Source organism: Pongo pygmaeus, chromosome 5 (genome assembly GCF_028885625.2).
Source record: "Pongo pygmaeus isolate AG05252 chromosome 5, NHGRI_mPonPyg2-v2.0_pri, whole genome shotgun sequence".
In the NCBI taxonomy this organism is placed as follows: Eukaryota; Metazoa; Chordata; class Mammalia; order Primates; family Hominidae; genus Pongo; species Pongo pygmaeus.
In genome coordinates, this window is record NC_072378.2 from 53,984,632 (window position 1) to 54,128,810 (window position 144,179).

Below are 144,179 nucleotides of genomic sequence, written 5' to 3' on the forward strand. Positions count from 1 at the left end.
AGCTGCCTTCCACAATGGCTGAACTAATTTACTTTCCCATTAGCAGTGTGTGAGCATTCCCTTTTCTCCACAACCTTGGCAGCATCTGTTGTTTTTTGACTTTTTAATGACAGCCATTCTGACTGGTGTGAGACGTATATGCCACATTTCGTTTAAGTCTGCATTAAATCTGTAGATAACTTTCAGTAGTACTGAATCATAACAGTATTAAGTTTTCCAATCCATTAACACAAGACGGCTTTTCAAGCTTTTCCTTTTTTGTGAATTTTTTTTCATATCCTTTGCCTTTTCTAGGCAGTCTTAATATCTTTAATTGTCAATGTTTTTCAACTCTTTATATATTAAGGACATTCACCTTTTGTTATATTGTGTCACATATTTTCCCCACCTAGCTATTCAGCTTTCCATTTTATTTTTTTTGGGGGGGGTGGGGGCGGGTGGAATATCACTCTGTGGCCCGGGCTGGAGTGCAGTGGCATGATCTCGGCTCACTGCAACCTCCACCTCCTGGATTCAAGTGATTTTCTGCCTCAGCCTCCTGAGTAGCTGGGATTACAGGGACTCACCACCACACCCAGCTCATTTTTGTATTTTTAGTAGAGACAGGGTTTCACCATGTAGGCCAGGCTGGTCTTGAACTCCTGACCTCAAGTGATCCTCCTGCTTCAGGCTCTCAAAGTGCTGGGATTACAGGCATGAGCCAACGCACCCAGCTCAGCTTTCCGTTTTCTTGATGATGTTTTGCTATGAGTTTTATATCAACTTAAAGTTTACAGTAGTCTTTTGAATTTTTTTAAGGATAATTTTTTAAAACTGCACTCAGCTAGAAAAATAGCTAGCATTTATTGAGTGCTTACTATTCTATAGGCACTATCTTAAATGCTTGACATGTACTAGTTCTTTTATCCTCACAACTCTGTAAGTGCTATTATTACCATCCCTACTTTGCATATGAAGAAACTAAGGCATAAGCAGGTTAGATAACTTCCCCAAGGTCACAGTTAAAGTCAAGCAGTCAGATGTCAGAGACCTTGTTCCTTGAGCTCTATGTTCTATTGCCTCCTGTCCTTATTTATGCCTTTTCCTCTCTATTCATGATCAATCGTTTTATATGTTTATCAGGGAAAATGAATAAGAAGCAGGGAGTCTTTTTTTATTATACTTTAAGTTCTGGGGTACATGTGCAGAACGTGCAGTTTTGTTACATAGGTATACACGTGCCATGGTAGTTTGCTGCACCCATCAACCCATCACCTACATTAGGTATTTCTCCTAATACTATCCCTCCCCTGGTTCCCCCACCCCTGACAGGCCCCGGTGTGTGATGTTTCCCTCCCTGTGTCCATGTGTTCTCATTGTTCAACTCTCACTTACGAGTGAGAACATGTGGTGTTTCGTTTTCTGTTCTTGTGTTAGTTTGCTGAGAATGATGGTTTCCAGCTTCATCCATGTCCCTGCAAAGGACATGAACTCATCCTTTTTTATGGCTGCATAGTATTCCATGGTGTATATGTGCCACATTTTCTTTATCCAGTCTATCGTTGATGGGCATTTGGGTTTGTTCCATGTCTTTGCTATTGTGAATAGTGCTGCAATAAACATGTGTGCATGTGTCTTTATAGTAGAATGATTTATAATCCTTTGGGTATATACCCAGTAATGGGATCGCTGGGTCAAATGGTATTTCTCATTCTAGATCCTTGAGGAATCGCCACACTGTCTTCCACATGGTTGAACTAATTTACACTTCCACCAACAGTGTAAAAGCATTCCTATTTCTCTACATCCTCTCCAGCATCTGTTGTTTCCTGACTTTTTAATGATCACCATTCTAACTGGCATGAGATGGTATCTCATTGTGGTTTTGATTTGCATTTCTCTAATGACCAGTGATGATGAGCTTTTTTCATATGTTCGTTGGCTGCATAAATGTCTTCTTTTGAGAAGTGTCTGTTCATATCCTTTGCACACTTTTTGATGGGGTTTTTTTCTTGTAAATTTGTTTAAGTTCTTTGTAGTTCTAGGTATTAGCCCTTTGTCAGCTGGATAGATTGCAAAAATTTTCTCCCATTCTGTAGGTTGCCTGTTCACTCTGATGATAGTTTCTTTTGCTGTGCAGAAGCTCTTTAGTTTAATTAGATCCCATTTGTCTATTTTGGCTTTTGTTGCTATTGCTTTTGGTGTTTTAGTCATGAAGTCTTTGCCCAAGCCTATGTCCTGAATGGTATTGCCTAGGTTTTCTTCTAGGGTTTTTATGGTTTTAGGTCTTACGTTTAAGTCTTTAATCCATCTTGAGTTAATTTTTGTATAAGGTGTAAGGAAGGGGTCCAGTTTCAGTTTTAAGAAGCAGGGAGTCTTTGCAAGCTCAAGGTAGGATCTTTGTCAAACAGGAAATATGGTATTATGCAGCAGTGAAACGAGGTCAGTTCTGAGTCCTCAGTCTAGGTTACAGGAGCAAAGTTAAGAGTTTGTTCTTACGAGGACTAGAACTGAGTCTGTCTCTAGGTCAAGAAAAACACTGTGGCAAAAATGAGAACATTAAGCAACTAATTCAAAATTTCATATGGAACGGTTTCAATAAGCATCGGGTAAATGACTTCTTATGGTGAGTGCTCAGCAGTGCTCACTAATACTGGTTGATTGAGAGTGATATTTACAATACCAAACAGTCATGTCACTAATAGTATAACAACTTTTTCTTACCAGGGGCTTTTTTGAGCCAGTAAAGGAGAGGATCTTCCCTAGGATTTTTGTTTGTTTTTAAGCTTAGCAATGTGCTAACCCCATCCCTTCTACATCCATTAAAGAGAATGCACCCTAGGCTCTCTAGACCAAACTCAGGCATGCTCTACTTGTGGCATGCATTCAAAAGGAGGAGAACATGGTGAAAACGTCTTGAATATCATTCTAGTAACCATAGTGATACCAAAGCAAACCTGGATTCTTATCTCATATCTTGTTTATTTTTCAGAAAGAATTTATTTACACATAGACCTTTCATTTTGAAAAAGATGCCCCTCTTTGTTATTTGATTGTGTAAGTGATGTTTTGTTGGCCTTGCTTCACAGCAAGTCTCTGTAATACCTCGGTATGTTGCCAGTGGCTGTCTCTGTCCTCACAAACAAATCTTCCATACTTGTCTGACTTGGGCAGCCAGGCTATGGGGTCCAAGGAGGGATAGAATACCTGGAAAGTGACAGCAATGTTTTTGGGGTCAGAACTCTCGAAGTGGCAAAGTTATTCAAGATCCAGCTGCAGAATGAATGAGCATGTTCTCTGCTTTTAAAACAAATTTTATTTTTACAAAAGAAGTAATAAAGCTGGGTGTGGTGGTGCTCGCCTGTAGTCCCAGCTGCTCAGGAGGCTGAGATGGGAGGATTGCTTGAGCCCAGGAGTTTGAGACTAGCCTAAGCAATACAGTGAGACTCCATCTCTAAAAAAAAAAAACAAAACAAAAACAAAAACAAAAAAAGAAAAGAAAAAGGAGTAATAAAGAGATATATTTGTGCCTCACTGCACTAAAGGGCTTTGAGGAAACAGTTCTAGGCTCTCCACAGAATTTGGAAATGCATCCTGGGGGGCTGGACTGTGAAAAACATCTGAGACATAAGCTCTATGTGACACTTGGTGAATACTCATGAACATTCAGGGTTCTTGAGGGCCTGAACTGCTTGTTTTGGTAGCCTTGCATTTTCAGTGCAACAATCCCTGGCATCGAGATTATTTGTTAGCTGCCAGATGCAACTTTCCACTGCATTGTCAACACTTTTTCAAAACAGGGCACTGAGGACTTCAGTAACTTCCCAGCAGCTACAAGGAATCTTGGGAACCTTTTCTCTAGGCAGAGCAGGCTATTTAATACCCCATTTGTAACAGGGTGATTTGAAGATACCTTGAAAGCCAACCTAAGAAAAAACATTTCCCCGATGGTGCCTGAAATTCGATGCATAGGGGTTTTTCTTTCTGTTACCCTCACTAACTTCTTTGAAAATGCCTACAGAAGGGGTGTTCATATCAGGCCCTTGTGCTTCACGAGAATAAGTTGATCAGGTAAAAATTTTCTCCACAAGAGAGACCACTAGTGGGGGGGGGGGGGGCAGCTGCTCAGTTAGGAGGGTTAGACTTGTCCTGCACCAATATTGTCAAGCAAGTGGGCTCAACGGTCCCTCTGGACTCTCCTACTTAACCTTCACCATTGGCTTAAATATAGGAGTGACCATCTCCTCTCTCCAGAAACTGGCCTCAGTCCTGTAGCCCATTTCTTGGGATCAGTGACCCACCTCCACTTTCCACCACCTCCAGAGGCTCGAGAGAACCTGTACCTGTCTAAACAGCCATTATTAAATGTGACTGTATTTTTTTCTCTATAGGAATGATGTATTTTCTATTAAAAAAAAAAAAAAAACTCCCACAATCTTTGTGTGACTTGCATTTGAGAGCGGCCAAAGGACCTACTTGCAAAGCAGTGCAGAGGCTGACATTTACTGATAATCTGCCATGCACCAGGCACCCGGCCAGAGGGACGCTTCCTGTTCAAAATGACTTTTAGGCAGATGCTATCATTTCCATGTTACTGAGAACAAAGTTGAATCTCTGAGAGAGAAAAAAAGGAACATTCACAGGGTCACAAAGATGGGTTGAATTCCAGAGACCCTGTTCTCTCTACAGCAAGGAAAATTGCCCATACCCCAGGAGAGCAGGGAAATGTCATAAATTCTTTGTATGCCCTCACTGCACTTTGCACAGGGCTTGGAGTCTTTGATGGAGAATGCATGTAACATAACCCACTGAAATTAAGCTTAAACAAAAATGATACTTTGCTGGGAGGGAACCTGGTCACCCCCTAAAATCTGAGGAAAGTTGAACAACCAGGCCTCAGTACCAAGAGTTCTTGGGGTTTATATCTGTCTAATGCTACATCCACAACTGGACTAAATAACCTGCATCTCTGTCTTTTAGTTGTAGTTCTCAAGAGAGAGACCCTAATTGGCTCCTGGTCAGCCAATGGACTTCCTCCTCCTGAGTCAGGTGTTCACTTCTAGTCCAATCAGCTATGACCAAGAGTCAAGCAAAAACAAAACTTCTGGGGGCTAATTCTGAAGTCTGCCCAATGGTGTCTACTGTACCCAGATATAATTCGATACGTGTTTATTGTCTGGTGTTTTTTGTGTTCATTCGTTGCAACCAAGCTGTTTAAGAACCTTGGATACATCGTCGTTCATTTAATCATCAGGCGGGGGTTGATAGGCCATAGTGATCTAGAAAAATATGTGAAATTTCTATAGGCCAGTTATCGTTGTGTTTAAAACCTTCACAGAAAATTAAGAAAGGAGAAATGAACTATTTGTTCTCAAAAGCTTGGTTTCAAGGGGACCGAGGAAATGGGAAAAGCATCTGTGGACAAGGCTATTGTGCTTGCTGCTGGAAGACTACCAAGGCCAGTTACTAAACGGGTGGGCAGCAACAAGTAGTTGCTTTGTTTTTTCCCCCCATAGGAAGTTGTTGTCTCTGTTTTGCAAGTTTGTCAAATTTCTTTTGTTTCTGGGGTCAATAACCTAGATACTTGAGACTCTTGTTTTCCGCTTCCGAGGGTCCTAATTTTGCATTTTACGTAACACCAGTCTTGACCAGAAGCTGATTTATTAAGGAGGTTTCTTCTGTGTTAGTTGTTGATGTTGGAGGCTGCGTGTACATGAATTAGTCTTATACTGCCACCATGAGGGAGATGCTGGAATTGCAAGGCTCTTTTAGTTATCAAATGTAAATTTTCAGAAATGAGTGAGCACGTTTAAAATTATCTCTATCTATCTATCTATCTATCTATCTATCTATCTATCTATCTATCTATCTATCTATCATGTTCATATATATATAAAATGGAACAATCCACCTCCTAAAACATATCCTCTGGAAGGCTTAAAGAGATATATAGTATTGCCAAGTGTGTCTGAGTTAGGTAGGCGAGGGTTTAAGACCTGCCTCTGCCTGCCACTGCAACCGCCCTTACACTAGACATTTAAGTCTTCTAAGCCACAGGTGTGAAAACGGTCTGATAGTACCCATTTCCCAGGGCTTTGTATTGAAAAAATGACATAGCCTGTGTCAATCTCTAGCATTTGGTAAGCACTCAATAAATGATTTCCATTGCTATCACCTGAAATTGACCATGGCTGAAAGTTTTAGAAAAGCCTTCTGCAGGGAGAGAGAGGGGTGAGGGTGGAGGGTACCAGTAACTCCGTGAAAACAAACACCCAGTGTACAACTGGAGTGGATGCTCAATAAACATATGAAGGGTTCAGGGGAAAGGGGTTGAGTCAACAGGGATGGCTCTAACAGCCAAAAGAGGGATGGAAAACACTCTTTTACACTGACCATTTTAGAGTCAAAGAACCAAAAATATAGAATGTTCATGTGGTAAGGATTCTAGGTATGTACTCCAGCTTTTTTTTTCAAGTGGGGCAACCAAGTGATTGAATCACTCTTCAAGTTAAAATGTTAATCAGTAGTAGAGTGGGACTAGAACCCAGGACTTTTCTTTTCTTTTTTTTTTTTTTGAGACAGGATCTAACTCTGTTGCCCGGTCTGGAGTGCGATGGCACATTCATAGCTCACTGTAACCTTAAAGCCCTGGGTTCAAACTATCCTCCTGCCTCAGCCTCCTGAGTAGCTGGGACTACACACACACACCACTATGCCCAGCTAATTTTTAATTTTTTGGGTAGAGACAGGAATCTCACTATATTGCCCAAGCTGGTCTGAAACTTCTGGCTTCAAGTGATCCTCCTGCCTTGGTCTCCCAAAGTGCTGCGATTACAGGCATGAGCCACTGTGCCCACCCCCTCAAGGCTTTTGACAAATAATCCAGAGCTCTTTATATATAAGCACCAAAATATCAGCCAAGATTAGCCAAATAAGGACTGTCTTAGATTGAAAAAAAATGGGCAAGTTGCTTAACCTGATTGTACTTTAGTTTCGTTACTGGCAAAATGGCAATCATAATATCCTACTGCAGGGGTTCTAGTAAAGACTGAGATGCCACATGGAAAGCATTTAGATTTGTGCAATAAATGTCCACTGGTATGATTATATGACTACAGACTTCATCTGTTACAATTACACTGTCTCCTGAATGTGATCAACAAAACTTTGCCATCTCTAAAACCACTGGCTTCCTAACCCTGCCTCCATGATAAACTCTTTAATGGTGGGTACATTTGTACCTCTTTATACCTTCTCGTGCCTGTATAATTACCTTTTTAAAATTAAACTTTTAATTTTGAGGTAATTCTAGGTTCATATACAGTTATAAGAAATAATACAGAATGATCCCATGTACTCTTCACCCAATTTTTTTTTCCAATGGACACAGTTTGAAGAAATATAGTACAGTATCACAACCAAGCTATTGGCATTGACAAGATCTACCCATCTTATTCAATTTCTCCTGTTTTACTTGTATGCATTTGTGTGTGTGTGTGTGTGTGTGTGTGTATTTAGTTCTATACAATTTTATCACCATTGTAGTTTCATGTTTCCACTTCACAGTCAAGACACCAAACAGTTCTATCTTTCATGAGGATCCCTTGAACTGGCCTTTTGTAACCACATCAACCTCTCTCCTGTATCCCCCTGTCCCATCCTGAAACTCTAGCAACCAATTGGTATTGGGCTTTTTTTTTTCTTGATTATAATTCACTGGAGACTCATCCAGATTGTTGCTGATATCACTAGTTCATTCCCTTTTGTTGCTGAGTAGTATTCGATGAGACAGGCGAGTAGATGAGTAGTATTAGATGAGATAGATGTACTGCAATTTGCTCAGCCATTCACTTCTTGAAGGACATCTGGGTTGTTTCCTGTGTTTGGCTAGTAGGAATAAAGCTGTTGTGAACATTTGTATACAGCTTCTGTGTAAATATAAGCTTTCATTTTTCTGGGATAAATGCCTAAGAGTGCAACTGCTGGGTTGAATGGTAATCACACATTTAGATTTATAAGAAATTGCCTAACTGTTTCTTAGAGTGGCTGTACTATTTTATATCCCCACCAGCAACATACGAGTAATCAGGTGTCCTGTGTCCTTGCCAGCATTTGGTATTATCACTATTTTTTTTAATTTTAACTCTTTAAATAGGCAAGTAGTAATACTCACTGTGGTTTTAATTTGCATTTCCCTAGTGGCTAATGATGTCGAACATCTTTTCACACGCTTATTTGCCATGTGCCTCGCCTCTTTGGTGAAATAACTCTTTTATGACTTTTGCCCGTTCTATGATTAGATTGTTTGCTTTTCTCTGTTGAGTTTTGAGAGTTCTTTACATATTTTAGATATAAAGGCTTGACATATTTTACTTTTAAAGTAAACATCAACACTGGATTGTGAGCAGCATAACATATGTGGTACATAGTTGGAAGTAAAGCACTCCTCAGCAAATGTAAAAGAACAGAAATTATAACAAACTGTCTCTCAGACCACAGTGCAATCAAACTAGAACTCAGGATTAAGAAACTCACTCAAAACTGCTCAACTACATGGAAACTGAACAACCTGTTCCTGAATGACTACTGGGTACATAACGAAATGAAGGCAGAAATAAAGATGTTCTTTGAAACCAACGAGAACAAAGACACAACATACCAGAATCTCTGGGACACATTCAAAGCAGTGTGTAGAGGGAAATTTATAGCACTAAATGCCCACAAGAGAAAGCAGGAAAGATCTAAAATTGACACCCTAATATCACAATTAAAAGAACTAGAGAAGCAAGAGCAAACACATTCAAAAGCTAGCAGAAGGCAAGAAATAACTAAGATCAGAGCAGAACTGAAGGAAATAGAGACACAAAAAACCCTTCAAAAAATCAATGAATCCAGGAGCTGGTTTTTTGAAAAGATCAACAAAATTGATAGACCGCTAGCAAGACTCATAAAGAAGAAAAGAGAGAAGAATCAAATAGACACAATAAAAAATGACAAAGGGGATATCACCACCGATCCCACAGAAATACAGACTACCATCAGAGAATACTATAAACACCTCTACGCAAATAAACTAGAAAATCTAGAAGAAATGGATAAATTCCTCGACGCATACACCTTCCCAAGACTAAACCAGGAAGAAGCTGAATCTCTGAATAGACCAATAACAGGCTCTGAAATTGAGGCAATAATTAATAGCTTACCAACCAAAAAAAGTCCAGGACCAGATGGATTCACAGCCGAATTCTACCAGAGGTACAAGGAGGAGCTGGTACCATTCCCTCTGAAAGTATTCCAATCAATAGAAAAAGAGGGAATCCTCCCTAACTCATTTTATGAGGCCAGCATCATCCTGATACCAAAGCCTGGCAGAGACACAACAAAAAAAGAGAATTTTAGACCAATATCCTTGATGAACATTGATGCAAAAATCCTCAATAAAATACTGGCAAACCACATCCAGCAGCACATCAAAAAGCTTATCCGCCATGATGAAGTGGGCTACATGCCTGGGATGCAAGGCTGGCTCAACATACGAAAATCAATAAATGTAATCCAGCATATAAACAGAACCAAAGACAAAAACCACATGATTATCTCAATAGATGCAGAAAAGGCCTTTGACAAAATCCAACTACCCTTCATGCTAAAAACTCCCAATAAATTAGGTATTGATGGGACGTATCTCAAAATAATAAGAGCTATCTATGACAAACCCACAGCCAATATCATACTGAATGGACAAAAACTGGAAGCATTCCCTTTGAAAACTGGCACAAGACAGGGATGCCCTCTCTCACCATTCGTATGCAACATAGTGTTGGAAGTTCTGGCCAGGGCAATCAGGCAGGAGAAGGAAATAAAGGACATTCAATTAGGAAAAGAGGAAGTCAAATTGTCCCTGTTTGCAGATGACATGATTGTGTATCTAGAAAACCCCATTGTCTCAGCTCAAAATCTCCTTAAGCTGATAAGCAACTTCAGCAAAGTCTCAGGATACAAAATCAATGTGCAAAAATCACAAGCATTCTTATACACCAATAACAGACAGAGAGCCAAATCATGAGTGAACTCCCATTCACAATTGCTTCAAAGAGAATAAAATACCTAGGAATCCAACTTACAAGGGATGTGAAGGACCTCTTCAAGGAGAACTACAAACCACTGCTCAAGGAAATAAAAGAGGATACAAACAAATGGAAGAACATTCCATGCTCATAGGTAGGAAGAATCAATATCTTGAAAATGGCCATACTGCCCAAGGTAATTTACAGATTCAATGCCATCCCCATCAAGCTACCAATGGCTTTCTTCACAGAATTGGAAAAAACTACTTTAAAGTTCATATGGAACCAAAAAAGAGCCTGCATCGCCAAGTCAATCCTAAGCCAAAAGAACAAAGCTGGAGGCATCACACTACCTGACTTCAAACTATACTACAAGGCTACAGTAACTAAAACAGCATGGTACTGGTACCAAAACAGAGATACAGATCAATGGAACAGAACAGAGCCCTCAGAAATAATGCCGCATATCTACAACTATCTGATCTTTGACAAACCTGACAAAAACAAGAAATGGGGAAAGGATTCCCTATTTAATAAATGGTGCTGGGAAAACTGGCTAGCCATATGTAGAAAGCTGAAACTGGATCCCTTCCTTACACCTTATACAAAAATTAATTCAAGATGGATTAAAGACTTAAATGTTAGATCTAAAACCATAAAAACCCTAGAAGAAAACCGAGGCAATACCTTTCAGGACATAGGCATGGGCAAGGACTTCATGACTAAAACACCAAAAGCAATGGCAACAAAAGCCAAAATTGACAAATGGGATCTAATTAAACTAAAGAGCTTCTGCACAGCAAAAGAAACTACCATCAGAGTGAACAGGCAACCTACAGAATGGGAGAAAATTTTTGCAACCTACTCATCTGACAAAGGGCTAATATCCAGAATCTACAATGAGCTCAAACAAATTTACAAGAAAAAAACAAACAACCCCATCAAAAAGTGGGCAAAGGACATGAACAGACACTTCTCAAAAGAAGACATTTATGCAGCCAAAAAACACATGAAAAGATGCTCATCATCACTGGCCATCAGAGAAATGCAAATCAAAACCGCAATGAGATACCATCTCACACCCGTTAGAATGGCAATCATCCAGGAAACAACAGGTGCTGGAGAGGATGTGGAGAAATAGGAACACTTTTACACTGTTGGTGGGACTGTAAACTAGTTCAACCATTGTGGAAGTCAGTGTGGTGATTCCTCAGGGATCTAGAACTAGAAATACCATTTGACCCAGCCATCCCATTACTGGGTATATACCCAAAGGACTATAAATCATGCTGCTATAAAGACACATGCACACGTATGTTTACTGCAGCACTATTCATAATAGCAAAGACTTGGAACCAACCCAAATGTCCAACAATGATAGACTGGATTAAGAAAATGTGGCACATATACACCATGGGATACTATGCAGCCATAAAAAATGATGAGTTCATGTCCTTTGCAGGGACATGGATGAAGCTGGAAACCATCATTCTCAGCAAACTATCACAAGGACAAAAAACCAAACACCGCATGTTCTCACTCATAGGTGGGAATTGAACAATGAGAACACATGGACACAGGAAGGGGAACATCACACACTGGGGCCTGTTGTGGGGTGGGGGGAGGGGAGAGGGATAGCATTAGGAGATATACCTAATGCTAAATGATGAGTTAGTGGGCGCAACACACCAACATGGCACATGTATACACATGTAACAAACCTGCACGTTGTGCACATGTACCCTAAAACTTAAAGTATTATAATAATAAAATTAAAAAAAAACCATATGTGGTAGTAAAATATATGACAATAGCAGAGAATGGGAGGTGGTGGGTGAACGTGTACTCCTCTATGGTGTTTCATTGTATATGAACTGATTTAGTGTTAGTCTATGCTTAACTGTAGTAAGTTAGAGATGAATATTATATTCATTTAAAAATATGCGAAGAGAAACCTTATTTATTTATTTATTTATTATACTTTAAGTTCCGGAATACATGTACAGAACGTGCAGGTTTGTTACATAGGTATACACGTGCCATGGTGGTTTGCTGCACTCATCAACCCATCACCTAAATTAGGTATTTCTCCTAATGCTATCCCTCCCCTAGCCCACCCACCCTCTGACAGGCCCCAGTGTGTGATGTTCCCCTCCCTGTGTCCATGTATTCTCATTGTTCAACTCCCACTTATGAGTGAGAACATGTGGTGTTTGGTTTTCTGTTCTTGTGTTAGTTTGCTGAGAATGATGGTTTCCAGCTTCATCCATGTCCCTGCAAAGGACATGAGCTCATCCTTTTTTATGGCTGCATAGTATTCCATGGTGTATATGTGCCACATTTTCTTTATCCAGTCTACCACTGATGGGCAGTTGAGTTGGTTGTGAATAGTGCTGCAATAAACATACGTGTGCATGAGTCTTTATAGTAGAATGATTTATGATCCTTTGGGTATATATCTAGTAATGGGATCACTGGGTCAAATGGTATTTCTGCTTCTAGATCCTTGAGGAATCACCACACTGTGTTCCACAATGGTTGAACTAATTTACACTCCCACCAACAGTGTAAAAGCGTTCCTATTTCTCCACATCTTCTCCAGCACCTGTTGTTTCCTGACTTTTTAATGATCACCATTCTAAGTGGCGTGAGATGCTGTCTCATTTTGGTTTTGACTTGCATTTCTCTAATGACCAGTGATGATGAGCTTTTTTTCATATGTTTTTTGGCCCCATAAATGTCTTCTTTTGAGACATGTCTGTTCATATTCTTTGCACAGTTTTTGATGGGGTTGTTTGGGGAAATCATTTTTAAATACAAGATATTATTAAGTCAGTAGAGGACATAAAATGGGATACCAAAAGATGACAGGAAAGGTGCATTAAAGGAAAGAGAACATTAGAAACAAATAGGAAACTAACAAGATGGTAGACTTAAACTCAACCATATCAATTATTACAGTAAATGTTAATGAACTAAGCACTTCCATTAAAAAGGATAAAAAAAAGAAAGACCCAACTAGAAGCTGTTTAAAGGGAAACACTTTAATTCTAAAATCATAGCTAGGTTGCAAGTAAAATGATAGAAAATATTTATTATGTAAGCACTAATTGTAAGAAAGTTGACATGGAGTATTAATATCAAAGTAAAGTTCAAAACAAGAGTATTCCTAGAGATTAAAAAAGGGGATACTTATTATGATAGAAGGATCAATTCATCAAGAAGACATACAATTCCTAAGTGTGAAGATACCTAACAGAGCTTCATAGTGTACGAGGCAAAAACTGGCAAAACTATAGAGAAACAGACAAATCCACAATCAAATTTTGGGATTTTAACATTCCACTCTCAGTAATTGAAAAAAAGTAGACAAAGAAAAGCAGCAAGGATACAGATGATTTGAAGAACATTATCAAAAATTCAACTACTAAAGAAAACTAGACACTATACACACCAATTGTATATTATTCTGAAGTGTACATGGAATATTCATCAAGAAAGACTGTATGCTGGGCTATTGAAAAGTCAAACATTCAACACATTGAAATAACAGAATATTCTACGATCAAAATGAAACTATACTAGTCATCTATAACAAAAAAGACATCTAGAAAATTCCCAAAGGTTTTGAAATGAAGCCACATTCTACTAAGCAACCCATGGCAAAGAAGAAATCACAAGGGATAGTAGAAAACCCGTACGAAGAACAACAATGAAAGTACAATATAACCAAATGAGCAAGACGCAGCTAAAACAGTAATAAATGTGAAATCCACAGTGTTAGCTGCTTATTTTGGAGCACAAGCATATTTCTATCTTAAAATGAGAATGGAAAATATATTTCGATGTGGAATTTCATTTTATAGCAAATGCGCTCTGAATGTGTCTGTGAATTGAGGAATATTTGTACATCAAATGAAATAAAAAGGCACCGACTGAAAAGATCACTAGAGGGCACTATTATCTAACTTCCAGAGGAAACAGTTTTTAGTGTGGATAACTTAAGAAATGTTGTTAGCTCTAAAACACTCAAGATGGCATTGAGATTTTATTCCTCTGTTTTATAGATGAGACAATTGAGGTCCAAAGAGAGGACATGACTTGCTTAATATCATACGAACACTAGTTGTAGAGTCAGAACTAGAACCCCAGTCTCCTGACTCATTAGAGAATCACGTCATGATTCTGCACAAACTCAGACAGACCCAGACTTTCCTATACACTTATGGCAAATGAGAGGCTCTTTTCCACTGGGGTTGCCCAGCTACTGTAATGCATGCCTGGCGTTGCTGGAGCTGCTGGATAGGGCTGGGCACTGGGGGAGTGTGTTCTATGGAGAAAACCTGCCTGAGAGTGAAACCGTTATAGTGGAAAGTGTAAGCCAGGAATCGGGAGAAGGGACTTGAGAGCATTTGAGCCAATAACCTGTGCCTGAAGCTAGTGCCACCTCTTGGACATTTCTGTGATATTAGCTGGTAGATTTTCTTTTTTTCTAAAGCTGGTGGGTGTGGGGGTTTTCTGTCACTTGCACCCAAAATTTCTGAATATGCCAAGCGTCTCTACTTTGCAGAAAGACCAATAGTATTCAAAACACATGGCTTTATTTTGGACAAAGCCAAAAAAGGTTCTGGGAAACTCACCAGGACTGTTTGAGAGGTGATAAAAACATATGAAGAGCTTCTCATGTTTCATTTTCTAGAAATTTTAGATCCTAAGTCATCAGTGTGATTGTTTTTCTCTGCTGACTTCATTGCATTCTTGGAAGGCTAAATTATTTCAAAGGAGACTATTAAGAAAATGTGTGTTATATACTGGTAGAAAGTAGATGCAGGTTGTGTTGTCTTTAATATAATAGTGTTGTCACACTCTCCAGGGGCAGAGTAGGGAGCGAACATGGCTTGCCTGAACAGTTTATGTCCTTTGCTTTTATGTACATTGCTTTATTTCCACCACATAGCAAATCGGTGAAGCGTTCTCATGTCTATTTCACAGATGATATATAGACAAAGTCTAAAGTCACCCAGCTAGTATGTATAAATAATAGGATTGGAACTCATTTCTATACTTTTGCTTTTATGCTAGAAGTACTTGTATCCTGTCCCAACCCAGTGCTGATAAACTTCCTAGGAACTTCAGAATGAATCACTTTTGATTGAGATGTTGGTTTTTAAACTGCTTTCATTTGCCATGATGAAAGTGTAATGTATTAAAAGGGCATCAAAATGCAGTTTTTCGACACATTTGCCACACTATGATATGGTTTGGCTGTGTCTTCACCCAAATCTCATCTTGAATTGTAGCTCCCATAATTCCCACGTATTGTGGGAGGGACCTAGTGGGAGATAATTGAATCATGGGGGGCGGTTTCCCCCATACTGTTGTCATGTTAGTAAGTCTCACGAGATCTGATGATTTTATAAGGGGTTTCCCCTTTGGCTTGATTCTCATTCTCTTTGCCTGCTGCCGTGAATGACGTGCCTTTTGCCTTCTGCCATGATCGTGAAGTCTCCCCAGCTGCGTGGAACTGTGAGTCCATTCAACCTCTTTTTCTTTATAAATTACCCAGTCTCAGGTATGTCTTTATCAGCAGTGTGAAAACGGACTAATACACTAGTTTTTGCTCAGAAAAGTTTCTTTTCTCCTTCCTCCTTTCTGAACCAGTTTAACCCACATTTTGCTTCTGTTTTGAGGCATAACAAACCCAAAATGTGTAAACTGCCCTCATCTTAAGTGTACAGCCCAGTCATTTTTAAACATCTTGATATCCATGAAGCATCACCCAGATTGAGATATAAAACATGTCTAGCAACCTAGAAGTTTGTCTCTTTGGCACTTGTTCATTTCCATCCAGAGGTAACAGGCTGGAGTCCAGTGGCATGATCACAGCTCACTGCAGCCTCGATTTCCTGGGCTCAAGTGATCCTCCCACCTCAGTTTCCTGAGTAGCTAGGACCGCAGGTGCACACCACCACATCCAGCTAATTTTGTTTTGTAAACATGGGGGTCTCACTATGTTGCCCAGGCTGGTCTTGAATCCTGGACTCAAACGATCCTCCTGCCTTGGCCTCTTAAAGTGCTCATTACATGAGCCACTGCACCCAGCTCATGGTTCTCTTTAATGCATCTTCCATACTTAGATTTGTAATGTTTCATTTCATAGAATATTGAGAATGAAAAGGGGCTTGCTTTAGGGATTATCTAGCCTATCTCAGCCTTTGCTTACCGGGAAAACACAATAGTGAGGAATGTATCTTTCCCAGCCAAGGTTGCCCACCGGGGCCTCTTCACTTACAGTGGTCCTTACCCGTTCCCTTCTGTTATGGACTGAATGTCTCCCCCAGATCCCTGTGTTGAAGCCTAACCCCTAGTATGAGGGTATTTGGAGTTGGGGCCATTGGGAGATAATTAGGTCATGAGGGTAGAACCCTTATGAATGGGATTAGTGTCCTTAGATAAGGAGAGATACAAGAGAAATGATCTCTCCGACACATGGGGATGCAACAAGACAACCATCTGCAAACCATGAAGAGCGCTCACCAGGAGCTGAATCTGCCAGTGCCTTGCTCTTGCACTTCCAGCCTCCCTAACAGTAACAAATGTCAGTTGTGTCAGTCAGTCTGTGGTAGTTATAGCAGCCTGAACTGAAACATCTTCTTACACTTCCATAAGTATTACTTGGCATGTACTTCCAGAATCGTTTATAGGAAATGTTAATTTAAATATTTATACAAAAGCATAATGGAGAGAAGATAGCAGCTGATAGAACTCAGTGGCTTATCTTCAGGGAAAGCAGGGGAGGCTTAACCCAAACAAAAAGCTCATTAGCAGAGCCTCTGAAAACCATGCAACTGAGCAGCTTATTTACAGTTCTGAGAAGGATCCCCTCATCTAGGCAAGCTCTGAAAGGCCCTGGCACCACAGGTCCCCTTCCCCCTGGCCTCTTTCCCCCACGTCAAGCACTACAATGGCTTGAAGGACACTTACTTCCACATTTTCTCTTCACGAGACTTCAGGTCCCCAAGAAATCTTCCAACTCCTCAGAATATGGCCTAACCCACAACACATCCTGGATTTCTATGTCTCCTAAGTTTTGTTTTGGGTGGTGGTTTGGAAGGAGACATCCAAGGCAATGGAATTTCCCTCCATTTCTGAACTGAAGGCTCACAGACAGCCTCAGAGATGAGCTGAGCAGCAGAGGCATCCTGGGACCAGGAGGAAACCTCTTATTCACGCAGGGGACTAGATGGGCAGAAAACTAGTCTTTAGGTTAGCAGCAGGTTGAGTAACAATCAGTTGTATCCCAAGTTAGGATCTGAAGGTCTGGGCTTGGCCACAGGTATTTCTACCAAAGAGAATGCACTTTTTGCTTGTTTCAAGATTTACAGTTCTGTTCCTAAAATCCCCAATTCTTAGCTGTGTTCAGATGGTAAAGCTCATGAGAGTCGTGAGGCTTACATTCTCTGTCCTGGAGAAAGAAGACCACTATCTGGTCTTTAATGAGAGAAAATCTAGACATATCACATTAGACTTAAAAGCAAGTGTTATTTGAGACTTGATATTGATGTGTCCATAACTCAGGTAGAGAAAGTCCTTATTATTCATGGGGCCAGCAAATCCGCAGCATCAACATCGCCTGGGAGCTTGTTAAGAAAAATGTGGGCCCCACCCCAGACTTACCAAGCCAGAATAACACCCCAAAGAGATTTGTATGTAGACTACAGTTTGATAAGCACTGCCCTAGGAACATTCAAATAAAGAAATTAGAGCTCTGAGAAAAGTGTGTTTCTCAGATGAACATTATTTCATGAACTGTGTGTGTGTGGGGGTGAATACTGATCCAAAGACAGGAGTCGGAAACAGCTCTCTGCAGGACTTGCTGACTCACAGTCTTAAGTATCTCCTGCTTAGACTGCAGTGTGCACAGCACCCAGGTTACTCAACATTCATTCACCATGTCCCCACCGACCCAGCACAACAGCAGTTGGGAGTAAAAAAAAAAAAAAAAAAAAAAAAAAAAAAAAAAATCTTCCAGTGGCACAGCAGTCAATTCAGTCACACTTCAAGTTCTTTCTCCCCACCGGGGTTGATAGCTACTAGGGGAGATAAGGCATCTGTTTGTCTTCATCACTATGCTTCTTTCTAGAAACATCTGAGGTCGCAATGATGAAAAAATAATTTCATGGTATTTGGGTTAATTACAAAAACCAAACTCTCCTACTATTTGTTTAGCTGTGGAACTCACACACACTCAAAGGTTTCTGAATGAATGCTAATTCCATTCTTGTATTTCCTCATACCACAAACATTTTAATTTATCTGCCTTTTTACAACCTGATTTATACAAGCAAATTGCAAACGAAAACCAGGCATTCTTTAATCATCCAAAATGCATGTATAAAATATAGAACAAACCCTAGTATTTAAACATAAACAGGGTTAGCTGAAGCAGCTTTATTGCAATCTCTTCAAGTTAGCATATTACAGTTTAAATATTTATGCCTGTAAAGATCTGCATAATCTACAATACAGAGTTATTTCAGAAGCAGTTAAGACTTAACTGGTTGAGAAAAAAAAAAAAAAACAACAAACCTCAAAGCAAAGCTATAATAATTATCTGAAACTTATTTACAATTAAACATTTAGGGTCCTGATTCACAAAACTCAGTGCCTTTCATGATTTATTGATGAGTTTTATAGAGAATGTAAGCAGTATGTAGAATATTCCCCAGGTAAAATCTGGAGTGAATGGCTTTTAGAGGAAAGTCTATCAGTATGCTTAACTAAAAACTAAAGAGTGACAAAACTGTATACAGCAGCAATCAGAATAACAGTCCACAACAGAAGAACTAACGCCATTTTTGACAGTATCCTTTGTCGGTATAGGAAGAAAAATGATTGCCACCCCCTACCCCCACCGCCAACTTTTTTAGTTAAAAAAAAAATTGTCCTTAATAATCACTACATGTGAATTCTGGGTAATAATCTCCTTTCTACAGAGTTGTGTTTAAACTTAATTCCTGCATCAGCAAATTTAAACAAAGAAAAGTTCCTTTGATAACAGCCATCAGAGTTCAATGGGTATTTATTCAGAGGGGAAAGCTTGGGGCAAGGTGACCAAGTGATTATTCCAATTGCAAAAGAAACATCATAGATAAGGTGCTAGAAACCCAAGATTACCCTTGAAACACTTTCAATGGATTCAAGTGATTTAATGTACACAACAAAGGAAATGACAAAGGAAAATTAATGAGAGAAAGTGTTTTTAAAGAGAAAAATTTCAACAAATCAGGTCCCAGGTAGTCTTTAAAAGAACAAAAATTTACAGTAAACATTTTAACTCTGGAATGCAAGTATTGTACAATTACCAGTACATTACATTTACAAAACTGCTTAGACAGTAGGTTGCTCCAGAGTAAGAATTTAAAAATGTACAAGCCAGTTCACGATGACTTTAGATATGTTATTAAAATACATTGTTAATCAAAAATACTTTACTATGTACATGTACACTGTATAAACTCTAGATTTACCTACCAAAGAAAGCCTTAATCAATTTCCGGCTCACTGGCCCAGAAAACAGTACAGTTCTAACATTAGTCTTCATATCATACACATGGGCTGAGAGGCATGGTACTGTAGCCAGTTCGTCAATAAAATAGTAACGCATTTTTCTTTCCTGTAGAACATCTAGTTGGATGAGTCAGTTTTATTTCCACTATATTTTACTTTCCTAAATGCTGATCCAAGTAACTCTGGGCATTCACATAATTCATTTGCAATTTGGTTACACTTCAAAATAAGGCTATAATTCATTTTATCAGTTATGACACTGTCTTGCTTGTAGTCAGGATGGTTTGCGATAAACTCCCTCATCCATCTGGCAACTGTCATTAGTTCTCCTGCGGGCGGGGCAGGGAGTGAAAAAAAAATTAAAACCACGTAAGTTTTTTTTTTTTAATAAGTTGATATTTAGTGGTCAGCATAAACACAATTCTGGAGAGAAATTAATATGTCCTTTTAGTGTAGCTGCATGGCAGGGGGTGGGAACATCTTTCATAGCATTTGAAGAACTCCTCCTGGGCAGGAATTCTAGGTTGCAGGCAGGCAATGAGAACACATACATCCAGTTTCTATGGTACCTGTTAGATGCCACCCATATGCTGACACTGCCAGCTCTTAAGGGACAGGAGCCAGCACATGTGTACAAGAACATGTGTCCTCCCGTTTGGCCAGAGGGCTAGGACTACAAATGCCAGTGTCATGAGACTACCTCAGAGGACTGTAGGGTCCCTTGAGCGATGTTTGATCAAAGAGGTGGAGAGAATAAAGAACAGTAAGTAGAGTGAATGAAAGGGGAAATTGGCAGTATACCATTTGAGGGGTGAGGTAGGGTTCTATGGCTATCCTTTGTGACTCCAAAAAGTTTACAGAAGCCTCGAGTTAAATACAGATGCCATTACCATTACTGCTGTCACTTTATTAACAGCTGACAGCTCCCTTGTGCCAAGTACTGTGTTAGTAGTACTTGGTTACTGTACTGTACTGTAAGTGTAACCTCCTCAAAGCTAACAAAGAAAGGGGATTCTCAGGAGCCTCATTGTATGTACAAAGGCAGGCTGAAGAACTGTTCAGCTTATTTAACTTACAGAGTTCCTTAGCCCTATAAAAGGGCCCATGATGATGTACAATCAACACAGTTGGACGTAAATGATAAGTAAGCAATCCAGATGCCATTTCATCATCTAAGATGCCAGTGATTTTAAGATGCACCCCTATTTTATGAACTGATAAGAAAAAAAGCACTGCTAATCTAAATTATGAGTGTCAAAGATTATAAGGTGAATACAATTGCAGAAATATGAAAATGTGAAATAGTGTGCATGAATTAAATACAGCATTATTTTAAAAGATTACTTTAAGAAATTGAACATTCTAAGATTGTACCATTCTGTCTATATTATGAGATTAAGAAAAATAGATATCATACCAGATGCTCTCTTCTTAATTAGCTTTAGGTAATTTAGAATACTACATCTGGTGTCCACATCCACTTCCATGTTTTCAAGGTAAGAGTTCAGAATTGGGATCAGTCCAGGAAACACACCTTCCTACAAGAAGCAAGACACGTTATGAACTCCCTGCTAGGGGATGTGCACAGTGAGGCGTACCGTACAGGGCCACCCTCCTACCTTCCCATTAATGATGGTGTCTATGCTCATGAGGGTGTACTCCTCTGCAGCGAGCTCCATGCTGTTCTGGGCCTTGCCACAACCATCCACCACTGCGTTGCCACCTGCCGGAGAAGAGGGTCAGGGGAGCTTTAGCAGCTTGTTGCAGCATAAGCTGACATTAGAAATCTAAGATAATGTAATACCTTTGCAAATATCTTTCCTGAAATAAAACATTCCCTGCAAGACAGCATCTCTTTTCTGTGCTACCTTCATGTTCTCATCAACCTAAGGGAAAAAAAGAATCATGACTAAGTCAAAATATTCTTGATCAGACATACAAGCTGCAGCACCTTCCTCACCTTTGCAGTGAGGACTCACTCCCTTAGGGATTCTACTTTCTGCTCAAATGCTTCCCAGTGGGAGGAACAGGCTTTTTATTTATGTGAGGACTGTATCACTCAATCATGGATTGGTATGTGATTTTTTAACCAATCAGTGAATTTTAAGAGAAACTTAAAACCCAAAACTTATATTCATGTGGAATGTCTGCATTTCAAAGCACCTGTGTGACTGAGCCTTGCAACAGATATACAGTGTTGGGAGGGCAGGTGGCTGGTTCCCTTTATATAGCAGTGTCTCACCAGGAGTCCCAGGGTAACGAAGGCAGAAGGCAGGACTAGAACCCAGTTCTTCTTCTGTTTTTTAGAGATGGAGTCTCACTCTGTTGCCCAGGCTGGAGTGCAGTGGTGCAATCTCAGCTTACCCCAACCTCTGTCTCCTGGGTTCAAGCGATTCTTCGTGCCTCAGCCTCCCAAGTAGCTGGGATTACAGGCCTGCACCACCACACTCGGCTAATTTTTTTGTATTTTTAGTAGAGACGGGGTTTCACCATGTTGGCCAGGCTGGTTTCGAACTCCTGACCTCAAGTGATCTGCCCACTTCAAACTCCCAAAGTGCTGGGATTACAGGTGTGAGCCACCACGCCCGGCCTATAACCTGGTTCTTCTAAGTTGAGTGCTCTTCCCCTGCTGCCTCGCCATTGGGGTTTTGCCTCCCCACTTTAGTGAGGAAAGGCAAAGACAGTTCATAGGTTGTCATATGTGGAATAAGGTTACAGCCCTCCCAAGGGCAGAAGATCACTGCTTTTTTACCTACCTGGTGCCTCTGGACATGTAGACTCACTCATGAAACCGAAAACTGTTTTATTTGTGAATTCTCTGTATCTCCAATGACTTTTTAAGACACTCAAAGCAAAATTAAAAAAAGTTTTTAGTAGTAATCCCTTATTTTCTATAATGAAATCTTATGTGGGACCTCAATATATACAACAGTGACCAGTTAGAAGGCCAGGCTGAAGTGGGACAGATGGTACATAAGCTCTCTTGATTACCAAGTCTCCTCCCATATTCATTATGCAGGGAGTGCGATTGTTATGGTTTCATTTTTTAAGAGACACACAGGACCTTCTGAAGAATCTAGATACTCTAGGAGCATACTCAAATAAATAGTATAAATTCCACCATGGCTGTGAACATCTGCTTTCATTACTAATATTTGTTTCTTTTTACCTTAGTCTTGAAAAAAGTTCATAACGACCACTTATAATTTCTGCTCTGATGACTTCCTTTCAAAGTATATTTTACTTTGCTCTTTAGATTCTCAACTACTTTGATTTAAAATCTTTTTGCTAAGACATTTAAAGCTATAATTTTTCCTTAGACATCAGCTCTGCCAGCATGTCTTTCACTTTCCTACACAATCTGTAATTCTAGTTTTGGTTAATCTAAAATCTACCTGGAAAGACATTTTCAATTTCCAACGTTAAATTTCTCCAGAATATCTCTTTAGTTGAATTTTAGTGGGAATGCATGCTGTACTATGTCTACTTTTGAGAAGTGAAGATTTTCTTTAATTTTTGTAAATCTTACTCATGGCATTTGAAAAAAGATGTGGTATGAGATATGTAGTATACGCCATACAACCAAGCTTATTAACCATGCCATTTAATTCCCCCATATGGCCTTTCCCATCCTTTGATTATATGGCCTGTCAGTTACTGAGTAACATGCAAAGTACTCTGCTAAGTGGTTTACCTCCATTAATCCCACATGGGCTTACAACAGCCTACTTATTCCCCTCTGGGATACATGTGGGAAACTGAGGCACTGAGAATAAGTCACTTGTCCAGGTTAAAAGCCTAGTAAATAGTACCAGGGATTTGTGCATTTAGTTCTCACATCAAAGCCACATATTACCCATCACACTAAACTCTTTTCATGTTACATTTCATGGTACAAAAAGGACCACAGCTTTCATATCATCTTGGAAGAATATATAAAACTGCTTTCTCTGTCCCATTTAATAATTTCTACCTCACATTTTGCCTGATACTGCTTTGCCATTCCTGCTATCATTCCAAAAGGTCACTATGCAGCTCTTGTCAGCATCTGTCCTTGTTCTAGGTATATCTTATGCAAACTGTGTTGTTGCTATTTTATATTATCTGTTTCAGCTGTTTAATAGGATAGAGTTTAGTCTATTCAAATTTGTTTTCATTTTATTTTCACCATTTTATGTTCTGTGGGCTATTGTTTCATCACTCCCCTGGCCCCACACCCAATTTTGTGGCACTGAAATGTATTCGTGGTTCATTTTGCCACCCTTTCGCCAGCAAGTTTTCTATACTATTAATACTATTAATTTTTACTATTAATAGTTTTCCTTAAAGAGGTAGTTTTGAAATTATAACTCTCTAAGTGTCAAGCACTAATGAGTATCTACCATTCATCTCCTTCCATATCCCCTTACAAGGTGCTATGGTCTGAATGTCTGTGTTCCCTTAAATTCATACACTGACGCCTAATGCCCACTGTGACAGTATTAGAAAGTAGGGCCTTTGGGAGGCAATTGGGAGGACCTCCTTTGGGAGGTCATGAAGGCCCTCCCCTCATAAATGGTATTATGAAGAGACACCTGAAGAGCTAGTTAGCCCCTTCCAGCATGTAAGAACACAGCAAGAAGGCACCACGTATGAACCAGAGAGCAAAAGCTCTCACTAGACACGGAAACTGCCGGTGACTTGATCATGGACTTCCCAGCCTCCAGAACTGTGAGCAATACATTCCTGTTGTTTATAGGCCACCCAGTGTAAGGTATTTTTGTTACAGCAGCCCAAACAAACCAAGACACTAGATAAGACTTCTGGCATACTTTTAGCCCTAACTTGACCCATTCAGTTTTGTTGGAATCACCTGAAATTTAAAGAATAATTTGGCTGAGAAGATTATTCTGTGGTTGTTAATTCTTTACCTCTCGAGATTCTGAAAACTTCTTTCCATCTAGCATTTAATGTTGCAAATGAAAAGTAATATCAGTTGATTTTTCCCCCCTTGGCACGTCTCCTAATTTTTTCTCCTGTCCAGACAGTTAATTTTCTCTTTGAGATTAATAAATGCCTACATTTGAGTTAAGTATTTGTCTCATCCTTAAGGGAGACTTATTAAGGAAAAATTCTATTATTTCTTTGATTATTGTATTTTATACCTTTCCTATATAAACTACTCTCCTCTTCTAAATTATTACACAAACATTGAATTTTCCAGAGTTTTCCATGCTTCAGATTTTCCATAATTTCCATTTCTTCACCATCCTGCTGGGATTAATCTTCATTTGGTCTTTTAAATCACTACCTTGGATATTCAACATCTGCTCTACTGGTGAGAATACTCACCATTAAATAAGCACCATCTATAATGCTTGTTTTATGGATGTGACTGAACCTCTCTAGAATTTGTCTGAGGCCACTAATTAGAATTCCTTTAAGAACTCTTTCCAAAGCTGAGCATGGTGGTTTGTGTCTGTAATTCCAGCTACCTGGAAGGCTGAGGCAGCAGGAGGACGATCATTTCAGCCCAGGAGTTCGAGACCAGCCTGAGCAACATAGTGAGACCCTGTCTCTAAAAAAGGTTTAAAAATATTTTTTAAAAAATAGTAATTCTTTCCAGTTTCTTTTTTTTTCAAGAGATGGGATCTGGCAATGTTGCCGGGGCTGCAATAGAATTCCTGGATTCAAGCAATCCTCTTGCCTCAGCCTCCTGAGGAGCAGAGATTATAGATTTGCGCTGGGCCCAGCTTACTTTCTTGAAGTAACTAAGTTTGACTTTACAGAGTATACCCTTGCAAGACCAGTAGGCCCTTCTCTTTAAGGCTGTTAATTGTTCTCAATTTTCTGTTGCCTTCCAGGCATCTATTCTTATTTATAAGCAAAGGCTTAGACTGGTAGCTTACATGGAATCTCTCTTAGATGGATTTGGTCTCCCCAGTAGATAGGCATGAGGGCAATGTGGGCCCACAGAGTTCTGTGGGTGACCTTTGGTCTGCGTGTGAGGAGCAGGCAGGGATGGGCTGACCGACTTCCTTCAGGGGGTGTGGGGATGAGCACAGTCTGGCAAACCCCTCATGGAGGAAGGAGATGCCCCAGGGGCAGATGCTGGAGCTAAGCAGTTTCATTCCTGCTTCCATGTTTGCTGTGACAGGGTTGCCCTACTTCTCCATTCTCTGGCCCCGAAACCCTCAACCAGGAAACCCTGCGGCAGGGCCCTCTCTATTTAGCAGTTTTTCCCAGCCACTCTCTGCCAAGAGGAACCCTGGCCCAGAAACCAAAGGCGTTCACCTCCTCAGCTACTGCCCCACAACCCACAGCTCTGCTCCCTCATCACCTGGAGTTGTTTTGCTGGCAAACTGCTCCCAGAAAGCTTGTTTTTTGGTCTTTTGGGGGGCTGATTAACTCCAATTTGTTTTTCTGAGAGTTCAATCCCATCCAAATTCTTCAGAAATATCTCAAGTTCAGTTCTACTGAGGAGACTTTTACCGGTATTCCAGCAGTTACACTTTCCCTCCCCATCCTAATTTAACATTGTAATCAACCTGGGATTTTGTGGTGGATGAAATCAATGTGTAGGACTACTTCTAGCCATCAATCATCTTGAATGGGAAGCGTCTAGAAATTAAGCTTAGGTTTAAAAGAAAATAAAGAATAGGGCTGATGGAGAAACATTTTATTGCAAAGGGTAAACAATTTCAAATGAAATCAGGTTGGAAATAAATAGCGTATATAAATAAATATAACTACAGATAGATCTATACCCATCACCATAAAGAAACATATCCTTACCTTTGACAGTGGAATGAGAAAATCCAATTTGTAGGAAAGGATCACTCTGGTGAGCAGTACCACAAACACCACATAGGCAGAGTTCTCAAAGTCTGTTAATTGCACCTAGACAAGCAGAAGCCCAGAGAAGTTATGAACCAACTACACAAACATGCTCTTCCCTGACCCAGGCCCTTCCTCAGATCATGTCATTCCCAAGCCATCTCCTAATTCCCCATCTGGGTCTGGAAGCCCTTTGCTCACATCTATTTTCAGAAATCAACCCTCCTTAACTTGGACTGACTTGCTACCATGCACATACTTAATTTTTATTTTATATTTAAGAGGCTTCTCATAGCAGCATCAGAAGGGTGATGAACAGCTGGCAAAAGAGTACTTTTGAGTCAGTTCTTGCTGATGCGTGTGTCTTACCTCCATGGGTCGAAATTCTACTCTCCATCCAATGTCTGAGTTTGGAGGAGGGGGCTTAAATCTCATTGTCTGCCAATTTGTGGACTGAATATTCTATGATACAAAAGCAGAGAAGAAAACCAACTTTTCACACATCCAGGAAAATATTAAGATGATCTGGTATTTAATTAAGGAAGAAGACTGCTCACTGTCCATACCAAATTTCAATTGACAAAGACAAAAAGGTACAATTTAAGATTTTCTTGGAGTGTGCTCTTTTAGGAAAACAAAACAGCAAGTGTTTAACAAAAGCTAGAGGCCCTATCCCTGCAAGCTTAATCTCACCCAGCTCCTACTCCCTACCTCCCAGCTACAGGGCAGCATCTGAAGAGCCACGGGGTCCCCACCTTCATCCCTGAGAATTCTAGGAGCCAGTCTGCCTTTCCAGGTGACACTGGACACTTTCATCTGAGAACCCTGTCACACGACAGTTGTTTCCTTTCTTCCTCCTCTCCTGGGAATGCTGCTGCTTCGATGACCCCAGAACCTAAGAAGGGTAGCTGTTTCTCAATACATTGAGAGAGTTCTTTCTTGGTCCTGACCATCTTGGGACCCGATGGCAAGACTGGAAGGATTTATATCTCCTTTTGTGAGTTTGGTGGGGGAAAGAAAGGGATATAGACGGTATTTCAAAAGGTATATATGTCAATGTCCACATATAACATGACACAGAAATAAATCTATGAGAAGTCTATCTGCAAAAAAAAAAAAAGGTGATATGTCTGAAGCACTGAAATAACTGATCAGGTTATTTTTTGTGCAGTGTATGTTTGAATTATTCACCACTAGGCAAATAAGAAAATACTGAACAATAAAAAAAAATTAGAATCAGTGAGATAAACAGTAAGAATCGTAAAATAAGAGTACTTGAAACCAATTTTTTATTTGTCCAAGTTCTTTACTGCACTAGGTAAATGAAAGTCTTATGAAATTTCTTTTGTATTCTTCACAGGTACAGAAAACTGCCTCCCCATGTTGGTTTGTGAAGTGAAATGCATATAAAACAGAGGATTCCAGACTCTCAGAAGTCAATAAATAAATAAATAAAAATAAAACTGAGAAGATACCTCAAAATGGTCAGACTCATTAGCATCATCCAGGTGTATTTTCTCTTCAAACAGTGTCAGTGGGTCTCTAATAAAGAGATGAGCAACATGCTGGGCCAGGAGATGATCAATGCCTGCAAAAAGAGATCACATGGGAACTCACTGCAGAGCGGGAGATACCACTTCCTCTTAGTCCAGAAAGATGACAGGATAGCTCAGGAAGTTTGAAGAAAGGGTGTCTAGAAGCTTGAAATAGCTGGTTTGATTAGTATCCTCACCTCACCCGCATTTTATCCTGCGGACACTGCGGGAGTGTCAGCGTTTTATTCGCTACTTACACAATGCCTGCTGGGGCACTGGTGTGGACCTAGACACAGACCTCCAAAGTAAGCTCCTTTTGCTAAAAGTCAAGAAAATCTCACAAGTATTTGGAACCTGAAACTTTAGGAACAAGCAACCTCATGAGAAAAGTTAAAGACTTCGCACTAAAAATAGCAACCAGACCAGGAGTCAGCAAAAAAGTGTAAAAGAGCTTTGAAGAACTAAAGGCGTACAATCAAACCCAGAAAGATGGAGTAGAAACCCACCTTCCTGCAACAGCTGTTCGTAGATCTCTTTATCTATTGTCAAGTCGATGTCATTATATTTCTCACCACACTTAGATAAATAGCTGTCTATTGAGTCATACCGGGATTTACTGATCCTATAGTTATTGTTCTTCAATGGCTGAAGATTAAAAAAATATATAAATGAATATGCTATATAAAATGAGTTGAATATATTTTTATATATGATAATTATATAAAAACCTCAACATAAGATACAGAAAAAAAGTTAGTGAGCCCTAAAAAGTATTATTAAGGAAAATTATATTTTTTAAAATCTGAAGGCAATTTAAATACCCTTTTTTTCTGGTATGATTTAAATATACTTTTTTCTTTTAAAAGCAGATCACTTTCATTCTTATTAAGCTAGGGAAAGTAAATACTAAGGTTAAAAGCAAATAAATAAATCAATCTATAATGTAAGATAAACCTATCAAAATAATTATCCTTTAAAGTTTATTTCTACTTAGAAAGTATGTTCAACAATTTATGAACAATTACTTGAAGACCACAGCAGTAGTAGTATAGCCCTGGTTGAGAATATCAAAACCACTTATGAGGGCTCCTTTAAAAACACCCTTGTTCAGGTCTCATCCTAGAGATTCTTATTTAGTAGGTCTAGGATAGGGTCTGGGTGTCTATTTTCAAAGATTTCCATGTGTGGTTCTGATCCACACCCCTTGTTGGAGAGATGCAAGGGTTACTTTACAGTTCAACGTGCAAACAAGAGGAGCCATCTCACCCTTATTAGTCAATGCCTAACCTTTTACATGGAAAAAGAATCTCTGACAACAAATTATACTTTCCACGGCAGAAAGCACCATATACAAAACACTCATGTGGCACCAAAAAGCCTTTTCGTACAAACAGCCATCAGCACTTCCAAAATATAGAAAACTGGCACTACTAATTTTAAATGAAGCTAAAACAAATACAGACATCAACATATGATAAAAATTAACTCCCCACCTAGACCAAATTTTTTCCCCATTTCAGATAAAAATTGCAGAGAGACATCCTGAAATTGCAAGTAGTTACAAAAGATCCATTTTACCTGCCTGATTTAAAAGGGCTATTAAGGAAAAATAATTCCCACCTCCAGTCCTCGCTCCTCCCGAGTTCTATCATCTACAGATGCAGAAATCACTCCCCAGCGACAATCAATGTCTGACACATAGCCTCGGTAAAAGGGAGATGCAGCACTCAAAGCCATCTAAAAACAAACAAAAGTCAGCTCCTGCAAATTCAAAGTGTCACTTACATGCTAAAAAAGGCTCCATGCAGTTATATTTCTGATCAAAAAGCATCAGTTTATGCAACCCATACAGAGCTCCACCACATGTACCTGTGCCTATCTTACAGTGAAATATACCAGGAAGAATCCAGTTCCTTGGGTTTGATTCACTTAAATCATCCTCTCTCTAATGTGAGCACATGAAGTATGGGGGACGGAAAATGGCCACATTCAAACTTGACATTTAACAAATCAATGTTGTACTAGCAAGAGTAAACTTCTACAGTGTAGACTCTCAGTTCATTATACCTAAACCTGCATACTATTTATATTAGTCCATTTCTGACTGAGGTCTTAACTGGACTTAAATAGCACACTGTCAGTAAATTCTGCACATGCTATCTTATTTCATACGAAGTAGTATTTAAAATAAGAGGTAATTTCTACTTACAACAATTGGACAGATAGTAGCCAACTGATCATAAAGGTATCTGGCCTCAGATATACTGCAGGCTTGGAATGTCACCTGTTTAAGAATTGCAAAGTTATTAACACCAAGGAATCATTAGCATGCTCCCCAAGCAGTGAAGTCAGAGAAGGAAGGTGCTGGGGAGAGAGAGGCAAGTTAACAACGCTTCATTAATGGCAACATTTAATGCAAGAGTTTTGTTTAAAAGCTGTCTTAGGTGAATTTAACTAGAAAATGGTATTTAATTATGTTCCGCTGCCTATAGACAACTAATATAAATAACCAAGGTCCTAAGTGAAATAAGATTAAATAGTCAAAAAAGAAAAATAAGACACAGACATACGATGACGTTTAGCAAAGCATTTTCTCTTCTACTGGCTTGTTGCCTCCCTATCCCTTCAGTCAGTGAGGGATGAAAAAGGAATTTGGACATGTTAACTATTGTTTTCTTTCTTTCTTTCTTCCTTTTATTTTTTTGAGATAGATTCTCACTCTGTCACCCAGGCTGGAGTGCAGTGGCGTGCTCTTGGCTCACTACAAGCTCCACCTCCTGGGTTCACGCCATTCTTCTGCCTCAGCCTCCCGAGTAGCTGAGACTACAGGTGCCCAGCACCACGACTGGCTAATTTTGCTTTTGTATTTTTAGTAGAGATGGGGTTTCACTGTGTTAGCCAGGATGGTCTCGATCTCCTGACCTCGTGATCCGCTCACCTCGGCCTCCCAAAATGCTGGGATTACAGGCGTGAGCCACCGCGTCTGGCCAACTATTGTTTTCAAACTTTACTGGTGGCAGTATGGTGAAGAGCTTGGAAGGGGGCAAGACTAGAAAGACAGGGAAGCAGTTAAAATCCGCACCTGTCAAGGAAAAGGCTGAGGAAGGATGTGGGGAGAGTGATACTAAAGTCAAAGTAGCAGCCACTGGTGACCAAGGGGAGACTGAGAGTGGGGGATGGCTTAGGTTTTGGGTTGGGTGTTCGGAGGTTAGAGATAAAGAGGGGTCATGACATGATGGACTTACGAGGCCAAGAGAACAGACAGAAAAAGAGGCCCTCTAAGTGGCTAGGTCTTCAGGGCTGGTGCCCAGAAGAAAAATCCGAGTTGTAGAAAGACCTGGGGAGTAGGGTCAGATAATGTCCTGAAGATAGGGAGATCACCCAGGAAGCCTGCACAAGGACAGTAGGTAGGACACTTAAGAGTTAGGCAGAGAAAAAGATCATATAACTTGGTGAGCATAAATTCTTTGTTACCTATAACTTGGTGAGCATAAATTCTTTGTTACCCAACAGAAACCAAAAAAAAAAAGACCTGCTTTTTTTTCCAAAAGGGTAGAAGGGGCAAGGAACACAAATTGTGTTTGTGTTAGCACATTTGTAATAACTGCAAGTTGGGAACAGTTTTAATCTCCTCTGTTGTTATTCAATAATGACAGTTTGAATTTCATGTTGTTATTCATTAATGACAGCTTGAATTTAGTGTTGGTACACGAAATAATTTCAGTGTTTAAGACTTGAAATAACAGCAGCTAAGTGAATATTTTACTGTTATAATCTCAACCTGTTAGTTCCAATGGTTTTAGCTAGATCTCAACTTTGTTTTCCACAGCAGGCAACGTCTATTGGAGACTCAAGTTTGCCTGCTCAATTATAACCGCATTTCATGTCAACATGGAGACTATATTAACTAGCCATTACTAGTTTAATAATTAATTCAACACCGAGAAAAGCTGTCATAGGCATCAAAGAATAAGAGTTTCAAAGGTTAAAGTAGACACAAATTGATAAGGGCTGGCAATTAAGTCACTGATAACCAAACCAAGGGCAGTTTCTGCAAAGAGGTGGGAACTTGGAAATCACTTTGCATGTCGCATGAAATTACATGAGCAGCGAGGAAATGGGAGCTGGTACGCGAAGTCTTTATGCACTTATTTGCTGAAGTGGAAGCTCCAGAAGGGCGGGGATCTTTCTTCCCATTCTCTATCCCAAGTGTGCAGGACAGCATCTGATACCTGGTTAGTGCTTAACAAATAAGAATCTTGGGGAAAAAAAAAAGGGGGGGGTGCTAAAGAGGATAACATACGGTCAAAGGTATGGTGAGAAACCTGAAAGACCGGGACCCCAAAGGCCAAACTGACAAGGCATTGAGATTTTAAAAAACCCAAAAAACAAAAAACTACATGTTTCCCAAGTATTTTGATTAAAGAATTATTTTGAACATGCATCTCTTAGTTTTTTTAGGTCTTTTTTGTGTTGCTCTTAGGTATTTGAGTGTGTGTCATTTTTGTTTTTAAAAAGATACTATGAGAAGCTGGTTTTCTTTCCAGTTTTTCAACTGGCTTCTCTGAGATGGCCTAGTACACGATACATAATTCGTAGATGAATCCTGGGAAATCCAACCCCAGAGAAGTATACAACAGTGAAGTGACTTAGTTATTTTAAATGCATTTAGTAATTAGCTTTCTTAGTCTAGAGCTGATATGCAATCAAATTAAATAGGACATCACTGTGGATAATGGCTTTAATGGAAGGAAAAAAAGTTCTTATACCTTAAAAAGCTATGAACGCATGAGTAATCTGGGCTTCTAGTGTCCTTTTGAGGCATCATATGAAGGAGACACACAATGTTGCTAGGAAACTGATGGGGGTGGGGTTGGGGGTGGAGGAAGGAACTAAGAAAGATATATGTTAGAAACTGAAACATCTAATCTAAACTTTATCTACAACCCAGATTTGAAGTCACATGACTTTGGGGGGGTGGGAGGGGCTACCATAACCTGTCATGAACTTAGTGTTTTTTTTTGTTTTGTTTTGTTTTGTTTTGAGACAAAGACTTGCTCTGTTCCCCAGGCTGGAATGCAGTGGCACGATCTTGGCTCACTGCAACCTCCGCCTCCCAGGTTCAAGCGTTTCTCATTGCCTCAGACTCCTGAGTAGCTGCGATTACAGGCACATGCCACCACGTCTAATTTTTGTATTTTTAGTAGAGATGAGATTTTGCCATGATGACCAGGCTGGTCTCAAACTCCTGACCTCAAGTGATCTGCCCACCTCAGCCTCCCAAAGTGCTGGGATTACAGGCATGAGCCACCGCGCCTGGCTGTGAACTTGGTGCTTTTTAAATGATTCCTGAAAAGCCCCACAACAGTCAATAATTTGAATGTGGTTAAAATCCTTTTTGTTTTATACAGTAAGTCTTCCATTAGCCTTACGAAATTACTTTTAAACTATTTTTTCTACTTTACTGTAATAAGTAGTTTCTTTTTTTTTTTCCATCTCTCTAATGATACATAATAGATGTACACAGTTTCAGGGCACATGTGATAATTTAATACATTCATATAATTTGTAAAGATCAAATCAGTGTACTTGTGAAAGACGTTGTTTTAGTGTTCCACTGAAGAGATATAAAGCAGGGATTTCGGTGGTGAATTGGCAAAATTCATTTCATGTGCCACACACTTTATCTGAGCTAATGATTTTTTTTAAGTGGAGTAGTGAAACTGTACATGTCACTGGGAAAAAGAAAACAATCCTAAGCTTACATTGGATGGAAAAATTCTATCTACAAGCAACAAAAATATTTATCATCTACCATTAGGAAATATTTACTGGTATACATACAGTGTTTCAGTGGAAAGAATATCCCTTTGGAACCATATCAGAGAAACTATGCGGTCCTTGGCAGAACACCCTGGTTTAATATTAAACCAAGAAAAGGCAATCAATACTCTAATAGCACTTATACAATTTTAAAACCATGTACTGTAAGCTCTAGAACTTAATGGTTTTCTTTAGAAATACTTGTAATTAAGATAGGAAAACAGGCAGTTAAAAGTCGAAAGATCTCTTTTTTCGTGAAGTGTGATAGTTTATGTTTATTTGGAAGTCACATATTTTATACTACCTATAAATGTCAAGAAAACAGAAAGAAATTATCCTTGGCCATGTTATTTAAACACATTCAGAATGGAAAAATCTGATTCCAGCATTCAATTTGGATTATACTTAGTTTTGAAAATAAACAGACCAGAGATATATGCACAAGAAGTGTGTGTGCATGCTGCAGCTGTTTGAGGTGAAGGAAGGCTGGGTTCTGGGTCTCTGCACTGAGAGCAGTCAGGCTGGGGGCTCAGAGGGGTCTTACATGGGTCCAGGCTCTGCACAGCCCCGTGCCTCTAAGGACGCCATTTTTAATCAGCTGAAGTAATCACAAATGGATAAAATTTTCTTGGACATTAAATAATAAGCAGACGCTCTCTTTTACTTCTGTTAGTTAAGGCAATAAAATAAATATTAGCTTAGAGTCAGACCTAGAAGGGGACTTAATATCACCCCTTCTTTCAACTGATGAAAAATCTGAGCCAAAAGAAGTAAAGGGAGTTGCCCAAAAACCTGAGTAGTGACAGAGCCAAAAGCCAACTGCAGGCTTGTGTGTGGCCACCTGATGGGTTCCATGCTCTTCCACTCTGGTCCTAAGTGAGCTTGGACACACTCACTGCCAGGGGCACCATCATTTAAACAGATCCAGGAAAATTTTTAAATGGGTAGACAGAGACAGGCTCCTGTATACTTTACTCAGGGGCAAGACAAACACAAACTGCTAAATATTTACCCTTTTTATACCGCTAGACAGCTTTGCACAAATCCCTTGGATCACAAAATCATTGGAATACTTCCATCAGAGCTCATTTTCAGAGTTTTGAACAATATTTAAACCACCTCACTAGCCTGTCACGAGATAGCAGTAAAAACTAGGCATATAAAAAGAGAAGGGAAACAATGACAGAATATATTGCATTTTAAGTTAACTGAAATTATAGTTATAAAGGTATATATACCATATATACCTTTGTGGTGAACAACAGAGTCTGTAGAACTATTAGTCATAGACAGCTTCCAATGAATTTGCTAATATAATTTCATTGTTTTTCAGAAAGGCATACCAGCTACCATTTCAACCTCATTAAAATGTGATTTTTGGAACAGGAAACATGCATATATAAAGAAGTTAAAAAACAGAAATGGATGGAACACTTTGCCTCTCTGTATATTTAAACTATACCTGGAGACAGCAATTGCCCATTCCAAATCCCATGGCATCCATGTAAATATGATCCGGCTTAGAAGCCCTTGAAGCTTCATCATCCTCAGGAAATGTTTCTATAAATGGAGATGGTGTATTCTTGTCCTTAAATACTGTATTATAAAAATACAAAAATAAAAATGGTTTAGAATCCAGGATTAAACAACAATTCATCATGTATCTCTCCCACCCCACCACCTCTCAGTAGGCTTACTTGGTACATTGATGACAACCTTTTCTCCTCTCCTATGTCGGATATTTCTTGTTAAGGTACTAAAACAGACAACCAAACGTCATAAATTGGTCACCTAAGAGTCATCGTGTAAAAGAAGAATTTGATTACATACAAATAAGTGAAATGAAATCATACCTCAAATTAGTTCTCTAAGACAACTCAACAGAAAATGTATCTGTGTCAAGATACTACAAGGGAACTTTCTGATTAAAGGTTTTGCATTAATATCAATTCTTTGGCTCCTGCTCAAGAATGCCATTCTGTCTCCTGCTCAACCCCTGCTCCCAAGGCTCCCTGTAACTTACCAAATCAATTCAGGTATTCAAAGTCTGCCATGGTCTGCTTTCATTGTTTGCAATATGTCCCAAATTAACTCCAAAGACTTTGGTCAAACTTTAGTACCCACTTTGCCCAGGCAACTCGGGAGCCCCAATACCTTGCTCCTCCCTCCCTCAACTCTGCAGGATTAATACTTATCCTCCAGACTCATGCTTGTTTAGTCCAGAAGCTACCAGGCACACAGTGGCCACTGAGTACTTGAAATATGGCTTGTCCTAATTAAAACATGCACATGCTGTGAGAGTAACATATACATCAGATTTTGAAGACTCCGTACTAAAAAAACGTAAAATTACTTGTGAATAAAGGATTACATGGATCAAATGATAACATTTTTGGACATATTGGGTTAAATAAAATATAAAATTATGTTCATCTGGTTTTTACTTTAATGTGGCTATGAGAACATTTACAATTACGTGTTTCTATGGGCAGTGCTGCTATAGACTCAGCTTAAATGCCACCTCTTCCGTGAAGCCTGCTTTGATTGCCTCAGACAGAAGCACCTTACTTTCTCCAAGAAGGATTTCTGGTGCATCTTTTGACATCTGTCATAATCTATCTCTTCTTGAGCAGCTGAATTATTTTTATTTTCCTTTAAACACACGACAACATATGAAGTTATAGAAACTATGTCTACAAATATGTCTTCCCCAAAAGGCTCTGCACATAGCAAACGTGCGGGCCTGTTAAAGGAATGGATGCTGAGAAGTCTCCATGTTCCCACTCTGGGTCAGGAGCCTAGGCTCAGGATGACAGATGAGCATGCATTGTACAAAGCTAAGATCAGACTAGTGAGAGCCTTAAAGCAACTTAAAGGCTCAGAATTGAGCGACAAACCAACAGAACTCGAAGTTAATGGAAGAGAAGAAAGAGAGTGCCTATTATACATATCAGGTACTGTATCTATTTTATAAGTTATATAAAGTAAGATGGGCAGATCACAGATACTGATGGTTAGAGAGAGGGAAAAAAAGTAGAAATAACTAAGAGAAAAAAAAATCCCAGTAGGCATTTACAGACCTAGGACTGAAAATAATCTCCCTGTTAAAAGAGGTCAGTGGCTCAGCTAATAACTTTGTGACGAGTTGGAGAACTGACAAATCAAGCCTGGTGCATGCATCAACAACCAAGAAGCCTGGGGGTACTGAAGATGTGAACAGGTGCACATCTGCTATCTTCTCTGGTTACTTAGGAAGAGAGCCAAAACTCAGTTAATGCTCAAAAAGGATTTCTAGAGAAAAATACTACACTCTCAGAAGTCAGGGGTCTAGTGAAGGGCATCTGCATTTCAACACAAAGCCATACTCACCTGAAGCGAGGGTGCTTGTTTATTGCTTCATCTGGAAAGAAGAGGGACTTGGAAGCTCCTCCTTCCACTGGGTTGGGTTTGACCTCGGGCAGTGTGAACCCAGGACAGCCTAATCTACAACAAATTGAAGAACTAAATAGATGGGATTTGTTTTCAGGAATTAATTGTGTGCAGTCTTGCCATCACTGCACCTGCCAAAGACACCTCATTTCCAGTATCCCCTTTTCAGAAGGTTTTGTGCTTACAAAACAAATGTGTAAATACTGTGCCCCTTTACAACCACTCCCCATACTTCTTGCTCACAAGGATCTTCTTTTAATTCCAGCCCACTACTAACTTTATCCAAGTCTCCACTCACTCACAATCCACACAGCACTTACTTGGGTCCTCTCCATCTCTTCATCTAATAGGAAGGACTGATAGAACAGAAGTCATTTCCCTTGGTCACATCAGCTGTCATGGGTGACAGGTGTCCCCCTACACGGCCTGCGAGGTGTCTTCCTTTTCCATCTCTAAACTCTCAGATTATCTTTGGACCTGCTGCACGGCACCACTGCCTCCCACTTCCTGGTAGGTTCTGTTTGAATCTGGAAGGAGCCTGTTTTTTGCCTCTGTAGGTCACCTCATGAGTCCCTCAAGATTAGGGAGCGTCTCTGCAGGTGTCCTCATCTACCCCTGAGATCACCCTCTAAAGTCTGAAACCCAATCCTATTCTCTTGACTTAAGGAGCTCTAATTTCAACATAGAAAAATGAAGCTCCATATTTATTCCTAAGTGTAAAGCTCAAATTCTACATCACTTTTAGTTACGGCCCCAGTTTTTCCAAGTTAGGAATTTGAGGTCAATATTACATGTGCTGTGAGGGGGGACAAAGACTAAGCGAAAGCCAAACAAGGGAGGAATTTTAAATTAGTGGGAAGAAACTTTTGGCTTGAAGGTCAAGACTAGCTCATATCTTTTTTAAAAAATGGTTTTTTTTTTTTTCTGAGACAGGGTCTTGCTCTGTCTCCCAGGCTGGAGTGCAGTGGTGCAATCATAGCTCAGTGCAACCTTGAACTCCTAGGCTCAAGTCATCCTCCTGCCTCAGGCTCCTGAGTAGCTAGGATTACAGGCATGAGTCACTGTACCAAGTTGTTCTTTTTTTTCCAGGGACGAGGTCTCACTATGCTACCCAGAATGGTCTTTAACTACTAGGCTCAAGTAATCCTTCTGCCTCAGCCTCCTAAAGTACTGGGATTACAGGCATGAGCCACCACACCTGGCCATCAATGCCTACTTTTAACCCCTACCTTTTCTTAATATAAAATAAAGTATCTGTTGGCTGCCCACATCCACCTTATAAACAATTGAAGGTAGTGATCTTATCTAGAAAACAGTTCCCAGCTACAAGGGTTCTTGAGAATTCTTGAAGCTATGGGCATTATTTACTATGAGCCTACAACCTTAGGAATAGTCCTTTGGGAGAGTAATAAACTTAAATCTGAGGGGATTCCTTGCTCACCAGAATCAGATTGGATGAAGAGAGAACGAGAATGTGTTTGTGTAGAAGGGAGAAGGCAGAATCAGAACTTGCATCTTCGGACACCTACAGCACTGGTTCATTCTAGACCAGTGCTGTCCCACAGAACTTTCTGGAGTGATGGAAATGTTTAATATCTCCACTATCCAAACCGACGTGGTAGTCACTAACCACATGGCTACTGAGCCCTTGAAATGAGGCTAGTTCCTCAGTCACATCAGGAACTACAATTTTCATTTTATATAATTTTAATTTTAAATTTAAATAGTCACATATTACTGTTTTGGACTAGAGTTCCACACTATAGATCTTTGCATCTTTATAAAGTCACCCTGTTGACACTTAAGAACCAGAACACTCCTTTCTCTCTTGATCCTATACTACAACAAAACTTTATCATTTATTGTGGATGTATAGGGAGGCTTCTAACCACTAAATAACTAATAATTATTGTTTCAAGTCCCAAAATACCTTCCTATATGGACAGGGTATAAAAAACTATACATATAATTTTTTCTAAATTACAGGTTTTTAGAATAAAGCTTATTCCTCTGTCTCAACTCTCCCTTCACAATGACTTAAGATGCTGAATCTTTTTTATTTATTTATTTATTTTGAGACAGAGGCTTGCTTTGTCACCCAGGCTGGAGCAGAGCGGCACAATCTCAGCTCACTGCAACCTCCGCCTCCCAGGTTCAAGCAATTCTCCTGCCTCAGCCTCCCAAGTAGCTGGGATTACAGGCGCATGCCACCATACCTGGCTAATTTTTGTATTTTTTGTAAAGATGGGGTTTCACCATGTTGGCCAGGCTGGTCTCGAACTCCTGACTTCAGGTGATCCGCCTGCCTCGGCCTCCCAAAGTGCTGGGATTACAGGTGTAAGACACCATGCCCAGACGCTAAATCTTTTTTAAAAAGGCAACTATCCCATATGGAACCATTCTCAAGGTAAGGGACACATTAGGCTTAACCCAAAGCTTTATTTTCTGGCCCAGAAGGAAACACCACTGCCCATCAATCCTATATATTCTTCAGCTTTAATACATAAAACAGTTCTGGTTTGTGTTACAAACCCCCTCCCACTTTCTTAATTTGCTAAGTGAAATGTACAATCCTCTTAATGTTAAGGGGAAAAAAAGGAAAATGTAAGGTATTAAATTTTCTAGTTCACTAGAAGTTGTCATTTAACATCTGTAACCTACTCCTTGGCCTCTAGTACTCCAAGGTTTTCAGGACAATGACCTATAGCAAAAGCCTTGATGTGTCTTCTCTCCCCAGCAGTTCATCGACTCTGTCATCTTTTAAACCACCCACTTTTCCTATCACCGGCACCCACAGGCATCCAGGCAGCCCTTGTCTCCCCCCAGGGAGCTCCCTCACTCACCTCCTAGTAAGCCCTGGCACCAGCTCCACAGCTACTCTCACACTACAGCCCAAGTGAGGGCTGCAAAGCAAAAAGGGGATGCCATCTGCCCAACCCAACCTTTCCAAGGCCTTCAACTGCTTTTAGGAGAACAACTAAAATTTATGGTTAACCTGACCTGGCCTGCCAATTACCTGCCAGCTTCCCTTTACCCCCATACCTGCACTTCCTCCTCAGCCTCCTAGTCACACTGGCCAGCTTGCTTTCTTCTAGTTCCCAGGAAGTCCCCGCTTGTTTGGTTCAACCTAGGACTTCTACACACACTGCTCCCCCTCCCTAAGACTTTCCTCCGCTCCCCATTCCTATTTCACTCCCCCTAGAACCTCGAACATCCCACCCCCTCCTCCTCCACCCACCAGAGCCCACTGGATACCTAGGTTGTACTCTTTGCTCCCCATCTCCTCCTCCTAGCACGGCCCCACTTGGACACTTATGAATCTATGGGTATTTGATTGTCCTTCATCCCCCCAGCTCCACAGAGACACAGCTGTCCGTCTTCACTCATGAGAGCATGCCCATTCTGCCTGCAGCAGGCACTCAAGTGTCTGAGTGAATGGCAAGGCCAATGATTTTTCACCTCCTCTTTCAAACATTAGGTCGAAGAAATGTGCCCACTCTAATCAAAACAAATCTGTCCACCCTCACCCAGCTGGGTTTTTCCCTTCTGCGGGGGAGAGGGAAGTGACCTGTACATACAAAATGAAGGTATCACAGAAATAGAGATGCTTCTATAAATGTTAGATGGCTGGCTTAAGTAAATTTTCAACTATTTAGATGTTACAGTAGAGATATAAAAAAAAATAGAATTCCCATTTAAATGCCCCTCTGAGGCCAATGATATGACCCTGAATGGCTGACGGACATGTATCAGAGAAAAGGTATAAAAATAGTTCAAAGTGTTCTCCACCATTGATACCAACCCCCAGAGCTCCTTTGAACTTTGAGGAGCTAAGTATACTGTCACAATCTGACAGACATCTAGCATAGATAAATCACATTCATGTTTTGGCAGAAATGTATTTTTACATAGAGGTTCTATGTATAATACATATGATATTCATGTACCTCATTCTAAGCGAAGAACATAATTTCACTATTTACTTTTATGTACTTTTGGTCATAACTAGATTTGATGACAAACCCTAAATCTTCTTTTCTGAACAATATGCAAGGACCTAATGACTCACGTTGTTCATAGAGTTATTGGTATCGATAGTGCTTTGGGAGCACTGCAGACCCTCCGATCTGCCACTGATGCCGCCATATGCTAGCAGGTAAATGCTGCTTTTTCAAAGTGCATGAGGGCGCAACCGTCACAGTCACCAGGGGACAGCATTCCAGAAGCTTTGGCTACTGCTTACAGGGTCAGAACTGTGTGGCAGGCGTGCTGCTCCCTCCACCCTCGCCTGCGGCAGACACGGCCACACTGCTGGTCTGTCATCACAGTATCCTGGTCTTTCCCACTGAGGCCCCGCTGAGTGCACTCACCACGGTGCAGCCACCACGGCTGACAGAAGCTGGCATGCAACTGTGCCTGCAGCTCTACTGTTACAGAGTCTATCAAGTGCAGTCTATAAAAGATAAACTGTCTGTAACGTATGAGGATTGTAGGGTGGAATGCCTGGGTCATGACTTGCTCTTTTCATTACCTGTATCTCTGAGAGATCTGCTGGGGCATGTTAATATAGGAACTAACCTGGGAAATGAAGTTATTGTGCAAAGAGCCTGATTTTCTTCTAATATAGAAGTAGCCTCCTTCCGGCGTTTTCGCATGTTGGCCTCAACTGTGTTGAACTCGGACATTGTTCCTCCGTAGGGCTGTCCCGGTGTCCCTTCAATCATGTAACTCCCATACTCTGGTCTCCAAAGGGTAGGATGGCTATGGAGGAGAAATAATTTAGTTCCATCTTATTCTTTTGCTATAGTCTGCTCAATTTTTAAGTTTTTAAAGTTGCTTTAAAAGTGTAGAAACCATTAGGTATAAATGAAGCTAAGAACTCCTTCACAGTTCTCAGTGATTATTACTTTTCCATAGCTATTCAACTACATAAGGGTCAGCAAGTATCGGGTCCAAAATGTTTTTTTTCTTTCGAGACAGAGTCCCGCTCTGTCACCCAGGCTGGAGTGCAATGGCACGATCTTGGCTTACTGCAACCTCTGCCTCCCAGGTCCAAGTGATTCTTGTGCCTCAGCCTCCTGTGTAGCTGGGATCACAGGCGTGCACTACCACACCTGGCTAATTTTTGTATTTTTAGTAGAGATGGGGTTTCACTGTGTTAGCCAGGCTGGTCTCAAACTCCTGGCCTTAAGTGATCTGCCTGCCTCGGACTCCCAAAGTGCTGGGATTACAGGCATGAGCCACCATACCCAACCCAAAATCTTTATAAATAACTGAAAATGCACACAGAGTACTCACTGTCCAGGACAAACTAACCTACTCTGCAGAGAAGGAGATAAGGCCTTAAGGGTTCTTTCAATTCAGTGCTGCCCTCCAAACTCAAATGCAGCTTCCCCAAAACGAATGAGTGGAAAATGAACAGAGGAGTATATATTCCCCTTCCCTCCCCGTCTCTGTCTACTTAAATGTAGGAATATCTTAAAAACATGCCAGGGCGGGTGCGGTGGCTCATGCTTGTAATCCCAGCACTTTGGGAGGCTGAGGCAGGCGGATCATGAGGTCAGGAGATGGAGACCATCCTGGCTAACACGGTGAAACCCCGTCTCTACTAAGAATACAAAAAATTAGCCAGGCGTGGTGGCGGGCGCCTGTAGTCCCAGCTACTCGGGAGGGTGAGGCAGGAGAATGGCGCGAACCCGGGAGGTGGAGCTTGCAGTGAGCCGAGATCGCGCCACTGCACTCCAGCCTGGACAACAGAGCAAGACTCCGTCTCAAAAAAAAATCATGCCAGCCAAACAAAGCCAAACAAAACCCATCTGCAAATTATATCTTGCACCATGGTTTGTGATCCCAGTTATACGCTTCTGCAATACATTTTTTCCCAAAAACGTTTTAATAAAAAACAGGCTTTATATTTAGTTTACTGTACAAAGTGCTTCATATATTAATGTATTTAATTCCAACAGCTTAGGTAGGTATTGCTATGCTCTTTACAGATGAGAGAACTGAGGCACAGAAAAGTTGAGTAACTTGCCCAAGGTTATTCAGCTATTGAGTAAAGGAACCATGATTTGAAGCTATGGCAACCTGAAACCAGAGCCTGTACTCTTAACTGTTAGGCTATCCTGCCTCCAATAATTGAGAAAAAACTCTATATCCTAGAAGTTTTAGCAGTTTCAGAAACACTGAATTAGCACATGAGAGCTTACTTTGGGTTTGTCCTTTCCCCCTTCTCTTGCAGAGTTTCAAGAACTTTCTCCCCAGACAGGACCAACCGGACTTTTTTATTTTCATGATCAAAAGATACCAACATGTATTCCACCTATTGAAAATAAAGGTGAGAAAAATTAACATTCTTCCAGACTTGTTTTCAGTGTGGCCTCCAGAAGAAAAAGGCAGGGAAACGTAGACTTCACGTTTACTTCACGTCTGTAAAGGATCCACAGTAACTCCAGACAGTCACATTTGCTTACAGTACAGCACATAAGTGTTCATATGCATAATATGAAAACCTGTAGAAAGGATCAGTCAGTAGTGCCACTTCCATCCCTTCTTTCCTCTGTCCTACTTAATATCCTATGGAAAGGTCGATACCCATTTTGACAAGCAGTACTTCAAAAAAAAAGATGTGTTTTGAAGCAAAGATTCTGTAAATTGCTGTTGTAAAAAAGAAGCTGCATTTTAAAATTTATTTCCTCAGTTGGCTTACTATAAGTTTAAGAAAGAGGTTATCTGGACATTCCAGTCAAGGTAGATTACACTTACTTACTGGCAGAGTAATAAGTAAGGTAGATTACACTTTCATAATCCCACTACCAGTCCCACTTTTGGAGAGTTAAACCATAATCATAAATATACCGTGTGGAGAAGTTATTTTAGGGGTTTCAACAATTTAATTTTGGTTTATCTCAAGTAATTTAAGGTAACTTCTCCACTCTGAAACCACATAAAATTTGCAACGCAGGGTGCACTAGTACATTTATTAACAATACCTGGTGGAATTCTAGTAAAAATAAAGGACATAAACACCAAAGTCAGACTTCTGGGCAGAATACAACTAGAACCTACTTTTGTTTTTCCTGAAATTACATGCTTTAAATCATGACAGTTGGCGTGAACAGTGAAGATTATGAATCACTACGTGTGATGGAAACAAAACATCGATTATCCATACATAAGTGAAAAGATACAGAATTATTCAGGCAAACCCTTGAAAGCACCCTTTGCACATGGCACCAAGACAATTACTACAGAGGTGGGAAACTGATTCCTCACAAGAAAAACCAGGCTACAGTGTATTTGGTTTGGCCTACAATAGTAGTTTAGAAAAAATAAAAAGGCAGGCAACAGTATATCCACTATTTCCCAGACATTTCACATGTAAATCTAGGTTCTCAGTCTTCAAACAATACCCAGAAGCCCAGCACGAAGCCTGTGACTGTGTGACTGGGCTGTTTGCTTTTCAGGGGTGCACACTGTCTGCAGTTTATTCCCTTATTTATGTGTATTTCCCTGGTCTTGGAAGGCATTTGAGTCAGCCATCCTCATCACAGAAACATTAAGGGCTAAGTAATATGATTATAAAGAGGAAAAAAATGTTAGTAACTATAGGAGATAGCCTAGCAGATTTAAACAACAACAAAATAAACTTTCAGTTAACGTTTATTAGCTCTCATCAGAATTTTTTAGCTCAAGAAATGGAAAAGTCTGCTTGATTTGGGTACACGAACCAAAAACATGAGATCTCCACCTGCAGAATCACTCAGTGTCAGCTGACTAAAAACTAGGCTGCAGAATCTGGAACTGTTCACAACAACAATTACAGGTTGCAAGATACCATCTATAGATCTGTGACTCCGGAACAGCTAAAACCTGGAAACAAAAAACTTGGTTGAGTCTCAGAATGGGTATGTGAAAAGATACAAGTTAATCTTTAAATGAGCATAATGAGAAAGGATATGCTTTCATATATGAATCCTAATCTTCAAACCCAGCATGCAAAAGTAGGCATGATTACCCATTTCACAGGTGGGCAAAGGGGCTCAGAGAGGTAAGCTACCCAAGGCCACAAGTGTCAGGCAGGGATTTGAAGCCAGCCCCGTCTGGCCTCAAGGCCCAGCACACCTTGCTGCTAGGACTGTAGAGGGTGCCAATCTTGGTAAGTGAAGATAAGCTTTTTATAAAATTGTTATAACCTATATGAAGCAGGGAAAAGTTATAATACTGGATGAAACTATCTCAAATTGATTATGCTTTCATTTTATGGAAGGGGTCCTAACATTATATCATGGAAGCTGGGCTGTAACAATAGTTACAGTCACAGATTTTAACAGATGAATTGGCCCATCTCTCAGGCCCAGGACAGAACCCACTTTATGTAGCATTCCTAACTCTCCCAGCTAGGAGGAAATGTTCCTTCTTCAGTACTTCCTCCTTCACTCACTTAGACTCCAACTCATCTGCCTGGCATCTGCTACTGGAATTACGTTATTTGCTTAACTAGATAACGTGCTTCCTAAAGAAAGTCTAAGAGATACTTCCTTGCTTACTGAGTGCATCTTTATTTTTTACCAAATGAGCAAGAACTTGTAGCAATTATATAAACTAAGTTGCAATAACTTTAATTGTTAGTTTCCTAACTTTGAAAAAAATTGAAATCCTTAGTTTTCAAATTCACTCTTAGCCCAGAAGTTTAAAACATGGGTAGGGCAAAAGAACAAAAAGTTCAAGCTCATTCTGAGTTTTAAATATCAGTTTTAAATGCCAAATGGATGACATTTAAAATGTTAACAAACCAAACTCTCCTCAATTAAAGTATAATCACTTCATGATCTCATTAAGCAAATGAAACAGAAAAACATCAGAATATTTACCAAATGAGAAAGAAAACCAAATTTACTTTTCAATAGAATAATAATCAGTTGGAAGCCTCAAGAATTTCCTGACGGTTTTTCAAACTAAAATTTAATGCCTTCTGAAGTGCTCCTTCTCTGCAGTCACCTTGATCTTTCTGCACTGGTCCTCAAAGAGGTTCTTCAGTCTTTTAGCTTTTTGTTAAACACCCCCACCACACCTCAACACCTTTATGTTTATTTCCGATTAGAGCCTGTCTATATGAGCATTCTGAATCGTAACTGCATATTTAAAAGTCAAACTAGAGCTGAAATGGGGTTTGACGCAATAACCGAGATGACTGGTGATAATAAAAAGTGATACACTAAGACAACGCTTTTCCAATATAAAACATCTAAAGCCCCAATAAATTATTTTATGATTTCTGGATTGTATCCCCATCCTAAACTTCGTTTTTGAATCCAAAGGATAAGGATAATTTCTTTTGTATATTACAAAAGAAAATAATAAAACAGATGCCTTTCTGTATCACAACACTGATTCCAAGGATAAAACTGTATCAGCTTTCTAACTTTGAAGAGCATCTAGGCTATAAACCTAGAATTGCAGCAACATCAAATATATTTATGTACTTTACACATATATACAACTCCAAAAGCATATATACCCAAAGAGCATTATAAATGGGTTGCAGAGTGACCAATTCAAACTTGTGCAATTAACATATCATCTTGGAAGTAGGGGAAAAAATACCCACCGAGCTCTATTCTCTGCAATACACAGGTCACAATGCCCTGAAGGTGACTTTGGGATACTGTTTTTTGGCACCCATCAGTTATCCTTTTAATTGAGGGAAAAGAGACCCAATAAAAAAATACCTGACCACTTTGCAAGATATTCAGATTTTAAATGTGCACTATTTTTACAAATGAAAATTAAAATCTCTTAGACTTCTATTGCTAAAAGGCTAAATTTTATCCTACTAGAATAAAAACCACTACTCTCAGCTGTCACATCAAGGACAAAGACACATATAAAAGACCAGAATAAAAGTCATTAATACACTACTATCCCTGAGCTGTTGAAACAAGGACAAAGACACATACAAAAGGCTAGTATGTACTTTGCTTTGTGTGTGAAATAGTGTTGCTAGGAAAACTCCAGACACAGTAATCCAAGTCATTTAATGCAGGTTTAAACAAGGGTGAGGTACTTTCATGTTAATCTGAAATTAGGCCAATAAAAACAAAGAATTTTAACTGAGGCGACGTAAGTACTCAGTACAATGCTGAATATACAGCAGACAGAGAAATACCTGTGACAATGAAGTTTAAGAGTAAATACAAGCTTTTAGGATTTAAGTCTTTAAATGGCATTTACCACTAGTATAAGATAAAAATTTTCTTTTCTTGCTTTTAAAAACATTTTGATACTCTACCTTAAGGGTAAGAGTTTTAGGGAGCTTAGAATTTGAGGAATGGAAATACTTAGGAATCCAACTTACAAGGGACGTGAAGGACCCCTTCAAGGAGAACTACAAACCACTGCTCAAGGAAATAAAAGAGGATACAAACAAACGAAAGAACATCCCATGCTCATGGGTAGGAAGAATCAATATCATGAAAATGGCCATACTGCCCAAGGTAATTTACAGATTCAATGCCATCCCCATCAAGCTACCAATGACTTTCTTCAAAGAATTGGAAAAAACTACTTTAAAGTTCATATGGAACCAAGAAAAAGCCTGCATCGCCAAGTCAATCCTAAGGCAAAAGAACAAAGCTGGAGGCATCACGCTACCTGACTTCAAACTATACTACAAGGCTACAGTAACCAAAACAGCATGGTACTGGTACCAAAACAGAGATATAGATCAATGGAAAAGAACAGAGCCCTCAGAAATAATGCCACATATCTACAACTATCTGATCTTTGACAAACCTGAGAAAAACAAGCAATGGGGAAAGGATTCCCTATTTAATAAATGGTGCTGGGAAAACTGGCTAGCCATATGTAGAAAGCTCAAACTGGATCCCTTCCTTACACCTTATACAAAAATTAATTCAAGATGGATTAAAGACTTAAATGTTAGACCTAAAACCATAAAAACCCTAGAAGAAAACCGAGGCATTACCATTCAGAACATAGGCATGGGCAAGGACTTCGTGTCTAAAACACCAAAAGCAATGGCAACAAAAGCCAAAACTGACAAATGGGATCTAATTAAACTAAAGAGCTTCTGCACAGCAAAAGAAACTACCATCAGAGTGAACAGGCAACCTACACAATGGGAGAAAATTTTTGCAACCTGCTCATCTGACAAAGGGCTAATATCCAGAATCTACAATGAGCTCAAACAAATTTACAAGAAAAAAACAAACAACCCCATCAAAAAGTGGGCAAAGGATATGAACAGACACTTCTCAAAAGAAGACATTTATGCAGCCAAAAGACACATGAAAAAATGCTCATCATCACTGGCCATCAGAGAAATGCAAATCAAAACCACAATGAGATACCATCTCACACCAGTTAGAATGGCAATCATTAAAAAGTCAGGAAACAACAGGTGCTGGAGAGGATGTGGAGAAATAGGAACACTTTTACACTGTTGATGGGACTGTAAACTAGTTCAACCATTGTGGAAGTCAGTGTGGTGATTCCTCAGGGATCTAGAACTAGAAATACCATTTGACCCAGCCATCCTATTACTGGGTATATACCCAAAGGACTATAAATCATGCTGCTATAAAGACACATGCACACGTATGTTTATTGCGGCACTATCCACAATAGCAAAGACTTGGAACCAACCCAAATGTCCAACAACGATAGACTGGATTAAGAAAATGTGGCACATATACACCATGGAATACTATGCAGCCATAAAAAAGGATGAGTTCATGTCCTTTGTAGGGACATGGATGAAACTGGAAATCATCATTCTCAGTAAACTATCGCAAGGACAAAAAACTAAACACCGCATGTTCTTACTCATAGATGGGAACTGAACAAGGAGAACACATGGACACAGGAAGGAGAACATCACACTCTGGGGACTGTTGTGGGGTGGGGGGAGGGATAGCATTAGGAGATATAATAGGTGCAACACACCAGCATGGCACATGTATAGATATGTAACTAACCTGCACATTGTGCACATGTACCCTAAAATTTAAAGTATAATAATAATAATAATAATAATAATAATAAAGAATTTGAGGAATGGCAGGCTGGGCACGGTGGCTCATGCCTGTAATCCCAGCACTTTGGGAGGCTGAGGTGGGCGGATCACAAGGTCAGGAGATCGAGACCATCCTGGCTAACACGGTGAAGCCCCGTCTCTACTAAAGATATAAAAAATTAGCCAGGCATGCTGGCGGGCGCCTGTAGTCCCAGCTACTGAGGAGGCTGAGGCAGGAGAATGGCATGAACTTGGGAGGCAGAGCTTGCAGTGAGCCGAGATCGCGGCACTGCACCCCGGCCTGGGCGACAGAGCGAGACTGTCTCAAAAAAAAAAAAAGAAAAAAAAAAGAATTTGAGGAATGGCTGGGTATTTTATGAAATACTAATTTGTTAATATCTACTCCTAGAGGTAAAAACAATGCTTAATTAGGAAATAATACAGTTCTATAATACTCAGAGCAGTTATAGGCAGTTCCCCATTTAGGGAGAAAGTTCTTTTGTCAGTTTCTGTGTAAATGAAAAGGAAGGAATTTCCCCTCTCAAACTATTTAACCCATCATATGCTTGACCTGTGAAGAGAAGAAACCTACACCAAGCCCTTCAGGGACTATGAGCTGTGAGATCCTACATTCCTCCCAGAGACAGCATGAGGACTTTCCCCTCCTTACACCCTGGGAAGGATCTGTATCCAGGTGGTCAGGCCAAGGAGGGCAAGACAGTGAAGGGCTCCCCAGGACCTAGTCCAGGTAGAGTATGTGTGCAGGGCAGGGTCTTCAGTCCCCCTACTGACATCTGGGGTTCAGGGCCAGCTCCTCCATTCCACACTGCTGGCTCTCTTGCACCAGCCCAAACAATAGTTTTGATCCTTTTGCTAGAACCACCCGTTGCTTCTCAGAGACTTAGTTTTCTCCTTACACTAACTCCTAAACAAGCCTGCAACCATTTTGAGGACTAAGGCTCTAGTTAGAGTTGATGACTAATCAGTGCCAAAAAACAGTCTTGCTGGACACACTTCCTGCCTCCCACTCCCAGCACTAACCCCTTTGTCCTTTCATCCATTCAACAAAGCCTTTTGCTAAGCAGGTGCTGGGAATACTGTGAAGAGCCAGGCAGATGTGGCTCCTGTTCTCAGGCTTACACTGGCTGGACTGACAGCCAATAACACACTATTGCTGAATTATCTGAACGAGTGCTCGAAATGACCAAAGAGAGCTGTGCATATGTAACAGCACAGTCTAAGCCAGTCTAGAAGATCGGAAGGCTTCCCAGAGGAAGTGCCATTTAAATTTAAGTTGATTCCTGACATGGGGACTGGCTAGGCAAAGGTGAGGGTCTAGGGATCCTTCAACATAAAATTCAACCTCCCACAGGATCCTGTCCCCCAGGGGAGCTGCATCACTGACTGCAGCACAATCACCCTCTCGCCTGTCAAAGATGCAGATCACTGCATCCACCCTGCAGAGATCATGCCAAGTAGTCACCCTTTAGGTTATAAACTGTTTTAAAGTTAGGTACTCACTCAATGCCTTCTGCCCAGAAGACTGTTTCCTCTCACAGCAAAATGGTAATAACAAATTTTTTTTTTTAAAGACATCTCAACCATCAAGTTGGATGGCATTCATTTCCCAAACTTGGTGCGCCCAAAGAGGTGTTAGCCATAGTGATGCTACTTAATTTTTAAACACCCACAGTAACACAGGACAACCTGAATGACAAGACTAAAAGAGGAGCTGTGTTTTAAAAAGTAGAAAACTGAATATGAGATTCTAATACAGATGTAATAAAATTACATATGGCTCAGATTTTTAAAGATGGACTCCTATGTTAGATATGTCTAATGATGACATCACAAATAGGAAAACCACTGTTTCACATGGTAATCTCCAAGCACTTTTAGGGGACCAGTAAGTACAAAGTAGAAACTGTATGTGCTTTTGTGTACATGACATTATACACACATAACATCACACACACAACTATATTTTAAATATATATATATTTGATGATTTAAATATATACATATTTGATGACTGTGGATACTGTAATAATTAAATTGTTCTATGTTCCAAAAAGAAAATATTTTAACAGTTTTGTCTAAATCTGTATCAAATTCTGCTAACATTTCATATATTTTCAGAAAATAGGTTTTTTTCCTCCTACTTTGAAATGTCTATTCATACTAAAGAATTTCACATGATACTATGAAAGGTTTACACTTTTAGAAATTAAAATAAATGTGGCCTCTCCCTGATCTAGTTTTCTGTAGCACAGAGCAGGCTGCTTTTTATTTACAACACATTAATCCCAATTTTAATACTGCATAATAATCAATTAATTTCCTATAGGATTAGGTGGAGTAACTTTCTCAATATTGTCTCGGCCCAAATAGAGAAAACATTCTTAACATGCCTAGATTAGTGATATGAAGCCCAAGAGAAAAATTTCAAGACTTTAATAAAATAGAGAAAGACAATGAGAGTTGCGGGGTAAGTTGGGAGGAGTCTCATACAGGGGGAAAATGTCACCTGTCACCAAAGGAATGCAAAAAATTGTGTTGTCCATTATGCTAGTCACTAAGCACATGTGGCTGTGTGGATTTAAAATTACTTAACATAAAATAAAAAAATCAGTTTCCTACTCTCTAATGGATAGTATAGAGTAGAACATTTCTCTTACTGCAGAGGTTGTACTAGACAGCACTGGACTAAAACCCAAGAGAAAACACAATCTTGAAATTAATTTTACCTGGACACACTAATTCATTATTGTTGGCACAAAGGAAATCCTTGAATGTAGATCTGCTCTTTCATGCTCCACAGATGCATGAGACATTTTCTGGGCCTCTGAATTTACATTGGCTGATTTTTTTAAAAACATCATGCTACCACAATTCAGGCATATGTTAGTTTTAATTTTCTGACAATTATAAAGACCATTAAGGCATTCCTACTTTATTTCTGAACCAAATCTAACAAAATCTAACCAGTCTTCTCACACAAATTAACCTCAGAAAAGACAGCACATCAAGTTGCCAATGGGAATGTCTGCTTATGGCCACCAGCATAACTCAGGTACTCTGTAATTTAGAAACCTAAACCAGAACACATTTTCTCTTAAAGAAACGACATTATAAGTATGAATAGTTCTTATTTATCTCCAATCATCTGCACTTTAGTACAATAGGTTCTGAGTTCTAAAGACAAATGAATTGCTTGGCTTTTTCCTAAGAACGTATTCCCCTGCTAGAGTCCTAGTCACCACGTGGTTGACAAGAAAGAGTATCCTGATCCCCAGACAGAAGCTGCTTCGGATCAACTGCCCTGCAGTAGCCAGAGCTGGGGCACCATAGCCAGTGAAGATCATGGAGAATTTCTGCAGGGACTCCCTCTAGGTGCAGGAGAGTTTAGGGCTTTAGCATGGGGACAGGACTGCTGCTAGAGAGAACACATCCCCCCAGAGGGTGGTGCCCCGCTCAGGGCCTGATACACTTCTTGGGCTGAGCAAGCAAGAATGCACACATGATTTCCTTCTAAGGCATGTTATAAATTAGGCTGCCCTAAATTCACAGACTGCCTATGAGAAATTCAGGATTTTAGTTCCTAGGAACTGGTGTTAGACTAACCAACCTAACAAAGAGAGAGAAAAAAGAGTTTTCTAAAGAGACTAAGTGAGAGTCAATGCTAAATACAGGAATTCTAAGTCCAAAGTGACTGCTAGTGCTCACTGGGGGTCACCTATGCCTCCAGGGACAGGATGACAGAGCTTCAAGATCTCCAAGTTTAATGCCATTCTACCATCATACGAATCTGAGTGCAGACATTGTGTCATAACCACATCTCACAAAGGCAGCATCAGGTTCCCATTCAGGAATCGTACCTGGGTGTTACAGTAGATCCCACCAACAGAGTAATTGTAACCTGTAGGATTTGGAAAATTTAGGTTTTTGTGAATTCAATCTCCTTCCCTGCCATATTTGAAATTCATGCTAAAGGATGAAAATCTCAGATAAGTTAAAGCTCCTCACTTGGGGTTCTGATTCTGGCCTGCTACCTGCTGCCCTGGGAAGAGGTCGACACAGGCTGCATAACTATCAAATGAGGTCAGCCTGATTTTCATAGAAAGGGCTCGTCCTGCATCTGCCTTTTCACAGGGCTCGCTTGCCAGCAGATTAGCTGGGAAGGCTGCAGTCACATTACTAAACTTGTTAGCATTTGTCCTGCAGACCGAGAACTTTACCAAGCATATTCAATGGTGTCGTTTTGAAAGAGTGCTTGCATTTCACTAGAAGAGAATTACCGGCTATGGGGTACCAAAAAATGCTTAAGTGTGGATCTGTGGCTGATGACATATTCATATTTTCATTACCAAAAAAAAGCCTACTTCCTGCATTACCACCATCCCTTTCTCTATTCTTTCTTCTCTTCCTTGCCACCCCCAATCTCATCTCTGTTTGGAGCCTATTAAAACTGTCACAGAGCTCTTTTCCTCCTGCTTATTTGGGCGGTAATAGGTGGGGGAGCAGCTAAGAGTGCAGGCTTTGGAGTCAATCAGTTTGAATCTTGGTAACTTCTCGATGCTTCAGTTTTTGCAGAATGGAGGTAATACTTGCCTCACAGGGCTACTGGGGAGGATTACATAAAACAATGCATGTAAAGTACTAAAACAGTATTAAGTACACTGTACCACTCAGGGGTTAGTGGTTACTATTTTCTAGCTCCAGGGCAGTGATACACTGATTGACACAGGATAGTGTCTTGTGTTTTTCAAACATTGGTTACAGCTCCTTTGTAGGCCATGATGAGTTGTGGTCAACATAACAAAAAATAATTTTTAATAGGGTAGAATAGAAATATCAGAATATGTCACTCATGGGAAGGGAACTGCTGTTTTGTGGAAATGTTTCACAGAGCATTTGTTTTAGTCAAAGATGAAAGCTACTGGCATGGAATGCTGTGTAACCCTACAGTCAGGAAGACCATGGTCCTTCAGCAAGCACGTCAAGTCATTCTCCTTGAAACTCTTAAATGGCTCACACTCAGCAGAAACTCCAACATCCCTCCTAAAGAGCATTAGGACCAATCTTCTCAGCCTCCTTCATTTCAACCCACCCCACACGATGTTGCAGCTACACTGGCCTTTTCTGTCTCTACAACAATCACTTCAAGGCCTTTGAGACACTTTTGTTCCCTCTGCCTGGAATATTTTTACCTCAGTATTTCAAAGAGCTGGCTCTTGTGTGCTTCAAGTCAAGTGCCACTCCTTTAGAGAGACCTTTGCTGAACCCCCAACACTGTAACTCCTTCCCCTTTCCACCCTCAAGGGGTGCTACCCACCCTGGTGCCTCCTAAAGTTGTACAAGGTATTTATCCTGCCCAGAACAGCCTTAATTTTCCCTAATGATAGCCACTTAGAATGTGTTGTAGTCTTTGGCTTTTAAACCATCTGAAAATAAGAGAAAACCCAATGTCCCTTCCAGTTCTAAACTACTGTTTTTGAAATTAAAGTCTTCCAGAAACTCTTAGTATAAGACCATCCATTTTTCTTTCACTCATCAAACACAGAACATTCATTGTATTGAAATTAACTTTCTTATTATCCAAAACTTACCCCTTTAGAGCATATGTTTTCTTTAAAAAGTTTACATATACATGAGTGGAAATCTTTCTAAAATTGACTATCTGCTATCAATAGGAAGATACTAAACATACGTTCACTTTTTATTAGGGCTTCAGATGTTTTTGGCAATTTCACTTCTTTAACTACAGCTATAACAGGGCAGGGCCCTTAGGGGCATATCAGAAGGCCACATCTGGACCTGCTTTGGGCAGCTGCTCTCCCGACTGGTCCCTCTCATTTCTGCCTCAATTTCTTGCAGTACATCCTAAGCTGAGAAACTAAATGACCAAGTCTGCAGGAACTACGTATAAAGTGATCTGCGATAGGCCTCAAATATGCTTCCAGGAATAAAGTTTTTGTTTACTTCCCAGCTCTTGCTCTATTTGAGTAGTGGAGCCAACAAATCATAATCCCTAGACACAACTTAACACACTGGCAGGCCAGGGTACTACCCTGCTTAGCTCAGGCAGGACTGCTGAAAAGTCTGCTGGAAAACAGCAGCTTCTATGACCTTTTCTATCTCTGTGAAGCTCTTGTCCGCCCCCAGCAGTTAATCTGAATGGGGCAGACTTACAACCCAGATTTTTACTAGTTTCCTGGAAAAGCGTCATGGAGTCAACTCACGTTAGAGTCTGAATTCTGCTAAGTCACCATCCACTTCAAAAAGGAGTTAACTGAATCCAAAGGCCTAAAAACAGAATCTCAGGCGAGGGGGACAAAGACAACAGGGGGTCTGTAAGAGCATTTATGTAACTAGGAACATCTGTTTTGGGGGCTCTTTTGTAGTATTATTGTGGAAATAAGTTCAACTACTAAACTCTAACCATAAAACAGACACAGAAATCTAATACAGAAAGTTCTGTAGAGATCATCCATCAGAGCAGAACCTTAGTCATAGAAACTCGCTCAGGACATACCAATCTAAATAACCAAACTTTCCAAGTGCCAATAAAGATGTATCAAATATGAACTCTTTTGGCTATAAGTCTGAGGCTCATTACATCCTTCTTTGTCTTTTTAAACCATGTCTGAGAAACAGAACCATTAAGTGGAGATTAAGTCATCACTCATTCAGTTTCACTACACACCAGTGATAAGTTAGACAGAGAGATACTACCAAAGTGACCCAAACTCATATGCTGTCCCAGTGCAAGCCTGTCTCCTTCTAAAAACTATAATCCAGATTTCAAAGATCATATGAAATGTAAAAACATGCATGGGGGCTTTGTGGCATTTATTTTGATCTGACACCAACTTTTGCTATTCTCCCAAATCCTTAATATATTCAGATATGGTGTTGCCAGATGCCCCCAGTACCTGCCCAACTGGCAAATCCAGAGGCTTCTTGTCCTTCCCCAACTCTTGAAAGCCTGCCATCATTCTTCCTACACACAGCAATACTACTAACTTCCACACCAAATTTCTAGGAAATTAATATCTGTGGCTTTATAATTAAGATTACTTTTTCAGTTGATGGTAAAGTATGTAATCTCAAAAGAAAATGCTGAAACCTGAAAGGTTGCAGGGGAATGAATTCTACCACTTCTGGTAGAATTTACCGATTTTCATAAGTTACAGAGTATTAAGTATTAAGGTATTCTGAAACAATTAAAAATTGTTAAAAAATACAACTAAAAGAATCTATATATATAAACATGCAATTCAAAACACCAAATGACAGGGTTTTTAATTAGTCTTATAGATGAGGAAATTGTGGTCCAATGAATTTAAGTTCTGTTTTTCTTTTCTTTTCTTTTTTTTTTTTTTTTGAGATGGTGTTTAACTTTTGTCACCCAGGCTGGAGTGCAATGGCGCAATCTCAGGTCACTGCAACCTCTGCCTCCCGGGTTCAAGCGATTCTCCTGCCCCAGCCTCCCTGGTAGCTGGGATTACAGGTGTGTGCCACAACTCCCAGCTAATTTTGTATTTTCAGTAGAGAGGGGGTTTCACCATGTTGGTCGGGCTGGTCTCGAACTCCTGACCTCAAGTGATCCACCTGCCTCGGCCTCCCAAAGTGGTGGGATTACAGGCGTGAACCACCGTGCCCAGGCTTAAGTTCTGTTTTCTAAGCTCACACAACCCGGGATGACCCCAGGTCTTCGACTCTGATCTTCAGACTAAAGCTCATTAATAAAATGTATGTCAACTTTCAAAATAATTGTGTTTTTACCAAATATCCAGTCACAGGATGATAACAGAGATACTAAATGATGAAAACTATGGTTTAAGAGCAAAGAAAATCCTGACCTTTTAAAAACTTGGCTAAATCTTGGGTGCTGGCAGGTATCTTATAAACCACAATGACAGCCAGCTTTGGACAAAGTTTACAGACAAAGGAGAACACAGCTAAAAGGACAGAAAAAGTGGGAAACACTTCCACTTCTAATCAAGATGGAGTAACAGGGGCTAAATTTACCCTCCTACCTGAAAAAACAAAAAAAAAAAAAAAAAGAGAGAGAGGAAGAGAAAATACATGAAAGAATAATTTTCAAGACACTGCATATCAGATAAGAAAGGATCCCTGAGATACGGGGGAAAATCAGTGGGCCCTACAATTGCCCCCACTTACTGCCTGGGGAGAGGCGCCAGGTCACGGGCAGGAAGGTGAAGAAGAGCCCAGTGGACTCCCTGGGTGGAAGAGATGGAGCTGAAGGTCCGGGGAAACCATTTACAACAGAACTGAAACATAAGAAACATTCAGGGATAACGTGACAAAAAAGATGTGAAAGACCTGTACGCGAAAAACTACAAAACACTGCTGGGAGAAATGAAAGATGTAAGTAGAGTGGAGAGATATTCATATACTTGAAGATTCAATATTGCTGAGATGTTAATTCTTCCCAAACTGATTTACAGATTCAATGCAATCCCAATAAAAACCCCAGCAGGGTTTTTTGTTTTTAAGTAGAAATTGCCAATCTGGTTGTAAAATTCACGTGGAAATTCAAAATATCCAGAAGAGTCGAACCAGTTGAAAAAGAATAAAGCTAGAGAGCTAATACTATATGATCTCATGGCTTATTATAAAGATACAGCAATCAAAAGAGTATGCCACTAGCCAGGTGAGGTGGCACATGCCTGTAAGTCCCAGCTCTTGTTAGGCTGGGGCAGAGGTTTGTTTGAGCCCAAGAGTTCTAGGACAGCCTAGGCAGCATAGCAAAACCTCATCTCTTAAAAATAAAAATAAGGCCAGGCACGGTGGCTTAAGACTGTAATCCTAGCACTTTGGGAGGCCAAGGCAGGCAGACTGCCTGAACTCAGGAGTTCAAGACCAGCCTGGCCAACGTGGCAAAACCTCGCCTCTACTAAAAACACAAAATTAGCCAGGCGTGGGGGCGCATGCCTGTAATCCCAGCTACTCAGGAGGCTGAAGCAGGAGAATCACTTGAACCCAGAAGGTGGAGGTTGCAGTTAGCTGAGATTGTGCCGCTGCACTACAGCCCGGGCCGCAGAGTGAGACTCTGTCTCAAAAAAATAAAAAATAAATAAAAAAAGAGAATGAAAACAGACTGAGAGGAAATATTTGCAAAGTTTGCAAAGCATGTGTCTGATAATACTTACATCCAAAATACAGAGAACACTCAAAACTCAATAGTTTTAAAATAGACAAATGATTTTAACACACTTCACAAAAAAGATATACACATGACAAATCAGCACATGAAAAGATACTCAACATCACTGATCTTCAGGAAAATGCAATTTAAAAATACAACAACGTACCACCACACTCCTATTAGAATAGCTAAAATTAAAGAGACTGCCCATACCGGTGTTAACAAGAATGTGGATGAACTGAACTGGCATACTCTGCTAGTGAGAATGCAAAATGGTACAACCACCCTGGAAAAGTTTGGTATTATAGTTTCCTTAAAAAGTTAACACACGCCACTCCTAGGGTAATAAGATGAAGAAAAGCATGAGTCCATACATACAAACTTGTATGTTAATGTTCATATAATTTTTTTATAATAGTGAAAAACTGAATGCAACACAAATGGTGAATGTATAAACAAACTGATATATCCATGGAATGAAATATTACTCAGCGACGAAAAGGAATGAACTACTGACGCATGTAACAACATGGATGGATCTCAAAATCTTTATGTAGACTCTAAGAAACCAGACCAAAAGAGGATATGCTGTATGATTTCCTAGGTATACGAAACTAGATATCATATGCAAACTATGATTTCTTAGATATGAAAATCTAGAAAATGCAAACTACAGAAAGCAAATCAGCTGCATGGGATGGAGAGAGGAAGAAATTACCAAAGAGGCATGATGACATTTTTGGAGATAATGAATATACTTATTATCAGAGGTGATTTTATGATGTATACATATATCAAAACTTACCAAATTGTACATTTTAAATATGTGCAGTTAACTTTATGTTAATTATAACCCAATAAAGCTGTTAAAATGTTTTTTTAAAAACACCTGATTATATCATGAAATGTAGAAACAGAGTACTAATTAGCAAGCTCGTTAGGATATGGTCTTTCCAATAATACCAGCAACGTCAGTAATGCTTCATATACAGTTTTCTAACTTTAATAATATATTCAGATGCCTTGACAGTATGTAAAAATTTCAGAAACATAAATAGTGATGTTAGAGGCTCAATAAATATTGTGACATCTTTTCTGAACATACAGAGTCTTACTGAATGTTACTCAGGTTTATGCTTCAAAATGAAACTACACACAGTACCAATCAATAAGTATATCTGCTAATACCATACTTCTAGACAGTAGGGTCTTAACATGGAGGAATTCAACTGTGATATGGTAGGTCATAGTAACTGATAAGTCTTAAAAGATTTTTTCTGTAGGAGATAGGTATAGAAGACTAATACACTTTTTTTCCATTCTACTTTTCTCATGTTTTTAAAGTACAATATAACCTCTACTTATCAAGAACTAGACAAAGACCTCTACAAGCTGGCTAAACCGATTCACTGCATTTACAACACTAAACTGCACAATAACGTTCACATACTATCCAATGGTATTTCTCACCTTTCCTCCTTTTGTTACACTGTTCTTTTGACTATAATGACTTCCTTTCTCCCCTTCATCTAATTAATGACCACACATTCTTCAAGGCAGTTTCTCAAAGGTGGTGTCTGAAGAAAAATCAGAATCAACTGAAGTGCTCTCCCTCTCTCTCTCTAGCATACACGCATGCACACATGTGCAAAGGGCACAAGGGAATTTCTCGGGGGTGGGTAGGGGTTAATGGACAATAAATGCTGTTGAATCAATGTCCAGTGACAGCTAAAAAAGATAGAGAGATGCGACAACTTTGCTTTTTGTGTTACAGAATACGCTATGACCTATAGAAGGAACCTGAATCTTTGTAATGCCTATTAAGAAATAATTAATTTGTGCTCTATATCTTATTTTAAGAAGCCTAGCCTGAGCCTGTGTCAATGCATTTTTGAAGCGCAACTTAGAAATACGATCTAAATCGCTTGAGCCTGGGAGGCTGAGGCTGCAGCACACTGTCATGGTGTCACTGCACTCTAGCCTGGGTGACAGAGCAAGACCCTGTCTCGAAAAAATACATAAATAAATAAATACATAATACTAAAAAAAAGAAAAGAAATATAATAAAAAATTACTGTTAATGGAATATAATTGTATCTGAACAAGCAAGTTTCAGTTAACTGTAAAAAATAAACCAAAAAACCCTACATATGTGGAATGTTTCATTCCCCAATGACCACAGCTATTTAAATAAGATATACTGGATTTTAAATTTTCTAAGTAAACGGTTTAGGCTATTTATGAGTTTTTACTTAACAGGCTAGGCACCTGCAAACCATCTCACTAATATTACCCCATTTAATCTCAATAACCCTGTAAGGAAGGTAGTATTGTCCTCATTTAATAGATGACAAAATTGAAGTCGGGAGAGTAAGCAACTTGTCCAAAGCTATAGAGAACCTTCAATTTGACTCAAATAATTGTGCTTTTGTCCATTCTAGATTTATCACTCAAGACTGTATTTTTAAATAGGATCATACACTTATTCGTTAATAAGCTAGGCATTTTCTTTTTTCTTTCCTTTTTTTTTTTTTTTAAAGAGATGGGGTCCCACTTGGTCATCCAGGCCAAAGTGCAGCAGTGGCATGATCCCAGCTCACTGCAGCCATGAACTCCTGGGCTCCGGCGATCCTTCCACCTCAGCCTCCCAAGTAGCTGGGCTTACAGGCACAAGCCACCATGCCTGGCAAGCTATGCATTTCTTTTTTTTTTTTTTTTTGAGATGTAGTCTCGCTCTGTCGCCCAGGCTGGAGTGCAGTGGCGTGATCTAGGCTCACTGCAAGATCCGCCTCCCGGGTTCACGCCATTCTCCTGCCTCAGCCTCCCGAGTAGCTGGGACTACAGGCACTTGCCACCACGCCCAGCTAATTTTTTTTTTTGTATTTTTAGAAGAGACAACGTTTCACCGTGTTAGCCAGGATGGTCTCGATCTCCTGACCTCGTGATCTGCCCGCCTCGGCCTCCCAGCTATGCATTTTCTAAATAGTCACTTGAGCATTCTGAACCTGGCATAGGCAAATTGGAAGTTCAAACTCAATGGATGATCAGCCCTTAATAAATCTCATCTCTGTTTTATACATAAGAACATACTCATAAAGATTAAAGATACATTGCATTTTCCTCTCAAAGTTCACATGGACTTTTCTGCTAACTAGAGGACAATTTACCTTCTTGCCTTCAAGAGCCACTGCACTGGGTTACAAACTTAGAAGTATAAGTTTAATTTTAAATGTTGTTTTCTGACCCTCTACAACCTATACAGTTTGAAATCTGTAAAAGGAAATTCAATGAAATTCATGATTGTAAATAACCCAAAACCTGGTATAATGTTTAAGGACTGGACCTGGAGTCAGACAGATTTCAATTCTGATGATATGTCTGCCACTAAGCAGCTGAAAAGGTCTGGCAGGCAGCTAACATTGGAGTCATCAGAAAAAATCAAGAGTCAAATTTGTTACATTTACATCATAGATTTCCCAGATCTGTCTTTTAATGTGCATACGTAAGTTACAAACAAAACCCATATCTGAAAAGCTGCATGTGAACTGTGCAGAAGGGCTTACTTGTTTGTATTCTCAGCAGGCAACAGGGCACCCAGGAATATCCCCCTTACCTCTCCTCATCCTGGGGCAAAATAGGTATCTCCCTGGAACCTAAGAGTTGGAACTTCTGTTTCCCACAGAAGCAGCACAGTAAATGGTGGCTAGAGTTAGGACCTGTCATATTAAAGGTGAAACAGGCATCTGTAGGCTGATCTTGGAGCTTCTCACAGGAAAATACCTGAGTTCCAAAAAGCCAGCATACACGCACCTCTGTAAGACAATCCACTTCAGCCTTAGATGAGAACCCAAACTGAACCCCAAATCCAAGGTTCTTTCTGGTGTGAAGAGACAAATACTATCCTAGCAAGTAGAGCTGAGCATTTCTAAAGTGGCAGCCTCTCCTTCCAACCATACCTACGGCGAGTTTTAAGTTCATTTTTGTCTTTTTTTATCCAAGTCCATGGCTCTATAAGTGCAACAGTAAGCAATGAAAAGCAGCATTTTGATATGATGCCCATAAAGCCCAACATATCACATCCAAAACACCACTTTCTGTCCTGCAGGCCATTCTTCATCTCCATGTGGCACACCACCCACCACGCCCACTTTTATCTACCACGCACACTTTTATCCGCGCAGCCTGTTTCTCAGTTATTTCTCAAGGCTTCTGCACACAAACAAGCTCTCTTGCATCTGAGCCACTAGGCTTCTGACCTGTCTTCACACTTCTATTCAGAATGTGTACCAGTGAGTTCCTACTACGTGCAAAGATTAGTGCTAACCTGTCCTTTTTCACAAGGCTCACCTCATCGAATAAATCAATCTGAGACTGTGGCCTTCAAACTCTTCAACTGTGAACCGTAGTAAGAAATAATTTACAGGCAATCCAATGCACAAGCCTACCCTTCACACACCCCCTCAAAAGATAACTCAGAAGTTTTACATTAATATTCTTACTATGGTATGATAAATTAATATTCTTCACCCTATTCCATTTAATATTTTAAAAAGTCCTGTTGGCAAAGAGATATTAGCACGCCAATGTTCATCGAAGTTATTCACAATAGCCTAGATGTAGAGACAACTAAATGTTCACGGACAGAAGAATGAAGAAAATGTGGTACATACAAGCAATGGAATATTACTCAGCCTTAAAAAAAAAGAAAAAAGAAAATCCTGCAGTATGGGACAATTTAGATGAACCTTGAGGACATTATGTTAAGTGAAATACATCGGTCACAGAAGGACAAATACTGCTTGATTCTACTTATATCAAGTACTCAAACAATCAAACTCATAGAATCAGAAAGCAGAATTGTTGCCAGGAGCTAGGTGGAGGGGAAAATTGAGGAACTGCTAATCGGTGAGCATGGTTTCAATTATGCAAGATAAACTAGTTCTAGAGATCTGTACAACATTGTCCCTTTAGTTAACAATACTATATTTGTGCACTTAAAAATCTGTTAAGGAGGTAGATCTCGTGTTAAGTGTCTTGACACACACACACACACACACACACACACACACACACACAAAAGTCCTGGTTGGAATCTTCTAAATGTATGTCAACCCACTACTGAATCATGACCTGCAGTCTGAAAAATAATGCTCTATCTTACAAAAGGGTGATTAGATTACGTTGACATGATGATGCCACTAGAGGAATGGTTACAGGCATCAGCAAATACTTAGGCATTATGAGACCCTCCCATCCTCACCCCACAAAAAAAAGTCACACCTTCTCTCTGCACATAAGAGATGTAGAGAGGTGGCCAGGCACAGTGGCTCATGCCTGTAATCCCAGCACTTTGGGAGGCTGAGGCAGGTGGATCACCTGAGGTCAGGAGTTCGACACCAGCCTGCCCAACATGGTGAAACCCCGATTCTACTAAAAATACAAATATTAGCCCGGCGTGGTGTTGGGTGCCTATAATCCTAGCTACTCGGGAGGCTGAGGCAGGAGAATCACTTGAACTCTGGGAGGCGGAGGTTGCGGTGAGCGGAGATCACGTCATGCACTCCAGCCTGGGTGACAAGAGCGAGACTCTGTCTCAAAAAAAAGAAAAAAAGAGACGTAGAGAGGTACCACAATGGAGAATTAGTATCTGCATCCCAGATCAAGGGTGGGAGGGAGAACTAGCTTGGGGGAGACCAACGTTTCACTGAAGTGCCATTGCAGGAGGAAAAAGTAGAGTGGGGCTTCTTTTTCTTTAATCACCTGGGCAGTCTTCACAATCTTAATTCTTTCCTTTGCATCGGGCAACTGTCAACACTTCAGGGCAGGAATGTTATTCTTCTCAAAAATTCTATACTCCACCCAGAGTCATAACTGAAGCAAATTTAAAATAATAAAAAATGAGCAGCGGGTTATGTTTTTCTTCTAAGATGACTTTTCTACCTCAGTTTCTGTTTACTCCCCACTCCAAAAGACATTAATATGTTAGTGGGGCGGGGGTGGTGGGGGGGAACAAAGGAAGACTTGGAAAACAAAATAGTCTAGGGAAATAGAAAGGATAGATCATAAAACAGTAAAATGCTGGTAAAAGCAGCATTTCAAATGAGGTTTAAAAAATCAATTTATAGCTTTGTATTTAATTTATGACAGTATTTGGAACAAGAAATGTGAAGGTATAGTCTTAACAGTCACTAAAGAAAGTTTTCAGTGAACATCATTTACACATTTTAAGGTAAGAACAGTGTTATCAAATCTTTTTTTGGGGTGGGGGGCTAGGGTCTCACTGTCACCCAGGCTAGAGTGCAGTTGAACAATCACAGCTCACTGCAGCCTCAAACTCCCAGGCTTAAGCGATCCTTCTATCTCAGCCTCCCGAGTAGTTGGGGCCACAGGCACATGCCACTAATCTTTTATTTTTTGTAGAGATGGGGTCTCGCTATATTGCCCAGGCTGGCCTTCAACTCCTGGGCTCAAGCAATCCTGCCTGGACCTTCCAAAGTGTTGGGATTACTGGCCACCACACCCAGCCATTATTAGAGTCTTAATACAATACCAAAGTCTAATTCTCCACAGATCTGCTCAGTCTAATTTTTTTCAAGAAGTGTTATGACCTGGCTGCAATGCTGGGTCCAATTTTCTCTCCTTTATAGATGCATAATACAAGTTTGCATTATTGCCACTCTTTTCCAAGCCCCTTGATCTTTTGGAGTGGGAAGGAGGTAAACCTATTGCAAACCTCTCCATGAAAGCCTGTTAAAGCAGAGACACGTACTTCAAGGCTCTACTCTTCAGCTCTTCTCACTTCAATCTACCCAACAACCACAAAAGTTACTTAAAATAGGTAGTTTTAAATGCTCTTCCTGCCAACAGGAGAGGCCTTTTTTAAAAGGGTAAGATTAAGGATTCCTGGAGTGTCTTGCAGGAATACACCAAATGGGACAATGATGGATAAGAGGTGGTGGGGGGTGGGGTGCTGTCTCCAGAATGACTTGCTGAGCTCTAACTGTGCTGCAAATTTCCTGTTGATGTAGTTCTACCTGGGACAATGACTACCAAAGACATGAACTGCCTGTCTTTGTAGAGAGACCTAGTTAAATGTCAAAAGCAGCACAGGGCCCGGCACATTGGCTCATGCCTGTAATCCCAGCACTTTGGGAAGCCGAGGCGGGTGGATCACCTGAAGTCAGGAGTTTGAGATCACCCTGACCAACATGGTGAAACCCTGTCTCTACTAAAAATACAAAAATTAGCTGGGCGTGGTGGCAGGCACCTGTAATCCCAGCTACTCAGGAAGCTAAGGCAGGAGAATTGCTTGAACCCAGGAGGCAGAGGTTGCAGTGAGCCAAGATCACACCACTGCACTCCAGCCTGGGCGACAGAGCAAGATTCTGTCTCAAAAAAAAAAAAAAAAAAAAAAAAAAAAGAGCAGCACAAAAAAATGTCAAACTTTGAACTGCTCTACAATGACTAGTTACCATACAGTGGGAACTTGAAATAGTAGTTCATTCACTCATTCATGCCACAAGGGCCTGATGCCAACTGCACCAGGCACAAGGCTGGGCTCTAGGAAAACAGAGGTGAACAAGAAGCATAATGTCCCTGCCCTATTTCGTCTTACATTTTCCTGTGACACACAATACAAAAATGAATATACAAAATGGCAGATGCTATAAAGAAACTATGAACTTTACAGTAAAACTGAAGAATCATCATCAAAACACATGCTGTGCTTTTTCTGTTCAAAGAAGTGTGACAAACCACTTTTTGTAGAAATGTGAATTACTAGTCATCATACTTTCCTAATTTAAAACAGCACAGTTTCTTCAGCTGTAGGAGGTAGAATTATCTCCTAATCTTAGAAAAAAAAAAACTAACTTTTTGAAAGGAGATATTCTGCACTGGTATAACAGCACCTCAGCACTTTGGCCAAGAGTGATATCAACACTGGCCAAAAGATAAACAACTTACACAGGTGGCAAGCCATCTAAGGCAAAAGCTAAAAACAAGAAAAACAGAGATGGACTTCTCAAGACGTATTTAATGTGTACTGCATACACGTAATTTTCAAAAACAGAAACGGAAGGCACAAAAAGTTTTGGCAGATGACACTAAACCAACAGTTTTAAATTAACATTGCTGCATTCCAGATCATTCCAATAAACAATGGTTCAACATACTAAGAATCTAGAGACATTTCATCTCTAGGCAGAACACTGGTTTGTAAAGTTTAGTTGCTGGACCTAGGCCATGTAAAGACACAAGAAATCCTAATGTTGAAACTCTAAATGCATTCCCACTTAGAATTAAACAGGAAAAGGAAGGTTCCTCCCCCATGTAGGAAACTGAGACGTAATTTACTGGTTTCAATTTATAGCTATCAAGTGTGTGTGTTTTGGAGGAGAGGGGAGATGAGAAGTTGGAGAGGTTTAAGGAAAAGACACCTGCATGAGGTAGGGCAGAAGTGGACATCCTGAAGACCTGATTTCTAAAAGCAGCAGGCCTACTAGGAAAACTTAGTCTCTTTCATATTGACCGCAAAAGCGAATTTTGAGCCTGTAAGGTGGATCGTGGTAGTTGCCGGTCTGCAGATACACTAGGTTGAAGACTCGCAGCACCTAATGTCACTTTTTCATGCTCACGCCCTCCCAGCGCCCAATCCGTGTTTATGGAATGAAGGGGAAAACCCAAAAGAATGAATGAACGAGAAAGGAGTCTAGTCAGGAGGATGGCCCTGGACACCGACTAGGCGAAGGCAGGGACGATGCTCCCAGGGCCGGGAGGCGCTCGAGGACCCCCGGGCACAGTGGAGAACGCGGACCGCGATAGGACCGGGGGTGTAGGGCCAGACAAAGGCAGCGCGGGCGGCCAGACACGGGTGCCCGGCGGGGGCGGGGACCGCGGGCGCTCACCTCATCGCCCCACTTGAGAACGTCCTTGTGCCGGTCCTTGACAGCGTGGTAGATGTGCAGGAACTGGAGGATCCCGTGCCGCCGCACGTGGTCGGCATGGCGCTTGGTTTCCTCCCAGCTCAGCGGCGAGCCCTGGGACAGCAGCCCCATGGCCGCCCCCTCCTACTCCTCCTCGGGGCTGACGGCGGTCGCCCGCTCCGGGCGCGAGACGGACACTCAGCCGCCCGCAAAAGGCGGCTGCCGCTCCACCCCGCGGGGGCGCTCTCGGGCCGCAGTCGGCGGAGGGAGGGTCCTGCCCGCTCCGGCTCCCCGGCGGCGGCCCCTGGCGCCCAGGTGACAGACCCTGGGTCCGACGCACCGCGCGGACGCCAAGGCAGAAGACCGAGAGCAGGCGGGACGGCTCTCGGCCCGGCGGCCTCGCCCTGGCCGGCTCCCCGCTGCTCCTCCTCCCGCTCCGATGCGGCGGCGGTGGACCCCACGGCCGCGCTGGCTCCCGCTTCTCTTTGCCGGTCTGATGCACTGGCTTCTTCCTACTTGTGACCAAAACCTGCGCCGCCGCCGAGCATGCCCAGTCTTTGCGTCCGCTAGCTCGCCGCTCCTGGGCGCGATCCTTCGTTCCAGGTTTTATAGACTACGGGCAAAGGCGGGGAGAGGAGGCGGTGCAGCGGCGGAGGCGTGGCCTGGAGCCCGGTGGGAACCGCCGAGGCTGAGGAGGCGTGTGCAAGGGTAGTTGGGGCGCAGTTGAGGGGAGCAGCTCGCGAGAAGGGGGCGTGCGGTCGGCCTCGCTTTACGCAAACGCGACATATCAAAATACATTTTTTTCCTAATCAAAAGAGATAAACTTGGGGTTCGGGAAGAAAGTTGATTATTTGAATCAATGACGAACTCACCATATTATGTTTTAGTTGGACAGGGCCTCACACACACTTAGAGTGAGAGCGGCAGAATGTGTTGAGAAAAGTATTAACATGGTAGTGAAGTGAAACACTTCAACTCTAGGCTCCATCACTTACTGACTGTGAAACTTGGGACGAGTTCTTCCCATATCTGCATAAAATTAGATTAATTCTATCTTTTATAGATGTCGTAATTATGTGCATAGTGTACATGTGTATAGTGTTGATGGCCAATAAACTGACCTGGTTATTAAGAGGAATCAATTTGTCAACTTGTGTAAATCATCATTATTCCCTACTCTCTTGATTAACTGGTGACATATGTTCTCTGGATGGCACGGACACCATTTATTGCAAAAAGTCTCCAGATAGATCATATGAGGAACCATCTCCAAAGTTTATCCTCCATCTAAACCTAAAATTCATCCCTTAAGTGATCAAAATGACGTTCTTGTGAGCCTACTGTGGGGTGGGGTTGAAGATAGTGGGAACACCTAGAGTTGGCCTTATCTTGGAGGGAAAGGAGAAGAAGGAGGTACCGTGCCCCCAAGTGATTGTTTAATAAATATGTGTTGACAGAGCAATGACCTGTCAGGGGAAAAGTGAAGGCAACTAGATCATACATGTACCTACCCAGAAAGTGTGTATTTATCATACCCTCTTCCCTCGCACTACAGAGTTAACATTTAGTAAGCACTTATTAATTGCTGAATGAGTGAGTACATGATAGCAGGATTCTCTTCTCCCACAGCCTTCATATTGGATGTGCCTCTCACAGGGCTTGGGGACACGAATACCCAAGGTCTGGCTGGGATTTCCACAATGGTGTGTGTGTGTGTGTGTCCGTGTGTGTGTGGTAGGGATGTTTGAAACTCAGGAGATGATGTTTCCATCCTCATCACACAGCTGGGATAGAAATCAAATCACATTCTAATTTTTCCACAGCCTTTTCAACAACTTCCTTTGCCCTCCCACCAGCCTCACCAGATCTGTATATGGTTCTGGCACTCTGTTGTTTTTCCTGCTTGAAATTCTTCATCTGACACACTCATGTTCATCTTTTGAGTCACAGTTATTCCTCTCTGTGTTTTGGCTGCATTCGTACATTAATGATAGAGTCATTTTAAAGATAGCTCCACACTAAATAGTGAATTCCTCTGGGGCACAGATGACTTATGCCTTTTGTATCTTTAATTCTAGAAAAGTGCTTGGTATAGAGTGTGTGCTTAATAAATGTTAGCTTTTCCGTGAAAAGCAGGTAGTGGGAGAGGGGGAGAAACAGTGTTTCACATGTAGGTAAGACATCCAACGATCATTGGCTTATTTTCATAATCTCATCTGACATTTTCATAGACCTGCATTGTTCAACACGACAGCCATCAGCCACATTGGCCAATGCACATTTGAAATGTGGCTAACATGACCAAGAAACCAAATTTTCATTTTAATTTAATCAATTTAAATGTAAATTTAAAAACTGATATTCCATTCAGTTACTGGAAAACTTTTAAGTAAATTTGAAACAAGTTGGAAATGTGAATCCATTTTTGACTGTAAATTTTATGAAATGTAATTACAGATCAAGTATTTCCAATGAAAACTTAGTGGCCCAGATGTGCTGTGAGTGTAAGTCACACACCAGATTCTAAGACAGTAGAATAAAAAGATGTAAATATCTCATTAAAAGTTTTATATTGATTACATAGCGATATAGTATTTTGGAAATTTTGAGTTAAATATGATGTGGTATGTTATTTAAATTAATTCACCACCACCCCCCCCCCCGCCACTTTTATTTTTAGTTTTAAAGGAGGCTACTGAAAAATTTAAGATTACATATGTGGCTCTCATTCCACTTTATTGAAACAGTACTGATGTAGACCTTGATTTACACTTTGCAAAGCACTTTTCCCATACACCTGCTGCACACCATACACTTTTCCCATGCACCTGTTAGGAATCATGGACCTGGGCGGTTCAATAATAGACTAAATTCTAGTCTAGCCAAAGCCCTACGCGACACTGAACCTAGTAAGAGTTTAACACTGTAATTGGAGTTACTCTGTCCTAGATCCCGGCTCACACTCACATAAGGGACCTCCCTCACCCTACCCCCCCGAATTCTGAACCAGCTGCCCCAGCGGGGGTCCCAGGGCTTTGGACAATCCCAAAAACGGCGCGGGCACTGCTGCATCACAGGGCAGTTATGCCCAATTTAAACCTTGATCTCTCAGTGCCTTTAGCCTTTTTTGTTACAAAGAAAAAACAAAAATCCCATCACGGATCAACTGAAGTCATATTTAACAAGAGTTACTCCCCTCTGACAATGCTTTGCCTGCATAGGTCCACTACTGCTCGATTTCATTCTGTAGACTGCACCCAGGGCTAGGTTTCGACATCTGGAAGTGAGTTTTCAGCAGACAGCTCCATCAGGGCTGTAACGATAGCTGAAGGGGAAAGAAGGAGCTCATATCTTGCAGAATCAGCTCTTCCCTAGACCATGACCAAAGGCCGATTCCCAGTAGTGTCTTCCGCGGAAAAACGCGAGACCCGCTCGCCGGGAACCCATCTCTGCCCAGCGGCGCCCTGGCACCGCAACCTCGCCTCGCAGCCCCGCGGAACAACACAGGCCCCGCCCCCAGAGCCGCCCGGAAAACCTGGACCGTGGAAATCCGCATCGGGGGACGCGGTGCAGTCGTGAGGCCAAGCTGAGCATGCTCGGAGAGCCGGCCTGTCGCGGGAGGAAGCGGTGTGGGCCGCGGGCGGTGCACGCCGCGCCGTTGTTGTGATACAGCCCCCGCCACGTGACTGCGCGGGCCCGCCTCCCCGTGACTCAGCACTTTGTGCGGGCTCCGAGCCGGAGGTCAATCCGGGGGAGGCTTCTCAGGGCAAAGTCTCAGTCCATCACTCCTGACTTCTGGGCTGCTGCTGCTGCTAGGATTGCAGCAGTCATTTCAGACACGATGGGTTTCGGGCCTCCAAGGACCAAAAAATACATCATTTTCCCTGTGGTCACGCCATTCCCAGTTTCCCCTGAGTCAGCGGCTTCGCGAGATCAAATAAGGAAAACAGAGAGAGTGCCTAGGGGACTCTGAGGAAGGCACTTCTAGGTCATCTGCCCCTGCCTTTACCGCTCTCTTTGGCTTGAGTATCCCTTGACCTTGGTGGTCTGTCGCGTGGGTCCCGGTATATCACATTCTATGCCAGGCACTTTGAGCTGGTATCCATAAAACAGTACTAATTTTTGCCACATTTTATAAGTGAGGCAACTGAGATCCAGTAATACTAAGTAACAGGTAGTGGCTAAGCTGGGGTTTGAACTCCAGTGATATTTCAAAGCTGGCTGCTACACCACTCAGCCTGGGTGAAGCTGGTGGCTGCCTTCAGTGTGTTTCTTCCTGGGACTTGATGCCAACCTTCATTACATCCTTTCTTCTCCCTTAACACACCCTTTCCCTAAAACCCGCGGATCTGCCTGTGAAGTCCTTAAGATTTTTGTCTGTTAAATTTCTTAATTGGTAGAAACGAATGGTTATTTCTTAACTTCAGTGTAAATGTTAAAGAACAAAAGATACAGAAGGAATTTTCTCCGTACAATTGAGTTATACTTGGAATTTGACTTGATCTTATTCAAGAAGATCCCTGGGGGCTTTATGATGGAAGAGCAGTACCCAAAATACTGGGGCTTTGGCCCCATCTCAGAGGGCTACCTGCTGGGTCAATCTAAGCAAAGTTGTGATAATCATTGGAGAGTCCTTTCCTCTCATCTGTACAAATGAGAGTCTGGAGGATAAAGTTTCCCTTCCAGCGTAAACATTTTCTGATGTTATTACTAAAATTAGTTGAAAGGGTTCAAATCTTTTTGTATTGTGTACTATTTGTAATACATGCTGCTGAGGGGTGCTATTGTCATTGTCAAAAAAGCAAGGAAACTCTTTTGACCTTTTCCAAGCCAATTTTTAGTTTACATGGATTTTTGGAAAATATAAATGTGCTTGTTTTCGTGTAGAGTTACAAAAGGTCTGTGAAGTTCAAGTGAAGAACTTTTTTAACATGGAGAAGTTTGAGTGTGCTAAAGAAGATGGGTAGGCGTCAAAAGGGGGCAAGATTGAAGATGTGGGAACGAGAAAGGATGTTTTCAGAAGCAGGATGTCTCAGGAGACCTGACTTGTTGGGATCCAAAACACATGGGAAGTGGTGAGCTTTTTTTTCTAGAAAAACTCATTGTATTTTTATAGAAGATAAAGATGCCATGATAATGTGTTGGAACAGGGCGAGTGATATCTGAGTCCTGTAGACTTACTCTTCTCACTGGAGAATAATTAAAGATAACTTTTTATTATAGACATTTCCAATAAAGCACAAAAGTTGAGAGAACATAGTGTAATGGCTCTTCATGTACTTTTTTCTTTTTTTTTTTTTTTGAACGGGAGTCTCGCTCTGTCGCCCAGGCTGGAGTGCAGTGGCATGATCGTGGCTCACTGCAACCTTCACCTCCTGGGTTCAAGCGATTCTCCTGCCTCAGCCGCCCGAGTAGCTGGGACTATAGGCGCCTGCCACCATGCCTGGCTAATTTTTGTATTTTCAGTAGAGACAGGGTTTCACCGTTAGCCAGGGTGGTCTTGAACTCCTGACGTCAGGTAATCTGCCAGCCTCGGCCTCCCAAAGTGCTGGGATTACATGTGTGAGCCACTGTGCCCGGCCCTAGTTTTTGTATTTTTAGTAGAGATGGGGTTTCGCCATATTGGCCAGGTTGATCTTGAACTCCTGACTCAGGTGATCCACCTGCCTTGCCTTCCCACAGTGCTGGGATTACAGGTGTGAGCCATGGTGCCCACCTCTTCATGTACTTATTATTCATCTTTGTATGTTACAGTTACTTACCTCCTCCCATTAGTTTAAAGGAAATCTCACTCAAGTCTGATCTCAGGACCTGAGCTCTAAGTGAAGGTTGAAGAAAGAAAGAGGAATGTAGAAGATGAGGTTTGAGCAGCTGGTATGGGAGGTGATCTAGAAAGATGGAAAATAATGAGCAATACCCTAATATCCGTAAACCAAAAATAAAATTCTAAGCTCTCCAACTAACTGAATGGACCACTCCTCTAGGCCAAGAACATTCTGAAGTAAACCTGAGGCCAGGCGCAGTGACTCACACCTGTAATCCCACCACTTTGGGAGGCTGAGGCGGGCAGATCACCTGAGGTCAGGAGTTCAAGACCAGCCTGGCCAACACAGCGAAACCCCGTCTCTACTTAAAATACAAAAATTAGCCAGGTGTGGTGGCATGCACCAGCAATCCCAGCTACTTGGGAGGCTGAGGTGGGAGAATCACTTGAACCAGGGAGGCGGAGGTTGCAATGAACCAAAATCATGCCACTGCACTCCAGCCTGGGTGACAGAGTGAGACTCCGTCTCAAAAAAAATAAAAAATAAATTAAAAAAAAGTAAACCTGAAATATGAAACACTACTTCAGGCCATGATGGAATAGGTGATCAGACATGCCTAATTATAACATCCTCCCTTTGGATTTCGGGCACAGCTGACCAGCATTAACATTGAAACAGAGACCTGAAGACTGACTAAACAGGTTCTTTGGAACAGTAAAATACCAACATGATGGATAATAGGCCCTGAAGAAATCAAGTATTTTATCCCAAAATACGGTTCTTTGACATATTTTGAAATGGCCCTGCAAAGCTGTTTCTTGTGGGGAAAATCTACATCCTGTAGAGAATCCCCTTCCCTTTCCAGGTCTTTTTCCTGATCCAGAAGAGAATTAACGGAGTCTGGCACCTTTTTAAGTCTCCCAACAAACATTTACAATCTATTATCTTTGAAGCCTGCTACCTGGAGCCTTCATCTGTATAATAAGAACCTTGGTCTCCACAACTCCTTAGTTAACCCAGACACTCCCTTCTATTGATTCTAGGTCCTTAGGTAAACTCAACCAATTGCCATTCAGAAAACCTTTGAATCCACCTATTCAAACATTAGCAGGGACCTGGAACTGACCCTCTGATATGGTTTGGCTGTGTCCCCATCCAAATCTCAACTTGAATTGTATCTCCCAGAATTCCCACCTGTTTTGAGAGGGACCCAGGAGGAGGTAGTTGAATCATGGGGGCTGGTCTTTCCGGTGCTATTCTCATGGTAGTGAATAAGTCTCACAAGATCTGATGGGTTTCCCCTTTTGCTTATTCCTCATTTTCTCTTGGTGCCACCCTGTAAGAAGTGCCTTTCACCTCCCACCATGATTGTAAGGCCCTCCCAGCCATGTGGAACTGTAAGTCCAATTAAACCTCTTTTTTTTTCCCAGTCTCAGTTATGTTTTTATCAGCAGTGTGAAAATGGACTAATACAGTAAATTGGTACCAGTAGAGTGGTGTGTTGCTGAAAAGATATCTGAAAATGTAGAATCAACATTGGAACTGGGTAACAGGCAGAGGTTGGAACAGTTTGGAGGGCTCAGAAGAAGACAGGAAAATGTGGGAAAGTTTGGAGCTTCCTAGAGACTAGTTGAATGGCTTTGCCCAAAATGCTGACAGCAATATGGACAATAATGTCCAGGCAGAGGTGGTCTCAGATGGAGATGAGGAACTTGTTGGGAACTGGAGTAAAAGTGACTCTTGTTATGTTTGAGCAAAGAGACTGGTGGCATCGTGCCCCTGCCCTAGAGATTTGTGGAACTTTGAACTTGAGAAAGATGATTTAGGATACCTGGTAGAAGAAATTTCTAAGCAGCAAAGCATTCAATAAGTGACTTGGGTACTGTTAAAGTTTTATAAGGGAAGCAGGTCATAAAAGTTTGGAAAATTTGCAGTCTGACTATGTAATAGAAAAGAAAAAACCATCTTCTGGGGAGAAATTCAAGCCGGTGTCAGAAATTTGCATAAGTAACAAGGAGCCTAATGTTAATCCCCGAGACCATGGGGAAAATGTCTCCAGGCCATGTCAGAGACCTTCATGGCAGCCCCTTCCACCACAGGCCTGGAGGCCCAGGAGAAAAAAGTGGTTTTGTGGGCCAGGCCCAGGGTCTCCATGCTGTGTGCAGCCCAGGGACTTGGTGCCCTGTGTCCCAGCCACTCCAACCATGATTGAAAGGGGCCAACATACAGCTCAGGCTGTGGCTTCAGAGGATGGAAGCCCCAAGCCTTGGCAGCTTCCAAGTGGTGTTGAGCCTGTACGTGCACAGAAATCAAGAATTGAGGTTTGGTAACCTCCACCTAGATTTCAGAAGATGTATGAAAACACCTGGATGCCCAGGCAGAAGTTTGCTGCACGGGCAGGGGCCTCATGGAGTACCTCTGCTAGGGCAGAGCAGAAGGGAAATGTGGAGTTAGAGCCCCCACACAGAGTCCCTAATGGAGCACTGCCTAGTGGAGCTGTGAGAAGAGGGCCACTGTCCTCCAGATCCCTGGATGGTAGATCCACTGACTGCTTGCACCATGCACTTGGAAAAGCCGCAGACACTCAATGCCAGCCTGTGAAAACAGCTGGGAGGGAGGCTGTACCCTGCAAAGCCACCGGGGCAGAGCTGCCCAAGACCATGGGAACCCACCTCTTCCATCAGCATGACCTGAATATGAGACCTGGAGTCAAAGGATATCATTTTGGAGCTTTAAAATTTGACTGGTCCACTAGATTTCGGACTTGCATGGGCCTTGTAACCCCTTTGTTTTGGCTAATTTCTCCCATTTGGAATGGCTGTATTTACCCAATACCTGTACCCCCATTTTATCTAGGAAGTAACTAGCTTGCTTTCGGTTTTACAGGCTCATAAGCAGAAGGGACTTGCCTTGACTCAGATGAGACTTTGGACTGCGGACTTTTGGGTTAATTCTGAAATGAGTTAAGACTTTGGGGGACTGTTGGGAAGGTATGATCAGTTTTGAAATGTGAGGACATGAGATTTGGAGGGGCAAGGGGTGGAATGATATGTTTTGGCTGTGTCCCCACCCAAATCTCAACTTGAATTGTATCTTCCAGAATTCACACCTGTTTTGGGAGGGACCCAGGGGGAAGTAATTGAATCATGCTGGCTGGTCTTTCCCATGCTATTCTCGTGATGGTGAATAAGTCTCATGAGATGTGATGGGTTTATCAGGGGTTTCTGCTTTTGCTTCCTCCTCGTTTTCTCTGGCTGCTGCCATGTAAGAAGTGCCTTTCACCTCCCACCATGATTCTGAGGCCTCCCTAGCCATGTGAAACTGTAAGTTCAATTAAATCTCTTTTTCTTCCCAGTCTCAGGTATGTGTTTATCAGCAGCATGAAAATGAACTAATATAGCCCCCTCACCCCGAGTTGTCTCATGTTTCCCAAGTTGTCTCACATTTTCGGGGCATGTTTCTGGACTGAACCACCATCTTTCATGTATTGATGTCTTACATCCACCTAAAATGTATGAAACCAAGCAATATGTAGCCCGACCACCTTGGGCACATGTTCTCAGGATCACTTGGGGTTGTGTCACAGCCATGGCCACTCATATTTGGCTCAAAATAAATGTCTTCAACTATTTTATAGAGTTTGACTCTTTTTGTTGACATATCTTACTGGAAACCAATTTCTGTCATTCTAAATTTGGAGATGGTAGATCTTATCCAGTTTTTTCACTCCAAATTATCCAGCTGTTGTTCCAAATTGTGGGGCTTTGTATTTAAAAACAAAATCTGAAGCCAGAAAAACATGCTTGTCACATATAGTATAAATGACTTGACAATGGCTGTGCATGGGTGATTAATATTGCTAAAATAGGCCAAGTGTCAAAATGTGAGTAAGGTTGCTAAGGCATGTGTTTACCTTTTTAAAGATATCTGATCTTAGTCTCTGCCTTTTTTCTTCCATTTCATTCACCTTAGTTTACATAAATATATGTAAAGTTCATTCTAGATTAGATAACACCAAATAATTGAACTTTGGCACACTATAACATATTATTCATGGATGATGAGATGTGAAAAAGTGTTAGCCATAATTACATCTATGTAGAAAGGCAATTGTACTGAATAATTGAGCAATTTTGCTTAGATAAGACCAGTTACTAAAAGCAAAAAAAAAAAAAAAAAATTGTACTTCCCGAAAGTATTTTTTCTCATACAGTACCCCCTGCCACTTATTTTAGTACTTAAACTTAAATGTAGTAAGTAACTTAAGGAAAAAAATTCAACTCACCTAAAAACTTATCTTACAATACACAGGACATCCCCACAACAAGAATTGTCCTACTCTAAATGTCAGTAGTATCAAGGTTGAGACACTCCTCTATATGTTGTAAAAGGAAAATAAATCTCGACACCTCCAAAGCACTAAGCCAAGGGAAAAATCAAGCTGGAAACGATGTCAGGCAAACCTTCCTGCATCTCATTTTATTCCTAAATAAAATAGCTACAAAGATAAAAGGCTACATACCTCCCTCACAATTTGCCTACAAGGAATTTCCTTGTGGACAAAGGACAGACAGAAACCAAAGTCATCTTTCTGAGGCTCATCTGAGACAAATGCATATCTGATTGCTTCCTCTGCCATATTGTTTATATAAAAATGCAGATTCACTGAGCCAGACTAAATTGTGTATTCGGTGAAAGGCTGGTCGAAGACTCAAAAGAATCCCCCTCTGCTCCCCCCAACCCTGTATGCCTTACTGGACAGAACCAAGGTACATCTTACACATAATGATTGATATCTCCTGTCTCCCTAAAACTAATAAAAGCAAGCTGTACCCCAACTACCTTGGGCACAAGTCATCAGGACCTCCTGAGGCTGTGTCACGGGCATGTCCTTAACCTTGGCAAAATAAACTTTCTAAATTGACTATGACCCGTCTCAGATATTTGGGGTTCACAATGTATTACGATGAACTCTATTACACGAATGCTTGTCTTTAAATATTTGCAAGGGTTTCCAAGATCATCAAAATGAATAGTTGAGAAGAACTGAACATTTACAATGGTTAGTGTCATTTTATTTGCAGTTATCACAGGCACAAATATGTATATATAGTTACCTAGTATACTCCTCTCTAATGTGCTGATGGAGCCTGTGATGGGAGGGGTTAGGGCCCTTTCCTAATCCTGTTTCTGTTTCTCTTGTGGCCACTTACTTGTGAAAGGAAAATAAATCTTGGGGCCCCAACATCACTAAGCTAAAGGGAAAAGTCAAGCAGGGAACTGTTTAGGGCAAACCTGCCTCCCATTCCATCCAAAGTCATCCCTCTGCTCACTGAGATAAATGGGTATCTGATTGCCTCCTTTGGAAAGGCTAATCAGAAACTCAAAGGAATGCAATAATTTGTCTCTCACCTACATGTGACCTGGAAGCCCCCTCCTTGCTTGAATTGTCCCACCTCACCAGACAGAACCAGTGTACATCTTACATATATTGATTGGTGTCTCATATCTCCCTAAAATGTATAAAAACAAGCTGTGCCCTGACCACCTTGGGCACATGTTGTCATGACCTCCTGAGAGTGTGTCATGGGTACGCATCCTCAACCTTGGCAAAATAAACTTTCTAAATTAACTGACACCTATCTCAGATATTCAGGGTTCACATTTTGGCAACCATGAAGGGATTCTGAGTGTTTGTGCCACTGACATTTGACAAATCTCCTATCAGTGCCTGGTACCAGCTCGAGCTAGCTTTATGGCTCAAACCAATAGGACAATTCGCTGAAGCCTGCAAGCACCCCCTCCAGAGAATCCCTGATTTCCCAAAATTTGGTCGAGATCTAAAGTTTATTTTGTTGTACAACTTCCTTTGGAGTTTTACTTGCTTCCAATACAAGGCAAATTTTTCCTGCTTCCATGAAGATTGAAGACAGGTAACTCCTTTATAGAGTTTCAGCTGGCTTCCAAGGGAAGCCAAATTTGAGATTTTTCCTGCTTCTAGGATGGTAGAGAGCAGTCTTCAGCTTGGGACTCATCCCTAAGAAAGTAACTGAATTGGGGTTTGTTTTGGCTAAAGTTAAGATGAACAACTAGCTGGTCTTAATTTCTCCTTACCATTAGAACACTCAGTAATTGTACAAGTTGTGCCATTGATTTTTTGGCTTAACTGCTTTTTTTGTTGTTGTTTGTTCCTGTTTTTGTTGTTGTTTGTTTCTGTTTTTGTTGTTGTTTTGGTCTTTTTCCCATTGGGTTTGATCAAACTATCTGACTTGATCAAATCTGAAGGAAAGTTCCAAATTATGAGGAATAAACCCTCTGAAGTGGCTAAATTCTCACAAAAGAAAAAAGATGGTGTGGTGGAGGGAGAAAAATGGCCAGCAAAAGAAAAAAATATATTTTTGATTTTGACTACTTAAGGGGCTTTCTTTACATAGCAAGGCCACCTCTTTGCTAGCCAGGCCAAACTGAAAGAGCAATGGCTATTGCCCTACACTGCAGTTCCATAGCCAAGGGTTCTGCCATCTTTTTTTTTCACCACAACAGCCTGATTTTGCTTCCTAAATCAAGCCCTTTCTGGTTTGATACTTGGTACTTCAGCAATAGCAGCAATTTGTGTGTGTGTGTGTGGGTGGGTATTTCTATTTAAAAGGACATCATGGTTTGTTTGTTTTTCTCCTAGGACTTCATCTCTTTTTTTGAGCAAAAGATTTTTTCTTCTCAGTTGGCTGAATTCTGTTTTCTTCATTTACTTCTGCTGTCTCTCCTTTCTCTTGCACCCTCTGCCACATGTGGGGCCTAAAATAGTTTATAGTAGCCTGGGGTTCCTTAAAGAAAATGGAGAAGGCACCAGACTCCCTACTGGGGAGAAACCCATTTTTCCTTATGGAACTCCAAGAGTGTAAACAGACAACTTGTATCAGCTCTTAAACTGCTTGCATTTGTATTGTGTTACCTGATTTATTGACTAGAATAGGTATTGCAACAGAGGCTACTCTTCAGTTTTTAAGGAAGAGTGTAATTTAGACACTCTGAAATGTCTTTGCTTAAAAAAAATTGTTTTAAGTGCACTGCAAAAGCATTACATGGTCTAGCCTCATAATAATTCTCCCTTTTTGGAGACCCAGGATTCAGTGTGGACTCTGCCCAGATTTCAGAGATCTAGGTAAAAAATAAATAATCCCTATCTGAATAAAGTTGGTCTCCTCATACAATCCTATGATAGAGTTCTATAATTTTATGTTTGATTTGGCATCCATCTTTAGTCTCCCTCTATCACCACTAGACTTTTTCTGTCTGTACCTTGAGATGTAAATTTTGCTATCTGATTTTTCATCTAAGAGTTGTTTCCTTCAATATGCAGGTTTAGGGCTATTTAGCTGACAACTGCCAGGTTAGTGAAACAGGTTATCAAGAGTTTGCAAGTCTAAGACAGGGGAAAACAAAAGGAGGTCTTAGGAATCTATAAGATGTACTTCTATCAGTATGCCCAATACATCTATGTATCTATGTGTTATGTACACATTTCACTACTAAAAATATATAAAAAGCTGTAATTAATTGGCTTACAGAAAAATAAAGGTGCTTAAATCCAATGCTTTATCAGAAAAAAGAAAAGACTAGCCAAATGCTTTTTCAAGTTTACGTGATTTAAGTAAAATCTTTAATAAATAAGCTAGCTTTAAAATTATTGGTGAAGTAATATTAGAAATGTCTTAAGAATTGTCAGCATACATTTTTGTTTGCATTTATGGATCAAGTCATTTCATATTTATCCCTGCCAAATACTGTAAGGTGTCAAAATTTGGCATAGGGTTACAAAACTATAAACTCAGCCTAAAACAGAATGATCTTTGTTTGTGTTAATTTTTAATAAATAAGACATTGATATTGGTTTAATGAAAATAGCTACATCTTGAATTATTTAGTAAAATTACTATAACTTCTAATCTTGTGGCCTTAGGGAGTCTAGTCCACAGGCAATAAGGTTTCTTTTGGGAAATGACTGTTATCATCTTTGTTTCAAAGCTAAACCAAACTAAGTTCCTCCCACAGTCAGTTCGGCCTATGCCCAGGAATGAACAAGGATAGTTTGGAGGTTAGCGGCAAGAGGGAGTCAGTTAGGTCATATCTTTTTCACTGTGTGAATTATAATTTTGCAATGGTGAGTTTCACAACTTTAAATGATGACTATCACAGTTTTCATAAATAATCTAGGTAAACAATTAAAATAATTAGGTAAATGTAATGGGATAAATACTTATAGATAAACTTGTCATAATTTAGAATCTAAAGTTGCATTAAATTAAATAATGGATATTTCATTATTTGGGTATTTTACAATGAAAATATATTATAGGAAAATATTTTTTCTAAAAAACAAAATGTGTCCTTTTCAAAAGGTGAACAATTTTTGTCTAATTCAAAGCTTATTTTAAGGTTATATATAAAACAAGATAAAAGAAACCAGGAAATGAGGCAGATGTAAAGAAAGTTGCAGAAATAAAAGGTATTTTTTGCTAAGAAAGCTTGAAGAGAAATAATTTTATATGAGAAAGAATCTTATATGGTAAATTTAGTTCTGGAATAAGATGACTGGTTGTTTAAGAAAGAGGGGTGTTCAGGACAAACCAGAAAGTCCAAGCATGTCATGAATGATCTGTGTAAGCCACAATAAGAGGATTTATTTTAAAAAAAAAACTTTCAGCCGGGCACGGTGGCTCACACCTGTAATCTCAGCACTTTGGGAGGCCGAGGCAGGTGGATCACCTGAAGTCAGGAGTTCAAGACCAGCCTGGCCAACATGGCAAAACCTCATCTCTACTAAAAAATACAAAAAAATTAGCCAGGTGTGGTGTCAGGTGCCTGTAATCCCAGATATGCAGAAGGCTGAGGCAGGGAGAATTGCTTGAACCCGTGAGGTGGAGGTTGCAGTGAGCCAAGATTGGGCCACTGCATGCCAGCCTGGGTGACAGAGTGAGAGTCTGTCTCAAAAAAACAAAACAAAACAAAACTTTTATATGATCAAGTTGTGTATGATTAAAGGGAAATTATAATGGTCTTTCTAGAAATTGGGTTTGATGTAAAAAAACACACTTATACACTAAATAATTGATTAGAACAATAAAATTTTGTTAGGGGATTGATTTACTCTTTTTCTTTATTTTTCCGAGATGGATTCTTGCTCTGTCACTCAGGCTGGAGTTCAGTGGCATGTTATCAGCTCACTACAACCTCCGCCTCCCAGGTTCAAGCAATTCTCCTGCCTCAGCCTCTCGAGTAGCTGGGATTACAGGCATCTGCCACCACGCCTGGCTAATTTTTGTATTTTTAGTAGAGACGGGGTTTCACCACATTGGCCAGGCTGGTTTCAAACTCCTGACCTCGTGATCTGCCTGCCTCAGCCTCCCAAAGTGCTGGGATTACAGGCATGAGCCACCATGCCTGGCTGGATTTACTCTTAATAAATTGTAAGATATTTTAATTTTTTAACCCAAAGTTCAACTTTTATTGCATCTCACCATTTTTGGTTTTCTCTCCCCTTTTAAAAGGTGTAAAATAGTAATGCTCACCTTCATCTCATTTTCAGCTCATATAAGTTTTTTTTCCCTCAAGTTCTGTTTGTTGTGGCCTGATGCTAACAATACAGGTGTAAAGGAAATGTTTTCTTCCAACATAATATTTTGTGCACTGCTGAAGGTCTTTTGTTTTGCTTTTTGGTAACTAACAGATTTTACATTTTATTGAAATAATTCCTATGCCATTATTATTAAGTTTGGGTTTGTTTAGAAAAAAACTGAGATTAAAAGAAAAATTTTTAAAAATTAAAGGTATTACATCTGTGTATCTTTCTGTATGTGCTTTTAAAGTACTTGTGACATTGAGTTACAGGGCTTTGACTCCTGGGTCTAAAAAGGACACCAAGTCTTGCTAAATCTTAAACACTGACAGCAATTAAAGCCTCATCTTCAGGCCTGGTAGAAGAAGTCAATCAAAATAAACTGCATTCCTAAAACACAAGGCCAGAAATTAAAGCTACTCAGCTCCTCAAGGCCCAGGGGCTGTTTTGTGGAAGAGGTGTGTGTTTAAGATTGTAAGGACTGATTTGATAGAGAAAATAAGTTCAGTTTCTCTATAAATTAACTGTTAATGTCAAAGGCATAGTGATGTAAGACCATCATATGGTTCCCTGTGTAGGATTAACAAGGTTTTCTGGAAGCATTGACCGACTCCTTAATAACGGTTATAAAAGTTATAAAAGGCTTATGGAAGTTATATCTTATGGTCAGGATTAAAATTTTATAGATTGTGTATAAAATTTTGGAAAGCAAATTTAATTGGCTTCATGCTGTTTTTATTAGGGCTTGTTTGGGAAATTAAGTCTCCTCTCTAAAATAATGAAGGTTTTTGCCTTTTTTTTTTTTTAACAAAAAAATCCTTGAGTTATCACTTTGGTTAAATAAATGACTTTTTACAATGACCTGTGATCTTATTTTATGATATCAAGTGTTTTCAACCTTTGATATTTGACAAACTTTCCAAAATCAAATTATAAATTATGTCTGTTTCTGACCCAATTAATCCTTTAAGATATTATGTTCCCTAAAGTCCAAAAATGACATATTTGGCTTATTTGGTATAAAAATTATACAGGAAGCACTGTCAAATATGAAATGGTATTTGGTTTTCTTTGGGCTGTATTTGTATAAATGTGTTATTGGTATCTGTTCCAAAATAATAAGAAACTCCTAAAATTCTGATATGACTTAGTGTATGTTATCAGTAATTATAATTGTTATGTTAAATTATTGTATGCCACAGAGGTAACAAATTTTCTTGTCAACTGTGTCTTTGACTATGGCTGCCCTAAAACTTTTTGTCATCCATGGACAACTGTTGTCTTGTTTTGTTCCTCTTTTGAAGGTAGTTTTATAATCAGCTATAAAACTCTTAACACGTGTTCTTGAATGCAGTTTTCTGATAACTTTGGAGATTGTGACATTAGAAAAGAGGAAAAACTTTCAGGACTCATGGAGAGCTGAAATGTTCACGAATATCAAGCAGAACAGAAATTAACTGCATGGACTGAACCAGTAGAAGACTGAAGTAATCTTTTTGACTTTTTGCACAAAACGTTGCTGATCCTTTGTTTGTTTTTCAGAGCCAAGGAAACTTTTCTTTTGAGCTATTGACATCTTTTAACAAGTATACTCCTATGAACAAAATTTGGAGCTTATTTGTTTCTCTCTACCTGATTTCTCCAAAATCTGGAAACTATATGTAAGTATTTGTGACTTATGGCAATATAGTTATTTGCATAAGTGAAATAAGAATCTGTTTTTATTTGTAACAGAATACAATTGGAGAAACTGGTTATACTGAGTCTTTGGCTGGAATGGTGTGCTTTCCTTTAAGGTATTAAACTTGACTTACAGAGCCAATAAAAACCCCTTGGGGAAACTGGCCTCATACCTTGTCTGCACAGTCCCTGAACAGTGTTCCTGACCTGTGGTAAGTAAAGAATGTCACTTTCTGACAGGCCCAAGAGCCCTAAGTTATGTTGGGACTCAAAAGGAGAATAATTCACCCAACTCATAGGTATTTGATGGTAAAAATCCGTGGCTGGGCTTGGCTTTAAAAAAGCCTTATCTGAGATTCCTTCTATGGAAGAAGTCCATCAAAGCTAATTTTAAAAGCCTATGTGAAAAATAATTATTCTTGCTTCACTTCATACAAATAATCTGGCCAAGTATAATAAAGCAAATTGGTTCTTCTATGATTTGTCTTTAGTAAAAATGGGAAACTAGAGAGAGAAAAAATACGTTTCAAAAACTATAGTACACCTGTTGTTAGATTTTAGTCTTGCCTAATGTTTTTCTATTTTTATTATTTTCTACAGTTTAGACTGAATTCTAATTTTTCCTGGCTACAAGTCTCCAAAATAATGTTTTCAATTTTTTTCCTTCTTTTCCTTCCCCTCACCCCATTTTTCCTAATTTGAAATAACTGAAAACTAAGCTGCACTTTCTAAAGTCCTGCAAACTGAATCTAGACAACTTAAACTTCAGAAGAAAATAAAAGCAATCTATTTAGGTACATAAGCCACTTTCATACCTACCTACTGATGTATGGACTTCGAAGTAATGTGGTCTATATAGATTTTCTAGGATTGTTCTCTTGTTTGTTGTTTTTCTCCCTTCCTCCTACTATTTTCTCTTCACAGGACATGCTAAAAATGAGCTTTCCTAATAACTTGGGACCTACCCCTGTATGAATAAACTATCCTAGCCATGAGAGCAGAGACTCATTTTCTTCTAAAATGCTTTCTTCAAAAGATTTTTAAAAAGAAATTGGAAGAAGTGTGAAAGGAAAATAAATCTTGGGGCCCCAACATCACTAAGCTAAAGGGAAAAGTCAAGCTGGGAACTGTTTAGGGCAAACCTGCCTCCCATTCTATTCAAAGTCACCCCTCTGCTCACTGAGATAAATGCATATTTGATTGCCTCCTTTGGAAAGGCTAGTCAGAAACTCAAAGGAATGCAACATTTTATCTCTCACCTACGTATGACCTGGAAGCCCCCTCCCTGCTTAAGTTGTCCTGTCTTTCTGGACATAACCAATGTACATCTTAGATATATTGATTGATATCTCCTGTCTCTCTAAAGTGTATAAAAAAAAGCTTTGCCCTAACCACCTTGGGCACATGTCATCAAGACCACCTGAGGCTGTGTCATGGGTGCATGTCCTCAAACTTGGCAAAATAAACTTTCTAAGTTAACTGAGACCTGTCTCAGATATTTTTGGGTTCACATATTCATCCAGCCCTGGTGTACCCTCTGAAGTATGTTATGCCAGTGCATGAGAAACTGGTTATATACTTGCACCATTATTAACATTAAACTCTAGAGTACTTAGTGCTCCTGTCTACATTTCTTAAAAATTCAGTTTTAACAAATGAAAACTCAGATTTCTTAGAAGCTTTGTTACTACTCAATAGGAAATGCGGCATACTGTGTATTAGAACTGAGGGAGAATCCCAACTCTCGTCCCTCCTAGCTCTGTAATCCTAGGCAAACTACTCTGCTTCAATTTCATCATCTATGTAATTGGGAGTGAGGAGAAGCAGTAAGTTGCTGAGTGGTTGTGAAGATCAAAAGTAACATATATGGAGCATCTGGCACATACTAGGAGCTTAATAATTTGGTACTTCTTTTACATCCATCAGGAAAGGTAGGAATTTCAGGAGACACAACGCTGCTAGACTGCAACAAGTAGCAGTGAGCTTGGAAAACATTAGCCGTGGATGCTTTTGCTGCTACAATGGTAAGACGTCTCAAACTTTTCCAGAAAGACACTCTCCTCTTACTCAAAAGCCCAGCATTTGTAAAAGCTGGGGTTAACAGCTTTCAACAGGCCACCAAAAGCCACCTCGCTGGCACTTTAAATTTTAAAGTTTTGTGACTGCTACCAGTGTTTTTTCTGCAAGTATCATTCAGACATGCCTTCGCTGGCTCCTCTACCTTCTTCCTCTCCAGGCAGAAACCTGGATTAAATAAAAAACAGCTTGCTCATCAGCAGCAACCTCCATGGCCTTGGGTAGGGGCATTGTGGAGTCATGCTTCAAGGCTGGCAGGCCCCAGCTGTTAAGGAAAGGTAGGCCAGTGAGTTCCTCATCAGATAGTTGCTATGAAGGCTCATTTGGTGTGGGAACCTCTGCCCTGGCACAGCCAAACCGTCATCCTTCAGAGGAGTGTTCTGCCAAGGGGATGGGCACCAGACAAGTAGGTTGCACTGTTTGTCTTTGATCTGGAGAAGGAAGGGGAATCAAGACATTATTCAATATCTATTATGACCAGAAAGGCTTATATTTATTCCGCCCCACAAACTGAGTAAAGCAGAGCTTCCCAAAAAGTGTGCCCAGAACATTAATGTGCCCTGTATAGTTACCAAGTGCCAAAATGCCAATTACCCTCAGCCCTTGTGAAAGCAAAGCAGGACTTCATTCAGGTGATCAGAGCTCCCTGATCTGGTCACCTCTCACTGCAGGTGGCAACATCCTTTGCAGTAAAAATATTCTCATTTTCAAAGTGTACAATGTTATGAAAAAGTTTGGGAAAGACTACTATAAGGTATTACCTTGGTTTACAGAGGAGGAAGTTGAAGCTCACAGATTAGGAAGCACACCCAAAGATCACACTTGCAAACAGCAGAGCCAGTATTTGATTCCAGGTTAGTTTGCCTTCAAAGTCCAAGTTCATTCCACTTTCCTCACATTGCTGAAAACAATACAAAACCATAAAAACAATAACACCAGAAATCTGAGTAGACCTTTATGGTTTAGGAAGTGCTTTGACAGAAGAAAGGAAGACATAAGAGGTGATGGAAAGAACACTTCTCATATACCTACAATGTACCTCGTGCTTTACATTAAAAGTCTTATCTTTTTAACAGTTTTAATTTGTTTTGCATAAATTTATAGTAGATAAATAAACTTATGGTACATTTTTTACGAATTTAATTTGCTCTTTCATAATTTTCTCTCTATGCCCCACTACTTTATTTTTTCCTATTTATTTATTTTTGTATATTTAGGGGGTACAAGCGCTGCTTTCTTACATGCATATGCTGCACTATGGGCTTCTAGCATACCCATCACCTGAATAGTGAACACTGTATTCAATAGGTAATTTTTAAACCTTCACCCCTCTCCCCATTCTCCCACCTTTTACAGTCCCCAGTGTTTATTATTCCACTCTTGTCCCCGACTCCTTCTAATAACTGATTCAGTTCTTAGAGATACATTTAATGATAGAAACTGGACTTAACCCCATTTCTTTTGACTGCAAATTCTGGACCCTCCTTGCCCCAAGAGCAATGGAATAATTAATTCAAAAGAGATTTTCAACATAAAATAGTCATATTTACCGGACCAAGACTGTACAAAATAAACTCTTAAATTTGATGCTATTTTTAGGTTTTTTTTTAATACATTTCTATTTCTGTCTGTATACCTTTTGATTTCCTAGTTCATAATTTTTGGGTTTCAGAAGGACATCTATGTCATGTGCTGGTGGAGGAAGATACAGGGTAAGACCAAATGGCAGATTGGTTAGGAGTTGAATCACCAATCACTTCAAGTAGAGGCTTGAGAGATTAAAGTAACTTGAGAGTTAGCATAGCTAGAAGACTCTCAAGTGATGATTTCTTTTTAAAGGAAATTGTCTCTAAATACAATCCTTAACGTAAATCCATGGAAATGAAACAGTATCATTTCATAATATAATTCACCAAAATTCATGGTATCAAAAATGAAAATTCTCTGTCTAGAGATGTCTCTCAAGCACACAACAAAGCCATTTTGTCCTGTCTAGGAAAACCCAATGTAACTTTTGTGACAGATCATGAACCATTTCCGTGTCCAGGGAACTAATCACTGCTTATGCTGTGTTCAGTAAGGTCAGGGGCACAATCCTGTAGTTGTAGGCATTTGTGATGGGGAAATCTGGTAGTTTTTCTGAGTCATAATTTGATTGCAATGGTGATGGCAATAGCTGAAACCTTGACTGTGAGAATTTGTCCTTGAAGATAAATTATTATTGAGGTTACATCTGGCACTATTTTCTTTTTTTCATTATGCAAAACAAATAACTAAGAATATGGTCAAACCCTTTCTCTACTGAAAACACACACACACACACACACACACAACCAAAACAAAACTAGCTGGGCATGTGAGCATGGTGGCGCAGGCCTGTAATCCCAGCTTCTCAGGAGGCTGAGGCAGAAGAATTACTTGAACCCGGGAGGCGGAGGTTGCAGTGAGCCAAGATTGTGCCACTGCACTCCAGCCTGGGCGACAGAGCGAGAGACTCCGTCTCAAAAAAAAAAAAAAAGAAAAGAAAAGAAAGAAAGAAATATTTTACAGTTGTTTTTAAATGTTTAATAGCTTGGATTATATATATGTTCATAAACCTGCTGTCAAGTTAGTACCAGTGGTGATCTGGATTGCAAGAAACTTAGTTTGAAAGTTTGGATAATATGTAAAGTGCCACAGTTATATAACTAAGGCAATTATTTGTCAGTTAGATTAAATTTGTGTTTGTTTATTTAACAAATACTAGGCACCCACTCTGTATGAGTCCTGTTTTCGGTGCTGGGGATATTGGGTGAATGAGAAAGGCAGCATTTCTGCTGTCATGAAGCTTTCCTTCTAGAAAGAGAAGACAGAAAATAAACACAATACATTGGATCACTTTAGGTGCCATTTTGAAATAATGGAGAGCACCTGTTGTTATGAATGTGTCAGACTGTCTTCTGGTTAGTTTTGCTAATAATTTACCTACAGGTGCAGTGACTCTGCAGGTCAAAAGAGCTGCCAGTTCTTAGAGAATTTTCCTTTGCTCCTGCTGAAGATAAAATTGGACAGTTATAGTACAGAATTTTCTTTTCCCCATTTCCCTTCGAATAGGGCATACGGCATCCTTCTTAAATATGGAGTGGATTAATCAGCATGAATTGTAATTGAAAGACAGATGCTTTAGTTCTCTTTGAGAATCCCTAGTTTCTGTTATGAATCTATAGATCCTTAGAAACACAGTATTTAACCAATGCCTAAAGCCTGAAGGGTTTATGAGAGATTTATGAGATTTACTCAGCACACCAAAATAGTGTCATAATGTTAAAGAAATTTGACTGATATTTTAAATTGACTTACCATGTTGTTATGTGGTAAAGATTTTTATTTTTTTCAGAATTTACTTGGGATAAAAACAATAATGAGTGGCATGCCTTTGATAGTATTACACTATAATCTTTAGGAAGACCATGCTGATATAAAGTTCCAGGCACAGGATGGTAGAAAACATAGAGAATGTAAAACAAGAGGAAAAAGTACAAGTAGTCATGTTTTTCAGAAATCTGGTACATTTGATGATGTCAAATATGTAAGAAATAAATAATTCATATTAGTATATTACACTCAAAGTTGCTTATAAATCCTGTTTTTTTTTCCCTCATAAGAAAATAACATAAATTCTGCTTAAAGACAGACTCCTCAATAAGGGTTTCTTCTCTTTTATCCATTCTTGTATTTTCTAGATGTAGAAAGGAAGTTCAGAGCCATTACATTTTAACTACAGTAATATGTTTTGGGGTTTCCAAGTTTTAGTTTTCAAGTTATGGCTGGTTTGTACAGCTTCAGGGCTGTTCTGTATTCAGATGATTATAAAGTGATTGGTTTGAAAGGCCAACGTAAGTCTGCAAATATTTACTTCAACTTTCAAAGTCTGTTAACAGCTCAATTCACGTAACATGTTGTTGCATGATTAAAGAAAGCTGAGTTTCCTTTAACTGTACTTAGAAAGAATACTGTTGAAGTAATAAACAACAATGGCTATTATTTTTTTTGAGGCTTATAGTTTTAGTAATCGCATTAGTAACTGCATTCCAGAGGTCCAGAGCTTAGAAGGACATACAAGCTGTAGTAGAGATTGCAAAAAATTACCAGAAATAAAAAAGGAGAAAGAGAGAGAGAGAGAGATGAAGAAAGGGAGAGGGGAAGGGAAGGGAAGACCAACAGCCTGGATTAGGGATTTGGATTTCTTACTTACTAGTTCATTCATTAAGTCATTCATTCCTTCTTTCAAAATATTAGTGTGCTGGTGATAAGACTTTAGGCAAATAAATGAACCTCTTAGCCGAAGTTCTGGGAAAAAATAAAAAAATTTTTTTTTCTTTTTTGAGACGGGGTCTTCCTCTGTCACCCAGGCTGCAGTGCAGTGGCACGATCTCAGGTCACTGCAACCTCCGCCTCCAGGGTTCAAACGATTCTCCTGCCTCAGCCTCCCAAGTAGCTGGGACTACAGGCACCTGCCACCACACTTGGCTAATTTTTGTATTTTTAGTAGAGACAGAGTTTCACCAGATTGGCCAGGCTGGTCTTGAACTCCTGACCTTGGGTGATCCACCCCCTCAGGCTCCCAAAGTGCTGGGATTAGAGGCATGAGCCACTGTGCCCAGCAAGATTTTTTTTTTTTTTTTAGTAAGAAAAACTGGAAAGGATAATAATTCTGTCTATGTCTCACAGTTATTGTGAGGCTTAAACAACAACATATATGAAAATGCTTTGGAAAAATTCTCTAGAGAAGAAAGTTCTCCACAGGTGCTATTAATAAAAGACACATGCCCATTTACCATCTTATTTCCGAAATCATATTTGAGGTATTTCAAGCAGCCTCCAGTGGGGCTCTGGCCCAGTAGCTCACAGTACAAGATGAACATCATGTTTATCTTGTGAGAAAGCTAGCAGAGTGTCTTAATATTTCAGCTGAGTATATGAGGGGACAGTTGGAGCAGAGCAATCTCTCTTTGATTAGTGCACAAAAACTACTGATTTGTATATTTAAGATATGATGTCTCATTGTATGGAATAAGTTGGGGAGATGATTCATCTGGAAAAGATCAAGGAGGCTGATTCATTTAATTCAGGGCTTATTTATGCAAAGCTGTTTTTGAATGTTTGCAGGTCTGGATCAAATAATTATGGCATTAATTGAGACATTAGTATGTGTTCATCATTGTGTTCAAATTCATAAGCATCCTGTTATTTAATTCTCACTACAACCATTTGAAGTGAACAATAATATCCTCATTTTGCCATTGAACAAAGTAAATTTTGATGACTTAAGCATTTTTTTTAAAGTTTACATATCTAGTAATTGGCTCAGGGCTCTCCTGCAAAGTTAGCTGTTGGCTCTGAGGACACTGGGGTCAGTGATCTGGGGTCAGTGATCTTACCCGCACCCCATCCCTATTTACTGTAGCATTTGCAGAAGATGCTGTGTTCCTTCTCACCTCCTGTGATGGTGGCATCATCCTGGACGGCAGCTCTCCCTCTAGTTAGGTCAGTCCATCTCTTGCTTCTCAGTGATGCTCTAGTTCCAGCAGTCAGTGAATACTTTGCAGGGGCTAATGGAGGAGCTGGGAAGTGTAGGGGTTCAATAAAAGGAAAGATGCAGAAAAAGGAGTAAAGTAAGGGGACTGGGGAAATATGAATAGATTTAATGAATATTTATTAAGTGCCTACTAGGTATCAGGTACCGTGCTAGGTACTGGGACAAAATAACAAGCAAAAGACAGGATATTTCTCATAGAGCTTATAGCTTAGTTGGGTGGGAGGAGACTAGTGTTAAATGAAGAGCCACATAAATGAATGCACTGTTCCCGGAATGAACCGAGGATCAGGCTGCTTATTCTCACGGCCCAATAACGAGATGCAGATAAACTGGGAAAGAAGAGAGTTTACTTCTGTAACTGGGTACAGAGAGAAGGCCGGGAAAATATCAGCAGACCAACTCAAAGTTACAGTTTTGCAGAGCTTATATACCTTCTAAGCTACATGTCTACATGTAAATGTGCATTCATCAAAAGACATAAGTTATTAATTTCTTCTAACCTATAGCTAAAGTCTGTGTCCTAAAGACCTTCCTTGAGCCTCAGTATATTTACTTAATCTAGATGGGTCCAGGTGCCAGAGGTAATTACCCTTATCTTGTCTCCTTGCTAAATCATGCAGGTTTAGGGAGTTCCTTCAGACCCCAGTAAAACTTGTTTAATCCTGAGTGGATCCTGTTAAGAATTCCTTTGTTATCTTGCAATGCTTCAAAGCCCAGGAAAAGCCTAGGCAAAACTCTCAGTGGGCTTTTGTTACCTTCCAGCCTTTGTATAAGGACACTGGCCCTATCACGTTTTTTTTTGTTTTTGTTGTATGTTTGTTTGTTTGTTTGTTTTCGAGAGGCAGTCTTGCTCTGTTGCCCAGGCTGCAGTGCAGTGGCATGATCTTGGCTCACTGCAATCTCAGCTCACTGCAACCTCCGCCTTCAGGGTCAAGTGATTCTCCCGCCTGGGCCTCCAGAGTAGCTGGGATTACAGGCACCTGCCACCATGCCTGGCTAATTTTTGTATTTTTGATAGAGATGGGGTTTCACCATGTTGGCCAGGCTGGTCTCGAACTCCTGACCTGAAGTGATCCACCTGCTTCAGCCTCCCAAAGTGGTGGGATTACAAGCATAAGTCACTGCGTCCGGCCTTCTATCAACTTATTTATTTATTTATTTATTTTTTGAGGCGGAGTCTTGCTCTGTCCTCCAGGCTGGAGTGCAGTGGCGCGATCTCGGCTCACTGCAAGCTCCGCCTCCCGGGTTCACGCCATTCTCCTGCCTCAGCCTCCTGAGTAGCTGGGACTACAGGCGCCCGCCACCATGCCTGGCTAATTATTTTTTTTAATTTTTTAGTAGAGACGGGGTTTCACCCTGTTAGCCAGGATGGTCTCAATCTCCTGAGCTAGTGATCCACCTGCCTCGGCCTCCCAATGTCCTGGGATTACAGGTGTGAGCCACCGCACCCGGCCTCTATCAACTTTTTAATATTTAACTTAACACTCAGTCAGTGCTGAAACAGTTGTCATGGAGGCCTGCCTGTTCAGCTGTTAGTGAGACCTGGCCTGCTACAGCACAATTTAAAATTGTGATGTTTCATGACAGTGAAAGAGGGCTATGACAAAGAATAAGGGGAAGAAGATATAGTTTAGATGACAGGGGTGTGTTTTTCAGAAAAGGCCTCTCTGAGGAAATAGTGTTTAAAATGACATGTTTATAAACTATGTTTGAATACTGAAATACTTGTATACTGATAATTCTAAAATAATACAACTATTAGCCTTTGAAATTTGTAGTTAATAGTGGGAAATACATTTATTTTTATTACTTATGCACAGTTTTCTTGCCATTTTTAAAAGTAAATTGCAGATATAAGTGAATACTTCCATATATGCTTTAGTTATAAAAATTAAGGAACTACTATTTGATTATCTTCATATCACCTGGAATAAGCCATGAGCATTACTGATTTTTACAGATAAAATATCTCTTGTTTTGTGAAGCATTTTTCTATATTTCCCAATTAACTGTTTCTATATATATAATAAAAATTATCTTCTCACCATTAAATGTGTCTGTTTTAAGGTTAATATTGTACCAAATGTGGACTACTCCTCATTTCTAAAGCTTATGTAACCACATAGTGTTTTATGTCCAATAAAATGTTATTTATGTACTCGGTTTACAACATACCTAATTTTTCATAGAGGAAATGGACATTTTGGCAACCTTTAATGGTGACAAAATAAAACACTTAGAATCTTTTTTTAAAGAAAAATAAAATATGTACTTTCTACCTTTTGGATATGAATTTTCACTTGTTTTCTACTGACAATTACTTCTCAAATAGTGTACATTACAAATAAAGTTATCATAATTAGTGGGAAAGAATATTGATCGAAATATTTTATATTCCATCTTTACCTCTGTTCAAAAACTTCATGTAAAATTGTATATGTATATTTCAAAATGGAAAAGTAATGTTTGTAAGGATCTTCACAATTATCAAAGCATTAAATGTACCATTTATTTTTTATTTACTGAATAAAAGGGAAGTTTATTAAATGGTACAAATATCACATTTTCTCTGTTTTGATGCTTGTTCATTACAGTTTATAGTTTATGTTATCTGAATCCAGGATTGTTTTATTTTTTTAAATAGAGATGGGGTCTCCTTATGTTTCCTGGGTTGGTTTCCAACTCCTGGCCTCAAGTAATCCTCCTGAATAGTTGGTATTATAGGCATGCATCACACCAACTGGCCCTTTTTAAATTATTATTATTATTTTAATTTTATTTTTTAAATTAAAAAAAATTTTTCAATTAAAAGTAGATCTGCCGTTTGATCCAGCAATCCCACTAGTAGGTATCTACCCAGAGGAAAAGAAGTCGTTATATGAAAAAGTTACTTGCACATGCATGTTTATAGCAGCACAATTTGCAATTGCAAAAAATATGGAACCAACCCAAATGCCCATCAATCAACGAGTGGATAAAGAAAATGGAATACTACTCAGTCATAAAAAGGAATGAAATAATGGCATTCGCAGCAACCTGGAAGGAATTGGAGACTATTATTCTAAGTGAAGTAACTCAGGAATGGAAAACCCAACACCGTATGTTCTCACTTATAAGTGGGAGCTAAGCAATGAGGACACAGGCATAAGAATGATATAATGGACTTTGGGGACTTGGAGGAAAGGGTGGGACGGGGGTGGGAGGGATAAAAGACTACACAATGGGTACAGTGTACCCTGCTTGGATGATGGGTGCACCAAAATCTCAGAAATCACCACTAAAGAACTTATTAATGTAACCAACCACCACCTATTCCCCAAAAACCTATTGAAATTTTTAAAAGAATCAAATACAATATAATAAAATATATAAAATTAAAAAATTTTTTAAATAGGAATGGGGTCTCACCATGTTGCCCAGGCTGGTCTCAAACTCCTGGTCTCAAGCGATCCTCCAACCTCAGCCTCCCAAAGTGCTGCGATTACAGGCATGAGCCACCACGGCCGGCCAGATGCTGACTGGAGTTTGAATTCAGGATTTCTTTTACGATCATTGTTTATGATTAATGTTAGGAGTAAAATTTTTTTTTCAAAAAAGTCTTATTTAAATCGATGGCACAACTTACAATTAATGGCATTTTAGAATTGGCATCATATGGCATGATTTATATGTTGTCAGCAGCAAGCCCTGATTTCATCCACCTGGGGTAGAAAAGGAAATACTATTAAATTTTAATGTCCAGCTTTCCATGGTTCTTCTCCCCAGGCTGTGATCCGTTGACCTCTCCCTCATCCTCCACTTTCTCACGATTCTCGCTAGGTATTTCTGGGAGTCCTGGACGGCATGCCTTACACCGGGTTTATAACCCGCTCCTCCCCTGGCGGTACCTGCTGCTAGCTCTCCCACTCTGTTCCTGGCCACTGCCCACTGCACTTCCGGTGGCCTTAAGGAGGATCACGTGAGACATCCCGGGGTCTGGCTGCATGCAGTCCCCAGAGGCTGTCTGCTCAGCACTGTTTAGTAGTCGGGTTCTCGGCGACTTCAGTTTAGTCCCCAAGGCTTGCTCTCCTTTGTCCAGGAGCAGCTCTGCTCAAAGCCAAAGGGTCTCCAGGTGTCTCAGGGAAGCTTCTGTCACAAACTTACTGCAACGTTTGTTTTCCAGCCTTCCACACACACACAAGTCTCCATGGAATCACAGGGCAGTTGCAACTCACTCCCCTTTCAACAGGAAAACTGCAACAGCCTCCCTTCTACCCAAAAGGCATCACGTCATTTAAAAGAATTGTGGAAGTCAGTGTGGCGATTCCTCAGGGATCTAGAACTAGAAATACCATTTGACCCAGCCATCCCATTACTGGGTATATACCCAAAGGACTATAAATCATGCTGCTATAAAGACACATGCACACGTATGTTTATTGAGGCACTATTCACAATAGCAAAGACTTGGAACCAACCCAAATGTCCAACAACGATAGACTGGATTAAGAAAATGTGGCACATATACACCATGGAATACTATGCAGCCATAAAAAGTGATGAGTTCATGTCCTTTGTAGGGACATGGATGAAACTGGAAACCATCATTCTCAGCAAACTATCGCAAGGACAAAAAACCAAACACCGCATGTTCTCACTCATAGGTGGGAATTGAACAATGAGAACACATGGACACAGGAAGGGGAACATCACACTCCGGGGACTGTTGTGGGGTGGGGGAGGGGGGAGGGGGGAGGGATAGCATTAGGAGATATACCTAATGTTAAATGACGAGTTAATGGGTGCAGCACACCAACATGGCACATGTATACATATGTAACAAACCTGCACATTGTGCACATGTACCCTAAAACTTAAAGTGTAATAATAATAAAAAAATTTTTAAAAAAAGATCCCATGTCATGAAATATTCTTCGATGTTTTTTCTAAAAATATTAAAGTTCTAGGTCTTACATTTATTGTTTGATTAAAAAAAAAAAAAGAAGAATGAGGCAGGGCAGTCAGTAATAACAATGGCAACCACAATAGCTGTCACTCCATTTTGATGTTAGGAAACTCAACAGAGAAAATCAGAGAGGTTGAATGAGTTGCTCAAGGTCACAGACCTAAGAAAACCATGCTCAGGATTTGAGCCAAGGACTGCCTCTCTCCAAACACACCTATGCCATCTCCCATAAAAGGACTGGATTTTTTTCTGTTCCATGGCTGTTTTTACCTCTTGCTGAGCCTATCAGCTGAGGTACGCAGGGTAAGGAGTGGGGAAGCACAAACTCCTCCATGTGCAATGGGTTGAAACACCTATTCCACATTACTGCTGTTGTTGCAGCAGGGATAAAGGGGGTTGTGACCTACCAAAAGGCTCCTGAATTTATTTTTCAGCTTTTAGCTTATATTTTTGTTTCTATTGTACCATTTGACGCATGCACTTAAGTGCCTTTAAAAAGGAAACTCCAAACAGCTGAGAAAGAAACGTTATAAAATTGATGACTTTTTTTTTTTTTTGAGACAGAGTCTTGCTCTGTCGCCCAGGCTGGAGTGCAGTGGCGTGATCTTGGGCCACCGCAATCTCCCTCTCCTGGCCTCAAGCAATTCTCCTGCCTCAGCCTCCTGAGTAGCTGGGGTTACAGCCACCTGGCACCACGCCCAGCTAATTTTTGTATTTTTAGTAGAGACGGGGTTTCACCATGTTGGCCAGGCTGGTCTCAAACTCCTGAACTCAGGTAATCCTCCCACCTCAGCCTCCCAAAATGCTGGGATTACAGGCGTGAGCCACCGCACCCAGCTTGATGACATCTTTTATGAAATCCTTTTTATGTTTTCAAGTGAATTTGAGTATCTCGTTTTATGTTTTCAAGTGAATTTGGTCAGTTTTCTCCCTTGAAAGAACCAATGCAATGCAATTTATTCATTCAGTCTTTCTTTTCCTTTCTCTTTCCCTCCCTTCTTTCTCTCTGTCTTTCCCCCATTTATCATCTAGGAGACACCTGCATTACAGTGTTTGAAGCAGTTCTAAGCATTATGGGATACAGAGATGAATACAACTGATACCTGTCCTAGGATATTACAATGTAAAGAACTGGATCTTTAGAACAGAAGGCAAATACAGAAAAATTCTAATACCAATTATAAAAGGATAAATACTTAAGCAAATCTGATAAGTGTGATGTGTTTTGTTTTGTATATAGATTACTCTCCACTGAGAGAGAAGAGAGCAGGGCACTAGGGAAGGCATCATGAGGAGATGGTATACGGGGTAGATTTGGAAAGATGGGTGAAAAGTTGTTATGCAGAGATGCAGCATGGGCAGAGTTTGGGGCAGTAGAACCATCAGAAACTATATGATGGGGTCAATGAAGAATAGGCTATACATGGTGAAACGAATGGAATGCTTACATCCCCCACAAATTCATATGTTGAAATCCTAACCCTTAAGCTGATGGTATTAGGAGGTAAGGGCTTTAACATGTGATTAGGTCATGAAGGTAAAGCACTCGTAATTGGGATCAGTGCCTTTACAATAGGGACCCCAGAGAGCTAGCTAAAACCTTCTATGATGCCAGGACACAGCAAGAAGGCACCCTCTATGAAGCAGAAAGTGGGCCTTCACCAGACATGGAATCTGCTGTGCCTTGATCTTGGACTTCCTAGCCTGTAGAAATGTCATAAATAAATTTCTGTTGTTTATAAGCTACCCAGGTTATGGTATTTTATTACAACAGCCTGAAATAGACTAAGACAAATGGTCAACAATAGATACTTAATTTTGATGGGATGTTAGTTTTTCAAGGTGGGTGAAAAAATAAGCTTAAAAAGGTAAGCCAAGACCAAACTTAGGAGACCTTAAATCCTTAAATGCCAGCCTTTGGACTGACATAGTGCCGTGATCTTGGTTCACTGCAACCTCTGCCTCCCGGGTTCAAGTGATTCTTGTGCCTCAGTCTCCTGAGTAGCTGGGATTATAGGCATGGTGTGCACCACCACGCCTAGCTCATTTTTCTGTTTTTAGTAGAGACAGGGTTTCGCTATGTTAGCCAGGCTGGTCTCCAACTCCTAGACTCAAGTGATCTGCCCACCTTAGCCTCCCAAAGTGTTAGAATTACAGTCATGAGCCACTGCACCTGGCCTGTTTTGTTTTTCCTATTTTCACTTTCCAGTTTTCCTGTTTGTTGAAGATTGGTCCAATTATACTCCTTAGTTTATTTCATACTTTGGCCAATGGTCTGTGTTAGGCTCTTGCTTCTCCATCATTCATTCATTTTTATTTTCTTTTATTTCTGCCTTTGATTTCCATCCCCACCACCCACCAATGGCAGCAATTCTTGGGCACTTGATATTTATGCTTTTCTTTGTATGTGTTTTTATTATGATATTTATGCTTTTCTTTGTATGTGTTTTTATTATGATATTTATGCTTTTCTTTGTATGTGTTTTTATTATATAAATACTATTGTACGCATGCTTTAAAAATATTTTTCTGCCAATCGCGGTGGCTCCTGCCCAGCACTTTGGGAGGCTGAGGCAGGCAGATCACCTGAGGTCAGGAATTCGAGACCAGCCTGGCCAACACGGTGAAACCCTGTCTCTACTGAAAATACGAAAATTAGGCTGGGCGCGATGGCTCACGCCTGCAATCCCAGCACTTTGGGAGGCCGAGACGGGCGGATCACGAGGTCAGGAGATCGAGACCATCTTGGCTAACATGGCGAAACCCCGTCTCCACTAAAAATATAAAAAATTAGCCGGGCGTGGTGGCGAGCGCCTGTAGTCCCAGCTACTCGGGAGGCTGAGGCAGAAGAATGGCGTAAACCCGGGAGGCGGAGCTTGCAGTGAGCCGAGATCGCGCCACTGCACTCCAGCCTGGGCGACAGAGTGAGACTCCATCTCAAAAAAAAACAAAAACAAAAAACAAAAAACGAAAATTAGCCAGGCGTGGTGGCACGCCTAGAGTCCCAGCTACTCAGGAGGCTGAGGCAGGAGAATCGCATGAACCCAAGAAGCAGAGGTTGCAGTGGGCTGAGATCGCGTCACTGCCCTCCAGCCTGGGCAACAGAGCAAGAGACTCTGTCTAAAAAAAAGAATAATAAAAAGTAAAAATAAAAATATTTTTCATTATGGAAAATCTCAAACATAAAAAAAGTAGAATATTATAATGAACTCTGATGTATCTACCATCCAATTGTAATAATGATAAATTATTGTCAAATCTTGGTTTATCTCTATCCCCACCCACCCATTCCTTCCCCTCAGGTTATTTTGAGGAAAATCACAGATATATTATTTCATCTGTAAATATTTTAGTATAAATCTTTAAAAGATATGGGCTTTTTGGGGAGGAAACATAACTTCAATGCTATTATCTTTCTTAAAAAAGGTGGTAAAGGCTGGGCACAGTGGCTCATTCCTGTAATCCCAGCATTTTGGGAGGCCGAGGTGGGAAGATCTCTTGATTCCAGAATTTTGAAACCAGCCTGGGCAAGATGGTGAAACCTCATCTCTATAGAAAATACAGAGAAGTTAGCTAGACATGGTGGTGTGGGCCTGTAGTCCCAGCCACTTGGGAAGCTGAAGTGGGAGGATTGCTGGAGCCCAGGAGGTCAAGGCTGCAGTGAGCTGAGATAACACCACTGCACTCCAGCCTGGGTGAAAGAGCAAAACCCTGTCTCAAAAAAAAAATTGTAGTGAAAATTTTAAAAATATTTATTAAATAAGTGGTATTCACATTTCCTCAGTATTTCTGGAAAATATCAGAGGATGTTAAAATTATTAAAATTTATAAATTTGGGCTGGGCATGGTGGCGCATGCCTTGTAATCTTAGCACTTTGGGAGACTGAGGCAGGTGGACACTTCAGTTCAGCAGCTCAAGACCAGCCTGGGCAATACAGGGAGATCCCGTCTCTGCAAAAAATACAAATAATCAGCTGGGCGTAGTGGCTCACACCTGTAGTTCCAGCTACCTGGGAGGCTGAGGTGGGAGGATTGCTTGAGCCCCAGAGGTTGAAGCTGCAGTGAACTGTGATTGCACTACTGCACTCCAGCCTAGGCAACAGAGTAAGACCCTGTCTCAAAAAAAAAAAAAAAAAAAAAAAATCTATAAATTTGGTGAGTTGCCCTGAAGAGTTGGAACTAAGACTTCTTCGGGTACGTTGAGGCTGGTTCTGGGAACATTGGAAATACTGCAAACTGGAACCAACTGTTGCTACTGGAACAATACTGCTACTACTGGGGAGAATAGTGTTGGTGTGATGGTAATGGTTCCCCTTTAGATTTTTCAGTTCTTTAGAACCCGGCTAACTCTGTTTCTGCCTCCTGTATGGACTCATCCTGATGCTACCAACTCATGTCTTTTTGTCTCCTCCTCTCCACTACTGTGTTTATATTACTTAGAATTTTAGTTCTGGATTATTATGCTATAAATATATTTTTATTTCTCTCTTTTTTCTTTGTTCATTTTTGAAAATAAAAACAGCATCTTAATTTCATATGTCTTTTCAGATAAAAATTTTATTTTTCATTTATTATGTTTTTTGTTAAAAAAACAGCTTTATTAAGGTATAATTGACATATAATAAACTGCGAATATTTAGAATGTATGTTTTGGAAAGTTCTAATATAGGTATACACTCTTGAAACCATTACCCTAATCAAGATAATGAGCATACTTATCTCTACCTTCCCCTTCCCGCCACCGCCAAACTTGCTTGTGTTCCTTTGTAACCCTGCTCACCCACGCCTGCCTGCCTGTTTCCCCTGTTCCCAGGCAACCACCCACCTTCTTTCTATGACTATAGATTAGTTGCATTTTCTAGAATTTTTTATAAATGGTTAAAACAGTATGTACTCTCTTTTATCTATATAGCATAATTATTTTGATGTTCACTTATGTTGTTGCATGGATCAATAGTTTATTCTTTTTATTGCTGAATAGTATTTCATTATATAAATGTGCTACAATTTGTGTATCCATTCGCCTAATAATAGACATTTGGATTATTTCCAGTTTGGACTATTACAAATAAATTTGCTATGAACATTTATGTACAAGTCTTTTCTGAACATATGCTTTTTTTTCTCCTGAGGTAATTCTTTGGAGTCGAATGCTGGATCATATGGAAGGTGTATATTTCATTTATTTATTTAGAGACAGGGTCTTGCTCTGTTGCTGAGGCTGGAGTGCAGTGGCATGATCTCGGCTCACTGCAACCCTCACCTCCCAGGTTCAAGTGATTCTCATGCCTCAGCCACCTGAGTAGCTGGGATTACAGGCTTGTGCCACCATGCCCAGCTAATATTTTTATTTTTAGTAGCGATGGGGTTTCGCCATGTTGACCAGCTGATCTTGAACTCCTGTCCTCATGTGATCCGCCCACATCGGCCTCCCAAAGTGCTGGGATTACAAACATGAGCCATTGCCCCTGGCCTGTATATTTACCTTTTTGGGAAACTGCCAAACTATTTCCAAAGTAGTCATATTAATCTGTTTGCTTTGCTTGAGGCTGAGTAATTTATGCAGAAAGGAGGTTTATTCGACTCACAGTTCTGCAGGCTGTACAAGCATGGCACTTAGCATCTGCTCAGCTTTTGATGATGCCTCAGGAAGCTGTTACTCATGAGGTGTAGGGGGAACAGGTGTGTCACATGGTGAAAGCAGTAGCAAGAGAGATGCCAGTCTCCTTTAAACAACCAGCTCTTACACAAACTAATAGAGGAAGAACTCACTCATCACCAAGGGGATGGTGCTAAACCATTCATGAGGTATCCGCCCCATGATCAAAATACCTCCCACTAGGCCCCACCTCCAACATTGGGTATCACATTTCAGCATGAGATTTGAAACTATATAAGTAGTTGAGTCATTTTACATTCCAACTAACAGCATGTTAGGAGTTCTAGTTCCTTTAAAGCTTTGGCAACAGTTGGTATGGTTAGTGTGTGGTGGTATTTTATTACGGTTTCAATTTCCATTTCCCTAATTATTATTGGTGTTGCCTGTCTTTCATGTGCTTATTTCCCATCTGTCTACCTTCCTTGGTAAAGTGTCTCTTCAAGATAAACCACATTGTGCACCATAAAATGTCTCAATAAGTTTAAAAGGGTTTAAGTCATATAAAGTGTGTTTTCGGCCCACAATGTTATTACATTAAAAATCAGTGACAGAATGATATCTGAAAAATCCCCAAATATTTGGCCCCAGTGTTGCTGTTAAGAAATCTGCTGCCAAATCTTCTTGCATCTTTGGAGGAGATATGCTCTTTTTTTCCTGGAAGCTTTTAGTATTTTCTCTTTCTCTTTGTTCTTAAATGTGCAATAATCTTTCTAGGTTCTTAATCTCTCCTATTTGGCATGCAACCCTTTCCATCGGACTTCTTTTATCTTTAATTTAGAGATAATTGTTTTTATTATTCTCTTAAATATTTGTCCTCCCTTTATTTTCTCTTCCTTTGGACTCCTGTTTTCAGGATGTCAGCATGTCTACTTTTATCCTCCATGGTATTTAACCTTTTATTTCTGTATTTCTCTCTTTATCTTTTTTTCTGCCTTCTGAAAGATGTCCTCAGTCTGCTCTTTCAGTTTGATAATTTTTCCTTTGGCTGCATTCAGCTTGCTATTTATCCCATCTAGGAGTCTTACTTGGAAGCACAATTTTGTATACTTTATGTATAATGTCTGTCTGTCTTTATGACTTTTTTCCTGCTTCCTATTACCAGTAGCTTTTTGACAATATTGGTTGTGCTTATTTTGTTTCAGTTTTTTGAGCCAGTCTCACTCTGTCACCCAGGCTAGAGTACAGTGGTGCAATCTCAGCTCGCTGCAAACTCCACCTCCCAGGTTCAAGCGATTCTCCTGCCTCAGCCTCCCGAGTAGCTGGGATTACAGGTGCCCACCAACATGCCCAACTATTTTTTGTATTTTTCATAGAGACAGGGTTTCACCATGTTGGCCTGAGTGGTCTTGAACTCCTGACCTCAAGTGATCTGCCCACCTCGGTCTCCCAAAGTGCTGGAATTATAGGCATGAGCCATCATGCCCAGTGTAGTTGTGCTTATTTTAAATGCTTAATTTGTTTGTTCCAGTATTTCTGCTGGATATCATGTATGTTCAGTGTGTGTTTTTCTTTTTACAGTGGTTCTAACCTCAGGTATTTTAAGCTGTGAGCTGATGTTCCCTTGGAGTTATCAGGTACCAATGTGACATACCAATACCAGGTCCTACTTTCTGTCTTCCTTATGGTTTTAAGATTAAGGAGTTGAGTCCCAGGGAGTCCCTTAGGTGTTGGAACTATAGTCAACAACCCATCTGTTGCCCCTCCACTAGGCATTACTCTGCTAGGGATTCTCCTCTAAAGCCTTTGAAAGGGAGCCGGTAGTCATCTCATAAGTGATGCACCATTTACCACACGTGAGGAGGACTGGAGGAGTGAGTGCTCAGGGAAGCTCGTCAGCCTCCCCTTTTTAGCGTGGGTGATTGCTGCTGCCTCCTGACTCACAGTGGTTATGGGACAGGCAATGGTCCAAAAGAAAGAGGAGAGAGAAGGAGAGCAGAACCTAGCAGCACTCTACCTATTATTCTAACTCTGCATTCCTCCCCACCCAAAGTTTATGATGGCCTTTAGTCTCTCCAGGGGTTTCTCACAGTTTTTTCCTAGAGCTGATTCCCCAGGGCATCTGTGGCCTGTGCCTGATCTTGTCTGTACTTCAGGGGCCAGCAGTGGGGGATAGGTTACTGAAAGCTTTTGAGTTTTGCTGTGAGAAGATTAATCTTTCAGCAGAGTGCAATAAAAGGAGGAAGGAAACCTTGTTACTAGTCTAAGTAAGCAATAATGGAGATCTGGATTAATAGTTTGTATGTTGAAGTGAGAAGATTTTTTTTTTAAGTATAAATGATTTATTTGTTAGTTGAGCCCAAGCTTGAAGAAGCTGCTCTTTTATTTTGCTTTTTTTTCTTACATATGTTTATTCTTAGCCTTTTCTTTTCTTTCTTTTCTTTTTTCTTTTTTTTTTTTTTTTTTTGCAGTGAATTCTGCAAACTAAGCACTGGAAGAATGTCAAGATGTTACAGTGAAAAAGGAAGCTAAATGAGGCCAGATTGGAGAGCAAATTGTTATTATTTAAAACTTATGGACCACCGCGAATATGTCAAGTTCTATTTAAGAAAATACAGAAACATGATTCCTTTCATTTAACAGCTAACATTTTCAGGAAGTAGATACCACATTTCTGTGTGTGTTTTACTCCACATACTGCCAATATTTAAACTTGCTTAGTTTGAGGAATTTCCTCTTATTAGTTTTCTTTTTCTCAACTTTTTTTTAGAGTGGTTCTCTTTCTTTTTAAAATTTTGTTTCTGTTTTCTTTCCTCTTTTTAAAAATAAAAATAGAGACTATGATCAAATATCATTGCATATGTTCCTATTACTGGGTTGAAAGTTGGTAACTGAAACACTACGTTTATTCTGTGATTTTTCTAAAAGCAGGCTGGATGAACTGTTTGTTATCCTTTTTGCAATTGTTCAGTGTGCTTGTCTCTCCACAGAATGGTAACTAGCTGATATCCATTTTCATTTCAGGTTAAAATCAAGGAAATCAATTTGAACTGTAGCACGCAAGTTTTATGTTAATTACAAACATGAAAAATGTTCTGTTTTAGGTAAGATAATGTTATTTATTTTTCCCCCTGTTTTTTATGCCTCTAATTCTGCTGTAAATCGTATGTAAAAAGAATTTGGTGAGACGCAGTAAGAATTCTCATAAAATGCTGATGGGAAGAAACTTCTGCTGACCATGAAGGATACTTATAGATACAGTGTAGCTACTCCCCCTATGCCCCCACCCGCACCATATACCAGTGGTTCTCAAACTTTAACATGCATCATAATCACCCAGAGAGTTTGTTAAAACGGGGATTGCTGGACTCCATCTCCAGAGTTTCTGATTCAGTAAATCTGGGACAAGGCTTGATAATGGGCTTTCTAACAAGTCCCCAAGTCATAGTGACACTACTAGTCCAGGGATCAACTCTGAGAATCACTGCCATATAGCAATATTTCTCAGTACTGACTTCACCTGGGGATTTTAAAGAGAATACAACTGCCAAAAATTACCAGTGCTCGGGTCTGTTCCCACTGATTCTGATTTAATTGGTTGGGAATGAGGCCAGGATACCTGCATTTTATAAAAGTTCTTCAGGAGATTCTAAGGTATACTTAGGGTCAAGAAGCACTTCCTTATGTGCTTCCCCACCCATCATCCAGAGAAACTCATGTAGTTTCTGTTCCACTTTCCACTAAAGCCTTCAATGTTAAGATATTATCAAGATATTTTTATATAGATTGGGATGCCTATTAGTCTTGGTCACCACCAAAATGTAAGTCACTAAGTATTTATCCTCTCCCTTACTCTTACTATTTCTCCATGATTTCTCTCCACTAATCCATACCTGCTCCTACTTTGCCTTCCACCATGAGTGAAAGTTCCTTGAGGCTTCCCCAGAAGCAGATGCCGCCATGCTTCCTGTACAGCCTGCAGAGCCATGAGCCAATTAAACCGCTTTTCTTATAAATTACCCAGTCTCAGGTATTTCTGTATGGCAATGCAAGAAAGGACTGATACAGGTAATAAATCATTCATTCATTCAAATAAAGTTACCATAGTGTTGGGGATACAGAAAAGAGACAGCCCCTTAAGGAGCTCAAAGTCCTCAGAATACCCTTCCTTCACTGTGATTTAGTGCCACTTTTGAAGACAAAAAAGAAGTAAGAGTCTTATTTCATGAATATGTGGCAAATGTATGACTCATTACATTTATGGTTCCACTAAGTTTAAATTAGGAGGAAGTTCCTAATAAGTATTTTTAAGCAAAAAGTAGTTGTGATCGATTGTAAAATTAGACACAAATTATCTCATCTCTTTATGCATACCCTTTGCAATGTGAATTTGTGGTCTTCTCATCATGAGGTGAATTCTATTTCTCCACCCGGTGAATTTGGGCTTGGTCATGTGACTTGATTGGCCAATGGGACATTATTAACAAATAAATGCACTGCAAGTAGAGGCTTGAAAGGTGCTTGTGCATTGTTGGGGCTTGCTGTCTTGCTGCTCTTCGAGCCTTGAGATAACCATGTGAATGAGCCTCTGGATGAAGAGAGACACAAGGTCATGCCATCCCTGTTACTCCAACTAACAAACACCAGCCACCAAACCTAAGTTGGAGGCTCTCTTAGCCCATCCAACTCCAGCTGAACCACCAGCTACCCTATAGATGTGTGAGTGAGCCAGCAGCCAGCAGCTGTGCAGACCCAGACCAAAAGAACTACCCATTGGAAAGTAGGCGTTGGATTCTTTCCAGTCCACAGAACCAAGGACAATAATACATGCTTTAAGTCACTACATTTTGGGGTGCATTGTTATACAGCAAAAGCTAACTGATACTATAGAATTTTTAGTTATCTTAAAATTTTTTAAAACTTAATTTAACCTGCTGCGACTACTGGATTAGGATGAGTTCAGAAAGTAAAAATAGAGTCTTAAAATGTAACATTTCTTGCAGCTGGCTGTCAGTTCTATTGAATTTTTACCTAAGGACTTAAATGAATTAGTTGATAGAGATCTTTATTTTTTATTATCTCTGGTGCACAGCGTGAAGTTGAAGTTGGGTGAGGGGTAAATTTTTCGGTTAGTAGCTGGATGAAAGATCAGCCGATTCTCCCAGCTTTTAGTCTTGCCCTGCCTAGTACACTATCAGTCAGCGTTTGCTTAAGGAGTGGTTGGTATTTACTGCCTTTCAGTTCAACAACAGGCTACTTTTTAAATATAAAAATTACCACTCTGAGTTCTATCCACCATCCACTCATCACTCAGTCACTCATTCCTACTATGCAATGGCTCCAAGGGATATATTCTAGGAAGCCATAATTATAGTCCTTGGCTGTAAATCCACTGGATGCAGCAGTTGTCTCTGTGCTGTCTCTCTCTCACCTGCCACTCCTCAACCCATTGTAATCTGGTTTCTGCTCCTCCATGCTAACGAAACCTTCTCACCAAGGCCACAAAGAACCTGGTATTGCTAAGTCCAATGGATACTTCTCAATTTCTATTTTAACCTCTTAGCAGCATGCGACATTGTTGATCACTCCCTTCTTGAAGAACGTTCCTCCCTTTGCTTCTGCTATACCACTATCTTCTGCTTTTTTTCCTGTTACTCTGACCATTCTACAGTGTCTGTTGAGGGCTCTTTTGTATCTCCCCATCTTTAAATATTGGTGTTCCTTCAGCTTAGGTCCTGGGCCTTTTCCTCTTCTTCCTCTACACACTCTTCCTGGGCAATCTCCTCCCTTGCATAGCTTTGATTATCTTGTATGTATCATCTCTTCCAAAGCAATGTCTCCAATTGAAGTCACTCTCCTGACCATCAGGAATCCAGCCATCTACTGAAAAACATCTCTTGGATATCTCTCAGGCACCTACCTCAATCTCAATATGTCCAGAACTGAAGACTGAAACCTCCTCTTCCCCCACCCGCACACTGCTTTTTGTTCCCTCAGCTCTTTTTGTATCCCATCTGCAGTGTCTGATATGGCTGTTTACCTAGTTACCCAAGAAAGAAACCCAGGCATCATCCTTGAGTTCTTCCATCTCCAGTTCATTCATATGTCCAGTTCATTCTACCCCCATGAATAGTTCTTGTTTAAATCCAGTTCTCCTCATCTGCACAGCCACATTACCATGTTACCCAGCCCCGAGCCATCCTCTTCTCTTGCCTAGATTATGAAGCAGCTTTGTAACTGGAGCGCTTGCCCCGGCCTTGCCACTTCCCCTCCATTTTCCACACAGCTGTCAGAAAGACCTTAGAATGCAAATCTTGTTATGAACGTCCCTTCTGTTAAAACTCTTTAATTTCTTTCCACTTCCCTTTGTATAAACACCCATACAGTTCATGATTTAAATTAGGGGAATGATTCATAATGTGCCTAACTCTCCAATCTGATTTCTTCCAAACTTTGTCATCTAGCCAACCTAATTTCTTTTGGTTCATCAGTGTTCTCTTCACCTCTCAGCATTTGAATATGTAGTTCCTTTTGTCTGGAATACTCTTCTCCCCTCCCTCCCCTATTTGGCTTGACTAACTCTAGTTATTCTTTCAGGGTCCAGGTTACATGATCCATTCTCTGAGAAGCTTTCTCTGATGTCTCAGGTCTGGAAACCCACCCCCTCCAGCACCTCCAGGGATTTCCTCCATCAGCGTTTTCTGAAATGTGTGCTTTTCTCCGGGAGGCAGACCACATGGGATTTTCTCAACTTTAAAGCTCCAGCAACTACCACTGGCCCTGGCACACATTGCCCTCATAGTTGTTGTGCTGAATTTAATTAAATGTTAGGGTTGTTTTTTCTTTCTCTCTTTCTCTTTCTTTCTTTCTCTCTCTCTCTCTTTCTTTTTCTTTTCTTTTTTTTTTTAGACAGGGATCTCATTCTGTTGCCCAGGCTGGAATGCAAGGGCGTGATCCTGGCTTACTGCAATCTCCTCCAAAGACAAATCTCCCAGGCTCAAATGATCCTCCCACCTCAGTCTCCCAAGTAGCTGGGACTACAGGTATGTGCCACCACCCCTGGCTAATTTTTGTATGTTTTGTGGAGATGGAGTTTCGCCATGTTACACAGGCTGGTCTTGAACTCCTGAGCTCAAGTGATCCTCCCACCTCGGCCTCCCAAAATGCTGGGATTACAGACATAAGCCACCACGCCCAGCCAGAGTTGTTTTCAAGTTATCTATTTCTTGTAGCGAATTAATCTGAACATTTCACTAATGAAATTATTGTATGTGTTCTTCAGTCTAATTATATATTTAGACTATAACAATATTTTAGATAATAATGTTATTTTTCTTTATGTGTTAATTGTAATTGGCTTTTATTCTTCCAAAGTAATTATTTTGTTTTAAAATATTTTCTCTCTTTGATTATCTAGATTATGTCAATATGGCTGTCTTAAATGGCCACATTAGAAAAAAATTAAAAAGGAGCCAGGGCAGTGGCACACACTTGTAGTCCCAGCTACTTGGGAGGCTGAGAGGGGAGGATCACTTAAGCCCAGGAATTCAAGTCTCAGCCTGGGCAACACAGCAGGACCTCATCTTGAAAAAAGAAAAGAAAAGAAAAAAAAGAAACAGGCCAGGTGAAATTAGTTTTAACAGTATATTTTATTTAACCCAATAAATCCAAATTATTATGATTTCTTTATATAATTATGTAAAAATTAATGAGATTTTACTTTTTTTTCTTACTAAGTCTTTGAAATCTGATATGTCATTTACACTTTTAGTCCACCTCATCTTGGACTAATCATTTTCAAGTGCTTAGCCACACGTGGCTAGTGGCTGTCATTATCAGACAGGGCAGCACTATACTCTTCTCAATCCTCAAGTATTCTAATCACACAGTTTTCTTGTCCATCTTTCTCCTTCTCCACTTCAGAGAATGGATGCTGCCAAATCCTGTGTCTCTAAGCTAAGGCCCAGCCTTTCAAAACTGAAATGCCAAACATTTGATTCCATTGCTATTTTCACTTTGCCAGGTGTTACCTGCCCTGAAGCTTTAAAGAACAATGACCTGGGTGACTTAATCTGAAAGGGCAAGGAGAGCATGGAAATGTGAGTGGGTGCCTGTGAAACTGTGTTTAAAAATATTATCCAGCCACACCTGTAGTAATTTCTGGAGCTTACTTTCTCCATTTACTTTCAAGAGCCCAATTTCTCCATTTACTTTCTAGAGCTCAATATCTACCTTATAGCATGTAGCAATCATGTAAATAGCACAAAATGCTTTGTTTTCTTTATAGTTTTAGTTTTGAATTGTCTATGTTGAAACTCAAATGTTTGTTTTCTAAATTTTTGTACAGTCTTGAAAATATTTTTCCAGTCTGCCAGAGTTTTTAATCTCCACATTTGCTTGGCATGTTTCACCCCAAACTGTCTACATGCATTGCAAAATTATAATTTTGTAAAATAAAAGATCACAGTTGCAACTGGTGACTCCTCATGGTTTACAGTTTTATTTTTTTTTACTCTGAAAATTACATATTTATTTTTAGTATTTTTCCTTTTTTAATCTCAAAAAGATAATTAAAATCAGGAGGACCATTTGTGAAAATCTCTATGTGTAGATATTGCTAATATTCTGGACCCAGGAAAAAGATGGGTTGAGGGCATTTCTCTATAGTCAATTTTTTTTTTTTTTTTTTTTTGAGACAGAGTCTCACTCTGTCACCTAGGCTGGATTGCAGTGGTGCCATGTCAGCTCACTGCTACCTTCACCTCCTGGGTTCAAACAATTCTCCTGCCTCAGCCTCTCAAGTAGCTGGGACTATAGGCATGCGCCACCATGCCTGGCTAATTTTTTTGTATTTTTAGTAGAGATGTGGTTTCACCATGTTGGTCAGGTGGGTCTCCAACTCCTGACCTCAGATGATCCTCCCGCCTCAGCTTCCAAAGTGCTCGGATTACAGGTGTGAGTCACCGTGCCCGGCCAAGAGTCAAATGTTTTTTAATGTTTACTAGGTACTGCGTGGCAGTCAGGCCCACAGAAGATGAGGGTACAATTTGAGAGGCACATGAGAGCTACAAACAAGAGCATGTGTGAACTGTATGAATAAGTGTTTGTGATTGGTGGGTATATGGGGCACCTTTTACATTTCACTTGGCATCAACAGGTGCAGATATGACCTGGTAATGCCTCAGATGCACTGCATATCTCATGCTATTCTGTTACTTCTCTGTTCTTGCTGTGTGGATGTCCTCAGAAACCCACTGAGACGTTGTGACAGATGCACACACTTGAAGTGCAAGAGAATAACACTCCAGGGGGCAATCTGACCTGGGGGATGGGAGCCAGGGTATAATATGAATGTGTATTATACATATCTCCTTCCTCTATGCTTCAGAAGGATAATTCTCAGTGGCATTTTACACAACTCCTCAGAGCTCCTGGTTGCCTGCAGCAGTGACTGTCTTGATTATGTACCCGGGGATTGGCTCTTTCCCCAAGTTTCCTCATCTGTTCTTTGGGATCCCTTCCCCAAATAAACTGACTACAAGCAAACCTTTGTCTCAGGCTCTGCCTTCGGAGGGATCCTGCACTCATATAATGGCACAGAGCAATGAGTGAAAGGAAAGAAAGTGGTGTGTCTCCAAGATTTGGTTTAAACAGCTTGGTAGTCAGTGGACTTAGAGACGAGACATCGAGGAATAAGAGTCGCAGCAGAATATGAGAGTGGGGAGATGATGAGTTAGATTTTATGCCTGTTAAGTTGGAAAGGCCTGTGGTACAAATAGATGGATATTTAATAGGCAGTTGAAAATTATGACCCTGGAACTCAAGAGAGAGGTCAAGGCTCAGGGAAGATTACAAATTATTTGCATACGGGTGGCAGATAAAGTCTTGCTTACGGGGAAGTTCACCTTGGGAGAGTGTGTATAATGAGAGGGGAGGAGCACTAAGGACAGAACACTGGGGAATAGCATTATTAAATCACACCAAGAAAGAGGAGTCCACAAAGGGATGAAAATAAACCGCATGAGGAGAACCCTGGACAACTGGAATCCCAGAAGGCAAAGGATAGTTGTTGAAGGAGGGAATGTCCAACAGTGAAAAAATCGTGGAGAGGTCAAGTAAAACATGGTGATTTTTACCTTACAAAGTGCACATTGAGTGTTATGTACTGCAAGTGTGATCACAGTGGGGTGAGGAGTGAATGGGAAATGAGAAACAGGGGGCAGCAAATGTAGACTACTCTTTAAAGTGGCTTAGATGTGAGTGAAATGAGAAAGATATGGAATTACTTGAAGGGACTAAGATGTCAAGAGGGTTTTTTTTTTTAGTATAGAAAATATATAAAGATATTTTATGTTGAAGTCTGGATCTAAAATAAGCAAATATTGTAGAATTTGCATTCAGGAGAATGATGAAATCCCTACTGTTAGTTAGATCTATTACTATTCTATTACTTACAGGAGTTAATCTATACCTGGCAAAGCCATGTGTAAAATTTCCCTATTATGGAGTTTTTATTTTAGAATCCTAATTTAGAACACCTCTCACTGCCCCATACCAAAGCAAAATTTCATTTTTCTCTGGTTCCTGGTTAACATCTTTTCCTTCAAGTACTTGTTTATCAATAACTGATGCTCTTTGGTGGTTAGACACTCCCTTTTTCCGGACTTTCTGCCCTGCCTTCACTGAAGGGAGAAGACTGAAAGATCCACAAGTGTGTCAACTGCTCCTCTCCTGAGGGCTTCTCAGCACTTACAACTTTCTGTTTGTCACACTATGAGCCAGTGTAGGGGCCCACATATAATAGGCACTTTTTTTTTTTTTTTGAGACAGAGTTGGGCTCTGTTGCCCAGGCTGGAGTGCAGTGCCGTGATCTCAGCTCACTGCAACCTCTGCTTCCCAGATTCAAGTGATTTTCCCACCTCGACCTCCCGAGTAGCTGGGTTTACAGGCACATTACACCAAGCCCGACGAATTTTTTCTTTTTTTTTCTTTTCTTTTATTATTATTATACTTTAAGTTTTAGGGTACATGTGCACAATGTGCAGGTTTGTTACATATGTATACATGTGCCATGTTGGTGTGCTGCACCCATTAACTCTTCATTTAGCATTAGGTATATCTCCTAATGCTATCCCTCCCCTCTCCCCCCACCCCACAACAGTCCCCGGAGTGTGATGTTCCCCTTCCTGTGTCCATGTGTTCTCATTGTTTTAGTACAGACGGGGTTTCATCATGTTGGCCAGGCTGGTCTCGAACTCCTGACCTCAGGTGATCCACCCGCCTCAGCCTCTCAAAGTGCTGGGATTACAGGCATGAGCCACTGCGCCGGCCTGCACTTTAATATTTTGAATGGATAAGTGAATGACTGTAACCAGAAGTAATTGAGAAAGTTGTAAAAGAGAAGTTTCTGCTATTATGTATAGATTCACTTCTCTGCCCAATTTATTAAATCCTGGAGATGTTTATAGGCTATTTTAGCTACAGATTTCATTGTCTTTCAATATTTCCCCAAATTGGAAAACATTAAATAATGAGACCAAACACTCCACAACAGAGGGAAGACAAGAAGAAACTGAACTGCTGCATCATTCAACTTCATCTTTGTGACATTTTCTTGCTGACAATCACAACAAAATTTAAAGCATTCATAATTCTGATTTTAAGTTCTATTTTGCATGGTGTTAAGAAGAGTAGATTTCCAATAATCCCTGCTACTTTTCAGGGTTTTCAAAATTGGGTAATAAATATCCCAACTGTACATCTGTTAAGTAGTAAAATTATGTATGAGCTATATGAAGAAATGGCTGTAACTTGCTGTAGTGGTACCAACCAACAACTAGCTTTGTAAAAATTCTTCATATTGAAATATATTTACAAGCCAGATTTTTAAATTGATACATAATGTCTGTACATGTTTATGGGGTACGTGTGAAATTTTGTTACATGCATAGAATTGCAATGATCAAGTCAGATATTTAGGGTATCCATCACCTTGAGTATTCATATGGTTTGGCTGTATCCCCATCCAAATCTCATCTTGATTTGTAGTTCCCATAATCCCTGTGTGTTGTGGGAGGGACTAGGTGGAGATAATTGAATCACAGGTGCGGTTTCTCCCATCCTGTTCTTGTGATAATAAGTTAGTTCTCATGAGATCTGATGGCTTTTTAAGGGGCTTCCCCCTTTGCTGGGCACTCATTCTTCTTTTTCTGCTGCCATGTGAAAAAGGACATGTTTGCTTCTACTTCTGCTATGATTGGAAGTTTCCTGAGGCCTCCCCAGGCATGCTGAACTGTGAGTCAATTAAACCTCTTTCCTTTATAAATTACCTAGTCTTGGGTTTGTCTTTATTATCAGCATGAGAACAGACTAATATAGTATCAATAATTTGTGTGTTGGGAACACTTCAAGTCCTCTTTTCTAGCTATTTTGAAATAGCTGTTAACTATGGTCACCCTACACTGCTATCAGACATTAGAGTATTCCTTCTATTTATCTGTATGTTTGTACCCATTAACCAACTTCTCTTCATTCCCCCACCACACACACATACTCTTCCCCTACAAGTCAGATTGTGACTATAGAGTCTTTCTAGTCATTCTGATTTTTTGAGTGGTGAAGTGAAAGGCACTTTGGACTTAGAATAATGGGCTTGTGTTTAAGTTTAATATCTTCACTATAAAATGCACTGATACATGTGATCTTGTTTGGTGAATGAAAAAGGAACATGACAATATCAAGTGTTACCATTATTACTAAGTCTTTAAAAATGGCTGGGTACATTACCTCAGAAGTTAACATGTATTGAAAATAACATCATCTTCTGAGTCAGACAAATGTGAATAGCATTTCTGACTCTACTCTGTACTGTAATTACTTGTCTCCTCTCTGCCTTAGTCTCTGTTCTGTAAAGTGCAGAGAAAAAATTCTTACCTAATAATTAATACCCTCTAGCATAGTGAGGATTATATAAGATAAAGTATTCACTGGATCTGTCAAATAGTAGATGCTCAATAAATGTTAGTTTTCCTCTTAGTTTGTGCATTTATAAAATTGTGATTACATTTTACTATTTTGGTTAGTTTTTAAAAATTTTTATTTATTTATTTATTTATTTTTTGAGATGGCATCTAGCTATGTTGCCTAGGCTGGTCTCAAGCTTGGGGGCTCAAGCAGTCCTCCCACCTCAGCCTTCCAAATAGCTGGGATTACATGTGCCCACCCCCCTCCCCCCCACCAAGCCCGGCAATTTTTTTTTTTTAATTTCTTCTATTTTTTTGAGACAGGGTCTCGCTTTGTTGCCCAGGCTGGAGTGCAGTGGTGCGATCACTGCTCACTGCAGCCTCAACCTACTGGGCTCAAGAAATCCTCCCACCTCAGCCTCCCAAGTAGCTGGGACTATAGGTATGTACCACCACACGTGCCCAGGCAGGTCTTGACCTCCTGGCCTTAAATGATCCTCCTGCCTTGGCCTCCCAAAGTGCTGGGATTATAGGTGTAAGCTACCATGCCTGGCCAGTTTAATTATTAGACTTTAAAAATTATTTCAAGAAAATAATATTTTAAACTTAAAACGGTTGAAAAATTGAAATTATGATGAAGTACCTCACTGACAATCACTATAGGCAAAGAGTATAGTTGAAAGAATATTTTACATGGAATCAGAAAAACCTAGATTCTAGTTCTGGTCTCAACTATTATTATCTCTATCACTTTGGACAATATGTGGCAACTTACACAACGTTGGGTGAGGAAACAGACTAGTCCCAATTCCTAAGCAACTGTTGGCATGAGGGTGGGAAGTAAGAAGGGGAAAAGAATGTTTAGTAACATGGTCAAATGAGAATTTATTTCCAGCTTTCATTTCAAGTGGGAAGTGACTCCTAACAACTAAAATAGGTTTAAAACCACACACACGCTTAGTCACCACAGCACGCAAGATGATAATTTTCAAAAAGGACACCATGACTCTAGCTCCCACAGATTCAGTGGCAGAGATCAGCAATTTACATCCATGACTAGGATTTTGCATCCAATAATGGGCAAAGCCTTTCATCCTAATCAGCTGATTAAAAACTTAGTCTTAAAGGAATGCATGTGAACAAGCTAATAAGCAAAGCAAACATTCTGAAATCACTCCTGAGGATCTCGAAACAAGAAGCAGACATCTAAATGATTGAGTGGAGTATACGTGTCACGAGTCATGTAGAGAACCAAACTGGAACCTAGCTGGAGTATACGTGTCACGAGTCATGTAGAGAACCAAACTGGAACCTAGCTAGTTCCTTCACCCCACTAAGAACTTTATGGAAAAGAAGTCAGAGACGGTATAAAAACCTAGTCCATGTCCTTTAGAATCTTGTGTACTTATTCATTTACTGCATAAATCTGACAAGGTGTCATTCAGTCATTCCAACCAATTGATTTATTTCCTTAAAAATCTGCAGTTTAGGTGTTGTTTTAGATTTTTGAACATTAGAATTAAGATTGTAGCCCAATATGCAACACCTGGTAAAGAAAAACCAGGGCGTTTGCTAACTCATATGGCATCTTTGAATACATGAGAGAAGTGAGCCACTTCCTTCAGGTAGACGCAGCCTGCACCAGGGGCATGGCATGGAGAACAGAGCACAGAATGAATTCCAGCTCTGCTCATCACCTTGACTGCATGCCCTGGGGAGTGGACATTGACTGTGCATCACTTCAATTATTTTGACCTCACTTCTTATTCCAGCCACAGCTGCAGTGATCAGTTCTATGTTGATGGCAATCAGTCTCATGCAGGTGCTCCTGAATAGTAGCTCACCTACCGCTCTAGGTCTCTCACTTTTTGTTTTAGTACTTTTTTGATCTCTCCATGGTCTAATCCATGGAAACCTTCTTGGCATCCACACATGTGCAAGAGTAAAATGCAGGATGTGCAGGGAGAGAAGAATGCAGGAGGGTGGAGTTAATAATGCTCTATGAGGGAACCCTTCACCAATGAGAGAGAAAGAGACCAGTAGATAAAAGATAAATGCTCTGTCCCCTCCACTCCCTACCCCTGTGAGGGTTCTAAGACACATTTCCTAAGGGTGTTCAAAGGGTCCCAAGCTGATTGTTTGAAGCTCTGCCTTGGAGGGACTCACCATAAGACAGACTCATACAACTATATGCAGTAGTGCCAGCAGTGATCCCTGACGCTGCCTGCTTCAGATTCCACCTTAAAGAGACTCATTTTTCTCTGGGTGCTTTACATGTTACATAACCGCTTGACATTTCTGAGCTCCAGTGCCCTCTCTATAAAATGTATTTAAGTGTAAAGCACTAAGTAAATTTAAATCATTATTTCTCCTTTCAAATCTCACATTCACTACCACATAAACAAATACTACCATATAAACAAATATAAAAAATGCCTTTGTAAAAGAAATAATTTATAAAGATCTCTAGACTCATGACAACAGGTAATGAGTGTTTTAGACTGAACTGCTGATTCTAGAAAGAGCTCATTTCTAATTTATCTTCATCTAGGCGGTAAGGTTGTTAAGCTCAGTCTGTCTGATCTGTGCTTTATCACTGCCCCACTTTTCCAGAAGTTAATGCCAAATCTGACCCCTTGATCTGCATGGTTTTGCCTGCTTCCCTATGTCTGGTTTTAAGCACCATTCATTCTGCATGGTCCTTTAACATTTTTAGAGCTTGAGGTGCTAATCAGGTGCAGGCAGCTTTGATCTGCTTCCTCTAACCAGCCCCCAGCTGGGGTCTCTTCTCTGTCAATACTTCTGCAGGTACTACTCTGTGACATCAAAAAGAATCTATAATTAATTTATTACTCTATTGGACTTTTAACTTATTTTCAGTCTCAAAGATAGCCTTCCATTAACAGATGAAATAAAACATTGACTAAAGAACTCTTTTCTTTCTAAAGCATTATTACTTCATTTTATTTCATTATATTAAAATGCATTACAGTACAATCAGATTATTGTCATTCATTACCATTTCTTCGCATATTCATTGGATGCTAAATATTTCCATTCCTGGAGTAAAGTCAGTGTCACAGAAAACTGTATCTAGCTACTTTTCATAGCACATGATTATCATATCCTTGATTTCACTGTCACATTTTTGGTACTGTGAAGTGGACACTGGGTGTTTAGGGACATGGGTTTAGGCCCAGTTCTGCCATTGGCTGTGTGACCTTGGATGGCCACTTAATTTCTCTGGCCTCCAGCTTCCACTTTTATAAAATGTGACTGTAGGACTGATACACCACATTCTCTAAAATTCTATACGTATCTCCTCTCTGCATTTGATCCTCTGTGACCTGGGTCAACTCAGCACACACTAGGGTCAAGGTATCAGTATTAGTCTGTCCTCCTTTCTTACTTTCTCTTTCTCAATTGTCCTTTGCATTTTTTAAAAACTCACACAAATAATTCACTTTGAATCTTACTATGGCGTTTTGTCCTGGGCCATAAAAACCTCTAGGTTACCAACAATGGGACACTTTGAAAAGCTGATGTTGGAGGAGTTTCCTTTAGAAAAGGCACTATAAGCATGGCACATATCTTTCCCTATGTATTTCTGTTAATGGAGTACCATTAAACATTGGGTCTTTCAGCCCATATTCAAATTTTCTGATTTCCTATAGAGCTTTGGAGCAGTGGGTATGAGATAATTTTCATTTAATGACCTTCCTTCTTTGTCCATTTTTACTGTGAAAGAATGACTTTTTTCTAATGGGGCATCCAGTGAGAGCAGAGCAGATGCTGGAGGAGGGGTTGAGGGAGGCAGCCACTTGCCTTCCCCTGGGGAGAAGCTGGTGTCTGTTAGTCATAGGATTAGAATACAGAGATGGTCGGCTTGAGGACATGTATTAGAAAGTCAGGTCAAAATGATCAATGAAGTCGGATTTTTTTTCTTACAAAATGTCTGATTTGATGAGTTGACCTGACAACCACTGGCTTTCTGTATTAGTTTGCTAAGGCTGCTGTAACAAAGTCCCACAGACTGGGTGGCAAACAGCAGAAACTTATTTCTCATGGTCTGAAGGCTGGAAATCCAAGCTCAAGGTGTCAGCAGGTTTAGTTTCTTCTGAGGCCCCTCTCCTTGGCTTGCAGATGGCCGCCTCTTTGCTGTGTCCTCACTCACACAGCCCTTCCTCTAGGTGCATGTATCCTAGTGTCTTTGTGTTTTCTCTTCTTACAAGGACTCCAGTCAGACTGGATTAGGGACCTGCCCTAATGGCCTTGTTTTAACTTAATCATCTCTTTAAAGGCCCTGTCTCCAAATGCAGTCACATTCTGAGGTATGGGGTGTTGGGGGTTCAACATGAATTTTGGGAAATTACAATTTTATTTTTTATTTTTCTTTCAGCCTAGAGAATTTCTTTAGCATTTCTTATAGTGCAGGTCTGCTGACAACAAATTCTTTCATCTTTCATTTGTTTGAAAATGTCTTTATTTTATTCTCCTTTTGCAATGATAATTTTTTTGAATGTACAATTTTGGGTTGATAGGTTATTTTTTTTTCTTGTGGCACTTTATTTATTTATTTATTTATTTATTAAAGACAGAGTCTCACTCTGTCACCCAGGCTGGAGTGCAATGGCGTGGTCTCAGCTCACTGCAACCTCTACCTCCTGGGTTCAAATGATTCCCCTGCCTCAGCCTCCTGAGTAGCTGGTACTACAGGCGCATGCCACAACACCCAGCTAATTTTTGTATTTTTAGTAGAGACGGAGTTTCACTGTGTTGGCCAGGCTGGGCTTGAACTCCTGACCTCGTGATCTGCCCACCTCTGCCTCCCAAAATGCTGGGATTACAGGTGTGAGCCACCATGGCTGGCCTCTTGTGGCACTTTAAAGGTTCATTTTCTGACTGCTTTTCACCATTGTTTTCACTGAGAAGTCAGTTTGAGTATGTATTATAGTTTCCCTGAATGTAATGCATCTTTTCCTTTGGCTTCTCTTAAGATTTTTCTCTTCAACTGTGTAAGGCCTTTCTTGTATTGCTATAAAGAAATACCTGAGACTGGGTAATTTATAAAGAAAAGAGGTTTAATTGGCTCAAAGTTCTGCAGGCTTTAAAGGAAGCATGGTGTTGGTATCTGCTTGGCTTCTGGAGATGCCTCAGGAAGCTTACAATCATGGCGGAAGATAAAGGGACAGTAGGCATATCACATTGCCAGAGCAGGAGCAAGATGGTGAGGGGAGGTGCCACACACTTTTAAATGACTAGATCTTGTTAGAATTCACTATTGTAAAGACAGCACCTAGCCATGAGAGATCCACCCCCATGACCCAAACACCTCTCACCAGGCCCCACCTCCAGCATTGGGGATTACAATTCAACATGAGGTTTGGGCAGGGACAAATATCCAAACTATATCATCATCTTGGGTTTTCTGCATTTTGGCTATGAAATCTCTATGTATGTTTTTCGTAGTGTTACATTGCATGGATTTCGCTGAGCTTCTTGGAGCTGTAAAACTAAATTTGGGAAAATGTCATTCTTCTCAAATCTTTTTTTATGCTCTGTTTCTTTCTCTTCTCCTTCTGGCACTCCTAGTATATATATGTTAGAGCATTCGGTATTGTTGCGCAGGCCCCCAAAACTCTATTCATTAACAATTTTTTTCTCTTGTTCTTCAGATTGGATGAGTTTTAGTCTATTTCAGCTGCTACACTGTAACAAAATACCTTAGACTAGGTAATTTATAAACAATGGAAATTTGTTGCTCCCAATCTGGAAGCTGGGAAGTCCAAGATCCAGGTGCCAGCAGATTTGGTGTCTGGCGAGGGCCCCATTCTTCATAGATATTGCCTTCCAGCTGCATCTTCAAGCCTTTTTTATGAAGACACAAATCTCACTGATGAAGGCAGAGCCTTCATGACCTAATAACCTCCTGTAGGCCTCACTTCTTAATACCATCACATTGAGGATTAGATTTCAACACATAAATTATAGAGGGACACAAACATTTAGATCATAGCAGATGATTTCTTTTGATTTGTCTTCAAGATCACTGACTTTTCTTATGCAATCTCTAGTTTACTGTTAAGCCATTTAATGGATATTTTATTTCAGAAAATGTAAATTTCAGTTACAGAATTTCCATTTGGTTATTTTTTATAATTTTTATTTCTATACTGAGATTTCCCACCTGTTTACTATCTTTGTCTTTTCTGTTAAGTCCTTAAACATATTTACAATGGCTATTTTCATGTCCTTCTCTGCCATTTCTAGCATTTAGGTCACCCTAGAATCCATAAATAAAGCTTCATGGGAACACAACTATGCTAACTTATTTATGTGTTGTCTGTGGCTGTTTTCATGTTACTCAATGAGATAATTGAGTGGTTGTGAAAGTGATCATATTACTTGCAAGTCTAAAATATTTACTGTCTGAACTTGTAAGAAAAATTTTGCCAACCTCTGCTCTAAAGAATGCCCCCACACTCGAGGGTACAATCCTTCTTATTCTATGACTTTCCTACAGTCTCAGGAAGTACCCAAAGTGCCTAGTTAGCTCTCCCACTCGAGCTAGGCTGTAAATCCAAAGTCTCCCAGCACTCAGCTGTTGCTGCTACCTCCCTTCAGCAGTCAACTCTGCAGCAGCCTCTCTCTGCTGGGCTTGTGTAGTTTTGCCCTCCACATGTGCAGCCCTGCCTTCAGCCAAGGATCTGTAGGGAACCGCCACTTAGACTTCCAGGAACTCATCTTTGCAGCTGCCTCCTTACTGGCACCATGCCCTGCAAATTCCAAACTTTTTGCATCCCTGAACTTCAGTCTCTGCCTCTTCAGCTCAGGGAGACTGCTGTGCTCGGTTTGGGCTCCACTTCATGGCCTCTATTGTTCAAAAAGTTGCCCCCAAACCTGAGGCAAGTGTGCTGCTCACTTCATAGGCTTCCTTTCTCTGAAGGAGCACAGTTCTATGCTGCCTGGCTTCCAATGTCTGAAAATAGTTGTCATTTATTTTGTCATTCAAAAACCTTGAATTACGGTAAGGGAAAGCATAGTCATAAATGAAATGATGTAAAGACTTTAAGTCTACCTAACATCTAGTTTTTTCTTTTTTGCTAATTGGACTATTCCTCTTTTCATTCATGTCCTTTAAGTTTGTTTACGGAAAAAAATTATGACGACCACCCTCTTCTGTAGTTATAGGAAATTTCACACCCATTACAACATTATGCATTTATATTATCCTTATAAAATTACCGCTACTAAACTCAAAGCTAATAGCACTATTTTCTTACATTAAAACAATATTTTTAGAATTAGAAGAAAATGTTCTCAAAACCATCTGTAGATATCATATATATTTAGTTCTTATTATATTGCTGCACTCCCCTTGTCAGTTGATGCCAGGTGGAGTATTTGTTAAGGGTCCCTAAATTTAAAATTTGGGGGAATTGGAGGCAGAATATGCTTACAGAAGGCAATGCATATTATGTTGATTGGTCAAAATCTCAACTTGCATGGCTAAATTTCTATGGCACAAAGAAACTTGAAATTAGCAGATTAGTCCAGGCGCAGTGGCTCATGCCTGTAATCCCAGCACTTTGGGAGGCCAAGGCGGGCGGATCACAAGGTCAGGAGATCGAGACCATCCTGGATAACGTGGTAAAACCCCGTCTCTACTAAAAATACAAAAAATTAGCCAGGTGTGGTGGCAGGTGCCTGTAGTCCCAGCTACTCGGGAGGCTGAGGCAGGAGAATGGCATGAACCCGGGAGGCAGAGCTTGTAGTGAGCCGAGATCGTGCCACTGCCCTCCAGCCTGGGCGACAGAGCGAGACTCTCTCAAAAAAAAAAAAAAAAGAAAGAAAGAAAAGAAAGAAATTAGCAGATTAATTTGAACTATCTCTCAAAATGTTGGCTTTTTTTGTTTTTTGTTTTTTGTTTTTGATGGTGTCTCACTCTGCAGCCCAGGCTGGAGTGCGGTGGCGCGATCTTGGCTCACTGCAAGCTCCACCTCCCGGGGTAAAACGATTCTCCTGCCTCAGCCTCCCAGGTAGCTGGGATTACAGGCACCCACCACCACACTTAGCTAATTTTTGTATTTTTAATAGGGACAGGGTTTCACCATGTTGGCCAGGCTGGCTCACACCTGTAATCCCAGCACTTTGGGAGGCCGAGGCGGGTGGATCACTTGAAAATGTTAACTATTTTACATTTTAACTCAATTTCAGAAATTATTGCACCAGTAAATCTTAGTTATTTTAAATTACTAAGCACTTCTTAGATGTCAAATTGATACAATCTGAAATATTACAATAAGTGCCCATAGTCTCAGTGATAAAATTCTCTTAAATGTTCTAAAACTCTTCTCCAAACAGATGATTTCAACCAAAGATAATAAGTTATACTGAGTACTCAATTATACATTTAAATTATTATTATTATTTTGAGACAGAGTCTCACTCTGTTGCCCAGGCTGGAGTGCAGTGGCATGATCTTGGCTGACTGCCACCTCCACCTCCCGGGTTCAAGCGATCCTCCTGCCTCAGCCTCCCGAGTAGCTGGGATTACAGCCACGCACCGCCATGCCTAACTAATTTTTGTATTTTAGTGGAGACGGGGTTCACCATGTTGGCCAGGTTGGTCTTGAACTCCTGACCTCCAGTGATCTGCCTGCCTTGGCTTCCCAAAGTGCTGGGATTACAGGCGTGAGCCACCACTCCCAGGCTTTAAATTGTAATTAGAAGGCTGATGCTCTGACAGACTTAATCATCCTAAACATTCCCAATACAGCAAACACTAAATTTTGCACATATTCTCTAGTCTCAATAGAGAAATATTATAACTTTAATTATCTTGAGCATTTTTATGCTTGATTTTGAATTTTACTGGAATTGAAAGGTACTTACCCATAAAGGAACAAATTTCATTGTTTCACACAATGTGGTGGTTACTTGCCTGAAGTTGCGTAATGACTGGTAATTTCAGCCAGGAGGCTTACTGTTTTCTTTCTGACAACCTTGATGGGACACACAAAACCTGATTCTTGCAACTTTGCCATGAACTTCGTGATTTCCAGAGATTGGTAACCAGTTAGCCCCACAAACTTCTAATTCCCTACACAGACTATCTCTTTTTCCTTGACTCTTATGGTTTGTAAATAAATGTCTATTACATACAACTCTGAAGCGCTTCAGATTTTATGGTACCCCATAGGGCTAGATATGGGACCCATAGGCCTATAGAAATGGGACCAAATTGAAATTTTGGAAATCTCTCTTGGCTTTGTAGACTAGTTGGTCGTAACTTCTCAAGTCACACTTCTGATACACCTGTGAGGGATTACTGCTTTGTGCTGCACTAGATGACCTGCAAGGTTTTGTAACCGTAGATAAAGCCAGTCTGTGATTCTCATGGACCAATTTTATGTGTTTGTTGGAACCAGGCAACCAGAGGTTCCTCATTTTGTCTGTGTAACAGATATCTTTCAAGAAATCTGTCTTTCAGCCAGGCGCGATGGCTCACGCCTGTAATCCCAGCACTTTGGGAGGCTGAGGCGGGTGGATCACCTGAGGTCGGGAGTTCGAGGCCAGCCTGATCAACGTGGAGAAACCCTGTCTCTACTAAAAATACAAAATTAGCCGGGCATGGTGGTGCATGCCTGTAATCCCAGCTACTCGGGAGGCTGAGGCAGGAGAATTGCTTGAACCCGGGAGGCAGAGGTTGTGGTGAGCCAAGGTCGTGCCATTGCACTTCAGCCTGGGCAACAAGAGTGTAATGTCATCTAAAAAAAGAGAAACCTGTTATTCAATTGTGACCCATCTTAGTTTACAGCCCTGGATTATTGTATGTAATTTCTTCTTTGCCTCTTCTCAGCTACCACCTATCCTCTTATCTCTCTCTTCTTTCTATTACACACAATGAATGAGTCCTTACCTCTGTGCTGGGCATCATTCTAGAAATAAAAAAGGTAAGCAATGTTGACACAGATAGTGAATAAATACACATTAATAATGTTTTAAAACTTTAAAAATTGATATAAACTTTCATATCACAAAATGTATAAATCTTAAAACTCAGTGAATAACTTGAGTGAGCTTAAGTGTAAGCTCAAACAATATCTTAATAGTTTTCATAAGTGCTAGAAATCTTATCCAGGAATAATTGAGATTTTACCAATGAGCGTAATATCCCAAATAAAATAAATGGGCTTTGGTTTGAATTGTCAGTTTGAAGACCATTACTCGGATATTTGAAAGTTGTTAGTTTGGGGCAAGGTCATTACACCATGGCCTGTGGGACTAGGCATTAATAATGGTTTTTATATTTTTGAAAGGTTTAAGACAAAAATGGAAGAAGAAGAAGAAGGAGAAAGAGAAGGAACAGAGACTATATGTGGACTTCAATGCTGAAACATATTTATTATCTTGTTTCTTATAGAAAAATTTGCTAACCCTGGAGCTACAGAGTAAAAGTCAACTGGAAGCCAAGACAGTGATTTCTTTTCTTTGTTCTTTAGCCTAGTAAGCCAGATGTGACAACGGGTTCTTTTTGACTGGCATTAACATGTTGCTCGATAATAAAAGGCCTTAAATTTTTACTAACTTATATCAGCCCCACCTAGTGAAATTAAATACAAGGAATAGTTTGCTGAAACACTGTGTGCCAGAACCATTAAGTCAGCACAGTCTGAGGTTCTTGACCTCAATTTTGATATGAACTGGATTTTTTAGACACGTAGGAATAGTTATGGCTATATTTAACTATTTTCATGTCTATGGTGTATGTTTTGAAGACTTTCCCACAGATATTGTCATTATCTACTGACTGAGGCCTTTAGAACAGATGGGAGAAGGGGAGAAAGCAGGGAATGGATACTTGGGGTTGTGATTTAGCAATTTCTAATCACATCCCTATTCTTTTTTTTTTTTTTTTTTTTTTGAGACTAGGCCTCACTGTGTCACTCAGGCTTGGAGTGCAGTGGTACAATCCTCGCTCATTGCAACCTCCACCTCCTGAGCTCAAGTGATTCTCCCATCTCAGCCTCCCAAGTAGCTGGGATTACAGGTGCATGTGCCACCACACCTGACTAATTTTTGTATTTTTTGTAGAGACGGGGTTTCACCATGTTGCCCAATCTGCTCTCAAACTCCTGGATTTAAGTGGTCCACCTGCCTTGGCCTCCCAAAGTGCTGGGATTACAGAAGTGAGCCACTGCCCCCAGCCATACACCCTATTCTTCCTTCTCTCTCCAAATACTCTACATACCTTTTCCTCAAGTTGGCCCCAGGTCAGACTTTGCCTCAGCGCTCAATATCCTACTGTCCAGAGGGGAATTCTACCTCAAATCAGGCCCATGGGGCTAGCATTTGTCTGATAACTGGATAAGGGGCAGCATGGGAGTTTTTAGGTAGTTTTGATGTTAGATTTGTTGTTACGGTTTGGGCTGGTCTGTGTGATTAGATGGACTATGTTTATTAACATAGAGAGAAAGCATGAAATAATTAAGAGAGTGTTTGAGCCGTAGTAAAATGGGTGGATCTTAGGGGAAAGTTTGTCCTGAAAAGGGAGCTTGAGTGTAATTCAGGAAATTTGGACAAAAGTTACACAAATAGAACAAAGATGCCTGGGGTTAGAAATAGGTTGCCAAGAAATAAACTACCCACAGTTGCAGTCCTCAATGAGCTTCCAATAGAGTATGGTAGATAGATAAGATAGAGACAGAGGTCAGAGATGTTGCTAAACTTCTTACATTGCACAGGACAGCCTCCTGTGCAAATAATTTTTAGGCCCCAAATGGCAATAGTGCTGAGATTGAGAAACAGCATTTGGGAGGATCAGCATTCGGGAAGCCCCCTTTCTCCTCTCCTGCCAAGTGGGCTGGAATTGGATACAGTCCAGAAATGGGAAGAATGGCAGTGTGAAAGAAGGCTAGTCAGTGAGATGGAGCTGAGAAGGATCTGGTCATGCAGCAGGGCTACGGAGTCCATCGTAATAAGGAGACCTCAGATTTTATTGCAAATCCTCCATGAGTTTGTTCATCCATCCATTTCAAATGTAGAGATTCGATCAAGTTCCTATTTTCCAGGAAGTTCCAGGCAGTTTAACTACAAATAAGGGGAAGTCTTAGGTAAAGCACTGCAATAACGCTTTCCTTACTTGCTTGTAGATTCTATAGCAGAAAAGCACCTCGTACAGTTTTATGTATAAATTAACCAGCCTAAATATTGTCTACTAACTTTCTTGCATCTTTGAGACTTTTCAAATACTGCACTTGTCAGTTTGATCTCTCTTACATGTGCCATAGTATCTTGCTGAGTTCACTCTCTTCTCCATAGATAAAAATGACTGAGTAATTTTTAATGGTCCATATGGTTAATTATTTCATAATCGATTATTTAAATTGGCTTAATTAATTCATTATTTAACAATTAGTTGGTTAATATGCCACAAATACCCAGAATCATGCATCTTTATTGGAATTTCCATAAATTTTTCTAGACTAAATAGGACCAAAAAGGTAAAGAAAAAATGTTTTGTTTTGTTTTGTTTTGGTTTGGTTTTTTTTTGAGATAGAGTCTTCCTCTGTCACCCAGGCTGGAGTGCAATGGTGTAATCTTGGCTCACTTCAACCTCTGCCTCCTGGGTTCAAGTGATTCTCGTGTCTCAGCCACCCGAGTAGCTGGGATTACAGGCGCGTGCTACCATGCCCGGCTAATTTTTGTATTTTTAATAGAGACAGGGTTTTGCCTTGTTGACCAGGCTGGTCTCGAACTCCTGACTTCAAGTCATCTGCCTGCCTTGGCCTCCCAAACTGTTGGGATTACAGGCATAAGCCACTGCGACCAGCCAGAAAGAAATTTTTTTTTTTTGCTACAATTATCAGGAGGTTACATTGAATCAGCTTTTGAACATAAGTTTTCTGACCTATTAAACTGGCATTTAATAAATGGAATAGTTTCTTCACTTTTCCAGTATTGCTGCAATTCAGACCCAAGGTTGAAGATCCTAGTTGCTTCAGAAAAGAAAATATAAAGGAAAAAAAGATATAACCTCCTTTATTTTGCCAATGGTACATTTGTAAACTAGCCAAAAAATAGTAATTTGGTTAAAATATAAAAAAATACGTATGAAGGCTCTGTAAATAAACAGACATGACTAACTAAGAATGCCACAGAAATGTCAATTGATATGTTCCCTCTTTCTTTCACTTTGACCGAGGAGTTGCAAACAAGCCAATGATCCTTAGCCCTGGCTGCATTTTAGTGAAACTTTCTCTGACAACTCTTTCTTACTTGGCTGGAAACTCTGCGCCAGGAGTTGTTTCTTTTTTTTTTTTCTTTTTCGATGACTTTAAGCTCATTTTGTGGGCCTTTAAGTAGGTATCCAATGTTGGGATAGGCGGATGGATGAATGGATGGGGGAATGGAATATACGATTTTAAGTTGTTCTGTCCTTTATTTGATTTGTTTACTGATTTGAAGAGCAAAGCATGACCCCTTCTCGTTAGCTGGGCAATCTGCCCACATTTTAACTGGCTGACACAGTTCTTCCAATAACTTCTTGGTACTTTGTGGAGCTCACTCAGCCTCTGTTCTCCCTAAATCAAATTTTATCTTTAGGCCTGAAAGTGAGTGTAACAGGATTATTCTCCACTCTGTGTTTTTTGTGTTCTTTGCATACTTAATAGCTTATGATTTTAGGTTTCAGAAAATGGAATTGGTTTATTTCTTAGTTGAATCAAATCCTAAAGTCAACACCACAATACTCAACAGGATGCAACTCAATTTAATTTAATTTGTTGTTTTTTTTTTTTGAGACAGAGTCTTGCTCTGTCGCCCAGGCTGGAGTACAGTGGCATGATCTCAGCTCACTGCAACCTCTGCTTCCCTGGTTCAAGCGATTCTCCTGCCTCAGCCTCCTGAGTAGCTGGCACGTGCCACCACACCCGGCTAATTTTTGTGTTTTTAGTAGAGACAGGGTTTTACCATGTTGGTCAGGCTGGTCTCAAACTCCTGGCCTCGTGATCTGCCCACCTTGGCTTCCCAATGTGCTGGGATTACAGACGTCAGCCACCGCACCTGGCCTTTATTTTTTAAAAATAGAGACAGTGTCTCACTATGTTGCCCAGGCTGGTCTTGAACTCCTGGGCTCAAGCAATTCTCCTGCCTCAACCTGCCAAAGTGTTCAGAATACAGGGTGAGCCACACACCTGGCCACAACTGAATTTTAAATGCTGCTACACGAATTCAGATACAATTTTTTGTTGTCAGTTTACATGCTAGGATTATTTAAATGCTTTGGCATTTTCTTTTTCTTTCTTTATTTTTTTTTTTTACTAGTGATTTTACTCTAGAGTAAGATTCTGTTAATATCTAACCTGTCGCTCTGTCCTTTTTCTGCCATTTGACAGATGGGCTGGTTTTTATCCTCTTTCTTTCATTTGGATCCTTATCTCTTAGCCTTTATTGCTGGAACTAGGGCAAATGTTTCCAAATGATGTAAATATATGAAAGTAAACACAGTGTTAACAATATAAAAGCAGTGACCAGACCTAATGGTGACCATATAGCAGATCCTGTCTTCTATTTAACAAATATAACCAAGGCAAAATATGGTTCATGACATCTACTGTGTCAAACAAGAGAAAAGAGACAGTCTGGTTATTACATTAACTGTTACCATCTGCTTCACAGGGTAAACAAAAGCACTAATATTTAGAAGTAAATTGAGAAGAAAATGCCAACTTTCACCAGGCAGGGTGTTCTTGTTGCTAGACAAAAAAATCAGGGGAAAGACAGTGGCTAGGAGAGTGGGGAATGTGCGAGAGGTGGAGCACAGGAAACAGAGAAAATGACGCCTCTTCTTTCTTTTTGGAGCATGAAGCATTAGGCTACAGTGAAGGTGTAGAATGACACATCGATTTTTTTTGTGGGCTTATGAATGCTTGGCATTCATTCATTCATTTTTCAGCAAATGTTCATTGAGCACTCACCATCAGGCAAGTACTGTTCTAGGTGCTTAGGATACATCACTGACTATAACAAACAAGCATGCCTGCCGTTTGGAGCTTACATTTATCAAGGGGAGGCACACAATATGCACAATAAATAACTATATAGAAAGTCAGAAGGTGATAAATGTTATGAAAAAGACAGATTAAAGCAGGGGATCAGGGGTGTGAGGTTAGGTGCATGGTCAGAATATTATATTAAAGAAGGTGGCCAGGGTGTTTAGGTCTCTTTGAAAAGGTGGGATTAAGCAAGGATTTGAAGGAGGTAAGGAAATTCAGCCATTCCAGGCAGAGGGAACAACTGATGCAAAGGCCTCAGGCAGGGAGGGAAGCTAGAGTGGTCAAAGAACAGTAAGGAGGCTAGTATGGCTGGAGTGGAGTGAGAGAAGGGGGAGTAACAGGACAGGAGGCAGATCTAAGAATTGCATGAGGTTCTATGTATTCCCTCTTTGTCTCCTATTCCATTGTAACCTTCTCCCCCACATACAGATGTGCTTCAACTTTTCCGGATAAAAAGGGACAGATTTAGTTGTCAGAGCCCTTTACCTTTGCCCATCTTGTCTTAGCACAGGCGATGCTGCTTTGACACATCTTGGAGGAGTTTCTCCTCTTAGGCTGCTAAGTTATCTACAGTCAGCACAGGGATTTCTTTAGATCCCATTGTCTACCTGCTCTGTGCCTCTGCATGCCTAAAATTCTGTGTTAGGAATGTGACTGATCGGAGCTCTGGAGATGAGGAATCTGCTGAGTTGTCTTTCTGGATGGATTTTTATATTATTTTCCCATAAGAGGCATGGATTTTATTTATTAATTTTTTAAATAGTTTTTGCACATTAAAGTAACACATACTTAAAAAAATTCAAACAGTACCAAAGTTATTAAATGAAAGTTGTCTCTTGTTACTCTCCATTAGAATAATTTTTTTTTAAATTTTTTATTTCAATAGGTTTTTGAAGAACAAGTGGTGTTTGTTTACATGGACAAGTTCTTTAGTGGTCATTTCCGAGATTTTGGTACACCTATCACCCAAGCAGTGTACACTCTACGTGATGTGTAGTTTTTTGTCCCTCACCCTCTTTCTGTCTTTTCCCCCTGAGTCCCCAAAGTCCATTGTATCATTCTTATGCCTTTGTGTCCTCATAGCTTTAGCTCCCACCTATAAGTGAGAACAAATGATATTTGGTTTTCCATTCCTGAGTTACTTCACTCAGAATAATGGTCTCCAATTCCATCCAGGTTGCTGCGAATGCCATTATTTCATTCCTTTTTATGGCTGAGTAATATTTCATGGTATATATATGTGTATATATACACATATATATGTATATATACACATATATATGTATATATACATATACGTATATATATACATATATGTATATATGTATATGTATATGTATATATGTGTGTGTATATACACACATATATACATATATACCATATTTTCTTTATCCACTCATTGATTTATGGGCATTTGGGCTGGTTCCATATTTTTGCAATTGCGAATTTTACCGCTATAAACATGCATGTACCAGTATGTTTTTCGTATAATGACTTCTTTTCCTCTGGGTAGATACCCAGTAGTGGGATTGCTGGATTCCTTAGTTCTTGAAGGAATCTCCATGCTGTTTTCCATAGTGGTTGTGCTAGTTTACATTCCCACCAGCAGTGCAGAAGTATTTCCTTTTCACCACATCCCCGCCAACATCTACTACTTTTTGACCATGGTCATTCTTGCAGGAGTAAAATGGTATCACATGGTGGTTTTGATTTGCATTTCTCTGATAATTAGCAATGTTGAGCATTTTTTTCATATGTTTCTTGGCCATTTGTATATCTTCTTTTGAGAATTGTCTATTCGTGTCTTTAGCCCACTTTTGATGGGATTGTTTGTTTTTTTCTTGCTGATTTGTTTGAGATCCTTGTAGATTCTGTATATTAGTCCTTTGTCAGATGCGTAGTTCGTGAAGATTTTCTCCCACTCTGTGGGTTGTCTGTTTACTCTGATGATTGTTTCTTTTGCTGTGCAGAAGCTTTTTAGTTTAATTAAGTCTCATCTGTTTATCTTTGTTTTTGTTGCATTTGCTTTCGGGTTCTTGGTCATGAAGTCTTTGCCTAAGCCAGCGTCTCCAAGGGTTTTTCTGATGTTACTTTCTCGAAGAAAATTTCCTATGTAGTCTTCCCCAAACTTTCAATTATGTGTACATATATTTATTTACATGAAAAAGATCATACTATATGATGTTTGCAACTTATTTTTAAAGTTATTTCTTTCTCAGCACATGTACATATACCATGTTCTTTTTAATTGGCACATGGAATAAAACACAACATAGAAAAATCATAATCATTAGAGAAATACAAATTAAAACCACAGCGTGATAGCCCTGCATACCTATTAGATGCATTATGAGTAATGCTGCTATGAACATGGATATACAAATCTGTCTTTGAGACTCTGCTTTTAGTTCTTTTGGGTAAATATCCAGAAGTAGAATTGCTGGATAATATAGTAATTCTATTTGTGATTTTTTGAGAAACAACCATAATGTTTTCCAGAGTAATTGCACAGTTTTTTATTACCATCAACAGTACACAAGGGAGTTTTAAACTTTTTTATTGTTTTGTTTTATTGTATTTTTTTGAGACAGATTTTTTTTGACAGAGTCTCACTCTGTCATTCTGGCTGGAGTGTAGTGGTGACAGCCGGACTCAGTGCAGCCTTGACTTGACTTCCTGGGCTCAGGTGATCCTCCTGCCTCATCCTCCTGAGTAGCTGGGACTACAGATGCATGCCACCACACCCACAGCTAATTTTTGTATTTTTTGTAGAGATGGGATTTCACCATGTTGCCCAGGCTGGTTTTGAACTCCTGAGCTCAAGCAATCCACTCGCCTCAGCCTCCCAAAGTGTAGGGATTACAGGTGTTATCCACCATACCTGGCCTTTTTAAAAATATTTTTGATACAAACTTTTATGAACACCCTATTGGATCATTAGATACTACAATATATAAAAATTAATTTATATAACTTACTATAAATTTACTATATATTATATTCCTGGAAAGAAACCTTGTATTGATTAAAAATAAATAGAATTTAAATATGTACTAAAATTTTTTTCCTATAAATATGGCATCTAGAAGGCCAAGTTGTGCTATGTTCAGGAAAAAAACACCCATACTGAAAAGAATCAAAATTATGTGGGGCAGTTACAAGTTTGGCTAGAAAACACAGTACTTAAACCACTGAACATGATTATGTGTCTAATGTTGACATTATTAGAATAGAACAATTATCAAATTCAGAGTTAACTAAAGAATCTGTTTTGAATTGTGAAGACAAAAGTGAAGAAAGGGAAATGTTAGACATTTCAAAAACTTGAAATAAGTATGTGGGCAAGCTGGTGTGGTGGCTCATGCCTGTAATCCCAGCAATTTGGGAGTCGGAGGCAGGTGCGTCACTTGATGTCAGGAGTTCGAGACCAGTATGGCCAATGTGGTGAAACCCCATCTGTACTAAAAATACAAAAATTAGCTGGGCGTGGTGGCACGCACCTGTAGTCCCAGCTACTTGGGAGGCTGAGGCGGGACAGTCACTTGCACCCTGGAGATGGAGGTTGCAGTGAGCCGAGAACACCACTGCACTCCAGCCTGGGCGACAGAGAAAGACTGTCTCAATTAAAAAAAAAAAAAAAGAAGCAAAATACCTTGATTTTTATTATATACCAGATGTAGCCCATTGTGAACAAGTATGTAACATTATTAAGTATGTTCACATTGAGAATGATGTCATATCAACAGAAAAAAGTTATACTGACTTTACTGAAATGTGAAAGAAAAAACTAGATATGATCTACCTCATGAAATTATTAATGAATTGGAAACAGATAATATTGACATAAAAATGCTAATTGCCTGGGAAGTGATAATAGAGCAAACATGGCTTGTGTATACAAAGGTGTGTGGCCATTATTTCCACCAAAAATGATTATGTCAAACATGTGAAGTACTCAGCTCATAGTCTTAATTTAATACGTGAAAACATTGCTTCTGTGAATAGAAATATGATAACCATTTTTAGTATTGTACAGAGGATATATACATTTTTTGGAGAATTCAATAGACAGGTGTAATATTATATGTCTGTTCTAAGAATTACATTGTGGATACCTGATGGGCATCAAGATCAAAAGGAATCAAGACATTTTGTATGCAAATTAAAGACATTTTGCAAGACATTTTGTACGCAAGATATTTTGTATGCAAATCAAATATTAAAAGATGTAATATCAAATGACAGAATACATGATGCTATAATTGAAAGTATCTTGGTGCAATAGATTATACATTTTAATGAAACATCTGTATGGAATAATGTTTTAAGCTAGTGGAAAAAATTAATAAAGCTCTGTTTTTTAAAAAAATTACTATACATAAAGTTATATGCTTAATAGAAGACCTATCTCTTTGCTTATAATAAATAAGAAAAAATAATTTGAAAAAATATTTGATTAATAAAAAGGTCTTAGCAAGAGATGAATATACCTCCAAAATTTGTAAATGAATGAAAAAGAAAAAATTTAAAAATTGGAAATCTGTAAATCACTGCATGGAGATATTATTATGGGAAAAGTCCACATCAAACAAAATTCTGGAGACTATAGCTATCTTAATTTCACATTTAAATGAAAATGTGAAAAAGCAGGTAAAGCATCTTAATATTTTGCTATATTTTTTTTTGAGACAGGGTCTCACTCTGTTGCCCAGGCTGGAGTGCACAATTTGGGCTCACTGCAGCCTCCGCCTCCTGGGTTCAAGTGATTCTCCCAACTTAGCCTCCTTAGTTAGCTGGGATTACAGGCCTGTGCCACCATGCCCAACTAATTTTTGTGTTTTTTGGTAGAGACAGGGTTTCACCACATTGGCCAGGCTGGAACATTTTCAATTTGTAACTAAAAAAAAGTTATTTTCTATGATTACATTTGATGTACAAAAAGCAGTCACCCACTTGACTCTTAAATATTCTGACAATTTAAGTTCTGTAGAAATTTCATCCGAAATAGTTTTAAGCAGTGTACAATTTCAATGATTTGTAATATAAAATCAGTATAAGGTTCAGATTTTCTAAAATGGATGCGAGTATTTTACTTGGTGCAATCTTATCCAAATTTGGAAGTGGCCTTGAGAATTTTTTTTAACAGCAATCACAGTGGTGCCCCATAAAATAAAGTAAGATAAGCAAAAAAGTAGATTTTGAAAATATTATGATGAGTTTGCTTCCATTAAAGCCAGGAAAGTAAGATTACAATGAATTGTTTTGTTGTAAATAAAATCTTTACACTGAACATAATATTGTGGGTTTTAATAATATGTATTTTTAAAAATTTTCAATATTTTTATTACTTTGGTGTTTAAATATCCACAAAATACATAAAAAACATGTACAGAGGGGTGCAATTTTTGTTTTTTGTTTTCTGCTTCGGGCTCCAATATGGCTCAGTGTGGCATCTCTATGGATTACAGTAATAAAAAGGAACAAACTCCTGATGCATACCACAGCATTGATGAATCTCAAATGCATTGTGTGAAGTACGAGAAGCCGACTCAAAAGGCGACACTCTATATGATTCAATTTGACCTTCTAGAGTAGGAATAATGATAGGAATGACCTTCTAGAGTAGGAATAATGATAGGAACAGAATATAGATGTTCGGTTGCCAGGGACTGGGGCAGGGGTTGTGGGAGTGGTACAGAAAGGATTGGTTACTTAGGGTAAGGGGAGGATTTTTGAGATAGATAGAACTATTCAATATCTTGTTTGTGATTGTGGTTACACAATTGTAAGTTTTTGGAAAACCTCATAGGATTCTACATTAAGAAGAATCAGTATTTCTATTTCTCTGTAGGTACTGTTGTGAGCCTTAGATAATTTTATAGCAGGGTAGCATACACAAATTTTTGTTTGGATAAGATTACTTTGGCTATGTAAGAAACACAAATTGAGTCTAGGATAATAGCCCTTGTATAAATTGTTGACTCTCTGAATTTCTTTTTTGTCCTTGGTTATTTTGGAGTTCTCCACTTTGCTCTACATTTATGGCCTATTATTTAGCTAACATCTTGTTTGTTTGCAGGGCCTAAATGTTCCTTGCAAGTAATAGGCCCAGGATGTTAACTGGTTTCCCCAGAATTGCCTAACTCCACTTGAGGCTGAGAGTTCAAGAGTCTCTTGAAAACACATGTTTTCTCAAGGATGGGCTTAATCACCTTTTAATAAAATCTTGGCTTGGAGACAACCATGTTCAGGGTGCATGTCAGAGCAAAGGTTTCTAGTCTTTGGAGGTTTTCACCCACACCTCAATTATATTCTTCATTATCCTCTTGGCAAGCTGGCTAGATTTCTAAATCACATGGAGTTCCCCTAAGAGTTTGTATATCCTGAGATGTACACTTGGGAAGTGACTACACTTCCCAAGTGACTAACAATAGTAAGCTTTTATTATTTTATGTTTTCATAGTCCATTTCACATATACATTATAGCTATCCTTTTATAAAGGATTTTGAAAATTTAGAGTTGTAAGAAGCTTTAACATCTTGCTACTCAAAGTGTGGTCCACCAGTCAGCATCTGTATCACCGGAAAGCTTGGGAGAAACGCAGAATCTCTGGCCTGACACCAGGCCTACTAAGTCAGAATGCATATTAACAACTCCCCACCCCCAACCCATAATCTGCAGGCACATGAAAATTTGAGAAGCACTGATGTAGTTGTTGTCTGACTTAATCACTTACCTGGGGCTTGCGCAGCAACCCTGCAGAGCTCTCCCACAGGAACCCCGCAGAGCTGAAGTATGGTTAGTTTATTGTATTTTTGTACCTTACAATACTATATTATACAGTATTTGTATAACAGCGTGCTTGTACAGTATAACATGAATATTGAAAAGATAATACATGGAATCTTTTGGTTATCATATTTATCATATAAATAAATGTGTTTAGCCGAAATTTGATAAGCACACAAAACATTCCTAGGAAACTGTTAAATATCATTTGCATTGCAAAGCTGAGAAAAGTGTCTGCTTAGATATTTTCAGGTAGAGGATCATCTCAGAGTAACAAACAAGAGCAAAGATGTTTTGTGCAGCTGCTTTACCTTCTACCCTTGTGATATCCTGCAGCAAAGATGCCCCTGAGGGGGCAAATACTAATATTAAATCATACTGGTCAGTGATATTTTTGGGATGAATCCTGGGACTAGCTCAGCATTCAAATGTACATAGTGTTAAGAATTTAGGAAGAATTTTTGATGTCTTCATGCTGAGTGACTAATTTATAAAAATGGTTTAAATTAGTCAAATTTAAGCAAAGTATTTATCTGATATTATCCCAGATTCTTAAAGTTTCAGAATTTCTTTTTTCATTTCTGCCTGCATTCATTTCGTTGTTTATATGATTCCTCTAAACTTTCTGCCAAATTGTATATTTACATTGAAGTCATCTTTCTAACCACAGTTCTACAATTCCCTATTTAAACCATTGGGTTTAGAGGTGTTTGAGAATTCAGAACTTTTCAAAGTTAGAAGATCCTATTTATTATGTAATATCCCAAGTAGGGTCTGGGGCAGTACTCTTTAATCAAACATGAATATTTCTGCAACATATAAACAATTCACACTAAATCATACGAATGAAGACTTCAAATAGCCTCTCCTTGGGTCACATCAGGTTTTTGTCACAAAATCAGTTACACAAACTTTTCTGTTTTCATAGTTTTCTTTATTTTGTTTTTATATTTTGCAATTGTGGATTTAAAAAGATGGACCTGTGTACAATAACAATATGAGAAGAAATTTTAGAAGTTCTTTAGTTTACCTTTTTTCTCAAAGTAGTAGTAAGGACAGCAAAAATTCATGTGAATGGGTATTTATCCAAAACTAAAATTTCTCAGTATTCCATAACTTTATCAATATTTAACAAATAATACAGTCATAATATCATGTGAGGCTGAGGCTATCCTTATATCTGCTCATGCCAATTCTCATCCCCTTTCTTTCTAAAAAATAAAGGCTAAACTAAAAATATTTGCTTCACCACAGCGTTGTGCAGCTGGAGGGGCCGTATGATTCAGGAGTATGATCCCATGAGATAGAAATAGAGGGTTTCTGTGAAAGCTTTTGGTTTCCTAACACAGGTCTCTCCCCTTCCCAACTCCCACTTTCTTCTTCTCCCTGTCTTGAATACAGATGTAATACCTGGAGATGCAGCAGCTATCTTGCAACAAAGAAGTAATAAGCATTAAGACAAAAGCCTCATTCTAAGGGTGGTGGAGGTAAAAAAACAGAAACAGCAGCTTGTTGAACCTCCTTGGACTGCCCCAGACTTCTTGTTTCGTGGGGCAAACTTACTGTTTAAGCCACTGTTTTTGAGTTTCTGTTATTTGTAGCTAAACATATTCCTAAATGCTATAGTATGTCACTACCTTTTTCTTCTCATTTATTTAAATGTATGTATTTATAGACAGGGTCTCCCTTTGTTGCCCAGGCTAGATTGCAGTGCACAGTCATAGCTCACTGTAGCCTCGACCTGCTGGGCTCAAGAGATCCTCCTGCCTCTGCCTCCCAAGTATCTGGGACTACAGGAGCACGCCACCACACCCACCCAGCTAAATTTTTAAATTTTCAGTAGTGTTCCAAACTTGTGTGAGAGTGTAACCGCCCAATAGTTTCTTCCTGCGCACTGCACAGACAAAATCAATCCACCAAGGCCAAGTCATTGCAATAAAATTTAATTGACACGAGGTCAGCCATGCCACGTGGGAGGTGGAGTTATTACTCAAATCAATCTCCCTGAAAATTTGGAGGCTAGAGTTTTTCAAGGGTGGTTTGGGGGGCCAGGGAGTCTGCTTCTGGGTAGGGCCACAGGACTGGCTAGTGGGGTTTGGCAGGCCTGGGTGGAGACGTTGGTTCATTGGTCGTCAGAAATGCAGAAACCTGAAAAGACATCTCAAAAGGCCAATCTTAGGTTCTATAATAGTGATGTTATCGGCGAGAGTAATTAGGGGAGTTGCAATTTTTGAGACCTCCAGAGTAATGGCTAGTAATCGTTGAAGTCTACACCTTAGCAGAATTCAGGCTCCTCTCATCCTAATAATTTGGTGGATGGATTAGCTTTCATTAGCTTTACAAAGTGGTATAATTTTGGGGAAGTGCTATTACCATTTAAACTCTAAACTAAATGTCTCCCAAAGTTATCTTGGCATAAGCCCAGGAATAATTAAGGCCAGTTTGGAGGTTAAAGGCTAGATGGTGGTTGGTTAGTTCAGATCTCATTCACTGTAATAATTTCTTGATTGTTATAATTTTTGCAAAAGTGATTTCAAGAGAAGAAAACTATGTATATGCATATGCATTTTTTGTGTATATGAGTAAATATTTCTGTAGAGATGAACAAAAAGGTGATACCTAGCCTGGGCAGCAAAGTGAGACTCTGTCCAAATAAAAAAGTTAAAAATTAGCTGGCTGTGGTAGTGTGTACCTGCAGTCCCTGCTACTCAGGAGGCTGAGGCAATAGGATGGCTTGAGCCCAGGAGTGTGAGGCTGCAGTGAGCTATGATTGCACCGCTGCACTCCGGCCTGGGCAACAGGGAGAAACCTCATCTAAAAAAAAAAAAAAAGAAAGGTAGTATCATTGGTTGCCTTTGGGTAGAGAAACCAGGTGGCTGAGCATCAGAGCCAGGAGTGAGGCATGGCTTTTGTACCTTTTGAATGTATTTTTAAAAATTAAATATTGTATCTTCTGTATGATTTAAATTATATACATTTTAAGAACAGACAAAATGAATTACGGTGATTGAGGTCAGAATACTATTAATTCTGTGGGGAGATATTTACTGGAAAGTGGCATGAAGCGGTCTTCTCCAGCTAAGAGATCAGAGATATCCTCTATCCTGAATTAGATGGTGCTAACATAGGTACAGGTATATGGAAAAAAAAATCAACTCCATACTACTATTTGTGCACTTGATGTACCTCGGTACAGTTTTAGAGCATATACTTTGAATAATAAGAAAGAAAATTAAGATAATTATTAATATTCTTTGGGCTTCTTGTTCACTGTCATCTTAGTTCAAATTTCAACAATTTCCCTAATTTAAAGTTTTTTTTAAAGAGTTTTCATGTGAGAATGTGTATGTATACATATGAATGTCAATGCAGAGGGGATTTGTGGCCAATCTGTAGGTTATTTCTTATATAAAATAACCCTTCATTGACCTCATTTCATTGTCCAGTTATCACCCCAGTTTTTTACAGTCATGCTTTTTCAGCACTGCTGTGTGTAGGTGGGTGTATGTGCCTAGACTCAGGACTAGTATACACCCAGGTATGAATAGATCAAGTCACATACTTAAGGATTTGATGTTGGAGTTTGCTTCTATAGCAAATGAATTTCTAAATATTAGCTCAGTGCAGCTTTGATGAGTGCACGATGAATCAGCAAAAGCTTAAATAAGGGAGTGTGCACCAATGACAAATTCCCTTTGCAAGGGAACTTTGATCTCTACTGGATGACCACCTGCTTCTGCTGTGCACTCTCTCTCTCCCTCTTTGCTTCTAGCATAACAAATAAGTTCCCCTGCATTGAACGTGTTTTCCTAACAACAGTGGTGAGATGTGACAAAGAAACTTGTTTGGAGCAACGTCTGAGTCACAATAGAATTAGTATCAGGTACAAATGACCACAAAGTACAGGTGCTGAGTCACAGTGATTTGGGATTCTCTAGTAAAAAGGACATGTGGAGAACTTAACTTTTATTTCCTCTCTTTTGCTGGTGTAAGTTTGGAGGTACCATCACACAATCACCTTTCATTCACTAACGCTCACATTTTAGGTGCTTTTCCTTCTTACATAATAAAATAGCAAAGCACATAGCCTGGGGTCCCTGGGGAAAGCCAAGTCTGCCTGACTGCCTTGAGGACTCTGGACTGGATTTGACATGGAGGAGTTGGGGATTGATGCTCAGGGATCAGAACACTGAAACTCAGATTAATGAGTAAAGGAGTGAGAATATGTGTTTGTATGCTCCTTAATCCCATCTACTAGGTGATTACAAAACTCATTCAAAGTTGAACACAGTAGAGGTATTTCAAGTTGCTTTAGAGAGAGAATTACACACATAAAAAAATCTTTAGGAGCCAGACAACCACTGTGGACACCAATAAGAGAGCTCCAACATTGGTGAGGTATAGACCCCTCAAAGTTGTTGGTAATAACAGCAAGGTCCATCTGGCAAGATTGGTCACCTGTGGTGGAAGTGGTGGTGACAGTGGATATGCAACTGCAACAATCAATGATGATGATCTCACTAGGGTGGGGAGGTGTTAGAGGCATCTTCACAGCAGCGCAGTGCCCAGAATGCCAAAGAGCAGCAGGATTGATCCAGCATCCTCTCCTGATAAGAGTGCTAGAAGACCAGAGGCTCCGGGGAGTCTACTGGGTGAGTATTAGTCCACTCTCACATTGCTATCAAGAAATACCTGAGACTGGGTAATTTATAGAGAAAAAAGGTTTAATTGACTCATGGTTCTGCAAGCTGTACAGGAAGCATAGCAGCTTCTGACTCTGGGGTGGCCTCAGGAAGCTTCCAATCTTGGAAGAAGGCAAAGTAGGAGCAGATATCTCACATGGCAGTAGCAGGAGGAAGAGAGTGAGGGGGAGGTGCCACACACTCTTTAACTACCAGATCTGACAGGTAACTCATTGTTCCAAGGACAGGACAAAGGGGATGCTGCTAAACCATTCATGAGAAATCTGCCCGCATGATCCAATTACCTCCCACCAGGCTCCACCTCCAACACTGGAGATTACAATTCAACACAAAATTTGGGCAGGAACACAGATCCAAACTATATCAGGGTGGAACCCTACATCTAATGTTTCTTGCCCTTGATCTTCGTAGCTAGTGTCTCATTGGACTCTAGCGTCTGCTTGTTCTATTGGATCAGGAGCTCCTTGGAAGGAGCCATATTAAATTCATCTCTGTACCCCTAGTGTTTAGCAGTGTTTTATTGAGTTAGTAAATAAGTCCATCTCTATTTTTATCAAAGCTCTGAGCTGTGACGAAAAAGTCAGTGTCTCCACCTGTGCTTTGGATCTGTCATAGGGCCTTTGCTTCTACAGTAACATCATCCTACGCAGAGTAAACACCTACTGAGTGCTGACTATGCCTGCTGTGGTTACTACAATCTCTAAGTTTGCCTTTAAGCTTCGTATGTAAAATTTTTAATTGCTTTGCTATTTTAATCTGATCACATTCCTCTGGTTCCTCCCTTTTAACTTTAAGAATATGCAATGTGTCCTTTTGCACAACAGTCTGAAGTTTTATTTCTATGATTCCTCCTTTTCTGCACAAAGGTTCATGTTTCTCATACTTCCTATTACTTCTGAACATTTTCCTAATGACAGAAGTCATAGAGGCAGTCCTTAAAAGTTGATTTTTTGTTTGTTTGTTTTGAGACATTCTGCCATCCAGGTTGGAGTGCAGTGGCATGATCATGGCTCACTGCAGCCTCGACCTCCTGGGCTCAGGTGATCCTCCCACCGAAGCCCCCTGAGTAGCTGGGACTACAGGCACCTGCCACCACACCCAGCTATTTTTTGTATTTTTTGTAGAGATGAGGTTTCACCATGTTGCCAAGACTGGTCTAGAGCTTCTGGGCTCAAGAGATCTGCGCACCTCAGCCTCCCAAAATGTTAGAATTATAAGCACTATCCACTGTGCCCAGCCGAGAGCTGATTTCATATTAATATCTACAGCTCTGGTTAGACACAATCTCAGGGAATTTGTGGCCAGTCTGTAGTGTTGTCTCCTTACTTAAAAAATACTCCTTCCTTGACCTCACTTCAGTGTCTAATTATCATTTCATTTTCTACATCTATCCATGAAAAAATGTATAGAGTGGGGGAAATCTACCTTTCCACCTGCATTTCCTCATCATCCACTTCCACCTGAACTCGCTGCCACCTGGCTTCAGCTTCACCACCTACGAACACATCACTTTCTCTAAAGCCCCCCATGGTTTCCTTCTGACTTTGAGCCAGTGGGCTGTTTTCATACTTCTCTTTCATACTTCTCTTTCATAGTTACTTTGTTGGTTTAACATTGTCAAAAAGTAAAACAAAACTCCCAAGCCCAAAGCCTCCCCTGCTTTGAGACAGTCTCTCCATCCTGACACCTGTGACCCTGAGTTCATCTGCATTATTCCAACCCATCTGGTGAATGAGTTAATGCTGATTTTTGATCATCCAACATGGTGTCAGCCTCCTTCAGCCTTCCAAGGTGAGCCTATGACTTTCCTCCCTTCTAGGTCCACATATGTTGGTTTCCTCCCAACTCTGCATCTTTACCCCATTCATGAAACTCTTAACTCCACATAGCCCCTTAGTTTTATAAACCCATTTAAAACCTTACACCATCAAGGAGAAACATAGCTTCTTAAACTTTCCCTACTCTAATGGCTCCTCAGGGTTTGTGTGAACAGTGGGGGTTTTTAATTTTTTGGTATAATACTAATTTATCAACACATGTATACTCCTTGGTAA

General features: G+C 40.1%; 1 protein-coding gene and 1 long non-coding RNA gene across 2 annotated transcripts; both read right to left on the reverse strand.

The window, feature by feature from the left end:
• Nucleotides 1–19,110: 19,110 nt before the first annotated feature.
• GCLC (glutamate-cysteine ligase catalytic subunit) lies at nt 19,111–67,937 on the reverse strand. The gene is made up of 16 exons (XM_054493615.1): nt 67,338–67,937; nt 43,429–43,541; nt 41,798–41,980; nt 37,160–37,273; nt 35,488–35,546; nt 35,253–35,386; nt 30,177–30,251; nt 29,588–29,704; nt 28,474–28,612; nt 27,908–28,020; nt 26,802–26,894; nt 26,391–26,495; nt 21,421–21,502; nt 21,236–21,339; nt 21,034–21,154; nt 19,111–19,945 (listed from the first exon to the last, which is right to left on the reverse strand). Exons 1-16 carry the CDS (start codon nt 67,485–67,487, stop codon nt 19,734–19,736), a joined length of 1,914 nt encoding a protein of 637 aa, XP_054349590.1. The 5' UTR covers nt 67,488–67,937; the 3' UTR covers nt 19,111–19,733.
• Nucleotides 67,938–83,809: 15,872 nt separating this feature from the next.
• Nucleotides 83,810–95,771, reverse strand: LOC129037873 (uncharacterized). Its single transcript, XR_008503005.1, has 4 exons — nt 95,696–95,771; nt 91,913–92,095; nt 87,254–87,393; nt 83,810–86,923 (listed from the first exon to the last, which is right to left on the reverse strand). It is a non-coding gene; the product is annotated as an uncharacterized LOC129037873 (long non-coding RNA).
• Between the last annotated feature and the right edge of the window lie 48,408 nt (nt 95,772–144,179).

Coding starts and splice junctions, on each gene's coding strand:
- GCLC (XM_054493615.1), bottom strand. CDS start 67,487: ATGGGGCTGCTGTCCCAGGGCTCGCCGCTGAGCTGGGAGGAAACCAAG. Junction 21,503..26,390: donor TTCTCATTCCACTGTCAAAG/GTAAGGATATGT, acceptor TTTTTCCCTTAG/GTTGATGAGAACATGAAGGT. Junction 19,946..21,033: donor AATTAAGAAGAGAGCATCTG/GTATGATATCTA, acceptor CCCCGCCCGCAG/GAGAACTAATGACAGTTGCC.